The 142411-nt window shown below is 40.4% G+C and overlaps 4 protein-coding genes and 1 long non-coding RNA gene across 13 annotated transcripts; 4 read left to right on the forward strand and 1 right to left on the reverse strand.

The window, feature by feature from the left end:
- The first annotated feature begins 40434 nt into the window (after nt 1-40434).
- Nucleotides 40435-41024, forward strand: LOC134220469 (uncharacterized). The gene is made up of 3 exons (XR_009981915.1): nt 40435-40494; nt 40563-40640; nt 40718-41024. It is a non-coding gene; the product is annotated as an uncharacterized LOC134220469 (long non-coding RNA).
- An 8784-nt stretch (nt 41025-49808) lies between these two features.
- Nucleotides 49809-52650, forward strand: LOC134227439 (uncharacterized). Its single transcript, XM_062708932.1, has 2 exons — nt 49809-50043; nt 50352-52650. Exons 1-2 carry the CDS (start codon nt 49987-49989, stop codon nt 52542-52544), a joined length of 2250 nt encoding a protein of 749 aa, XP_062564916.1. The 5' UTR covers nt 49809-49986; the 3' UTR covers nt 52545-52650.
- Nucleotides 52651-53147: 497 nt separating this feature from the next.
- On the forward strand, nt 53148-54933 carry LOC134227440 (uncharacterized). The gene is made up of 2 exons (XM_062708933.1): nt 53148-54620; nt 54676-54933. Exons 1-2 carry the CDS (start codon nt 53150-53152, stop codon nt 54930-54932), a joined length of 1728 nt encoding a protein of 575 aa, XP_062564917.1. The 5' UTR covers nt 53148-53149; the 3' UTR covers nt 54933.
- A 9475-nt stretch (nt 54934-64408) lies between these two features.
- On the reverse strand, nt 64409-106755 carry LOC134224648 (ubiquitin-conjugating enzyme E2 Q2). Of its 9 annotated transcripts, none has more exons than XM_062704121.1 (8): nt 106450-106755; nt 103180-103602; nt 84393-84509; nt 77053-77367; nt 70444-70518; nt 70086-70377; nt 69861-70009; nt 64409-66316 (listed from the first exon to the last, which is right to left on the reverse strand). In XM_062704121.1, exons 2-8 carry the CDS (start codon nt 103339-103341, stop codon nt 66218-66220), a joined length of 1209 nt encoding a protein of 402 aa, XP_062560105.1. In that variant the 5' UTR covers nt 103342-103602; nt 106450-106755; the 3' UTR covers nt 64409-66217. The 9 variants fall into 9 exon arrangements, with proteins under 9 accessions (XP_062560105.1, XP_062560106.1, XP_062560104.1 ...); XM_062704122.1 differs by having other exon boundaries at nt 103180-103605; XM_062704120.1 differs by having other exon boundaries at nt 106373-106755.
- LOC134224649 (uncharacterized) lies at nt 66324-69377 on the forward strand. Its single transcript, XM_062704124.1, has 2 exons — nt 66324-67402; nt 67465-69377. The coding sequence occupies exons 1-2, from the start codon at nt 67304-67306 to the stop codon at nt 68227-68229; spliced, it is 864 nt and encodes a 287-aa protein (XP_062560108.1). The 5' UTR covers nt 66324-67303; the 3' UTR covers nt 68230-69377.
- Nucleotides 106756-142411: the final 35656 nt, after the last annotated feature.

Here is a 142411-nt window from a genome sequence, read left to right on the forward strand (position 1 = left end):
AAACACGGAACACCTAGTCTAAGAGATGTATTAGATAATTAGCAAATAAAATCAGTTAAAAAAAGCCTACACTGCACTGATGGACATAATTATACGTCAAATTTTCATTGTAATCCCTCTGAATGCATAAACAGGTTTATGTTTAAAGGCAATCCTAGACTAACATTTTAAAGTCAATTTCGACGTAAACTGTGTCTAAGGGGAAGGTTGGCATATAATTTGTACAATATTTCAAAATTGAGGACCGTCATGAAATCATGTGAGATTTTTAACGTTTATAGTGCCTTTATTTTTAATGAGTTTTTAAGATTCATTTATCAATAAACTCGCTGTAGGGATAACAATTTATATTTAAAATGTATAAAGATTCTTGTTGAGTTCAATCAGATATTTGTAAATATGCTAATGTCAGTTATCTGAGAAAACCAGTTTATTAATTTGTATCCGAGAAAGCTTAAAATAATTTGAAAATTATAGTAAAGAAAATAGAATCATGCTGCTTTTTGGATTACTCTCGAGTTTACATCCATGACGATTTGCGAGAGCGGGAGAGTTTCAATGGCATGTCTCTCATATGCACGAAACACGAGACTTTCGTCAAGCGACAGATTACATCGGGCTGAGCGAACTCAGTTTTGTGACGGACGTTGTAGTGAGCAGTGTGAAGTGGCATGTGTTAAAAAAAAAAATCCTAAAATAAAATAGAAAAAAAAGAATTAGAGTGAATGAAAAGAAATTGTGTTTGTTATATTTCATTGCGAAATGGAAGAACCCTACAATGGCGTGTGTCGGTAAGTGAAATTTTATTTTACTTTCCTCGGTGATACTAAAAAATAATATTGCGTTGACAAAAAAAAATGTGATTATTTTTTTGGCCGGCTGCATCGGAGCGGCAGAGATGTTTTTGTTTTCATTGTTGCTTCGTCCATTTTTTCACAGAAATGTTCCATTAAATTTCATGGAACTCGACAGGGAGTGCGGGGTTGTTTTGCAACGAATGGTTATATGTACTGCATGAGGTGGCACAGGCTGATAAGAAAAGAGTTTGGTTTGCAAAAGCATTTTTTACTGTTCCGCAGCTGCGATGACGATAATGCTTTCGTTTTCTACTTAACCTTGATGTTTCGCATTTCGTTTCGGTCTCGCCGACATTTCTCACCAACACGAACGCACGGTACATGGTTGAAAACAATTGTATATTTGATTTTATCGTGATAGCTGCTCGTGGTTACAAAATCCTAGGCTGCAAACATACTGAGTAAAAGTGTGAGTGAAATGTGCGTACGTACACGCTCGCAGCAAGCCTAATTGAGTTGTTGCATCGTTTCTTACAAGAAAATCAGCAGCAGATGCAGGGCTGTTTCAACTTTTTGTTTGTTATGTTGACATTATTGGTTAAACCACAGAGAAAACTAAATACTGGTTACACTTAACCAATTATTGACTAAGAGGAATTAAAATGAAGTGAATGTTAAGTGGGTGAATTAACGATTGCAAAGATAGCTTGACCTCTTTCGATTAAAATAATCCAATCTCCGAGCGGATTGGTGCGTCACTGATGTCTTATACATCCAAGAGGACGTTTGATCTGGGTGAATCTTTGAAAAAAAGAATAACCATTGAGTGGTTGAGCGCCTTCCCGAGTGGATGCGCTTTGATTGAAAGATTCCAATCTCCGAGCGGATTGGTGCGTCACTGATGTCTTATACATCCAAGAGGACATTTGATCCGGATGGATCTTTGAAAAAAAGAATAACCATTGAGTGGTTGTGTGCCTTCCTGAGTGTATGCGTTTTGATTGAAAAAATCCAATCTCCGAGCGGATTGGTGCGTCACTGATGTCTTATACATCCAAGAGGACGTTTGATCCGGGTGAATCTTTGAAGAATGATAACCATTGAGTGGTTGAGCGCCTTCCCGAGTGGATGTGTTTTGATTGAAAGAATCCAATCTCCGAGCGGATTGGTGCGTCACTGATGTCTTATACATCCAAGAGGACGTTTGATCCGGGTGAATCTTTGAAAAAAAAAAAGAATAACCATAGAGTGGTTGAGCGTCTTCCCGAGTGGATGCGCTTTGATTAAAAGATTCCAATCTCCGAGCGGATTGGTGCGTCACTGATGTCTTATACATCCAAGAGGACGTCAGATCCGGGTGGATCTTTGAAAAAAGAATAACCATTGAGTGGTTGAGCGCCTTCCCGAGTGGATGCGTTTTGATTGAAAGAATCCAATCTCCGAGCGGATTGGTGCGTCACTGATGTCTTATACATCCAAGAGGACGTTTGATCCGGGTGGATCTTTGAAAAAAGAATAACCATTGAGTGGTTGAGCACCTTCCCGAGTGGATGTGTTTTGATTGAAAGAATCCAATCTCCGAGCGGATTGGTGCGTCACTGATGTCTTATACATCCAAGAGGACGTTTGATCCGGGTGGATCTTTTAAAAAAGAATAACCATTGAGTGGTTGAGCGCCTTCCCGAGTGGATGCGCTTTGATTGAAAGAATCCAATCTAGGAGCAGATTGGTGCGTCACTGATGTCTTATACATCCAAGAGGACGTTTGATCCGGGTGGATCTTTCAAAAAAAGAATAACCATTGAGTGGTTGAGTGCCTTCCTGAGTGTATGCGTTTTGATTGAAAGAATCCAATCTCCGAGCGGATTGGTGCGTCACTGATGTCTTATACATCCGAGAGGCCGTTTGATCCGGGTGGATCTTTGAAAAAAAAGAAAGAATAACCATTGAGTGGTTGATCGCCTTCCGAGTGGATGCGTTGTGATTGAAAGAATCCAAGCTCCGAGCGGATTGGTGCGTCACTGATGTCTTATACATCCAAGAGGACGTTTGATCCGGGTGGATCTTTGAAAAGAGAATAACCATTGAGTGGTTGAGTGTATGCGCTTCGATTGAAAGAACCCAATCTCCGAGCGTATTGATGCGTCACTGATGTCTTATACATCCGAGTGGACATTTGATCCGGATGGATCTTTGAAAAAAAAAAAAAAAGAATAACCATTGAGTGGTTGAGCGCATTCCTGAGTGGATGCGTTGGTGCGTCACTGATGTCTTATACATCCAAGAGGACGTTTGATCCGGGTGGATCTTTGAAAAGAGAATAACCATTGAGTGGTTGAGTGCCTTCCTGAGTGTATGCGTTTTGATTGAAAGAATCCAATCTCCGAGCGGATTGGTGCGTCACTGATGTCTTATACATCCGAGTGGCCGTTTGATCCGGATGGATCTTTGAAAAAAGAATAACCAATGAGTGGTTGAGCGCCTTCCCGAGTGGATGCGTTTTGATTGAAAGAATCCAATCTCCGAGCGGATTGGTGCGTCACTGATGTCTTATACATCCAAGAGGACGTTTGATCCGGGTGGATCTTTGAAAAAAGAATAACCATTGAGTGGTTGAGTGCCTTCCTGAGTGTATGCGTTTTGATTGAAAGAATCCAATCTCCGAGCGGATTGGTGCGTCACTGATGTCTTATACATCCGAGTGGCCATCCATTTGATGCGGATGGATCTTTGAAAAAAGAATAACCAATGAGTGGTTGAGCGCCTTCCCGAGTGGATGTGTTTTGATTGAAAGAATCCAATCTCCGAGCGGATTGGTGCGTCACTGATGTCTTATACATCCAAGAGGACGTCAGATCCGGGTGGATCTTTGAAAAAAGAATAACCATTGAGTGGTTGAGCGCCTTCCCGAGTGGATGCGTTTTGATTGAAAGAATCCAATCTCCGAGCGGATTGGTGCGTCACTGATGTCTTATACATCCAAGAGGACGTTTGATCCGGGTGGATCTTTTAAAAAAGAATAACCATTGAGTGGTTGAGCGCCTTCCCGAGTGGATGCGCTTTGATTGAAAGAATCCAATCTAGGAGCAGATTGGTGCGTCACTGATGTCTTATACATCCAAGAGGACGTTTGATCCGGGTGGATCTTTGAAAAAAGAATAACCAATGAGTGGTTGAGAGCCTTCCCGAGTGGATGCGCTTTGATTGAAAGATTCCAATCTCCGAGCGTATTGATGCGTCACTGATGTCTTATACATCCGAGTGGACATTTGATCCGGATGGATCTTTGAAAAAAAAGGATAACCATTGAGTGGTTGAGCGCCTTCCCGAGTGGATGCGTTTTGATTGAAAGAATCCAATCTCCGAGCGGATTGGTGCGTCACTGATGTCTTATACATCCAAGAGGACGTTTGATCCGGGTGGATCTTTGAAAAAAGAATAACCATTGAGTGGTTGAGTGTATGCGCTTCGATTGAAAGAACTCAATCTCCGAGCGTATTGATGCGTCACTGATGTCTTATACATCCGAGTGGACATTTGATCCGGATGGATCTTTGAAAAAAAAAAAAAAAGAATAACCATTGAGTGGTTGAGCGCATTCCTGAGTGGATGCGTTGGTGCGTCACTGATGTCTTATACATCCAAGAGGACGTCAGATCCGGGTGGATCTTTGAAAAAAGAATAACCATTGAGTGGTTGAGCGCCTTCTCGAGTGGATGCGTTTTGATTGAAAGAATCCAATCTCCGAGCGGATTGGTGCATCACTGATGTCTTATACATCCGAGTGGCCATCCATTTGATGCGGATGGATCTTTGAAAAAAGAATAACCAATGAGTGGTTGAGCGCCTTCCCGAGTGGATGTGTTTTGATTGAAAGAATCCAATCTCCGAGCGGATTGGTGCGTCACTGATGTCTTATACATCCAAGAGGACGTCAGATCCGGGTGGATCTTTGAAAAAAGAATAACCATTGAGTGGTTGAGCGCCTTCCCGAGTGGATGCGTTTTGATTGAAAGAATCCAATCTAGGAGCAGATTGGTGCGTCACTGATGTCTTATACATCCAAGAGGACGTCAGATCCGGGTGGATCTTTGAAAAAAGAATAACCATTGAGTGGTTGAGCGCCTTCCCGAGTGGATGCGTTTTGATTGAAAGAATCCAATCTCCGAGCGGATTGGTGCATCACTGATGTCTTATACATCCGAGTGGCCGTTTGATCCGGATGGATCTTTGAAAAAAAGAATAACCAATGAGTGGTTAAGCGCCTTCCCGAGTGGATGTGTTTTGATTGAAAGAATCCAATCTCCGAGCGGATTGGTGCGTCACTGATGTCTTATACATCCAAGAGGACGTTTGATCCGGGTGAATCTTTGAAAAAAGAATAACCATTGAGTGGTTGAGCGCCTTCCCGAGTGGATGCGCTTTGATTGAAAGAATCCAATCTAGGAGCAGATTGGTGCGTCACTGATGTCTTATACATCCAAGAGGACGTTTGATCCGGGTGGATCTTTGAAAAAAGAATAACCAATGAGTGGTTGAGAGCCTTCCTGAGTGTATGCGTTTTGATTGAAAGAATCCAATCTCCGAGCGGATTGGTGCGTCACTGATGTCTTATACATCCGAGTGGCCGTTTGATCCGGGTGGATCTTAAAAAAAGAATAACCATTGAGTGGTTGAGCGCCTTCCCGAGTGGATGCGTTTTGATTGAAAGAATCCAATCTCCGAGCGGATTGGTGCGTCACTGATGTCTTATACATCCAAGAGGACGTTTGATCCGACAGGAACTTAAAAAAAAAACAATTGAGTGGTTGAGCGCCTTCCCGAGTGGATGCGCTTTGATTGAAAGATTCCAATCTCCGAGCGGATTGGTCTGAGCGGATCTGAGCGGAAGTTTGATCTTATGATTTTGATGCAAGATAGAAGTTTTAGAGCCTGATAAGCTTCATCCATAACCGCATGACAGAGATAAGCGTTTGAATAGTAAATGGAGTGAGGAATTTGTAAACTACGAAGTGCGAAGAAGGTTGATCATTTATCTGATTTTGATGCAAGACAAATGTTTTAGAGCCTGATAAGCTCTATCCATGACCGCTTGATAAAGATATACATTTTAATAGTGATTAGAGTTAGAGAATATATACTACGGAGTATGGAAATTGTTGATGTTTCCTTCTGATTTTGATGCAAGATGGATGTTTTAGGGGCTGATAAACTCTGTTTATGACCGCTTGACAAAGATTGAATAGATAAAAGAGCTGTAGAATGTTTTCTACGGAGTAGCTACGAAGCATGGCAATGGTTGATGTTTCAATGTTGAAGTTTTAGAGCCTGATAAGCTTTATTCATAACCGCATGACAAAGATAAGCGTTAGAATAGTAAATGGAGTCAGAAATTGTAAACAATGAAGTGCGAGAAGGTTGATTATTTTTCTGATTTTGATGCAAGACAGATGTTTTAAAACCTGATAAGCTCTACCAATGGTCGCTCGACAAATATAGACATTTTAATAGTGAATAAAGTTGGAAAATGTAAACTATGGAGTACAGAAAACCGCAAGACAAATATAAGCGGTTGCAAAGTCAATAAAGTTAGAGAATGTTTACTACGGAGTATGAAAAAATATGTTTTCTTGGATTTTGATCCAAGATAGATATTTTAGGGGTTGATAAACTCTGTCCATGACCGCTTTGCAAAGACTGAATAGAGAAAATAGCTGGAGAATGTTTAATACGAAGCATGGAAATGGCCGAAGTTTCATTCTGATTTCGATGGAAGATAGAAGTTTTAGAGCCTGATAAGTTTATCCATAACCGCATCACAAAGAAGTAAAGGATAGAAGAAGTTTGGATAGTAAATGGAGTTAGCATTTGTAAAGTACGAAGAATGAAGAAAAAAAGATGTTTTCTTCTGAATTTGATGCAAGATACATGTTTTGGGGCCTGTCCATAACCGCATGACAATTAAATATATGCGCTTGAATAGTAAATGGAGTAAGAATTAATAAATTACGAAGTGCGAACAAGGTTGATTCCTTTTCTGATTTCGATGCATGACAGATATTTCAGAGCCTGATAAGCTCTATCCACGACCGCTTAGCAAAGATATACATTTTAATAGTGTTTAGAGTTAGAGAATGTTTACTACGAAGAGCGAAGAAGGTAATTTTTTTACTCCTGTGCGATAGATGTTTTAGAAACTGATAATCTCTGGCCATGACCGCTCGACAAAGATTGAATAGAGAATAGAGCAGTATGTTTATATTTCCTTCTGATTTTGATGCAAGATAGATGTTTTAGAGTCTGATAAGCTCTATCCATGACCGATTGACTAAGATTAGTGAATAGAGTTTGCTATTGGGATTTTGTTGCAAGATAGATGTTTTGGAGCCTATTCATAACCCAATGACCATTATATGTGCTTGAATAGTGAATGGAATAAGAATTTGTAAACCATTAAGTGTGAACAAGGTTGAATCCTTTTCTGATTTTGATGCAAGACAGATGTTTTAGAGCCTGATAAGCTCTATCCACGACCGCTTAACAAAGATAGACATTTGAATAGTGTTTAGAGTTGGAGAATGTTTACTACGGAGCATGGAAATGGTTGATGTTTTCTTATGATTTTGAAGCAAGATAGAAGTTTTAAAGCCTGATAAGCTCTATCCATGAGCGCTTGACAAAGACAGACTTTTGAATAGAGTAGGAAAATGTTGACTACGGAATATGGAAAACTCATGACAAAATTTAGAGTTTGCATAGTGAATTGAGGTAGAGATAATCTCTGTCCAGACCGCTCGACAAAGATGGCTTAGAGAACAGAGCTAGAGTATGTTTACTACGGAACTTAAGGTTTATATTTCCTTCTGATTTTGATGCAAGATAGATGATTTAGAGTCTGATAAGCTCTATCCATGACCGCTTGACTAAGATTAGTGAATAGAGTTTGCTATTGTAAACTATGAAGTGCGAAGAAGGTTGGTATTTTTAGAATAGTATTTTAATGATGAATGGGGTTGGAATTGCAAAATACAGCGAAAGTTGTTGTTGTTTTAGACATTTGAATAGTGATTAGGGTTAGAGAATGTTTACTACGGAGTACGGAAATTGTTGATGTAGAATTTGTAAACTACGAAGTGCGAAGAAGGTTGATTATTTTTCTGATTTTGATGCAAGACAGATGTTTTAGAGCCTGATAAGCTCTATCCACGACCGCTTAGCAAAGATAGACATTTTAATAATGATTAGAGTTGGAGAATGTTTACTACGCAGTATGGAAGTGTTTGATGTTTTCTTATGATTTGATGCAAGACAGATGTTTTAGAGCCTGATAAGCTCTATCTATGACCGCTGGGCTTGGATTAGTGAATAGAGTTTGCTATTGTGAACTATGTACTGCGAAGAAGGTTGGTATTTTTAGAATAGTATTTGAATGATGAATGGAGTTGGAATTGCAAAATGCGCGGTAGGTTGATGTTTTTTTTTTCAATTTTGATGCAATTCAAATGTTTTGAAGAACCTGATATGCTCAATCCTTGAATAATTGGCAAATATATGCTTGAATAGTGAACAGAATACTATTCCTGATCGCGGCTGCTACTGTAATCAGCTATTATATCTACTATACTGAACATAATTAAAATATTTAAAATATAAAGTGCGGAGAGGGTTGATCTTTTTGCGATTTTATTTTCAAATTGATGTTTTTGAGCTTGATAAGATTTATACAAGGTGTCAATCTTGGTGTCAATGGTGAATAGTAACATCTTTTATCCTTGGCAATATAGTTTAATGTTAAATTACTTTTGGTTAGGTCTTTTCCTAGAAGTGGCAATTAGGTAAATATATTTGAATTAATATCGCTTACGACAGAGAACTGTTTGATATCGGTTGATCTCTAAGATGTGTGGTAAGTAGTGTATTTAATTAGCTTCTTGTATTAACATTTTTCTCTTTTCAGATATGTCACGCTACATATTAGGTTTTTTTTTCGATATATTAAATTCGTTAAACATAAAATTTGCCTTTTCAAAATCCAGATTACAGGAGGAGGAGGATGTAGGGATAACAATTTATATTTAAAATGTATAAAGATTCTTGTTGAGTTCAATCAGATATTTGTAAATATGCTAATGTCAGTTATCTGAGAAAACCAGTTTATTAATTTGTATCCGAGAAAGCTTAAAATAATTTGAAAATTATAGTAAAGAAAATAGAATCATGCTGCTTTTTGGATTACTCTCGAGTTTACATCCATGACGATTTGCGAGAGCGGGAGAGTTTCAATGGCATGTCTCTCATATGCACGAAACACGAGACTTTCGTCAAGCGACAGATTACATCGGGCTGAGCGAACTCAGTTTTGTGACGGACGTTGTAGTGAGCAGTGTGAAGTGGCATGTTAAAAAAAAAATCCCAAAATAAAATAGAAAAAAAAGAATTAGAGTGAATGAAAAGAAATTGTGTTTGTTATATTTCATTGCGAAATGGAAGAACCCTACACTCGCCACCAGTTTACAAGTTTTATTTTATTAAAATTGATTATCAACTTTAAACAAGATTATCTTACCGTGTGGCCCTTACAATAACACTTCAAAGAATTTAATAGCCTTTTATTAGGCAACTACCTTTGAGATGCATTAACCACTCTAAGTCGAAAAATAGCCGGAGAAAGGCATCATCACCACTGGGGAATGAATTTGTTTTTTTGAGTGATGATTTTAAGTTGCCACATCCAATTGTTTTCATATTTTGAGTTATACGTCAATTTTGTTCGAAATCAGTAACATTAGTAATAAAAAATTGGTATGCGATCGAAAATGACCAGTGCGATGTGCAGAACAGACGCAAGACTCGCTTTATTTTGTTCTGCTGTACTTACTTACTTACTTATGGATCCTGTACACCTCCGGTGGTGCAAAGGGCCGACTTGAAAGATCTCCATCCTGAGCATTGCCAAGCTATCGCTTTAACCTGTTGCCAGGTTAGATTTCGGTCGACTTCTTTTATTTCTTTGTTGAGGCTTCGTCGCCATGAGCCTCTGGGTCTGCCTCTGCTGCGATGTCCCGCTGGGTTCCAGTCTAATGCTTGTTTACAGATTTCGTTTCCGCCCCTACGTAGAGTGTGGCCGACCCAGCCCCACTTCCGATCCCGAATTTCTGTTGCTATCGGCCTCTGGTGACAACGACGATGGAGCTCGTTGTTTGAGATCCAGTTGTGATGCCACCCGGCCCGAATTATATACCGCAGGCATCTGTTAATGAACACCTGCAGCCGTTGAGTGTTCTCCACTGATACACACCATGTTTCGCTAGCGTATAACAGCACAGATTTCACGTTAGAGTTGAAAATTCGTATTTTGGTGCGTTCACTTATCTGCCTGTTTTTCCAGATATTTCTTAAACTCGCAAAGACAGCCCTTGCTTTCTTGATCCGTGCGCCTATGTCGATCTTGGTACCGCCGTCTGACGCCATTTGGCTACCAAGATATTGGAAGCTTTCAACATTCTCCACTGGTTGCCCGGCTACTGTGAAACTGGAAGGGGTCACCGTGTTTACATCTAACGATTTGGTTTTGTTGACGTTGATGACTAAACCTGCCGAGGAGGAGCGCTCGGCAAGGTCGTTGAACTTACTCTGCATATCAGACCGCCGTTGCGCGAGGAGTGCAACGTCATCAGCCAATTCGAAGTCGTTTAGGTGCTCCATGGTTATAGGCTGCCATAACAGCCCGCGGTTTGGTTCACGGTCAATCGCATCTACCAGAATCTCATCGATTACGATGAGGAACAGTAACGGTGATAGAATACATCCTTGCCTCACACCAGCTACGACCCGGATAGGGTCAGACAGGACCCCATTGTGCAGCACTCTACACGAAAAGGCCTCTTACTGTGCTTCGATGAGGTCGATGATTTTCTCAGGAACCCCCTTGCGTCTCAGGGCGCCCCACATATTCTCGTGATTGAGACGGTCGAAAGCTTTTTCGTAGTCAATGAATACCAAGTAAAGGGACTCTTGGAACTCGTTGACCTGCTCCAGAATTATGCGGAGCGTGATAATATGGTCCACACAGGATCTTCCGGCACGGAATCCGGCTTGCTGCCGCCGGAGAGTCGCATCGATCTTCTCCTGAATCCAGGCTAGGATAATTTTGCACAGAACTTTGAGAACGGTACACAGCAACATAATGCCTCGCCAGTTATCGCATACAGTCAGGTCACCCTTTTTGGGCACCTTCACTAAGATATCTTGCATCCAGTCGACCGGGAAAGTTGCGGTGTCCCAGATATTACGAAATAAACGATGCAGTAGTTGAGCGGATGTCATGGAGTCAGCTTTGAGCATCTCGGCTGATATGCGGTCGACCCCTGGGGCTTTATTTGATTTCATGCTTTGGATGGCTGTTTGAATCTCTAGCAGTGATGGAGCTTCGGTATTGACGCGTGTTATACGTCGGATCCTAGGCAGATCATGCCGAGGTGGTGATGGCCTGGCTGGCACTTGAAAAAGTTGTTTGAAGTGCTCGAACCAGCGTTTCAGCTGGTCAGTTGGGTCGGTCAATAACTGATCATTCGCGTCTTTCACAGGCATCGTAGCACTCATCTTCGCCCCGCTTAAGCGTCGTGAGATATCGTAGAGGAGGCGAATGTCCCCGGTTGCGGCGGCTCTCTCTCCTTCGTCGGCCAGAGAGTCTGCCCACGCTCGCTTGTCCCGTCGACATGAGCGTTTTACTTCCTTCTCAAGAGCCGCGTATCGTTGACGGGCTAAGACTTTGGCTCCTCTGGTTTTCGATCGCTCTATCGCGGCTTTGGCTCCTCTTCGCTCCTCTATCTTCCTCCAGGTCTCATCGGTGATCCATTGTTTTCTCTGGGTGGGTAGTTCGCCCAGATTGTTCTCGCTGGTGGCGATGAAGGCATTCTTGATGGCGGTCCATTGGTCTTCCACGCTGCCACCTTCCGGAATATCTGCAGCACGCGTCTCCAGTTCTTCAACGAAGGACCGTTTCACCGTGGCATCTTCCAGTCGGCGTGTGTTGAATCGTCGTCCAACTCTTTTCTCCTGCCGACGAATCCGCGCAATGCGCAGGCGTATTTCGCCGATGAGGAGGTGATGATCAGACGCGATATCGGCACTACGTTTATTCCGTACATCAAGAAGGCTCCGTTTCCATTTTCGGCTGATGCAGATGTGGTCGATTTGATTTTCTGTAAAGCCGTCACGGGAGACCCACGTGACCTTGTGAACCGGTCGATGAGGTCCCCGATCACCATGTCGTTATTACCACAAAATTCTGCGAACAGCTCTCCGTTTTCGCTCATTTCTCCGAGACCATGGCGTCCCATAATGCGCTCATGGTTCGAGTTGTCGGATCCGATCTTCGCATTGAAGTCGCCCAAACAGATCTTGATATCACCCTTCGGAATTCTATCTACGACGGCATTGAATTGACTGTAGAAGTTCTCTTTGTCTTGCAGATCGGCAGCATCGGTTGGCGCATAACATTGGATTATAGTAAGGTTTCGGACCCGTGTTCTAAATCTGGCAACGATTATCCTTTCACTTATAGGTTCCCACTTCATAAGCGCAGAGTGTGCCAGAGCGCTTAGTAGGAAGCCAACTCCGGGGAGCGTGTTCACCTCGTAAACCAGAGTATAGCAGAACTTGTCCCGACGGCGTTCTGTGTTCTCCAAAGTTTAACGCATCTTTAGGCGAATCCAGCGCACTGCTCCCGAAGTTGGGAAAGTTGCCTGTATCTGGAGAAAAATCCAACTTCGGTATAAAAAGCGTTCTAACTTTGTTCCGGATAGACAATGTTTATCTTGGACATCCGAGATGCTTCAACCGTAAAGTCCATGTGACAGCGTTCATGATGGCTACTAGCGAGGTGCGGGATCGACGGGGCGCGAGACCGGAGCATATTTTGTATATGCCCATTCAAATCATGCGGCTGCGGGTATCGGAAGGATTAAACAATACATTTAAGAGCATGGGCACTGCCAACATAACAAGGTCGCAGTCCGCAATACCGCAATATCAATGCCAGGAAACATATTCAGAATTTAAAAATAAAATCTTTTACACTTCATGTAATCCTACGTCCAATTGGCGGTCGTGTCGCGGATACAACCTTCTACTTTTTTTTACACGGTTGGAATTCATTAATTTCTCGGTTAACCTGAACTTTCACAGCTTTTCAAATACCCCCAGAATTTTCTTTGATTTTTTGTGAATTTTTTCGTGGGGTTATCTCATTTTTTCGTTGACGCTGAAGGTCTAAAACGACTAAAACCAAACCGTGTAAAAAAAACTGGATGTAGTTCGTAGGGAGAAAAGAGACATAGGGAGATATATCGAGATATAGAACATCGAGATGTAGAGTGTCGACGGTAATTGGTGCGCGATCGGTGCAGAACATACTCGCGAAATACTGAATCGTGGGAAAATCAATTTAACACGTAAAAGAATTACATAAATATCAATAATGAGCAACAATTCGATCGCTTCGGAACAATAACTGTCTTACATATTAGAAAATATTCTATGAAGTCTTCGGGTTAGCAATATTTAAATAGTTAATGGGCTGCCTCACAAAACGATCTTACACATAAAGGGCGATTTCTATAGTAATTTCCATACAAGTATCAAACTGCTCGTGCTCAGTCAAATTATAACCAATTCAGTAAGGAGGTTAATTAAAATAGCAAATGTTATCGTTCAAGCATAGGGGAGCGAAAAAGTCAAAATTTAAATCACTCTAAGCTCATGCTCAAAGCAGTGACATAGGCAATCAAATGATAATTCTAAAAATCTGTTTTACGTAGTTTACGTCGGGCGGTCGTATCTTGTATATAACCCTTCTGGTTTTTTTAAATATAATGTTTCTAATAGATAATGATCGAAACGATTGATGATCAAAGTTACCCCAATTTAAAAAATCTAAAAAATCGACAATTTTTTTTTCAAATGGGTATAAAATTATCAAATAATCAAGAACTACAGCTTTAAACGTTCTACATTGTAGCAGTACTCGTTTTAAAAATATGAAGAAAGTCGTGATTACTGAGGAAATATTTACAGAACAATAAAAAATAATCAATATTCCCCCGGTTTACGGTAACTATTAATATTAATAAGTGGTGTAAGTAGTCTATATTATTATTTAATTCAAAATTTAATAAAATAATAGTAATCATTTATATCAAATGTAAGCACGAAGCATGGATTATAAATGATCAATAAAGGAAACCCGATCGATTGTTCGCCAGATTCGAAAGCAGTATGGAATGGAAGACAGAACATTCGTCCTCGAATCACCTGGCCGAGCGAGAACCTATCGAAAGAAGGACGAATGTGCTGACTCCTCCTTTTTTTCATATCCTTGGAGAGGGGTAACTGTGTAGGCTATCCTTGTTGGTCACGTGATGCATGTTATTTTCTGTCTCACTATGGTGGTTGTGCAAACACGTGCTCGAACTGGACGAACGCAAACATAATCGGATTGCGTTGCATCTTTTGAGGATTTGAGCCTTGCTATGCAATTGAATCTGTTTTTTTGTCAAAGAAAAGTTCTTTTTATGCGCGCGTTGAATCGGATGCTGTTAAAGAAAACCAACTCGTGTGTCATAAATTACATGCCTGTATGAATGGAGATCAATGCAGAACCCCTACACCTTCGGGCTTTATAGCTTATACAGCCTCAGTGACAATCACCAATTATGTCAAATTACGGATACAATACAGTTTTGAAAAGGCAGCGATCAAAGCCAATTACACAGCTTCAAGGATCTGCCGTTTTTCATTGTTAAAATTCTGCTGGAGGAATTCCATCAATACGGGCTATAGAATGCAGAAGTCGATCGGAGACATTATTGTGTCCGACTGGAGAGGTTTTCCATTTGCTTCGCTTTGGGGATCACGACGTTTAGAAAGTCACTCGATCAGCTTTGAAGAGAGCGTGCATTATAAGCACCGACCAGGGCCAGGTGTGAGTTGGATTGTCAATCGATCTGATCTGCCTGCCGAAAAACGGCCCGATGTGTTTTCCCCGCTTCTAAAGTTATAACAATATCGAACGACAATAGCCAAACAAATGTTATTTTATTACGGAGGGAGATCGTTTTCATGGTTTCATGATAGATAAAATGGAATCGCAATAAATAAATGGAAAATGTAATGTTAGCTTCGTCGGCGGTGAAATGAGCGTGAATCCAATTGGGCTTACATCAAATATTTCCAGGTGGTGTCAATCAAGATGGCAAAACCTTTTAATTTGCCTCGGGTTGTTGCTGAAAGTCTCAATAATAAAGACAAATAATAATCTTTTAATTTCTTAAAATTACTACTTTTTGTTCCGGGAAAATCCAAATGTATCTGCATAATCTGAGCGCGTAGCCGCCTTAAGTTAGATGTGAACCGCGTATTAAAGGCCACCGTCTCGTGGGTTTGCGGTTGGAACAACTTAAAACAACTATTTTGACCAACTGATAAAATATTCGTCCACCGAAACAATCAATACATCAGGATTTTGATATGTTTTTGAATTTCGTGAAAAACAATGTGAAAGTTTTTCCGGGATTTTCCAGGATACTTCGGGGACAATTGCACACAATTTTACCACCCAATGCAAAATTTCAAAGTCGGGACTTCCGAACCGAACTTTCTTCCGAAGTTTTATCTGTCAAACTAAATGATGCGTTGTTTAGCGCATCTTTAGGCGAATCCAGCGCACTACTTCCGAAGTTGGGTTATTTGCCTGTATCTGGAGAAAAACCCAACTTCGGTATAAAAAGCGTTCTAAGTTTATTCTGGATAGACAATAGATGGTGATGCGTTGCGAAGCGCGAAAGAGGGATGCGAAGGATATATAAACGTACACTCTAACTTTCATCTACTCAGTGACTGAATAAAATTGTATTGTCATCTCTTTTCTTCCCACGGAAATTTTACTCAAATTCCGTCAAAAGCAGGATTACTCATAGTTTTGAGTTGTCCTGCATTCGACGGAAATTGAGTAAAATTTCTGTGGGATAGACAGAGAGAGCAATACAATTACTAAACAATACTCAGTCACTAAGTAGGTGAAAGTTAGCGTGTAACGTTCTGGTCTTTGACGATCGGTGTGATACAAGATCCCCTCAGTTGGCGCGACCTATCCACGTATACGAGGGGATCTTGAAAAGTGTGAGCAAACTGCGCTTTTGAATGTTTTCCGTACCTATCATCATAATAATTAATTCCTGACTGATGACTTGTGAGGGTGTCAGATTTTTCCTTTTTTTCGAAAAGATGTTTAATTTTGATACATATAGTTATTTAAGTTTGCCATTTTAAGGTGTTTTTATGACATATTTCGAAAAAGCTTCGAATCTTATAAAATAAGATAAATAAGATAAATAAAACAAATCAGACAAATAAGACAAATAAGTCAAATAAGACAAATGAGACAAATAAAACAAATAAGACAAATATTCGTTATTCCGATCCCATTCCAGTATTTTTTTACAAGGGAGAATGCATTTACACACTAACCCAGCACACGTGCATTGTAGTTGCCAAACTACCACACGGAAGTGTACTGGAGTGTCGGACTCGACCGTACCGGTAATACCGACCTAAACTCCCTTGGGCTCCGCCACCGTTTCCCCCAGGAACTACCGCCCAGTACTACTTCTGGGGAATGGCATTTCTTAACGTACTCGCTCATTCTCGCTCACACAGGCACCCGTCCCGTGCGAGTCTTACTTGGTTGCTCGCTCTATCGCACCCTCTAACACACCCTACATGCTCTGTCACACCCTGTGAGTCTGACTTGTATGCTCACCTCTATCTTACCGTGTGAGTCTGACTTGTATGCTCACCCAACCACCTGGTACACGCTCATGCACTCCATGCTTGCACTCGCGCTAACGCTCCATGTGAATCTGACTTGTGTTTTTTTTACAAGGGTTAAGGTGAAGGTGGGTTGAGTACCAAAACAAAGCTTTGAAAGTATTGGTACAATAAAAACTGTCATATACTGTAGTAGTATTGGTGTCGTATTTATAAAATAACAAAGAATATTAGTAGGGTGGTTTAAAAAACGACCCAGCTCCACCACGCTCACTCGATTCCGTCCCATGCTCTGAGTATCCTCAAAAAACCGATTTGAACAAAAACTGGTTGAGCGCAAGCCGGTTCAAGTTTGTATGAAAACTAGTATGGGAAACTAAACCTTCTATTACACTGGCTACGGCGCCTCCCCTCCAAACGCTGGCGAAAAGAGAACCCACATAGCTGAAAGCAACATTCCAGAGACTTCACTGAACGAAAATCGCACCGCAGGAAAGATCCATTGATTACGTAACGCAAATATAGCATTTTATACCCCACTCTCCCTTATGTCATACTTTTTGAAGCATCTGCCCCTGGTGCGATAGTGTAGACTAGACTAGACTAGAAGTATCTGCCCCTGGTGCGATAGATATCACAGACAAATTCTGTTTTTTTTTGTTGAATTGCACGTTTGACTGATGCCTTCTGAAAAGCCTGATTATCATGCGAAAGATTCGCAACCTCGATTAAAATCGACTCCTAACTATTGGAACGACCATTCAATATGGATTGTCTATGGAGTTGAAGCTCTTGAATATTTCACCCAGTCATATGGTCTCCCCCCTCGCTAGCGCCTTATGACGGAGTGCCAGAATCAGAATAATTTTAAATTCAACCCCGCCATATCAACTGTCATACAAACCTGAAACGACTTGTGCACGGTAAGCCTCTATTCAAACCAGCCCAAACCATTGGATGACACCCAATTCATAAATCATAATCGACTGAGCGTGGCGGAGCAAAATTATTTTTTGAACCACCCTACTTATTAGTTTGCTGCTGCCGGTGCTGGTGCACCGTGGTGTTTACATTCGCTCCGCGATCAGTTTTTAATCGTTTTTTTTTTCGGGCAAAAATAGCAGTTTATATTAAGTTTTAGGTTTAAACAAGTAATTGATTTCGGCTGTGCTCATGCACTTCTTCTAAAATTCCGGCCCCTAGCCTAGGCTAGTTCGCCGACTGGCTTGCTGAGATCCACTGCTACGTTGTCTCGATTCCTCGGCGATCGTGCCGCAAACTTCCTCACTCGAATCCTCCTGACTTCCCCCGGCGTCGAGGGTGGTCCACCAGTTCCGGTGAAGGAAACTTCCGCACTGATGGTGCCCCGACTACCGGCGGCTATCGCAGGGGACGCTTTCGCGCATTGCGCCGACTTCGTCTTCGGGTTGCAGAGGTGGTCCGACAGTTCCGGTGGTGGATAACGTCCGCACTGGCGGTGCCCTACATACCCGAAGCACTTCCTTCTTCTTTCTTCTTTCTTCAGCAGGTTTACGGTTCGAGTGCCGAGGTCGGTCCGACGATTCCGGTTGGCAGAAGACTTCCGGTTCGCTGGCGCCCCGACAACTCGAGACCAAACACTGCTCACTGTGCTGGATTTTCCTCCAAACCGACGCTTACTTGCTGGTCCCTTCTCCATCGACGCTGCAGCTCTGACATTATTTGTGTCACGACTCTGGTTACCGCATGCCACGTACCTTCATCGCGACACATTCGCTCTGCGATGTTGTCCGACCTTATGGCAGGCATTCTTCTACGTGCCTCCGCAAACCTTGGGCAGTCGAATATCACGTGCTCTGGAGTCTCCTCTACGTTGATTCACGCCGGGCAGAATGGCGATGACGCATGGCCACACCGGTGCAATTATTGGCGGAAACAACCGTGTCCGGACAGGAACTGTGTGAGGTAAAAGTTCACCTCACCATGCTCCCTGTTCACCCACGCCGACACATTGGGGATGAGCCTCGATGTCCTCTGCTAGGGTTATGCAGACTGGAATCATCCCTGCGATAACGCAAACTGCCTCCGACGAAATAGTTCGGTACGCACTCGCGACTCGAATGGCCATCAAACGAAACACGCTATTCAGCTTCCTCCGGTTACGTTTCGTCTTGAGCGCAGCTCCCCAGACTGGAACTCCGTACCTTAGTATCGAGGATGATACTGACGCAAGAAGACGCCTACTGCTGCCTTTCGGACCGCCGACGTTCGGTATGATCCTTGCTAACGCACTGATCATTTGAGCCGCCTTTTCACAGGAATAGTCCACGTGGGTGTTGAAGTTCAACCGGTCATCAATCATCACACCTAGATGTCTCAGAGTCCGCACCGACGGGATGTCGTGCCCTCCGATGGTAATCTGCATCCGCTGGATTACTTTGCAGTTGCTGACCATCATCACTTCCATTTTTTGATGAGCCAGCTGCAGCTTGACTCCATTCATCCAGGAATCTACTGCGTCGGTCGCTTCCGCCACCAGCATTTCCACCTCCTCCAGTGACTCACCGGATATCGTTAGGACGACATCATCCGCGAATCCGTAAATCTTTACACCTTTGGGCAACTTCAGCATCAGCACCCCGTCGTACATCACATTCCATAACGTCGGGCCTAGTATAGACCCTTGTGGAACGCCCGCCGTAGCCCTGATCGACTTCTGCCCCGAGTTCGTGTCGTAAACCAGAATCCGGTTCAGGAAGTAGCTCCTAAGAATCTTACACAGGAAGTCGGGGATTCGCATTCCATGCAGTGCTGCGGCGATGGCCTCCCAGCTGGCACTGTTGAACGCGTTTTTGACGTCAATCGTCACTACCCGGCAGAACCGATTTCCGCTCCTCTTCTTCTTGGACGCCCTCTCTGCATCTTCAATGACTGTCCTGATTGCATCCATATTCGATCTGCCTTTGCGGAATCCGAACTGTTTTTCCGATAAGCCAGTCTCACCCAACGTAAACTGTGTAAGCCCATTAAGGATAACCCCTTCCCCAAGCTTCCCCAGTGTATCCAGCAGACATATGGGCCTATACGATGCTGGATTCCCCGGCGGTTTTCCTGGTTTCGGCAGCAGCACCAGTTTCTGGATCTTTCATGTGTCCGGAAAATTACCGTCTACTAAACACTTCTGCAGCACCATCCAAAATCGCGGATTTTAGAGCCACATTTGGAATTCCATCCGGACCCGGAGCTTTTTTCATCTTCAAACCTTTCGCCACTGATAATAGCTCGTCATTGGTGACTTGCATACCTGCAGCGGTTACTAGGTCTTCATCTTCGTACGGCGTACGCGGCCACGTCGTAGAACCATGCTGCGGGAAAAGACCGTCCACGATGATCTTCAGCTTGTCCGGACGCATTTCGGCTGGCGTCGCTGGACCCCTGATCTTCTTTGTCACAACTCGATAAGCGTTACCCTATAACCGTACGATCCGTCCGCGCCTTCCGAAAGGATTAGCGGATGGTTTAAGCGCCACTCCTAATGGAGACCATCCACCTGTTTTAGGGTTACCCGGCCTAAGACCTTTCAGGGGAAAGGGTTATTATCTTCCAATAATGGAAGGAAAGCGCGGAGATCGTCAGGCTATAGGGATTCCAAAGAAAATTACTTCCCATTCAAAACACAGATCGATCGTTAACCCTTTTGTTACCGACAGGGTACCCGGGTACCTTTTTCGTTTTCAAATGAATTTTTTTAGGGTTCTAAACATCGCAGGAAATTGAAACTCCGTGACATCTTCAAACTCGGCAAAATTAAGGTTTGGGTGGTACGAAAACGAAAATCCAATAAGGGGGGGCTTGGGGAGGGGCTTCTGAATATTTTTACCCCGTAACGTACCGACAGGGTACCCGGGTACCCACGTTTTGGTATAACCATAACTTCGTCAGTTTTCAACCGATTTGGACGATTCCGTTTGCTATGGATTAAGAAATTCATCTTCTATCCGACCCATGTCACATAGAACCGATCCGGATTACCTGATTACCGGAGTTCCGGATTTGCTAGACCATGTCTCAAAAATGGAGAAGTTGATCTTATAGAATCCAAATAATGATTTCTTGTATCCTGAGTTACCAGTTTCGCAGAAAATTCGAGGATAATGACTTTCCAACGTATTAGGACCACGTGATCATATGGACTCGGAACGGACATCCCGGAATAGGTTCCCGTGGGCCCTGTAGTGGCCGCAAATTCATTCCTGGCAATATGGGCATCAAAATTCTTGAAATTGTTTCGGGAGCATGTTATTCATATAGTTGAGACCATAGGATAGATATGAACCGGAATGGTCATTCTGGAACAGGTTCCCGGAGGGTCCGTAGTGGCCAAAAACTCATTTCGAATAAACCCTAGCAATATGGGTATCAAAATTCTTGGAATTGTTCCGGAAACATGTTTTCCATGTAGTTGAGACCATAGGATGGATATGAACCGGAATGGTCATTCTGGAACAGGTTCCCGGATGGCCCGTAGTGGCCAAAAGCTCATTGAGAATAAACCCTGGCAATATGCGTATCAAAATTCTTGGAATTGTTCCGGAAACATATTTTCCATGTAGTTGAGACCATAGGATGGATATGAACTGGAATGGTCATTCTGGAACAGGTTCCCGGAGGGCCCGTAGTGGCCGAAAACTTATTTAGCATAAACCCTAGCAATATGGGTATCAAAATTCTTGGAATTGTTCCGGAAACATATTTTCCATGTAGTTGAGACCATAGGATGGATATGAACCGGAACGGTCATTCTGGAACAGGTTCCCGGAGGGCCCGTAGTGGCCAAAAACTCATTTTGAATAAACCCGGGCAATATGGGTATCAAAATTCTTGGAATTGTTCCGGAAACATATTTTCCATGTAGTTGAGACCCTAGGATGAATATCAACCGGAACGGTCATTTTGGAACAAGTTCCCGGAGGGCTCGTAGGGGCCAAAAACTCATTGAAAATAAACCTGGCAATATGGGTATCAAAAATCTTGGATTTTTTCGGAAATATGTTATCCATAAAGTTGAAACCATAGGATGGATATCAACCAGAACAGTCATCCTAGAACAAGTTCCCGAAAGACCTTTAGCGGCCACAAACTCATTTAGAAGACACCCTGGCATCAAAATTCTTGGAATATTTTCGGAAACATGTTTTTCCAAGAAGATGGGACTGATGCTGGGTCATCAGGCTGAATGGCTGTTAGGCCGAATGGTTATTGGGTCGAATGAGAAGTGAGGAGTGAATAGTGAGAAGTGAGCAGTGAGAAGTGGAAAGTAAAAGGTGAATGGTGAAATGAGAGAAATGAGAAGAGAGAAGAGAGAAGTGAAAAGATACACAGTGCTGACCCGATTTTGTCATCCCCCGATCTACCTCCGACTTTATCACATTTTCGACCCGATTTTATCACGTTTTTGACCCATTTTGTAACGACAAATTTTTTTGAAAATTTTAGTCTTTCTTTTTATTTTTGTAAATTATTCAGTAAACACCAATGATACTTACAGTGCCTGTGGTTCATTATTAATCATTTCTGAGTACCTGTCAAGAATTTTTAAGTATTTTTGACAAGAAATAACGGGAAAAGAAGATAGCAAGTGTTTCTTCTAAACGAGGGTCCCCTCGGAAACCTGTTTGAGAATGACCGGTCCATTGTCAAACCATCTTATGGCCTAATAACCCAAAAGATCGTGCTTCCGAGACAATTTCATGAATTTTGATACCCACATTGCTAGGGTTTCTCCAAAATGAGTTTGAGGCCACTTAAGGTCCCACGGGAACCTTTTCCAGGATGACCGGTTCGTTGTCAAACCATCCAATGATCCAATTACTTATCAGATCATGCTTCCGAAACAATTTCATGAATTTTGATACCCATATTGCCAGAGTTTCTTCAGAATAAGTTTGTGGCCACTTTAGGCCCCACGGAAACCTATTCCAGGATGACCGGTCCGTTGTCAAACCATCCAATGGTCCAATTACTTATCGCATCATGCTTCCGATACAATTTCATGAATTTTGATACCCATATTGCCAGGGTTTCTTCAGAATAAGTTTATGGCCACTTAAGGCCCCACGGGAACCTGTTCCAGGATGACCGGTCCGTTGTCAAACCATCCAATGGTCCAATTACTTATCAGATCATTCTTCCGAAACAATTTCATGAATTTTGATACCCATATTGCCAGGGTTTCTTCAGAATGAGTTTGTGGCCACTTTAGGCCCCACGGGAACCCTATTCCAGGATGACCAGTCCGTTGTCAAACCATCCAATGGTCCAATTACTTATCAGATCATGCTTCCGAAACAATTTCATGAATTTTGATACCCATATTGCCAGGGTTTCTTCAGAATAAGTTTGTGGCCACTTTAGGCCCCACGGAAACCTATTCCAGGATGACCGGTCCGTTGTCAAACCATCCAATGGTCCAATTACTTATCGCATCATGCTTCCGATACAATTTCATGAATTTTGATACCCATATTGCCAGGGTTTCTTCAGAATAAGTTTGTGGCCACTTAAGGCCCCACGGGAACCTGTTCCAGGATGACCGGTCCGTTGTCAAACCATCCAATGGTCCAATTACTTATCAGATCATTCTTCCGAAACAATTTCATGAATTTTGATACCCATATTGCCAGGGTTTCTTCAGAATAAGTTTGTGGCCACTTTAGGCCCGACGGGAACCTGTTTCCGGAATAACCGTTCCAGGATTAATCCATAAAATGGTCCTGTAACGTAGTTAAGTTATATTCTTTAAATTTCCAACGAAGTTTATTAGTCTTGACGCAAGAAATCTTCATTTGGTTGAATATATATCTTCAATTTACACATACTTTGGGACTTGGCCCAGTTAATCCGAAATTCCGGTCACCATGTAATCCGAATCGGTTCTCTGTAACATGTATCGAATAGCGGGCAAGTTCCTGCATCCGTAGCAATCAAAATCGGTGAAAAACTGACAATGTTATGATCATTTTAAGTCCGTGGGTACCCGGGTACCCTGTCGGTAACGTAAGGGTGTTTTTTTGTCGGTAACAAAAGGGTTAATCGAAAGAAAGACAACCTAGTCGAAAGCAGAGTATCCGCTTACAGTTGTTATCATCACCGGTTGGCTATAACAGCTCACCCCGATCTGATCTACACTAAAAACCAAAACTACCCAAAAGTGGGTTGTTTGCACTCAAAACCGTGGTTTGGGCCAATAACTCAAATTTGAGTAAAATGACTTTTCTGGCACTAGGTAGTTCGCCTTTAATCCCATGTAAACAATTTACCCAAAGCTGAGTTTAATTTATCCAAAGCGGACCTTAATCAATCCAAAATAGAGAATATTGGATTTACTTAAATTTGGGTTATTGGGCTGAGCAACCTCGGTGAGGTGTTTGCATCTTGCTCTAGTTTTGATAGCAATCATGGGAAAAAAAGGGAAAACTACCCAAATTTGGGTAAATTTTTTCTGCGATCTTCTCATCAGTGCGTATATTGAACTCAAAGTTTGGGTTGATTTATCTGTCCGTGTAGAAAGAATGGAGAGTGTCCGTTGGTTGGATTCAGGGCCAACCTCCCCAGTAAAATAATCTCCAAGAAAAAACCTACAGGAAAACGATACCGAGTGACATAAAAACCTCCTCTACATTACCTCTTCTCGTTCCAGTACATCAACTCAAGTCGGTTTGTCTAGAGTACCCTTATTGCGTTTATTCACATCCAACAAACAATACATTCGCAGTTCAATTTAATTATTTATTTCGTAGGCCTACAATCATTAATCCAAAAAACTCTCTCTCTCTCTCTCTTCTCCTCTAATTCTATTCGCTTCTCATTATCTTCCATTATCGTTCTATTCTCCTATCACGTGCTTAGTTGTGCGGTGTGGGCATTCACATTCTGTGATCGGCTAACAAAGAAAGAGCCTCTCACGGCCACGCATCACCAATCAAAATTGGGAGCAGGCAAAACCAAACGATTCTTCACCAAGCTTGCTTGGGCGATTTAATTTGCATGCATGCGTTTGTTCTAGTCACGGACCATCTGTATTATTGTTGCCGTTGTACTCCACGACGGGGACGCTGCTATCGGTCGCTTGCTGGACGATGCTGTTGACCGGTCGAAGAACGGTGCGGTGCCGCAGGCGGCCTGTTGAGCGGACGACGCCTACGCACGTGCTCCACGGACGGAGATGGCGACGCTTGCCATGTGCTTACGGGGAGAAGGTGACGCTTACCTACGGCTCATCTAAACGATGCCGGTCTCTTACACCGCGGTCGCGGTGCGCGCTCTGTTGCGGTTCCTCCTTCTACGCTACGGTAGTCCTCATGCGCCGACGGCGCCTCGCCAACGAGATGTGGTCTTTGCTTTGCTGCTGCTGCTGCGCTCTCGGTCGTCACCGACAGCGGGAAAACGGTTGCAGTTGCCTTCTTACTTTGCCTTCGCCCTGCCTGGGCGCGAAATTGACGGTCGCGGCCCCTTCCGGCAAAGTGGACCGCCGGGAAACTTCGAAGCTGCAGAGTGGGGTCAGGAGTGGTCACTGGTAAACGGGTGAGGTGACGGGCTTTCAGCACACCGGCCACGATTCTGAAGATTAAACGTGTTCGCCACGCTGTTACAAGCACATTCAAAGCACATTTAAAAGCACGTGATTTACCTGATTATCGCTCCACACTCGCACACTTTCCTCAACCAGCACAGTTTTTAGCTAAACTAGGAACTAGTGAACGACTGTCTTTGCTATAACTAGGAGAGAGGTTTAACTCGAATTAGTAAATTCAAAGAGGCTACCATGTCACTTGTCTACCTGTAATATCACCTCACGACGCGAAACAAAATCGGACAACTCCTGCCTCTTCCACAATCCAGATCAAAGTGAACGAGTCACAGTCAAGAATCCTCAGACTAAATGTAAGATTGTCCTAATTCTTAGCCTTCGGTTTTGACCTCACGAAGTCCCTAGATCGCATTTCCCCCTCCTAACGATCGAAGTGCAGGAAGCAATTAATCCATTCGGATTACGGCCTACTTTGCCTGCCGATCTTTCCCGAAAATTATTAAAGAGGCTTTGTTGGGATTTTCCCCGGGTGGATGGTCACTAACCGAATCCGTGACGTAATCACATGCGCTCGCCTTTGCCAACACATGGTTTGCACGTTGATCTGTTGATCTAGAACGTTCTTCGCTTCGCGAGCGCGAGAGAATTTGGAAGCTAGAAGAGCTTTTTGATTTTCTGGAAACGCGGTTCAACGGAATGCTGGGAAATTTCAAATTTGGCACTATTTACAAAAACTATTAATTAAACTACTTTCTATATTTAAATCAAGTTCATATTAAATTATACTAAATATTTACAAAACTGTAACGGACCGAATGGCCGTTACAACCCCAAGGATCAGCGTCAGCTTCCCGGCACAATTCCTTGAAGCAGTTAGACTTGCTGATTTGGATCGCCTGTTTGAAAGCCGCTCTAGCTTCACGGAAAACTATCTTCCGCTCCTCTCTGACCATTTCAGACCGTGCCCTCTGAACGTGTCTCCTAGCTCTGAGACAGGCAGCGCGAAGGTTGGCAAGATTTTCGTTCCACCAGTAACTTGGCCGCCGGCATCGTCGCATCGCAAGCCCTCGCTAGCGTTTCCGTCAGCTGGTCTGCGTCAAGGTTTGTAGCGTCGCTGTCCGCTCGAAGTGCTTCGATAAAAAGATTCTTATCGAAGTGCTTCGTTTTCCATCTTCGCCAACTAGACCTTATCTCCCGTCGTACCGTCGGCGTTCGCGTTCCAACACTATATCGGATCGCCTGGTGATCGCTATGGGTATATTCTTCACAAACTCTCCAGTTCATGTTCCTCGCCATCGACGGACTGCAGAACGTGACATCGATGATGGACTCCCTGCCATCTCTGCGGAATGTACTAACGGTACCTTCGTTGCCCAATCTTACTTCCAGCTTAGCCAGCGCCTCCAGCAAACTGTAACCTCTGGCGTTAGTCAGTCTGCTTCTCCAATCTACTGCCCAAGCATTGAAATCGCCTCCGATGATCACTGGTTTTCGGTCGATCAGCTTCTCCGTGAGTGAGTCCAGCATCCGGTTATACTGCTCCAAAGTCCACCTTGGGGTGCGTAACAGCTACACACAAAGATCCCGTTAATTTTGGCGATTACGAAACCCTCGCTTGAACTGTCTGCCACCTCTTTTTTTTTTTTTTTTTACAAGGGAGAATGCATTTACACACTAACCCAGTACACGTGCATTGTAGTTGCCAAACTACCACACGGAAGTGTACTGGAGTGTCGGACTCGACCATACCGGTAATACCGACTAAACTCCCTTGGGCTCCACCATCGTTTCCCCCAGGAACTACCTCGCAGTACTACTTCTGGGGGGACGGCAGTACTAAGCGTACTCGCTCATTATCGCTCACACAGGCACTCGTCCCACGCGAGACTGACTTGGGTGCTCGCACACCATTCACTCCATTTGAGTCTTACTTGGATGCTCTCCCAGGCGCTCCGCTGCCATGCCTCGAGGTGTCAATAGCGGTAACTGCCTGGGCCTACAGATATTACGCTACGACACTCCTGCCTCAGCACGGGCAGATCAATCACACCACTGCCGAAGCAGACCACACGCTACCCTGCCGAAGCAGGGACACTCCCCATGCACCACATGTGCACAACTGTAGGTGTGTGGGTACAACCCACTGCTACCCTGCCGCCGAAGCAGCTTCTCCAAAGACCATTCGCTCCATGTGACCCTTTTCGGGTGCTCACTCTAACACTCCACTGCCATGCCTCGAGGTGTCGAGAAGGTACCTCGACTCCTACCTCAGCATGTGCAGTCCATACTCAGACTTCTGCTGCGCTTCGAGGTGTCGATAGCGGTAACTGCCTGGGCCTACAGATATTACGCTACGACACTCCTGCCTCAGCACGAGCAGATCGATCACACCACTGCCGAAGCAGACCACACGCTACCCTGCCGAAGCAGGGACACTCCCCATGCACCACATGTGCACAACTGTAGGTGTGTGGGTACAACCCACTGCTACCCTGCCGCCGAAGCAGCTTCTCCAAAGACCATTCGCTCCATGTGACCCTTTTCGGGTGCTCACTCTAACACTCCACTGCAATGCCTCGAGGTGTCGATGGGATACCTCGACTCCTACCTCAGCATGTGCAGTCCATACTCAGACTTCTGCTGCGCTTCGAGGTGACAATAGCGGCGGCGACACGCTATGACACTCCTGCCTCAGCACAACCATTTCACGCACCTCCTGCCGAAGCAGCTCACGCGCTACCCTACCGAAGTAGGTACACTCCACAACTCACTCTAACACTCCACTGCCATGCCTCGAGGTGTCGATAGCGGTATGTAGGGACCAATCAACGATACTACGCTACGACACTCTTACCTTAGCATGTGCAGTCCATACTCAGACTTCTGCTGTGCTTCGAGGTGACAATAGCGGTGACGCGCTATGACACTCCTGCCTCAGCACAAACAGATCACTCACTCCCTGCCGAAGCAGCTCACGCACTACCCTACCGAAGTAGGGACACTCCACATGCCAATTGGCACTCCCTGGCTTTTGCTTTTGAAGCGGCACACAGTCGCTTTGATAGAGTCCGCTTACGGGCACTTGTGGTTTTTGGGAGGGATTTTAGCAGAGCCCACTGCTAAATCCCACCACGCCCTAGGCAGTTCTCCCTGACTCGCAGACAGCTGGGGAGGGGTCGTCAAGCCCTTGGACATCATGCTGTCCCTGCTGTCCCTGCTGCCACCTCTTGGATAGGAAATCTGCCCATCACTTGGATAACCGCAATCCCCGTAGCATCCGCCACCCAGTTGCCGTTGACAGAAGGAATCCGGTACGGCTCAGCAATAATTGCCACGCCGCACATTGCTTCTGTTGTCGACTGCCACAACAGCTGCTGTGCGGTATCGCAATGGTTGAGATTCAACTGGATGATCTCCATTAATCTCGGCCCGCCATCGCCTTCTTGTAGGCAGGGCATTGGAAGCCACCGGTCATGTGGTCGTTTCTATCCTCCGGTTTGCAGAGCAGGCATCTTGGTTGCTTCGTGCAGTCCCTAGCAACGTGTCCTTCTCCACCACATTTCCTACAAAGACCGGATCTGTCTGGGCCACTGCAGTTTCGCGCCTGGTGTCCAAATGCCATACATTTGAAGCATCGCTCCATCTGTTTGGTGATTCGAGGAGCGAATCTCAACGGGCACATCGACCATCCTACTTTCACCTTGCCCGCCTCCACCATTTTGTTGGCAGCCTCTGCTGGTAGTCGTATCGCTGCTACTTGTGTGCCACCGTACGCTCTCCTCAGTCGAATCGTCATTTGCACTTCCCCCAGCTTGCATTGTGAGACCAGTGCATCCCTCAGTTCGTCTTCCGTCGTGATCTCGTCCATGTCTCTGCACTCGACCACTGCTTCCTGCGTTAGAGCTCTTACGTTACCGTCACTGTCCAATGAGTTGGCAATGAGCTCCCGGAAGGCCGAGCTCTTGATCGTGGGATCCTTCTTCAGCTCGAACAGCAACTCCCCCTTCTGGGTACGCCTAGTTCTCACCACTTTCTCACCCAAGTCTTTTAGCTCCAGGTCCTCTCTCACCTTCTTCAGGATCGCTGCGTACGACGTTTTATCGCTCGCTTCTACGATGAGGGCATCACCTTTAACTCTCTCCCTAGGAGAACGACGTTTTTCCTTTATCTTCTGTTCCTTCCTCTTTTCTATATTCTCCTTCTGCTTCTTCCTCTTCTCCCGCTGACTTTCCACGGTCTGCCACTCACCACCTTTGACGCGTTCCTTCAGCACGCTGGCAAAGTCCTGCACATTCCGTTGCTTTTTCGTCACTTCCTGCTCTCCAGGCGAATCCCTTCCTCGCTTTTCAGTGCGAGTGATTCGGGGACTTTTAGGTGCCTGCTGTGTCTCAACTACTGTATGATTCGCCGCTTCTTTCAGCACCTTTTCAGCTGCTTCGGCTCTCTTTTTTAGCGCGATCTGTTCGTGTTCGGCTGCTTTTACGGCGGACTTGATGCTCGTCACTAGAAGCTTGATCTTCGTGTGAACATTGTGCTTGTCCTTCACGAAGTCATAAAGCTCGTTGACTCGCTTCCGCACCTCCATCAGGTTGGTCCTCTCAAGTTGTAGCTCCTCCTGAATAGCACCACTTTCCGTTTTTTGGGTGGACACCCTATTCCCGGGTCCTAGATCCTGTTGGCCTGCCTGGTTCTCAGCAGTCTTGGCCGTACTGCTGGTATTCGCTACTGCTGCCTGCGACATCACTGGAGATCGCTGCAGCTTCCCACTTTTTGCGAAAACATTCGCTCCGCCTGCTCCTTCGTTGTTTTTTGTAGTCGTTTCCATGTTAAAAGGGTCCCCCCTCCGGGCCGTTATCTCTACCTGTTGTAGACAGTCGCCTTTTGTGATCCCATGGGTGCCTTTGTAAACAGTGAGGTCCATGCAAGGGTTGACTTTGGTGCCTTATAGCACCGTGTTCAGAGCCGAATCGGTGTAAATCAGGAATGGTGCATCTGAACCGACAGGTTTTGAGCGTTACCGGAGGCCTGCCAGGTTGTTTATCGGGATGGAGGCAGACCAACCATTAGCCTGCTTGCCATTTCAAAGAGATGTCACTCTTTTTTACTCAGGAAACAGAATAGCTCGACTGTCAGCCCATATACGCCTAGTCCTATCCATAACCGAGAATCGTCCAATGTCGTTTGCCGTGACCAGTATGCCATAATCAGGATCTTACTGGTGTGAATCCTGATGTGCCGGTTGGCACTCCTCTTGGGCTTGTGTGCTTTGAGCGGCGCACGGTCGCTTTGATAGGGCCTGCTTGCAGACACTTGCAGCTTTTTGTAGAGGATCAACAGATCCCACTGTCAAACACCACCACATCCTAGACAGGCCCCCTAGCTCGCAGTGGCCGTGGGGAGGGGTCGTCAAGCCCTTGGACAAAGTTCCTGCTGCCCACAGTCTGACTTGTGTGCTCACCTCGATCATGCCATGTGAGTCTGACTTGTGTACTCACCTCTTTCATTCAGTTCGCGCTAACACATACTACTCTAGTCATTCGACCTAACTCTCGCTCTGGCATCCCTTATGGGACATTTTACTTAGGTTCCCACTTCTGACATACCATGTGAGTCTGACTTGGGTGCTCACCTCGAGCATACCATGTGAGACTGATTTGTGTCCTCGTTCCTTTCATACCATGTGAGACTGACTTGGATGCTCACCCACACTCCTCTGCCACGCCGCGGGGTAAAAGTGGTCATAGGAACCAACATTCCTGCCCTACTCCCAGCACATTTCTGCCATACTTCGAGGTGACGATCTCGTTTGCCACCCGCTGCGCCATTACCTCTGCATGGGCAGACCATTCACACACTTCTCCGGGTTCGGCACTTTTCGCTCTAACTAACCAATCACAAGTTAGTCATGCTTGTCGATTGCTGCTCGGCGCGCCATATTCTCTGCAAGCTGCAGGAAATCTGAGTGGTTGCAGTCGAGACTGCGTTCCACTTCTCCATCGCTTGACACATCCTCTGGATAAGGTTATCCAGAGTTGTGTCCCGGCCGCAAACGTCTAGCATTGCTCTTCTTCTTCTCTTCCCAAACCTGTGATGGTACTGTCGGGAACCGCCATGGACTGACAGGAATTGTGTCAGATGGAAGTGAACTTCCCCATGGGGTCTCCTCACCCAGTTTGATATGTTAGGAATCAGCCGGTGGGTCCACCTACCTCTCGAGGAGTTATCCCACTCGCGCTGCCATCTGGCAACCGAAGTCACCCTGGTACGCTCGCGGGCTCCTCTGGTGCCACGTAACTCAAAACACTCCTCGTCTTCCCGGATGACCAGCCCGACTGGCATCATACTCGCTATCACGCAGGATGCGTCGCGCGATACCGTGCGGTAGGCCGATATCACTCTGAGACACATCAAGCGGTAGGTGCTCTCCAGTTTCTGCAGGTAACTGGTTACCCTCAGTGCTTTTGCTCAGGACAGGCCGCCGTACCTAAGGATAGATGCGCAACGCCTGCCAGTAGCCTATGTCTACTGGCGCACACCTTGTAGCTGTTGGACATCATCCTCGATAATGCCGCTACAGCAGTCGAAGCCTTCTTGAACGCATATTCGACATGGCTACCGAAGGTAAGCTTGTCGTCTATGATGACTCCAAGAATCTTCAGACTCCGCTTTGAAGTGATTGCGACGTCTCCCACGTGAACAACTGCATGTTGTGCCGACTTACGGTTACTGACGATAACACCCTCTGTCTTATGTTGAGCGAGCTCAAGGCTTCTCGTACTCATCCAGTCCGCCACAGTGCTGATCGCGTGTTCTGCGGTTAGGTCTACTTCGGGGATCGACTCCCCGTAGACCTCTAGGATTACATCGTCAGCAAAGCCGACGATCTTCACACTGAAAGGAAACCTTTGGTGACGTCCGTACGTCTATAATGGTTAGCTCGTATCAATATAATAACTCAGGGTCGGCCACCAACCTCGGGAAGACTGTTAAAGCCATCACTTACCTATTTCATCTATAGCTACTAAGAACAAGGCCACATCCACCGATTCTTTCTCTATGACATGCTAATTTGAGAAGAGAGAGATTTTACTTAACATAAGAGATTTTTATTCGAGTTTTTTGGAGGGGAAATGTGTTTCGTTGCAGCGCTGATGACGGTGGGGCCCTTCGGGAGATGATGGAGAGAAGTGGCAGGGACGTATCTTGACTTACATGCGTTGGTGGGATATTAACAGAGATGCGCGCAGCTTGAAGATGGATTCTGGGTCGAGGGATCCTCGCACAGTGGATTCGTTGAATCAGGTACACGAAAAAAGGATTTGCCCCTGCACGATAGGTCAGGCTTCGACCAAAAGAGCCGCGTGGTGAATACTTCACGATGTAGGATTAGATGTGGTAGTTCGGCTCGATTGCGAATAGCCAGGTCGTAGTAATCGGCTGCTTTGCAATCCGAAATATACACGGCGTCTCGGGAAACCATTTGGGCTTGGCCATCGACGCGACGTTCTAACACGTTTTTTCCTCCAAACTGCCACTTGTACACTTCTTTCTGACATGCGACTAGATGTTGCTTCTTTCGTGGTCAAGAACGTACTCTCCTAAGCAAGCGTCACTATCATAAATCCCCAACAGCTTCAACTCCTATTCATCTCCTTCCTTCTCTATTGCTTCTCCATTTTCTCTCTCTCCGGATCCAGTGGTGCCGTTGATCCAAATTATCCCCTTTGGTAACACATTTATTCATATTCCCATTTCGGTAGCTCAGTACAAACGGTGTTTCAATTACAGTCTTTTTTCGGAAAATTTTAATCTACTCGCAGAATTATACTTTTTACTAATTCATTACTAAATTGTATTTTATATGACAGTAAAGGCTCGATGGATGCTTATTGTTCCGATATTTAGAAATACGGTAACAACACCAGGAGGGAACTTTAACTTCAGAACCCCGTCATACATCAGGTTCCATAGTACCGGGCCCATGATTGACCCTTGCGGGACTCCTGCGGTAATGGGAACACTTTTCTGACCGGCATCGGTCTCGCATAGCAGCACACGGTTCTGGAAGTAGCTTTCCAAGATCCGGTACAGTCCCACCGACAGGCTAAGCCGGTGTAACGAGAGCGCGATGGCATCCCAGCTTGCGCTATTGAATGCGTTCTTCACGTCCAGTGTCACCAACGCACAGTATCGAATTCCTCGCCTTTTCCTTTGGTTCGCTACCTCTGCAGTCTTTAGCACTGAGTTGATAGCGTCCACCGTGGACTTACCCTTCCCAAAACCAAACTGGTTGCTCGACAGGCCAACCGTACCCTCTGCGTACGGGGTGAGCCTGTTGAGGATGATCCTCTCGAGCAGTTTACCCATCGTGTCGATCAGGCAAATTGGTCTGTACGCCGATGGGTCGCCCGTAGGCTTCCCGGCCTTCGGCAGCAGTACCAACTTCTGCCTTTTCCATCTCTCAGGGAAACGACACTCTGCATAGCTAGCCTGAACATGTTCGTGTTCGCTATGATCGCTGCCTTGAGTGCACTGTTTGGGACTCCCTCGCTTTGTTCATCGCAAGGCAATTAGCCACTGCGAGTAACTCTTCGTTCGTCACCGGAGCCACCATTTCGGCCAAACTCCCAGCGCCTTGCAACGCAGGAGGAGGCCAGGGACTTATGGCTCGGGACGGGAAGAGTACTTCGATAATCCTCGCCAACCAGTCCTGTGACCGTTCGGGGGGTGAAGAGCTCCCTTTGGTCTTGGCCATAACGATCCTATAGGCGTCACCCCACGGATTCGCGTTGGCACCCTCGTTGGCATCCCATTCCAGTCTGTGACAGCAGTGCGTACGGGCGTGCTTTTTGCTCGCGCGTTTTTGACGTTCTTGTTCTTCTATGGCTCTACATTCCAGTGCCGATGCGCACTGCTCTTGGAGGCGTGGGTAACCCCCTCAAGCATTTTTTCCAGAGCAACGTGTTTTAGCCGTTACCGCTTGACGACGCTGGCAATCCGTCGAAGAAGAGAAAGAAGCAGCAATCGTGAAAGTGCTGCTGGCAAACAAGGACCATCATCAATCTGTCGTGGAGTTCCTCGATGTCCACAAGTATGAGTACTATACTCATGAACACCCCTGCACGAAGCCGCTCAAGGCTTTGCTGCGAGGCCTCCACGACATGAAGGAAGAAAAACTCGTTGCGGAACTCGAGAGCTGCGGCCTGAAGCCAGTGGCCGTGCACAAAATCGCTCGTTCCGACAAGACGAGGAGATATCGCGACCAGCTTTACCTGGTCCACCTGGAGCACGGCTCCGCCACCTGGAAGGACCTGAAGCTGGTCGGCGTTATAAATTACACCGTCGTTGACTGGGAGCGATATCGGCCAGTGCACCGCGACGTCACGCAGTACACCAACTGCTTCAACTTCGGGCACGGTACCAGGAACTGCCGCATGAAGCCACGCTGCAACAAGTGTGGCGAATCTCATCCGACCGGAGAGTGCGACAAGATGGAGATGGCTGATCCCAATTACGCCAACTGCGGCGACAAACATCGGGCCACAACCAAGGACTGTCCAAAGCGGGCGGTCTTTTTGGAAATCCGGAAGAAGGTTTTTACCAGAACCCTGCCGAAGAAGAACCGCGTTCCTGCTCTCAACGAGGAGAACTTCACGACCATCCCGGCTCCCCATCTATACCAATCCTCCCACCGTTACAACCGCACAAGCGGCTGGCAGCGGCAGCTGCGTCGATTCAAGCTCCAACACCACCGGCTCCATCCACAAGCGAATGGCCTTCGCTTCCTCCTCCTGGGTTTCTTCGGCAGCTGGAGAACTGTAGTCGGCTCTGGCCGATGCTCTTAAAATCGTGCGGCTCAAGCACCACTCCATTCGGAAACCACACGACGCGTCTAAATCTGCCCGGTTGAGACTGCCTCGGGGCGAGTCCATTTGAAAATTCCGAACAGGAGATCGAGCCAGTCCGCCTACTAACTAAGTAGAAACTCGGGAGGCTACCCTACCACACCTCAGCATAAATCTCAAAACTATTTCTCCAAACGTTGCAACTAGCAATGCTACGTTGCACGTTCTCTTTTCATCACTGGTAACTTCAACTGAAGTCCACCAGAGGCGCAACCAACGCGACGAGGCTGCGCAAACATTCAAATTCCGCCACGCGGAAGACATTCAAATACAACATAAACGACCGGAGCAACGGGAAAACACTTTCTCCACAGACAAACAGACATAACACTTGTCAAATGTCCATCGTTCACTGATGTACTGGTCAATTCAAATAATCATTAGTTGGCCAATCAATCACTCGTGGCGCGCGCATCGGATTTGCTCTAGTTTGACGTTTGCTCACTACCGCCATCTGGTTCGTGATTTGCCCAACTAACTGAAATCAACAGATGTCGTTAGAGTTTGAACGACGATGAATTTTATTAGTGAATGTTCAATGTGTTATGTCTGTTTGTCTGTGCTTTCTCTTTTCAACACTATAACGCAGAACAGTTCACAACAATACATAATTTTTATTATAAATACTGCTTTTATTGAAACGCAAAGGTAAGACTGTTACTCATCGTATGATCATACTTGGTGTTGTATTTTATCAATTAAGTTTCTTCTAGTACATATTATCTACCTTTGTTCTGTCTGTGTGTGCGTTTTTCTATCTACTCTTTCTGTCTACTTGTGCTCGTGCATTGTGTTGTCCTATTCCCATTCAGTCATCCCTCGACGATGTGACGACCGACGAGAAGCTTCACACCCGGGTGCCTGACAATAGAGGTTGGATGGGACGTTCACGAGTTACGTTACGTGCGCATGTTCTATTAGTTCTACATCCAACCTAAAAATATTATAGACGTGTTCAAATTCCTGACTTAGTCATCGACCTATGGTCGGCACAAAAAAAAGTTTTCCGAGACGTCCTCACTGGACGCCCCACTCCATAAAAAAGAGGTCGCTTGACTCACCGACTGTTGTTCGCCTACCGGTACTGCGAAAGCGATTGAAGTTCGCAGCGATGAATGGTCGTTGGTGACGTGGCCAATTCACCCAAAGGGGGGGCGTGGGGTGGTTGTCGGCGGCTCGGCACTCGCTGACCTCTCTTAGTGACGGTGCGTGGCAATTGGTGATCACGATTGGAATTGGGACCAACGTGTTGACGGGTTGGCCCCCTCCGACGACGGATGCCGTGAATCTTTCGTCCCAACGATGGCGGTGTGACGCAGTTTCCTGAGACAAACGTACACGGAGATTTGAGAATACTCATTAAATGTTTTAAAATCACCCACTTTTACAATCTATATGAAGCTGTCAAAAAGATGGGTGATTTCAAATTATGCCAAATGGGTGAAAAGTGCCCATCCTTTAGCAGTTTCATTCAGTCAACGAAGTGCGGAATTTTCATCCATTTATGGGTGAAAAAATAGTTAGTAGTTTTCCAAGAAACATTAGTTCAGAATGGTGTTTTTAGACAATCCAATGCCCATAATTATATGGCAAATTAAACAATTATTAATTCGAAAACGTAGGACACACCCATCCATCTCAATCTAAAGAGCAAACGTAAGTAAAATTTGAATGTTTTAAAATTAGGGAAATTTATTACAATATAAAAAATAGTATACATAATCCGTTTCAAAATTGTTCTGGCCTCTGATCGTATCTTTTTTTTTTTGCTTTTTCCAGTTCACTTCGTGATGGATTGCTCGTGCATAAAAATAGTACAGCAGAGGACAATATGATGTAATTTGGATGCCTAGATTGAGACCTAAACGACCCAGAAGTCAAGCAAACTGAATGCTACTGGAACATCTTTGAACATTCGAAAACAAATTTGATATGATTTCTATTAATTCAGTATCTTATATTTACTTGTGTCATGTATAAAATTAAGAGAAGTAATAAATAAATATTATGTTGCATATCTTCTTATTTTGAATATACTATTTAATTCGATAGAATTTTCAGCGCTGAAGTTGTTTGACTGCAGATGGGTGTTTTTCACCCATCTGAAAGATTTTTTGATCCGAGAAGGTGAGTGAAAAATACACACCTATTTTGACGTACAAGCCTTCTTCCCATTTATGGGTAAAGCCACTTTACCCACCTTATGGGTTAGTCCACTTATCTCGAAGGTGGGTGAAAAAACACCCACTTCTGGGTGTTCCTATTTCTCCGTGTAGCGGTTGGCTACATAAAGGACAATTATTTACACACAATTCACGAGGAACAACGAGCACGCGGAGCGCATTACCTGGACAATTTCTTCGAGAAACGCACAAAACAGACCCTAACGCACACACTACGTTTGTTAAGCAAACTTGGCACTACTTGTCTTGTCTTAGCACATGCACAGCCAGTATTGAAAAGCATCCTGGAAATGTCGGTTGTATCCCCGAGCATTTTCTTGTCTGCATTAATATTTGCAGCATATCATAAATATGACACAAGTATTAAAACGGCCAGGCCCACCGTGCAGGCTTGAATTTGGGAGAAAATCCAGAACTCCCCGGCAATAAGATTATTTAGTAATAAATAACATGATCAACGAAGAGTTCTGAATCTACGAAAGGAAGAAACGGGGACAGCCGTACCAACCGTTTCACATTCAGAGGGAAAGATGATTGACGTATCGTTGGGAGTGACTTTGCTAAGAAGATTAATGTACACTCCTTGGGTCCTCGACGTCTTGGGATGGGACACAGTTTTTAGTCTGGTGCCCTGGCTTATACACTGATGGGCAAAAGTATTCGCATAAATTCAGACAGATGACTATGAAAACATGACAAATACTTAATGTACATCAGTGTACATATAGGCCTAGGTTTAAGCGCCATTACTCGCTCTCTGGAACGAGAAAAAGAAAAAGAAAAAGAAAAAGAAAAAGAAAAAGAAACAAAAACGATGAGAAACAAGCGTCAACTCATAATCGATTAAATTATATCATATTTTTACTTACAACATCTCTATATTTTCCGGGCTTGGAATCGTTTTTTAATTACTCCCGTCAAAACACAATTTATTGAAATTGCTTACCACAAATTTTCGCGAAAAGTGAATGGGGAGTGAAAATGAAGAAACGAAAGAAAAAATCACCAAGAAAGCCGATTTTCGTTTATCTCCGGTCTCCGTTTAAAAACTCCTCGTAGATTGGAAAAAAATCAAGGGGAGATTTTAATAAGCCACAAAACTCAATAACAAATATTGCCGATTTCACCAATTTGAAGAGTTATGTGTAGATTGTGATTTGCCCGCTTCTTTTTCTCACACGCACTCTCATTTCGGGTTGATCGATTTTTGTTACTGAAATTTACCCAATTATAACCCATTACTCGTTAGTCACATGTAAGCGTGTACACTAAATCGATTCCCGCCATGATTTGACGTCTATTTGTTTTCAGATTGAGCACTCACACACAAATATTATACACGGAAAATCCAACTTTTTTGAGTGTATTGAGTGTGAGAAAAAGATGACTGTGAGAAAAAAATCTCGCAAAACTCTTATAAAGTGCAAAAAGCGCAATACAGATAATGTATATATAATGTGTTGTGATATGAATTTCGTGATAAGATGAACTTATTCTATATTGGAGTAATTTGAAAGAATTTCTCCTATATTAAGTTATTATAATATTCCTTAAAACATAATAGAGTGGCTCAAATTTTAACATATTTATCAAATAAATATATGCATAATAATATGAAATGTTTATAGGTACATAACTTCTATGATTGGGTTGTTGAGCATAGAGAAAAATATGAGGTTTTTTATAGTTTAACATAAAGAGCATGCTTTTCTGATCTACAACATATTTTTATTTTGTTTGTATTGCGCTTTTTGCACTTTATAAGAGTTTTGCGAGATTTTTTTTCTCACAGTCATCTTTTTCTCACACTCAATACACTCAAAAAAGTTGGATTTTCCGTGTATAATATTTGTGTGTGAGTGCTCAATCTGAAAACAAATAGACGTCAAATCATGGCGGGAATCGATTTAGTGTACACGCTTACATGTGACTAACGAGTAATGGGTTATAATTGGGTAAATTTCAGTAACAAAAATCGATCAACCCGAAATGAGAGTGCGTGTGAGAAAAAGAAGCGGGCAAATCACAATCTACACATAACTCTTCAAATTGGTGAAATCGGCAATAAACCTTTTATTTTCATTTTTGTATAGCAAACAATAAGCCATTTTAATCGATAGAATGACACTAACATTCATAGAATGACAGTTGGCCCATGCAGCATAAGAACAAATTATAAGTCCCATATAAATTTAAAATGCAAATTAAAAATGGTTCCGGTGCTCCAAAAATTGGTGTTAAGCTCAGTTTTTTATGCAGATTCAGAATATGTAAAAACATATATACCCCTAAACAACCCAATTGCATTAATCATATAAACTAGAATTGTTTGCAATAAGCAAAAAAAGAAAGACAGATATATTAGCAACAAACTTTGGCAATGGTTATGCGTTCTCCTAATGCTGTAATTAAATTGTTGTTATTATTTGTAACCGTCAGATATACAATTGATATTGTTATACAACGATGTGCTAACACATTTTTATTCAGTTTTTAGTTTATATTTTTATGGGAAATTCTATTTAATATGATATGTGATCATGCGTGTGTGGTACAATACAACGGACTCGTTATTTTGTCCACGCATTAATTCGAGCTTCGTTTATTTTGATTTTTTATCAAAAGAACTCTTTGAATAATGTAAAATTATAGGGCGTAACCCGCATAATTAAAAACGATCTGCAGGACTGTAGATACAATTAACTCGAATCAAGCTATATTGTTACAGTTTGGATTACCGTCGACTTGCAGTCCGACTTTTAATTAATCTTGAAATAGCACTATACAACATGTTTGATTTACGCTACCATATGAGATTAACATACGGCTTATTGTTTGCTTATAATGTTTTGCATTCCACGTCTGATTGATTTATGAGAAACAATTATAAAAAACTAATATCGACTAATAAGAGTAATAGTAACGACATGGAATACGGTTATGAGATATACATGTATCATCTCAACAGCTCATAGTGTTTCATCATGATATCACACACACGCATCAATCAAATTATCCCATGCTAAATATATGATAAGTGTTGTGGTTGAGGAATGAGTGTGCGTATTTATCATTTGCATTTTTTCTTAAGCATCCAGCCATGTTTGATTCGCAGTGACAAACACTGGTTTCGTTAGACCAGATTGTTTTACTTGATTTGTTTGTGCTCAGTTTTATTTAATGAAGTTTCCATGCATGCGTAAAACTTGAAGGTAAGTGATTGAATATCATAATAAATATAAATCAATACCATTAATACAAATATATGCTCTATTCACAGATTAACCATCTATGGAAATAAGAGATGCATGCTCGGTGTGCCGTCTTTGCAATAATGTTGGCCATGGCTGATTTAATAGTAAGTTACATGTTTTAATACACTCTCCGCAATGATTATATTATGATGTATTTTTTCACGCTTCATTATTCTTACAGGCGACATTAATTCTTCTGGAAATTTGTTTGGCTTGCGGCGGTCCCGGCGGTCCGGCAGGCTATATAGCTGCACACTAAAAAAATTCTACCAAGTACTTATGCTAACAAATGTTAATTACTATAGATAGTGGAATATATAGATGAGCGAAGATAAATCCTCTGTCTCCAAACGAACTGTCAAACGTGTCTCCAAACGAGCATGACGTCACGATTTCAATGGAAACGTTAAGGGCTGTGACGTCATATGCGCGTGTGCACGGGCAAAAAAATCGACTCAGCCATGCTTTCGCTCATCTATAGATTCTACTATCTATATTAATTACTTTTTCAATATCCATTAGTTTTTAAATATAAAAGTAATATTTATGTTCTTTAAATAAAATATGAAACGAAATTAAACGCCAAATTTCTTTTTATTTGATTAAATTTATCCAAATAATACTCTTATTAATAAACAGTAAGATATACGGTACAACAGATTTAAATCGCATATGGTTCAACTGTTTTCATATTATACCCCGTATTCCGCCTCGTATAATTTTATCTGAAACCGTGGATTGTAATCAGACCATATCACAAGGTGTTCGCCGAAAAAAATGTACTGGAAAATTTCCATTTCTATATGTTAATTATACTTAACCGCCTATTACCCGAATAGTTGAAAAGCCAAAAACAATATATCATACTGTTAACATTGTCTATGATGAGGTTAGTTTATCGTTTGTATCTGACGTAACCCAAATAGTAAGAATAATGTTGTTTAACGTTATTAACAGTTTGGGGAATGGTCTATTAATGGTTCATGATTATGCGGGAAGTTAATAAGCAATAAATAAAATAATATTGAACTTATGGTATTCCTTAAGTTTCGCATATTAGTCCCATACGAGAAAAAAACATCAAATGGAGAAAATGAGGAATAAACTCATAGGGACTAGGATAAATTTCTACAGTTCGTCGTTAACTTTGTTAACGAACTAATCGATATATGTTTGTGTAATATATATATGCAACAGAAATTATGCATAAATATGTAACAGTATCGACTGTGCTGTCGAAACCTTTCATGGACAACATAGTGCTATGGAAAAATAACATTCATAATTGTTGCATTAATAATAGTGCAATCATTCAAAGGAATATTAAGGATTGATCTCACCAAAACTGAAACCCGGGAATCTTCTTCATGCAGCCAGCAGCCCATCCGAGTACAAATCCGTATCTAGGCATCGCTTTATGGCAGTTTCCGGGAAATCTTCCTGTGTATGTCTTTTGAGGGTGGCGCCATGTTCTTCGCTTCAAACCGCCCTCGCAGCACCCCAACAAACAACGACAAGCTACAAATAAGCATCTAGGTTGAATTATTGTTTATTTGTGATCTTTATAGCTGAATAAAATGGATGCTGAATAATTTGCTAGACAGATTTCATTTCAGCATTTAATCTAACTAATATTCGACATGGCCTATTTATTTGTTTACTACCTTTATTTGAAATCGAACTTACGTTTTCGTTTTATCACATTTCAGCACATTGGGGAAGTTTAACAATGTACTGAACTAATGATTTTTAAAGTTCTCTGTTCGACTATGATGTGATGCTCTGAAAGGGTGGTCGAATTGAGTTTGAATAGTAAGTTAATAAGCAGGCATTGACATCCTTCTTAACCTTTGTCCTTCTTAACCATTGGATTTCACATTTATCTGATCTATCGCACAGTGGGAAAAACATGCTTTTTCAGTTTGGGAGAAAATCTGGATTCTAGATCTAGGAAATTTGATTTATAGAAAAATAATGATTTATTTTCAAGACATGCTTTTTATTTTCGTGATTTATTAAACTGTCGGAGATTATAACGATCAAAACTGCTGGAGCAATAAAAAAAATCATGCATTCATGCGAAACTAAATTTACTAAAAGCCGGACATAACGCCGTTGAATAACATCGGAAAATTATTGAATCTTTGATGTGTGGAATCCCAATATTATCGCGTGGATGTTGATCTTTATTGCGGCGAAATTGGAATAATCTTGGCATTTGACAATCATATCGCAACCGATTATCAAGAGATTCTGAGGAAGGCCGAATATACATTGATTTTATTTTCATAAATTCATAAATAGCATTGGGGACGGATTTTATTTTATCGTTTATCGACATTATTTTTACGTATTTTTCCTTGTGTGCGATGGTTATGACTGGCTGAACAATGATAGAAATAAAAATCTTGTATCGATCATATCGCAACCGATTATCAAGAGATTCTGAGGAAGGCCGAATATACATTGATTTTATTTTCATAAATTCATAAATAGCATTGGGGACGGATTTTATTTTATCGTTTATCGACATTATTTTTACGTATTTTTCCTAGTGTGCGATGGTTATGACTGGCTGAACAATGATAGAAATAAAAATCTTGTATAGTTATTAACAAACTGTAGTTTGACAGATCGACTTATTGAATAAGAGTCCAATTATGATTCATATTCAGCAATAAGATTATTTGTTATGCATTGAGTGAGCCATACCTAACAAATCAAGGATGGCGCGGATGACAACGTTACCGGCGGATGATCAAATGACAGCAGTTCGAGACCCGATTTAGGAAAATTTTAAAATGATTATATGAAAATAGCAATTGCTTCAAAATACGTTCATTGGAGATCTTACTGATGTTACACCCAAAAAAATCTGCACGTTCTTTCCACCTGAAAAAATACGTAGATTTTTTCCACCTGAAATTCACGTAACTTTTACCTGATTTTCCGATAGAAATTTCATTCTACGTGAAAATCAGGTAAGTTCTACCTGAGTTTTGGATAGAATTCACCGGACACGTAAGTTTCACCTGAATTTTCTGAAGCATTAGCAGCTACGTGTGCACGTAAAATGTACCTGAAAATTCAGGTGGAAACAACGTTTAGATTATTTGGAGTGTACCATCTAGACGTTATTATTTTCGAAGAATTCACATGTAGCTGAATTGAGGCTTAGTAAAATGCTTATTAAAGGTTTAACGAATCAGTAACTAAAGTTGTTTTTCAAAATGAGATGTTGAAGTTGTATAACTTCGCCAAAATTGTGTGAACAAAGCTTGAACAGAAGTTGTGATAAGAAATAGTACAGACATAATTCAACACAGCGCTGAATTAAATCATCACACTGATGTTAGTTCAACTAGTGAATGTTTGTTGGGTAGTCTTGTCTTACGCATAACGTCAATAAAACTTCAGGGTTTTCAATAGATTCATAACGGTATTGCACAAGAACATAATGTTTGTTTTCAAGTCCATGAACAATAGCAGAACAAATGGCTAAAACACATTTTCTCTGTCATTATGTTTCTTGTAAATGTATCAAAAATAATGGAAACATAAAAGTAATCATTTTCAATTCGAATGCACAATTAAGAATGTCTATGTTTCGGTATCCTGTTTCCATTACTTTGAATACATTTAGCATAAACATTATTACAAACAAAAAGTGTGTTTTCTGATAAAAATAAAATCTATTCCTTCAGAATGGACCATAGCATAACTTTTCTAATATATATATATATATATATATATATATATATATATATATATATAATGAAAGATGTAACTGTTCTTCCAGAAAAACAAAATGGTATGTTCGATGAAAACTATCTATGAAAAGTATCGTAAATTGAAGAAATTATTAGTGCGAATGGTGTGACTACCATGATTATAAATGTTCTACTGCTGCTGATGAAATAATAACATTAATTAAAATAATGTTGAAGGTCGTCTGTTTCCTTTATTACCATAACGTAGTTCTCAATGTTATCATTATTTTATACCTATTCAGTTAATTATTGGACAAAATAATATAAAACCATGAGAATGCCAAAGTTTGAAAATATGGTGAAATAAACATGAATAGATGCTATATTTCTTCTTTTACTGGAATTTCATTCCACAACTGTGATATGGTCGCCCGTCGAGATATAGCCATTACGCACTTTCACGGTTACTAATTGGGTTGTTTAGGGGTATATATGTTTTTACATATTCTGAATCTGCATTAAAAACTGAGCCTAACCCCAAATTTTCAGAATTTTTGGAGCCCCGGAACTATTTTTAATTTGCATTTTAAATTTATATGGGACTTAAAATTTGTTCTTATGCTGCATGGGCCAACTGTCATTGTATGAATGTTAGTATCATTCTATCGATTGAAATGGCTTATTGTTTGCTGTATAAAAATGTAAATAAAAGGTTTACAAACAAAATAAAAATATGTTGGAGATCAGCAAAGCATGCTTTTTATGTTAAACTATAAAAAACCTCATATTTTTCTCAGCTTCTTCTTCTTCTTCTTGGCATTAACATCCCCACACTGGGACAGAGCCGCCTCGCAGCTTAGTTTGCATTAAGCACTTCCACGGTTATTAACTGCGAGGTTTCTAAGCCAGGTTACCATTTTTGCATTCGTATATCATGAGGCTAGCACGATGATACTTTTATGCCCAGGGAAGTCGAGACAATTTCCAATCCAAAAATTGCCTAGACCGGCACCGGGAATCGAACCCAGCCACCCTCTGCATGGTCTTGCTTTGTAGCCGCGCGTCTTACCGCACGGCTAAGGAGGGCCCCACTTGGGGCCCCATTTTTCTCTGCTAAACAACCCAATTCGACAGTTTTTCACTCCGCCGGTCTCTGGTTATAGGGTTGCTAATGTAAACTATAGATAGTAGAATCTATAGATGAGCGAAAGCATGGCTGAGTCGATTTTTTTGCCCGTGCACACGCGCATATGACGTCACAGCCCTTAACGTTTCCATTGAAATCGTGACGTCATGCTCGTTTGGAGACACGTTTGACAGTTCGTTTGGAGACAGAGGATTTATCTTCGCTCATCTATATATTCCACTATCTATAATGTAAACCATCATCATATTTCGTCATCGTCATCATCATTTCATTTTTACAAGGAACATTTGCGAAAATGAAATGAAATGATGATGATGATGACGAAATGATGATGGTTTACATGCAAATTTACCAAAACAAAGACCGAGCCGTCCACTCAAAATTTCGATCAGCTGTTCGAATCTGTCTCATAAAATGGCTTATTGCAATATAGGTATAGGGATCCTGGCCTGGCCCCCTCCAGACCTACTTGTGGCCCCCCCCCTAGAAAATTTTGAAAAGTAATTCCAACTTAGTCAGTTTTTATTTCATTTACATATTTCTTAATTTTAATTATGAATTCTATAAACATATTTTTTGTTGCGTTATCACATCTATGACCATTTGTTCAGCAAAGCATCGAAATATTTAAGTTGGACCCCCGGGAACATTTTCTCGAATTTTAAGCTAAAATCAATGCCGCTTCTAATTCAGTTGCTAGCTTAAAATAATAAATTTGTTCTGCATTTGTTTGACTAGTATCCTGGTCGCAGAAACATAAAACATAATTGTATTAAGATATAAATATTTCTGTTCTATTAAACTACCATCCGCTTCAAAAAAGACTGAAGCAACTACATCAAAATGAGCACATGTACACAAATCCGGTCAATGAAATTTCGAACGACCATTCTTTCGAAAATCTTCGAGTTAATCGCAAGATATGCCGCAAAACAGTTGATCAAATTCCTATGGAGCTTTTTGCTCTCGCTATATAATTCTGGCACAGAAAGATATAAAATTATAAAACTTAAGAATCTTTGTTACAATGACAGAAAAATCAACAACACATTCCATTGAAAGTATTAGGACAAAACTTAGGCAACCTTCGCACTCACAACAGAGATTGCATTAAAGAAATATTTTTATAATCCTCAAAAGATCTTGTTCCATTTGATTTTTTGGCGATTTCATAAGGATCATCGGAAAACTCTTTTGTGCCTGCTTTAGTTGGAATTTGTTTTTTAGGATAAAAAAAATAGATTTAGAAACCAGTTCATATCAGAAAACATTTCTTTTGCAGCACAATTCAGATCGATTTGGTTGCTTCTTAAGTCTCTTTGATTTTTGCAGAGAAATCTCTCACCTATTCAGAAAACCATAATAAAGCCTCTTCCTAACGTCAGTAACTAAAAAAACCCTATGTTATTCTGGAATTTGATTTATGACTCATAATTTTATGACTCATGAAATTTATGACTCATAAAAAACACTTTAGGATTCCAAATTTGTGTTCATCAGTACTTAACTATTTCAGCACATAGCATACATTTTGGAATTGCATGAATACTTATATTGATTATGACAAAATTTCGTGGAATTTATTCCACATCTAAAGAGTTTCAAAAATCTCAAGTTTCAAAAAAATCGAGATCTTTATGCATTAAGTAATCATGAAAATGCTTGAAAACTTTCAGAAATATACTCATATCGAATTTCATTTATAGATAATTCGAAGAAGATTCTTGAATCTTAGATTACACACTTATCCACATTTAGTAACATGGAGAAGTCAAGTTGACACAGACACAGCGTTTTGAAGCAATCAAAGCATAATTGGAAATCAATTGTATTATTCGCGATTTTTTTTATGTTAGTTCTAGGACGAATGAGCGATAAACTTAGTCAAACAATTTCTATTGCAATCCATGCGCACAGTGCTTTAAATCGTCTTTGAAAATTACATCCCACCAGCTGGTGCCATGCCCCCCCTAGACCGAGACTCTACAGGGAGAAACACGTTTACTCATTAATGGGTACTTTTTTTTTGCTATCTCTTTCCCTCTGCTGAAAAATTTACCCATTTTGAGAGAATAAGTGGATCTACTCATTAAAATGAGTAAATCCACTTATTCTCCCAAAATGGGTAAATTTTTCAGCAGAGAGAACGAGATAGCAGACAAAAAGTACCCATTAATGAGTAAACGATTTTTACCGGGTAGTTACGCCTATGAGCTTGAGTGAAACATGGCAGCCATTTCTTCCTCTCTGATGCTCTATAGGTATACCTAGAGGCCTTGATAAGAGAAACGCGGATTGACATGTGCCGCCAATCGATCCGTCAAAAAACAGCAGCCAATCGAGCAAGAGACCTGTCAGGCAGCCAAAACATCGGTTCAAATACTGAAAACGGCTAAATTCGATTTAACACCATTTATGAATGAACCAATTTTAAATGCATTTTAATTTGTTTTGCAAATCAATGATAGATTATGAAATGCAATCGTTTTATTTGTTGGATTCGATTGTCATGTGATGTGAACACATTAAATAGCGATATGTAAAATTTAACCAGGATAAATCATTTCTTCCTTTTCATGTGTTGTTCTTTGATGAAGAAGATTAGCTGCAGTGTTGGCAGAGCTACATTTTCTATCCGCGTTTCTCTTATCAAGGCCTCTAGGTATACCTATAGGTATACCATTCCGAGGGTTAATTTAAGAATTGACAAATCCAAGTGATAAAAAGAAGAAGACAAGCGATGGTGAGAAACAACAAAATCGTTCATGGCGAAGTATACGGCGGCGATTTTAAAATGTCCGTATAAATTTAAAAACCAATTCTAATTAAAAACTAATCAATGTAAAGTGCGAGAAAAATGGAAATCTATATTTTAGGTGCATCACACGAAAAAAATTTTTTTTGGGATAATGTTTTCTAAATCTAGCTTTTCATTTTTCTCGCACTTTACATTCATTAGTTTTTAATTAGAATACCTTTAGAATTTTATACGAGCATTTTAAAATCGCCGCCGTATACTTTGCCATGAACGATTTTGTTGTTTCTCACCATCGCATGTCTTCTTCTTTTTATCACTTGGATTTGTCAATACGCACCGGCGATTTTCAGCAGACAACCCGCATAATCTTGAACCATAATTCTCGGGTACTTTTTCAAAACGGCGTATGTCGCAAATTGTAAACAAACCCGTTTTCAATAGCATATGGCAGCAAATTCATCTAAAAATGTGTATACCTTCAAAGCTACATGAAAATGTGTTTTTAAAAATGTAAATCAATTTTTGCAAAACGGTGTAACATCATTGTTGAAAATATTGCACATACACCGCTTAGCAGAAAATGTACTTTAAAAAGTTTTTTCGAACAACTCAATAGTTTAAAACGTGCGTCTGGTTGTACTTTTTCATCACTGATTTCAAAATTGAGCATGTTGCTTGAATATTCTGTTTTTCGTTAAGAAAAACATTTTACGTTGTTTTTCTGCAGCAAATGTTGTTACGTCGTGTTGTAAGAGCATCATTATCGGTCGCGAGCATTTTAATCACCCGCGCAGCGCTTTCATTTTAGTTTCGTCACTTGTTTCCGTATCGGTCACTATTTTCGGCTCTCAATTTGGTTGCTGTATTCCGTACCGGTGACGTTTGACAGTTGACAGTTCATCAAATAGCAGCGCTCTTATCGCGCTACCAAATTTGGTCACCTGTCAGTCGCGCTACTGTTATAGCAGCGCGTTTAGTAGCGACCGGTAAAGTGTCAAGTAATGATACTGCGCTGCCAAACGGCTTAAACTCACCACCGGTAATCTTGCTCTAAGTGTTGCAATTTTTTTGTCGCATGTGCGTGAAACGTTTCAACTTGACGCAACATTTCGACGTATCAACAATGCAGCGTACGGAGCAGCGTAACATTTCGACGAAAGTAGCATGACCTCGGTCATGCTGACGTATCAAAACGACGTATGTGATTTATCTGTTGCAGAACGTTGTAACATATATTTTTATCAAAATAACTGAAATGTTCACACGCAGTGCAGATTTCAGGGTCAGTGACAATGAACCTATTCAAAATGTATCGTTGAGGTGTATTCAATTGCAATAAAAATGATTAGTTTCTAAATAGGAATAAAAATAAAATCTGAAAACTTCCAAGCTCATTTTCTCAGCTTGATCAAAATGTTACATACGCCGATTTGAAAAAGTTCCCGAGAATTGTACCATTTTACAGATTGTTCGTGACAATAAATAACAATAGCCCTACTATTCTGGTTGTTGTTAAAATAAAGGCTTCGACTTCGCGAATTTCTCAGTGCATGTCTAACAAAACTGATGCAAGGGCACAATGCGTTCCAGATCTCTGGATATAGTAATTTTCATGATGTCATTTCTTCTGTTTTGATTCTTCGGATTTATTATCGGTCTCATCTTTTTCGTTACCATCTGCATACGCGCGAAATGTGTTTTTGACCGTTTTGACTTTCTTTCTTAACTGAAACCACTGAAACACGATTTAGTGCTAGCTTCATTTTTTAAAGAAATATTACCTGATTTTAAGAAAAAATTAGAAAAATAATAGTAACTATTGGCTGCAAATAATAATGGTTACAACCAGAAATGCCAGAGCTTCAAAACGGAAGGCAGTTCCCACTTCAATGGTTTGTTTTATAAAGTGCATGCACTTAAATCATGCATGATTTAGATTACGAGCTTTATCACATGCTAGAGAACTGGAGAGTATCTTGATGTCAAAGTTCATTCATTTCATTTTCATTCCATATATCATGTAAGAAACCTCGTAATTTGAATTAGGCCATGGTTTATGGCCCGTTTACATATGAGCTAGTTCTAGCGGACAATGCACTATCCGACAATACTAGCACGAAATTAGCATAATGTAAACGCATATTAGCGTGGACAATTCCTGTTTACATGATGCCATAAATGTTAAAATTTATTCGCTCAGGTTCCATTGAAACGGCCCAGAAAGTGTCTACAGAAGAGTACTATCCAGTATGTTAACCCGCACCTCAAATATATTCAAAACGACGTTGGTCATCCAATAACAACGGCTATGGCCAGTTACGTTCACAGCAGCATTCTCCAGCTTCCATTTCAACTGGGCGTACTTAAGCAGGATACTCTATATCAACACTACGAGCTGACATCTTGGACTACAACGTACCCCGTTCCTCTGATAACGTATCACTCAAGCGCCAAGATGGTCATTGATCCCTTGTTAAAACTTGTGAAGGCTAAAAAGAAGCATGTGGCCACTTTGGCTCACATGAAGCTGTCGTACGGCCAGAAAAAATCTGCGTTCAAGAAAGCTTGCAAAGGCTTGGAGGGAAAATTGTATCCGAACATGGTGATCAAAGTAGCGGAGGAGATGGAAAGAGATCCGGACAAATGGTTTTCGGATTTACTGGGATATGATTACTATTTTACCGGGGGATGTCTGTCCTTGGTGGATAGAGGACAGTCAAAGTGGATGCTGCACACTATTGGTGATAAAATGAATGTGATCGAAATGTTCCCAGTACAGTTGGATGGGAATGATGCTATGGTTGACTCTGATCAGCTGCACCGAATCCAATTGAGCGAAGATGATGGGCCAGTGTACGAGATAAGCTGGGACAGAGTAGAACACGTGAGTGATACTGTTTCTGCTTCGCAAATGACCAAGACAAATGTGAAATATGCATTTAGGAGAAAGTTTAAAGTTGAAGTGTTGTTTGATGATGGCGAAATCGATCAATCAAAAGGTAAAACATGTTGGTCGGATGTTCCATTCATCAGTTGCTGCTTCCTGCAGAGACATTGCAGCAATCTAATCTGCACTTCTGATTTGGAGAAAAGACTTAAAATATGGAATTACGATAAGGGCGATTTACTGCATGAGTTACAGCTACAACAAGCAGATAATACGGATGATTGTTGGACATGTCTTCGACCCTTTGGAAAGAATCAGATAGTCTGTTTGGACAGAACATCTATCAAACTATTCAAAGCAAAAGTTAAACTAACTCTGGCCGAAGAAACCCCTATTTCGATATGGTTATGGTCTTGCGAGAAAGCTTCCAGTTTAGAAGTTTGCTTTGAAAACAAATTTCTTTTCATTGGAAGCAGTCATAAATTACTGATTCTCCAAGTAGTTTATCAAGACGCAAAACCAGCCGAGTTCCAACAGATTCTAACATTCACTCACAATTTGAAGCATTTCCCGACAATGATTCGATATAACTTGGATTCCAATCAAAACTTTTTTGTGTGGATATCTTCTCATTTGGCCGGCGATACAGTAATTTGCAACTTCTCTAAGGTACCTCCAAAGCGATTTGCAACTAACATCTTCCCCCAAAAACCATTGACAGCCCAAGAGGCATACCGCCTGGCTCGACTCAAAGGGAAATGTATTTATCCAACTGCCATATTGAGACGTCGTCTTCGGTTATGCCATTCTGGAATATCTATTATAGTCCATCACGATCGATTCCACCTATTCATGCAAAACTCGCTAGGTGACGTATTCCATCAGCAAATAATCAGTGTTTCTGAAGACGCAGGTTTTGGAAAAATTCCAGCCGCCTATCACTCGTTGATGCTCAAACTCAATCAAGAAAACCCGCCAATGGCTAAAGTAACCGATTTCAAAAACCTTCGAGGTTTCAAAAAGATATTTACGTGCACCAACCTCCACTCATCAACCATCGCAGCACCTCCGGTATCTCCATTACCCAAGCGACTACGTTGGATGCAATCCGTTGAAGAACTTCACCAATACAAAGACGTTCTGGCGCCGGAGTTGCTCCAAATATGGGGTTTTCGACCGGATGTCACAAGCGGAAAGCGAGTCAAGGGTGTTTCAACTGACGAAACGCTGAACGTTTCGGATCGCATTTCCGACTGGTTGGACACAACGAATGAAGAAGTTACGTTTGTTCGGAATAAATACAACCCAGTCGATATCCCAGCCAGTGAAGTTGTTCAAATTGGAAGCGATGACGACGGAGAAATCCTTCACAGCGTGGTAGAAACAAAAGAAGGTATAAAATTAAAGGAACAACAAAAAAAAGCAGTTGTTTCTGATGTGTTGAAATGTGCTACGCAGAAGCCTGTAGCCAAACCAGTTAGGCGGAAGTATGTTCAAGGGTTCTAATGTGGTTGTATAATAGCAGTATGGTAAGGAAAATATCTAGTCTACTAGTTTATGTTGGAAGACGAAATAAAAACTATATAAAAGTCTGCTTAGACATTTTCCCGTTTTTGTTCCCAGTTTTTATTTACCGTGACCCGCCCTAATTCCGCGCAGCGCCTAATACCGCGTTTTTAAAGTAAAATTGAGAATATTCATGAAACACTTACTAAATTTATATTTTTTTTTCGTTCAACATATAAATATACTATAAACATTGTTCACCACACTTATATTGACATTCTACTATGCTCAACGGGGAAAATAAAAAAACATAAACAAAAACGTTTGCCCCGAACTGTCAAACGTAGGCATCTGCTTAGCAAAGCTGCTTAAATTGAGTGTGAATTTGAAAACCTTTTTACTTGTGTATTTTAAAAAGTTTCGTAGCAACATTCGTGTATATTTTGTCACCACAGGTATGTTTTTCAATTAGGTAATGAAGTTTTTACAAAAAATTATCAATTTTGGTTTTTTAGTTCACAAAACAATTTCCACGGTATTAGGCCACCATCCCGCTCAGTAGTGCATAATACCGTGGGTTCAATTTCTTCAGTAAAATGGGTCACATGGCCAAGGCCTTGGACAGTGTGAGAAACGGTGCATCAATCCGCTCTGCCTCTCATTTGTATGGGATCCCGGAAAGCACCATTCGAGATAAGATAAAATTGCGATATTCAAAGTCTTCGCCTGGAGCACCACCAATCCTCAAGTATGAAGATGAAAATTGCATAGTTGATTGGCTTATTGGTATGGCTAAAGCTGGACTTCCTATAAACACACAACGCCTGCGTGCGTTTGTCGCTAAATATATAAAAATAGCGAAGATCAAAAACCCTTTTAAAACTGGAATTCCCGGAACCAAGTGGGTAGCAGGATTTTTGAAACGTCATCCAAAAATTTCACGCAGAGTTGCAAGCTCCCTATCGAAGAGCAGAGCCAAAGTATCCCCGGAGCAAATCAAGCTATGGTTTGAAGAAATCTCAGCTTACATTAAAGAGGGAAATCTGCAAGAAGCTATGAAAAAACCCAAACAAATTTTTAATATGGATGAAACTGCTGTGCGCACTATTCCAACACGGGACGTAGTGTTGGCAGAAGCAAATGGAAAACAAGTGCATACTCGTGTTGGGAATTCAGATAAGGAATCATATACAGCTCTTTTTTCCGGAAATGCTGCTGGTATGCTTGCTCCTACAATGATGCTGTTCCCTTATAAGCAAAGAGTGCCTGGCGATATATATAGAAAACTTCCGAAAGGATGGGCTGCTGGCAAAACTGATTCCGGATGGATGACAAGAGATACATTTTTCCTCTATATGCGGGATGTTTTTCATCCGTGGCTTTTGCGTGAGAAAATTGAATTCCCTGTCGTCATATTCGTAGACGGCCATTCTTCGCACGTTTCTGCAGAGTCGATTGCTTTTTGTAAAGAGAAGAATATGGCTCTTATTTGTTTACCGCCTAATACGACCCAGATAACACAACCATTGGACGTCAGTTTCTTTAGGCCGCTGAAACAGTACTGGAATCAACTTCTAGTTGAATGGAGAATTGATCATGCAGGAGACTTGCTACCACGCAGTGAAATTGCTCCGTTGCTCCACAAAGCAGTCAAAAGAATGGATAACTTGGAATCAATTCTGATGAACGGTTTTAAACGATGTGGTTTGTACCCGTGGGATGTTAATGCGGTTAACTATTCGGCACTGTTGGATAGACTAACTACTACAGAAGGTGCTACTCATGAGAATCGAGCAAATGAAGATTTTTCGAATGAACCGCAAGCAAGTGGTAACCATGCTAACTTGTTGGCAGAGGTCCAGGCTTACATGACGCAGAAACAAATTGATGTATTCAACCGAAGTGATTCTTCCAATGAGTGGTTGGGTTGCCCAGAAGAAACTGCACTTTTCCACGTCTGGCAAAAAATAAAAAAGGATCAACGTAGTCCTACCCCAACGGAAATGCCAGTACGTGTACAAGTGAGGACATCGCTGGACGCAGAACCATCATTCATTGGCTTCGGGGAATCTCTAGGTATTAGGTATAATGATATTTTTTACAATTTGCTAAATTGAAAATTTTACTATAGGTTCACCAAAGCGAAACGCACCATTAGACATGTCGTATCGCCCATCCGAACGTTCTAGAGATGCACTGAAGGAAATTTTTTGCATCCCTACAATTGAAAAGAAACAGACGCCAAACACAAAGTCTAAACCAGTACCCCCCTCGGTCGCAACTAGCGATGCTTATGAAATGTATTTGGAAAATATCGAGAACATCAAGACCACCAAACTACTGCATAAGGAAACAAAATGGAACGGCAAGAGAAGAGGAAGCTACTAGCAGACAAAAATGCCGAATCACTGAAGAATAAGAAGCATAAGAAGCAAAAATGATTATATATGATTTTTAATAATGATAAATTGAAAATAAAGTTATATAATTGTTGCTCAGTGAGCATTAATTTGAAATGTATTGTATATTGTTTTGAACAAGTCTATTTAATAACACACGGAATTAGGAACTTTTCTGCGCGGTATTGGGAATCACACCTAAAAAAAGCACGGTATTAGGCGTATGTGTATGTCGACAAAATATTATCATTTTCGCTTGTTTTGTCAATTCATTAGCACAAATTAATTTTTTTCCATAAAGAATATGAAATATTGATTGAAGCAACGCGTTGATCAATTACGATTATCGCATATTCATTTTTTTATTACCATTTTAAGTTGAACATGCTCTTAACCCCACGGTATTAGGGCATGTCACGGTACTTGAAAGATTTCCATCTTGGATGATGTCCAGATATCATCCAAACCTGTTCCGTGATTAGATTTTGGTCGATTTTGTTTTTAATTTCTTTTTTGCTTATTCTTTGTCTCGTATGAGGTGAGGCGTTTCGAATGAAGTAACATTTTTTAACCTACCTCCCATTTAAATTACACGGTCCACTATTCTCAAGTCATTCGAGTCGCAGAATAAGCACATTTTTATGCTTATTTATAGATTTCGGTTTCCGCCTCTATGTAAGTGTAACAGTAGCGACGAGAATAAAACCGATGTTATTCGTTTTTTTTAATAGCTTGAATCATTTCGCGTTATAAGTTTAATTGAACAATTTTGTTTTAATTTACATTTTAAATAACATTTTTATAGTGTGTCATGTGTAGCGATCTGTTTAATTTCTTTTCAAACCGATGAACGTTTACAATGAAATCGTGTTTTTTTGTTTTGTTTGAGGTATTATTATTATTTATTCAGACTAAGGCCGAAGTGACCTGTGCGGTATATAAGAGTCTTCTCCATTCGGCTCGGTCCATGGCTACACGTCGCCAACCACGCAGACTACGGAGAGTCCGCAAGTCATCCTCCACCTGATCGATCCAACTTGCCCGCTGCGCACCTCACCTTCTTCATTGTCGAGAACCATTTTAACCGGGTTACTGTCCGACATTCTGGCTTCGTGCCCGACCCACCGCAGTCGTCCGATTTTCGTAGTGTGAATGATGGATGGTTCTTCCAACGATGCAACTCGTGGTTTATTCGCCTCCTACACGTACCGTCCGCCATCTGCACCCCACCATAAATGGTACGCAGCACTTTCTTTTCGAAAACTCCAAGTGCGCGTTGGTCCTCTACGAGCATCGTCCAGGTCTCGTGTCCGTAGAGGACTACCGGTCTAATGAGCGTTTTGTAGATTGTCAGTTTTATACGGCGGCGAACTCTATTCGATCGGAGCGTCTTGCGGAGTCCAAAGTACGTACGATTTCCACCCACTATGCGTCTCCGAATTTCTCTGCTGGTATCATTTTCGGCAGTGAGCCCAAGTACACAAATTCTTCTACCACCTCGATTTCGTCACCACCGATGCAAACTCGCGGTGGGTGGCTCGCATTGTCTTCTCTTGAACCTCTTCCTATCATGTACTTCGTCTTCAACGTGTTGAGGACAAGTCCGTCCGCTTAGCTTCCCTCTTCAGTCAGATGCAGGCTTCTTCCATCTTCTCAAAGTTACGTACCATAATATCTATGTCGTCGGCGAAGCCAAATAGCTGGACGGACTTATTGAAAAATTTTACCACTCGTGTTAAGGTGGTTATACAACAAAGCCACAAATCGGCCATCTTGGAAACCACGTGCTTTTTCTAGTGATTTTTCAAGAGCACGAATCGAGAGAACCAGAACGCTCCTGGAGATGAAACATCCGTAGATCGTTTGCATACTTATGCTGAACAATCGACTTCAATTGCAGCATTGTACGAAAGTTATTACGCTACATTTTAACTTTTGGTAATAAGTTCTACTCTTAAAATTCACCACATGGCTTGATTGTATAATCACCTTAACTTTTGGTAATAAGAGTAGAAAATCGTGTGGTGAATTTGAAATTCACCACGGGCTTCATTCTATAATCACCTTAAGGTGATTATACAATCAGTCCCGTGGTGAATTTTAAATTCACCACATGTTTTTCCACTCCCATCTTCAATAGGTAAAATACGACATAATACTTTTCATACAGTGCTGAAACTGAAGTCGATTGTATAGCATAAGTAAGCAAATGATCCGTAATCTTTTTCTGTGCGCGCTGTACATTCCTCCTGATAGAACCAGGGACGTTGAGTACGTCAATGCTAATTGTCATTTTTTTTTTTAAATTATCGGAACGACCGCACAGTCAACGAAATTATCGTGCTAGGGGACTTCAATATGCCGGAAATCTCTTTCTTATTCCCGGACCCTGAACATAGCACTTTCCATTCTGGTGCCGAGACTGTACTCGACAACGACAGTTCCGCAACTCTATTACAAATGAATTCTGTCGTCAATGAAGCCAACCGTATTTTGGACCTATGTTTTGCCAGTGATCATGATCATGCTACGTCCGTAGTTCAGGCTCCTACCCCTCTGGTAAAATCGGTTGCTCATCACCCGCCATTGCTTGTGACGATCGCTCATAATGCGGCGCATGATTTCAATGCTTCAGAAGTAACTGTTTCATACAATTTCTCAAGAGCCGATAATCGAAGTATCGATGAGTTATTGTCTTCATTAGATTGGGAGAGTATTTTGGAACAAGAGGACGTCGAAACTGTGGCGCGAATTTTCTCAAATATTTTAACTTACGTTATTGATCGACATGTTCCAAAGACTGAAAAACCGACTGTCCCTGGCAAACGACTTCATTACGCAAACTGAAATCAACTTAACGAGCTGCTCTGCGTAAATTTACAAGGCACCGTACAGTACCGCTTGGAAATCATTACGTCAATTACAAGTACAAGCGAGCCAATCAAACATGTTTTTTCCAATACGAGCAAGATATTCAGCGTAGGCTACGCTCTCATCCAAAACGTTTTTGGAAATATGTCAATGAACAGCGAAAGGAGTCTGGGTTTCCATCCTCGATGCACCTGGATGACAAAATAGCCACTTCCACCCAAGAAACGTGTCGTCTTTTCGCAAAGAAATTCTCTAGCGTATTTAGCAATGAAGCTGTAAATGATAATCAAGCCACCCTCGCTCCTAGTAATGTGCCATTGGTTGGACAAACGCTTGGTACATTCGATGTGGACGCGGATGCAATTTCCAGGGCTGCGTCTCAACTGAAATCATCGAACAGTCCCGGTCCAGATGGGATTCCAGCATCGTTCTTGAAGAAACATATCTCCTGCTTATTAGTACCGCTTCAGCGCTTATTTCGTTCGTCTTTATCCAGCGGCGAATTTCCATCCTGCTGGAAACACGCCCACATGTTTCCTGTACACAAAAAAGGCAGTAAGCGTGACGTTAATAATTACCGAGGCATATCTTCGCTGAGTGCGTTGTCGAAACTCTTCGAGCTGATTATCATGGAACCGTTGCTCTCGCATTGCAAACAACACCTCTGCTCAGATCAGCACGGTTTTACTGCTGGACGTTCAACGACCAGCAACCTTTTGTGCCTGACATCGTTTATCACCGATAACATGATTGAACGAGCTGAGACCGATGTCATTTACACCAACCTATCTACCGCATTTGATAAGATAGACCATGTCATTGTGATAGCAAAACTTCGGTATTTGCGGCAACAGTGGCGTAGCCAGAAAATTGGTCTGGGGGGGGGGGGTTTTCTGAACATTTTTTTTTTCGAAAAAAAAAATTCTTCTAAAAATTTTTTCTCTGGGGGGGGGTTTATGCCCAAAACCACCCCCCTGGCTACGCCACTGTGCGGCAACCTTCTTCGCTGGTTTAGATCGTATTTGTCGGACCGACAACTGATGGTAGCGATTGGAGACTTCAGATCTGTTTGCTTCTTTGCAACATCCGGTATACCACAAGGAAGTCATCTAGGTCCACTGATTTTTCTACTCTACTTCAACGATGCGCATTTGATCATAAAGAGCCCCCGGTTATCGTACGCTGACGACCTAAAAATCTTCCTTTTGATCCAATCAATCGCCGACTGCTACTATCTGCAAGAGCAACTAGATCTCTTCGCCAGTTGGTGCCTGCTAAATCGCTTGACACTGAATCCTACCAAGAAGTGTTCCGTCATCACCTTTTCACGAAAGAGGCAACCGATCACATTCGCCTACAACCTGCACGGTACGACAATCAGGCGCGTAAATCAAGTGAAGGATCTGGGAGTTATTTTAGACTCGCAATTAACATTCAAGCAGCATGTCTCGTATATCGTCGAGAAAGCTTCAAAGACGTTGGGTTTTTTTTTTCAGAACAGCGAAAAATTTTACCGATGTATATTATCTGAAGTCTCTGTATTGTGCCCTCGTTCGCTCCACACTGGAATATTGTGCAGCAGTCTGGAGCCCGGCCTACAACAATGGCTCTGATAGAGTAGAATCCGTCCAGCGCCGCTTCCTTCGTTTTGCGCTTCGAAAGCTTCCTTGGAGGAATCCGTTCCAGTTGCCAAGCTACGAGAGCAGATGTCGTTTAATAGATCTTGAGCTGCTCCGCACCAGAAGAGATACAGCAAGAGCAATGACGATTGCTGATACGCTTCAAGGTCGAATCGATTGTGAAGCCATCTTGGAGCGAATCGATATTAACGTTCAACAACGCACGCTTCGCAACAGTGTAATGCTTCGGTTGCCTCTACGACGTACCAATTATGGCCTGCAAGGAGGAGTTAGTGGCTTACAACGGATCTTTAATAGAGTGGCACCGTTGTTCGACTTCAACAGTACACGTGATATGCTTCGTCATAAGTTTTCGTCATTCTTTTCTAACAGGTGTCCGTAATACTGTGAAGATGAATGTAGATTATTGATTGTTATTTTTTGTTCTATTTTTATTTTGTTTTACTTCTATTTGTCGACCTGATTTGTATCTCTGTTTTTGTTTTATATTATTACCAACATCATTGGGGCTATTTTAAGCCTGTTGATGGATAAATAAATAAATAAAGTCGTAAATAAATAAATAAATAAAGTCGTGAAATGATGCTACGATTGTTTCACCACTATGTGTGTTGAAAATTGAAAATCGACTGAAAAAGCACGTGGCTTCCAAGATGGTCGATTTGTGGCTTTGTTGTATTACCCCTTCGTATTACCCCTTCCAAAGTGATGTTGAATAGCAGACACGAAAGACCATCACCTTGCCTTAACTCTCTGCGCGAACTACGCACATCACCCGATCCATCGTCGCTTTGATCAAATGTGTCAGTTCATCCGGAAATCCGTGTTCGTGCATTAGCTGCCATAGCTGATCTCGATCGATTGTATCATATGCGGCTTTGAAGTCGATGAATAGATGATGTGTGGGCACGTTGTATTCGCGACATTTCTGCAGTGCTTGGCGAATGGCGAACACCTGGTACTGCCCCACGAACTCCCTTCAAATTGGTGCTAGTCAAAGGCATACAATGTGGGAGAGTACCTTGTAGGCGGCGTTCAGCAATGTGATTGCGCGTTAGTTGCTACAATCCAGCTTATCGCCCTTTTTGTAAAGGGGACACACAACACCTTCCATCCACTCCTGCGGCAAAACTTCCCCCTCCCAAATCTTGGTAATGACCCTGGGCAGCGCTCTAGCCAGTGCCTCACCCCAGTGTTTAAATAGCTCTCCTGGTAGTTGGTCAACCCCAGGGGCTTTGTTGCTCTTCAGCCGGCCAATCTCCTCCTGGATTTCCTGGATATCCGGAATCGGTAAAACTATGTCCTGCGCGCGTTCTCCCAGGTCCATCACATCACCATACCGCCATCTTCGTCTGCCACATCGCCATTCAGGTGTTCTTCGTAGTGCTGCCGCCACCTTTGGATCACCTCACGCTCGTTCGTAAGAGTTTGTTTGTTTGAGTTGTGTTGCTTAAAAACTATTTTTATGGCCAATTTTTTATTGCCAATCGCAAACACACTCGTTAAAACAGTTAAGAATGGTCTTTTGTTGTATTGGAAGCTACTATGACTATATTGTATTGGCATCATTTTGCAAATGGCACATATGTGTGGAATTGAAACACCATCATTTCAAACGATACCTCCTCTAATGCTGGGACGGGACTTGCAAAAGATATTTTAGTTACCCAGATAAAGATTGTCGCTGTCGTCGCTGTCCGGAACACTTTTGCTGGCGAGGATAGGGGAGCTAAATGTCAAAGAAGGAAAATCCATACGATTTCACTGCTTGGTACCCAACATGTTCCGGACAGCAGAACAAAGGGAACCGAAACGACAATCTTTATCTAGTAACTAAAATATCTTTTCTTCCCTACGATTAATCGGTTCAATAATCGACAAGAATCAAGAGTAATCGATTAGTTACTAATCTATTAATCGAGATTTTACGACATCTCAACTGCTGTCACGAACTGTCAGATGCAGCCAGACGCTGAACTTCTATAACTCCGTCAAAGCAACCACGTGCCGCTTATAGCGTGCAAGCCCAAGTCCTGATGTTCGGTGGGACCCTAATCACCACGATTTTGTATCGGTGGTGACGAAATCGAGGTGGTTTAAAAATTCGTGAACAACGCGCACTGGGAGTTTGCGAAAAGAAAGTGTTGCGTACCATCTATGGTGAAGTGCAGATGGCGAACGGTACGTGGAGGAGGCGAATGGAACACGAGTTGCATCAGTTGTTGGGAGAACCATCCATCGTTCACTCTGCGAACATCGGAAGACTGCGGTGGGCCGGGAATGTAGCCAGAATGTTGGACAGTAATCCGGTTAAAATGTTTCTCAACAACGATCCGACCGGAATAAGAAGGCGATGTACACAGCGAACAAGGTGCATCGATCAAATGGAGGACGATTTGGGGACCATCCGCAGACTGCGTAGTTGGCATTTTGGCAACGTGCAGCCATAGACCGAGCTGAATGGAGAAGACTTTTATGCACTGCACAGGCCACTCCGGCCTTAGTTTGAAAATAAATAAAAAACATTCGCTTTAATTTAAAATAATTTATAATTTAGCTCATTTTAGGCTGGGATGCCAAATTTGTTCTTAATCTAATTGCTAGAAATCTAGGGGCCCTCCTAGCAGTGCGGTAAGATGCGCAACTACAGAGCAAGACCATGCTGAGGGTAGCTGAGTTCAATTTTCGGGTTGTTTCGACTTCTCTGGGCATAAAAGTATCATCGTGTTAGCCTCATGATATACGAATGCAAAAATGGTAACTTGGCTTAGAAACCTCGCAGTAAATAACTGTGAAAGTGCTTCATGTACACTAAGCTACGCGGCGGCAATGTCCCAGTGGGGGATGTAATGCTAATGAAGAAAAAGAAGAGATCGAGCCCTCAAAGATTAGCATTTTGTCTGAAAATCAGCGAATGCCTTATAATTATTTCCGGGGGTGTATATTAAGCATTGGTGGATATCAGTTTTTTTTTAACAAAACGACTAATTTTAGATATAAAAAGTGATCACGAAATTATGGTGGTGGTTGATCCTAAAAGTTATGCCTACCTCCGTTCTGCTCCTGATCTTAAGTATCTTGAGTTGGCAGCACTCATTATTATATAATGTGGGGGGATTGCGTGAAATAGAACTTGAAACAAATGAGTGTTTAGAACAGGTATCCACCGGTTGACACTAAACGGATCAACTTAAAATATAAACTTTTGCTTATGCAATCTGATAACTTTTATTTATTTTTCACGCATCAATTTCTTAGGAGCTTTGTTTTAGTGAATATTACATAACGCAAGAGAGGGTTTAAACTCTGCGTTATATTGCATGAATTCCCCGATTCGGTGCGTTACTACTACAGTAATAGCTGTTTCGGGGTAGTTGGGATCGAGTTTGGATAACTAAAGTAAATATGATTTATTAAAGCATGTGTACGTAAATGTTCTAGTGTACTTTTAAAATACCTTACGAACTACCGAAACGCTCCATTCACATGACAGCTGATTCTTTCAGAAACTAATGTGCTGCTTCAAATATGTTCAATTCTCGTCAAAATTGATAAAATTACGTCGAATCCTTTGGATATAACATAAGTGTTTAATATAGACAGACTTTGGTGATGTTTAGGCAAACGTCTGGTAGAGACACGGCAAGTATTCCCGTCCATCGTCGTAGGTGCAGAAACCAATGAAAGCTACGTTCATTTGCTGGAACTCCACTATAGCAGGACGTTTCTCCAGAACTTACGATTTGGTACGGATGAGTTTGGGAAAAGGTGTCGCTTATATTGGTTTTCAAGACTATGACGAAAAGACGAAAATACCTGCCTTAACCCTATAGAATAAGACTGAGTGAAAACTAATAACAATAACAATAATAGGAATGACAAAAGTTTATACTTGTTAAGGGGGTCAATTATGTGACGAGTAATTTTATATTTATATTACAGAGAAACAGATGATGCGTGGAATTGGGTGATAGTTTTCGAGAAACTGATTTGATTTTATTTTGCTTTAAATGTAACGTATCTTTGGAGCAGTTGTCCAGTGTTTGGAATGTTTCTTTAGTGACTTCAATATCAACAATTACTGGACAATTACTAATATTCCAGGGTCAAATGGTGGAGGCCCTTTTATTATTTTTATTACAGACGACCGGCATTTGAAGAAAATGAACGTCCATATGAACAAAAAGATTATACTGCCACCAAACATAGACGGAGTTACAGATATCGGTTGGAAGAAAGGCGTGGAATCGAACATCTAGGGATCCAAGGACTAGCATCCCTCCGTGGTGCACAATTACCATACTAATCATAATTTATTTGTCTCGTTTCAGCAAACGCAACTCTTCTCCACTAATCTTTCCCTTTCCTGTCAACTCTCTTTTCTTTAATGTATCCGACACTTGTGGGACTGGTTAAGCCCAGCGCCTGCTTGTGGTTGGAAACCGGTGTACAATACGGTCTAGCGCATGCTAACGGTGAAGGCTTGGTAGGTCTTCACCTAACTTAAGTGTAGATGGGCGGACAGTTTCTGCCAGGGTGAAGGCTGATAAATTACAATTACAATTACAATTACAAAAAGTGATCACGAAATTATAAGAAAAATTAGTTTTTACTTATCCAACTTTTAACTTTCCAGTTTCATTGCCGTTTTACATTGTAGAGCATCTTCCCTCGTAATCATAATGTGAAAATATTGCTTACTGATGCTACAATCGTTGTTGGTGATCTTGCCACGTATGGCGGTCTTGCAAAACTTTCCCCTACTTTGTTACATGATAACGATTCATTAAGATTTGAATCATTTTTGGGAATAATCTAGTGTAAAGGTCATTTATTTTTTATAAATAACTTTGAAGGTGTTTGACGAATGGTTGGCCGGGTATTGTTTTTTTTTTTCAAATGATATCTTGCGCGAATAATATTTGGAAGGGCCGTTCGGAATAAAAAAAAATAATTGTATGTTTAATCTTGCTTTCCTGAAATTCAGAATTTTGTTTATTAGTTGTATCAATATAAACTATCCTTATATTTACTTTTCATGTTTTTTTCTTGTTTTTCTCTACAATTTACATATCTCACAGTCTGATGAAAAAAACTTTTGCTTCGGTTTTATTGTTGTCTCTGTTGTCTGTTCCACTGCGTGTAGTTCAGCGAAAGAGCCTTGAGTGCGCTAAGTTAATCGTATCGTTATCAACTTGAATACTTTCACCTTTGATAGTTTTTGTTCTTCGTAATTAGTCGACAACACGATGTTATTGCGATTTATTCTGGATACACCGAACCGCACAATAGATTTCATATTACTGGTTTTTAGGAAATGGGAAAAAATAATTATTTTCTATGCTCATTCTGCTTTTGACAGATTTTGTTTACTCGTCTCAGGTAAACGTGTTTTTACATTATCCATATTGAAAAAAATGTTGAGTTCAAATAAAAGATAATCATTGTACACATACAACACAGATTAAAATGTTGAAGGATTTTCAGTTTTTTTTTTCGTGTAAGATTATGTTTGTTTGCCCATCCTAGAATGATTTACTGGTCTCTCTTTACTAAAATCATGCATTATATGTTAGTATGATTTTTAACACCATTTACACAATCGTGCATCGAGCTATACTCTAGATCGATTGGTTATTTCAATTTAGCACTTACGAATCGCAAAAGGATCGCATTGCATCGCAACTATTACAGTCTACATGCTTTGTTACATTTATAGTCATTTACTATTGTGTCGCAGATGCCTTGCGAACCTTTTAGGAACTTCTCGTCCTGCGTTTGCTGAAGAGTATACCAAAGGAATGGAAAAAGGCTCAAATCAAACATCCTTCTCGATATTTAGTTTTTGTTAGATGCAGCTTTACAAACTGAGTGTAGTTAATAACATGTACAAACTATCGTTATTTTATCTCTTGCTCTTGTAACGGATCTACAAGAGATTTGATTAATATTTACTATGTTTGACCTCTTTAAGAGGAATACGTTGTTCGCTATACAAGTTTGTTTCCCACTACTTATTTTGGTTGGCTCCTGATAAATCACAAAAGAGAAACGATCAGTTTTTTTTCTTATTTTGCATGTTGTTTCTGTCTTCATGTTTATTTTACTACGATCGTTTTTTTTTATATTTAAGACAATCGTGTTCGACTTCGAAGATCATTGGAAATAAAACTACTAACTAATGTGCAAAAGTCACATCACACTTCGACTACCTCTAGCATTCAATGGCTCTCGAATACGCTCTCAAATAATCTACAATTGTTATTTTCCACTACAGTGTCACTCACATATAAGCAGAATAATTTCTCGAACATACAAAATCAGACTCGCGGACAAACTCGCGTACACTCGTATGGACAACAAATAAGAGCAAAGCTGATTCGCGCTTACTGCATGGACGATCATATTTTATCTTCTGCTACTTTTGTCTGTTGGTGCCTATTCCGGAAAGAATCTTTGAATGGATTCGTTAGTACTGCTGTTAATTACTGCTTGCTTGATTTACAATTCTTTACTGGCGTTGATTGTTGATGACAGCGCCGATCTGCCATCGCTAATACAAATCGATGGTACTGTGAGGGCAAGAAAAAATGTTTATAGAATGAAAAGAAAAACTATCAGATACGAGAGGGAAAGTAGGGCACAATCGAGGAATATCGGGAAACGGAAGAGCTTATTCGATATGAGCTGCTCAAACACGACATCGAATACGATACAACACGACGCACACAGTTACGCACGCACACACAGAATCCAGTTGCGTTTATCCGTCCTCCTTGGGAGGGGTAAACCAACCGTTCTTCTCGTGGATTTGGACTAACGATTTGAAGCTTTGCTGCGCCCGTGCCAAGCTGTACTGGCCCTGAAAAAATAGATTTAAAAGCTATATTAGTATGCCGCCGGATATAAAAACTGTACGAATAGAATCATAAATGTGTGTAATTCTTTGTTTTCCCATACAATTTGTAGATTTGCAACCCTCCTCAAAGTGAAAATGTTTAAACTAGAAACAGTACATTATAGATTTGGATGGAGTGCAGATGGTAGACGATATATGTAAGAGGCAATTGAACTATAAATTGCATCAGCTGTTTGTGATTTTTTAATTATCTTTTTGTGGATGATGTTGGGAGAACCATTTATTGTTAACAACGCAAACATCGGAAGACTGCCATGGGCCGAGTACGTAACCCGAATGTCGGACAATAACCCAAACAATTCTTCTCGATAGCGGTCCGACGATCCCAATACCGGGCACTTCTCTTGCAGAGGTCCCTCCACCATCTTATGTCGTACAAAAGAAGCTATTGAAAAGTCCCTCATGTTGCAAACTTTGTACTGTGGTAACCCTATGCGAACGCTTGAGAACTCGCTCAGAGAAGCGAGAAAGCAGGAAGAGAAAAAAGGGAATTAAGTAGTTTTAGACATGTATCGAATAGGAGAAATATACTACGATCAGAAGTTAACTAACTACCCACTGAACAAGACGTGTTTACGCTTACTATATCTAGAAGACAAAGTCTACTCCCCTTTTTACAAGATACTTCATGTACAAAATTTGAAATTGAAGCAAAATTGTTTAAAACTTCTTTCGCCTTACTTCCTACCCCTTCATGCCGTCTTCCGGGCACCCCGGGGATACCAAACCGGGCAATAAGTTCCAACAGACACAGCGTTCTAGGCCTCCCAGGCACTCCAACCTGGGTTGGAAGTCCTACATATTCCAGCATCTTCATCCATTTCCTTCCGCACTTCCAGCTCTGTTTCCGGATCCAGGAAACACCTACATTTGACCGCACAAGAATCTCCCGTCGAGCACAGCACACCTGCGGATACGGATCCGAGGTACATGATCCCTACACACAACCTGGTTTCTTCCCACCTGACCAGCACAGCTCGACTGGTACGTCGAACACGTCGCCCCTATCTTCCACCGGATCAGATCAAGGTAGCCTGCTTGTTGCTTTTCAGACCCCCTTACTTCCATTGAAGGTCAACTTATGTCTCCAGTGGAACATCAACGGCTTCTGGAATAATCTTCCCAATCAGGAGCTGTTAACGCACGACAGCCCGCCGTGGATCATTGGCCTGCAGGAGCTCAATCGGGTCACACTTAACTCCATGGATCTCTCCCTCGAAGGAAAGTACAAGTGGGCCATTAATGTAGGTCCTAACATCCGGCATTCCGTGGCGATAGGGGTCCATCGGGATGTCCCGTTCGACGAACACTTCCCAGTTGTCGGAGTCCGTCTCCGAGGTAGTTTCTTAGTTAGTGTGGTAAACGTCTATTTACCCTGCGGCAATCTGCCGGGCATCATAAGAAAGGTAAGCAATATAATCAACGAGTCTCCTTCCCCTGTTCTCCTATTGAGGGACATGAACGCGCATCACCCGGCCTGGGGTGATTTTAGGACTGATCCCCGAGGTACCGCCCTACTTGAATCGTTCGAAACTGCGGACCTTGTACTACTCAACCATGGTGCCGCAACCTTCTTCAATGGCCACTCGTTGCCGCTAGTCGATCTATTCTATCCGCTCTCAAGTCAGTGGGAAGTATCTTCGGACTTATCCGGGAGCAACCACTTTCCGATTTCGGTCACCGTCCATGCCTCGCTCTCGGAAATCACCCAGAGGCCAAGATGGCGCTATGATGCATATGACCTCCACGTCCGACGGATGTTTGAACGAAACACGCCCACAACCCTTCCCGAGTTCACTCAAACCGTCCTTGATGCCGCTGTTGCCTGCATCTCGCAAACAAGCAACCGGACATAACAAAAGGCACTCCGCTGGTGGAAACGCGTCGGGCGGTTAACGCTAGAAGATAGGCCCTCCGAGCGCGAAGCGAACTTCTTGCTAATCATCCTGATAAGGGAAATGCCCTTCAGGCCTCGATTTAGTCAGCCCGACTCAATCCGCTGCCGAACTACCGTGCACCCACCATACTTTGCGCAGTTAAGGAAATTCAAAATTTAATCAACTCGTACAACTTACAAAAGGTAGCTATCCGCCTGAAATAGTTTTCATGCTGTAGTATTATTATCATATTATTGTTTGATAACCAAATTTGGTACAAAAATTTAAAATAAATAGTAAATTGAACATCAAAGCAGACCCATTATTATATGCCTAACTTTGCGCACATAACTTGAAAAATTTCTAACACGAAGCAAGCGTCTATCATACAATTTTTCATCCAAATTTTATTTTTTCAACTAATACTACTATTACAAATCATGTTCATTCCATTTGTAGGCATATATGAGCATATTTGAGAAAATGAGGATGCCCGGCATTATTTTCTTATGATTTGACATACTTGGTATGTTTTCACGTCTGTTGGTGTATATACAGCCTCATTTATGTACATTGAACACAGCCAACAAATTTTTTTTTTGGCGCGAACCCTTTCCCGATGAGGTATTCATAAATGTTGAAAATATCGAAGAAATACGAGTTGTGCGCAAAATTAGGTACACTGTATTGAAAAATGGTTCCTAACATTGCGCATAATATATTTTAACGAAAAATATGAATAACAAACCAAATTCTCATGAGATGGCTTCAACAATGTTATAATTATTGGATTCATGTGTAATCAGTTGTCACCGAACGTAAAAAATTACAAAAAATACAGTTTTTCGGGTAGACCGTCACTTGTCATTTGTGCTAAGAACACGCCATTTTGGTAATTTTCACTGTTTTCAGTACACATTTCAACCATTAAAATGAAAAATGCGTCATTTAACTGCGGCAAAATGCATGCACTGTTATAATAACATGTATATTGTGCTGACAAGTTGTAATTATATTTCGAAATTTCAATTGAAACGCATTCTATAACAAAAATAATTTATAAATAAAAAATATTTATAAAAAATATATATAAAAAATATATATAAAAAAAATATATAAATATAAATAAAAATTCTTTTGTATGAAAAAAGTCTTACATGGGGGGAGGGGGGGGTCGAAAAACCCTAGTAGCTTGCGAACATCTTCCCCCCTCCATCACCATTACCGATCCCACCGGAGTACCCAACACGCTTGGGGAGTACTTTGCCGGGCTAGCGTTGGTGAACGGCTACTCCACCAAATTCCAGCGGACAATAACTGGTAGCGCTCTGTCCATAACAACCTTTCTGGTCCCCCGGATTTACGAAATTTTGGCTTCAATCTACCGTTGAATCAATCTATCTTTGAGACCATTATTCGACGAACCATTGAAAGATTGGTGAGCACTGTTTGCTTAGTAATTTACGATCAATCATCGTTCGTAGTCAATAAAAATCAAATACAATCATTAAAAAGGGCAACAAAGACTTACACATGCGAGACACTTAAAAATATTTAACAGAGGACAAAAAAAATGTCCACTGCTACAGAACGAATTCTTCGCAACCTACCTTCGTTGCACCGAATTGTATTCGCGCTTTGCCCTTGACTAGCGTGGCCGCTATTTGCATTATAACGGCTTCCACGGTGTACGCAGAACTCCAGCCTTGCTTTGTGAGCAGTTCCATGCAGATTGCACCACCCAATAAGACATAGCCACCTTAAATAAAGCACATGAAATTAGCTTTAATTTGAACCCACAGTACAGTTGCTCATCGTTGCTGAACAGTAATTACCGGAAATGATTGGATGCACGACGCGCACGAACGGTGGCTCAAAAGGGTACGTCTCCTTGAACATAATGTTGAGCAAAATGCTGTCCTTGCCCTCCTTCTCCTTCAGCAGTACAAGATCGTTGTGCAGTGGACTGTCCGGATCGACGGACATCAGCCGGATGTTCCACTCGTAGATCGAATCGTTCACCAGCTCTATTGAGTACATGTTGCTTTTGAAGGAGTCCGAACGGTAAATGTCCCGCAGTTCCTTCATCAGTCGATCGGTCGCCTGCACCGATCCGGACACGGAACCCTAAAATTATGCGAGGTTTAGATTAGTATAGATTTATGGTATTTAATCTATTGGTAGGTAGGTTACCTTCAAGTAGTCTTGCCGCTGAGTTTGTCGCAATCTTTCTAAAGTCGCTAAGTGTTCTACCTCCATCTCGTCTTTCTGCAAATTTTAATGGAAAAAAAAACATGTTTAGATAATTTATCATAATTTAGCAACTATCTTAAAAGTGATGAACTATATTTTTTATTCACTCTAATAAAGAATAAAAAACAAAAAAATATCTTTAGTTTTAAATATAAAATACTATTTTTTAGAAAAATAAAACTATGAAGCTTTTTTTTGTAAAATAGGCCTCTTTTTTGTAATTTTTATTTATTTTATTTTATTGATGTAATGGCGGTCAGGGGCCATGCCATCGACTTCCCTGGGCATAAAAGTATCATCGTGTTAGCCTCATGGTATACGAATGCAAAAATGGTAACTTAGAAATGGTAACTTAGCGGGACATCGCAGCAGAGGCAGACCCAGAGGCTCATGGCGGCGAAGCTTCAATAAAGAAATAAAAGAAGTCGACCGAAATCTAACCTGGCAACAGGTTAAAGCGATAGCCGGGCAACGCTCAGGATGGAGATCTTTCAAGTCGGCCTTTGGGGCTGTCCACAAACCACGTAGACCGAAATTTCACTTTTCAAACCCCCCGTCCCTCCTAGTAGACTTTCGTAGACTTTTTCAAAACCCCTCCCTCCCCTCATGATGTCTACGTACACTTTACCAAATTTTACAAAACATCATATGTGATTTGAAAAATATGGAAATCAACCACGTTTTAAACAATTCAGCTATTGAATTCCATTTCCATGTAAACATTACAAGAAAATTCGAATTTCAAACTTAACAAAATCACACTGAACAAAATGCAATAAAACCAAAATCAAATTTAACCCTTTTGTTACCGACAAAAAAAACACCCTTACGTTACCGACAGGGTACCCGGGTACCCACGGACTTAAAATGATCATAACATTGTCAGTTTTCACCGATTTTGACGATTTTGGTTGCTACGGAAGCAGGAACTTACCCGCTATTCGATATATGTTTCAGAGAATCGATTCGGATGACCTGGTAACCGGAATTCCGGATTAACTGAGCCAAGTCCCAAAGTATGTGTAAATTGAAGACATATATTCAACCAAATGAAGATTTCTTGCGTCATGACTAATAAACTTCGTTGGAAATTTAAAGAATATAACTTAACTACGTTACAGGGCCATCTTATGAATTAATCCGGAACGGTTATTCCGGAAACAGGTTCCCGTCAGGCCTAAAGTGGCCACAAACTTATACTGAAGAAACCCTGGCAATATGGGTATCATAATTCATGAAATTGTTTCAAGCATGATCTGATAAGTAATTGGACCATTGGATGGTTTGACAACGGACCGGTAATCCTGGAACAGGTTCCCGTGGGGCCTAAAGTGGCCACAAACTCATTTTGAAGAAACCCTGGCAATATGAGTATCAAAATTCATGAAATTGTATCGGAAGCATGATCCGAAAAGTAATTGGACCATAGAATGGTTTGACAATGGATGGGTATCAAAATTCATGAAATTGTCTCGGAAGCATGATCTTTTGGGTTATTAGGCCATAAGATGGTTTGAAAATGGACCGGTCATTCTCAAACAGGTTTACAAGGGGACCCTCATTTAGAAGAAACACTTGCTATCTCCTTTTACCGTTATTTCTTGTCAAAAAGACTTAAAAATTCTTGACAGGTACTCAGAAATGATTTATAATGAACCACAGGCGCTGTAAGTATCATTGGTGTTTGCTGAATAATTTACAAAAATAAAAAGAACGACCAAAATTTTCAAAAATTTGTGTGGTGACAAAATGGGTCAAAAATGTGATAAAGTCGGAGGTTGATAAAATCGGGGAGTGACAAAATCGGGTCAACACTGTGTAACTTTTCACTTCTCTCTTCTCTCTTCTCATTTCTCTCATTTCACTTTTCACTTTTTACTTTTCACTTCTCACTGCTCACTTCTCACTATTCACTCCTCACTTCTCATTCGACCCAATAACCATTCGGCCTAAAAGCCATTCAGCCTGATGACCCAACATCAGTCCCATCTTCTTGGAAAAACATGTTTCCGAAAATATTCCAAGAATTTTGATGCCAGGGTGTCTTCTAAATGAGTTTGTGGCCACTAAAGGTCTTTCGGGAACTTGTTCTAGGATGACTATTCCGGTTGATATCCATCCTATGGTTTCAACTTTATGGATAACATATTTCCGAAACAATTTCAAGTGTTTTGATACCCATATTGCCAGGGTTTATTTTAAATGAGTTTTTGGCCCCTACGAGCCCTCCAGGAACCTGTTCCAGAATGACCGTTCCGGTTCATATCCATCCTATGGTCTAAACTACATGAATAACATGTTTCCGGAACAATTCCAAGAATTTTGATACCCAAATTGCCAGGGATTCTCTCAAATGAATTTATGGTCACTGTAGGCCCTCCGGGAACCTGTTCCAGAATGACCATTCCGGTTGATATCCATCCTATGGTCTCAACTACATGGAAAACATGTTTCCGGAACAATTCCAAGAAAATTGATACCCATATTGCTAGAGTTTATTCTAAATGAGTTTTTGGCCACTACGGGCGCTCCGGGAACCTGTTCCAGAACAACCGTTCCGGTTCATATCCATCATATGGTCTCAACTACATGGAAAACATGTTCCCGAAACAATTTCAAGAATTTTGATACCCATATTGCCAGGAATGAATTTGCGGCGACTATAGGGCCCACGGGAACCTATTCCGGGATGTCCGTTCCGAGTCCATATGATCACGTGGTCCTAATACGTTGGGAAGTCATAATCCTCGAATTTTATGCGAAACTGGTAACTCAGGATACAAGAAATCATCATTTGGATTCTATAAGATCTACTTCTCCATTTTTGAGACATGGTCTAGCAAATCCGGAACTCCGGTAACCGGGTAATCCGGATCGACCCTATGTGATATGATTCGAATAGAGGATGAATTTCTTAATCCATAGCAAACAGAATCGTCCAAATCGGTTGAAAACTGACGAAGTTATGGTCATACCAAAACGTGGGTACCCGGGTACCCTGTCGGTACGTTACGGGGTAAAAATATTCAGAAGCCCCTCCCCAAGCCCCCCCTTACTGGATTTTCAATTTCGTACCACCCAAACCTTAATTTTGCCGAGTTTGAAGATGTCACGGAGTTGCAATTTCCTGCGATGTTTAGAACCCTAAAAAAAGTTCACTTGAAAACGAAAAAGGTACTCGGGTACCCTGTCGGTAACAAAAGGGTTAATCCACTGTCCATAACTCCTGAAATCAAATCTCAAAGCCAATTAATTTAATTACTGTTGAATTCAATTCCTCCTAGAGCTGTGCTGTGCACCACCATCGATGACATTTTTCCATCGGCGCGCCACTGATAAAATCTGTCACGCATCTGATCTATAATTTTCGACGCCGGGTCAAAATTGTGAAAATCGTGAATTTTCAGAATTTAGAAAAATTTAGAGAATGTCAAGTCTTTATTCCAAAAAGTTTTACGTGGAAATTTCGTAAAATTTCCCAATTGATAACCTTGAAATACTCCAAAGAATTCTCCGTGATAATTCCGATGCTTTTCTTGAAAATTCCATGCAATATCCCGCTGAATAATCATCTGTTGAAAATCCAAGATTTTTCTTCAAATTTCTTCAAATTCCCGTTAAAAAACCCGAATGTAAATTTAGAATTGTTTCCCGAAGTAATTTTTTGTTTAAACGGACATTCCAATATATTTCCCGTGGAAAATTAGAATGGTTTAATTTTTCTTGCAAATTTGGAGCAATTTCTCGAGGAAATTTAAATAAATCTTATGGGCATTCCAAAAAATATTTTCTGAATAATTTTGGAGAATTTTCGGTTGAACTTTTTGTGAACTTCTCGTAAAAAATTCGAATAAATTTTCATAAAAGTTAGAAAGCCTTTTTTTACAAAAATTGCAATTTTTTTTTGTGGAAAATTTAAACTGTTTTTGGTGGGAAATTCAAATAATTTCTCGTGGAAGTTTTCAACAATTTATTTTGAATTTTCGAAAATTTTCCATCGATAATTCCAAAGAATTTACATTAGAACTGCCGAAGAAATTTACGAAAGAGAATTTTCCACGGGCATTTCGAATAATTTTGCTTATATTTGCAAAGAGTTCCTCGCGAAAATTCCGAAGAATTTCCAAAATTAAGCAAAAAATTTCGGGGAGTTCCCAGAAAATCTCCAGTGAATATTCTGAACGGTTTCTGGCGGAAATTTCGGAGAATTCCCGACTCAAGTCGAGTCAAGTACGAGACACTGAAGACGGCTTTACTGTTGAGGTCAAAATACGTATCTGTCAAGATACAATTAAGTGGTGGAATTCAATGGGATTGTACAAACTCGTCTTATGACAAGTGAAGACATTCCACTAAAAAGCTCAACATAATTTTCTTAACAAAAATGTCAAAAAATTTCATGTTTAGCCTTATTTTAGAGGGTTTGAATCAACAATATTAAAATCAATGGAATGCATTCTGATTATGTCGAGATGGTCAATATTAGTCATATATCAAATAGCAATCATGATTTGTTAAATATATAACGTATTCATGATGCAAAATCAATTTCTGTATCCGGTAGCTGTCCCCCGGGTCCGGACAGTGAGTTTTTTCATGTGATCAAATAGCCATTCTTTGCAACTGTTTTGTTTAACTTACTGCAATTCAATTGTTTTTTCTTGCAGGGGGTATCAGAAAGCTATAGAAATAAGCAGAAACAAAAAATGAAGATGTCATTGAAAATGGAGGGATTTTTGAGTAGGATGTAAGAAATTAAGCTGGTGAATCAAATAAGTTCTACTAACACGTGTTAATATCTACAACTTGAAGCAAATGAAAAATATTACTAGTCTAAATGATGTCTTTACTCATGTAATAGGAACTTGGTTATATTTGAACATGATACAATACTGTCCGGTACTCGGGGACACTTTTCTGAACCGTGAAGATTTTCACCAAAATTCAACATCAAAATACATCGTCGAAAAACGAGTTCAAATGATCAAATATAGTTTGTATGAATCATTAATGATCATATTTTGTGTATATGGTGTACAAGTAAACATAGCCCGGGTAATTAGAGAGTTTTTAGTTAAATGGCTAATGTGTCCGGCATTGGGGGATCTCCCCCTAGTTATTTTTCTTTATACCGCATTAATACGCGAATTTGAAGAAGGGTAAATTCAAGTGAGTGCCTTCTGCCGAGAAAATGTATGCATGCTAAGAAAGCAAAGTTCATAGTCAGGTAACAGGTTGGCTTTATCACTTGTATTCTGTTATGTGTTCTGCCCAGACTATGATCGCTCGATATAAAGTAACTAGATGTTAATGTTCTTACACCTAATTGTCACTGGAGATAATTCAGATGACGTCTAATTTAAAATTTCGCTATATCAAGTATTATATGTGGCTTGAAGTCTGACGGCACATAAAACGTCGACTTTTTTCCGGGAAATGTCGCATTCCTCAGATTGGGACTCCGCGGAATGACATTCTGCAGTTTGTCATACAACCCTTTCAATTAATAGCTGAGGAAATGCTAATAAAATACTGAGTAGAATAGCAGGCAAAATACCAGCGGGAATGTAGACCCATAAAAGAAGATGAAGAAAAAGATGTATGATTTTTTTTTCTAAATCTACTTTTACAGTGCCAAAATCTAGAAGAAATTTAAAATTATATTTATTAATACTTTAACTCGTATTGCTTAGAACACAAAAATAGAACACAGTAAGTACAGTGATGAAACTATAAAACTAACCTAAGGCGACGCGTTATAATTACAAATAGAAAAGCATAAGCCAGGGGAATTGTAGGTTTGACTTTTTCTAGAATTATTTTAGTACACCAAATTTGTAAGACGTAATGACAAACAACATATTGTACATCCATCATAACAAGAAATAATGAATAAATTATTTGCAGCTTGAAATGCTTAGACATAAATCGTGCTGCTATCTAGACTTGGTGATTCCTAACTCCATAACTACATTTTTTAGCTATCCACTAGGAGAGAAATAGCCAAAGCGCCTTCCTAATGGCAGAGTATCGGATCATTTTTTGTCAACGTATGGAGGCTTACATATAAAAATGATTTTGTGCTGTTCCGACCACAGTGTACCACAAAACATCTGAACGATTTCACAACATAACTCAAGATGAAGGTTATTAATCCACCAGCATAACGTCGCATGCGAAATTTGTAAATTTCAGTTCCCCACCGTTGCTTAGATGTAACACCTCGAACTTTTGTAATAATAATAGCTAGCGACTATTGTTTTATTTATGAGTCGTTTGGGTGCTTTTGGCAAGATAGAGAAAAATAAGACCACGACCTTCGGCCAGCACACGCCAAACGACAAACTCAGGTGACGTGGAAAGCACCTCTGGCGCGCCAGCCAGTCAGCCAACGAAAGGAAACGACTCACCCGAAATAGGCCACACGATAAGGGTGGAAAAAGTGTGTCAATTTATTGTCTCCACTCAAAGAGAATCGTTCGCCCCCAACCGTCAGTTCCCATCCGGGATAAAATATGCGCAGCGCAATGCCATTTTTTAGCGTTTTACCTTGGCAGCATTCCGTCCGTCGTCCATTTCGAGGGGGAGGTCCTCTTCCGCCTCGCTGTCCTGGTCGCTTTCTTCTGCCACATCATCTTCGATGTCATCACAGTCTGAATCGATCTCGTCGATCTGTTGTTGCTGGTGCTGCTGTTGCTGTTGGAGCTGCTGCTGGTGGTGGAGATGGTGACCCGCTGGATGGGCCGCAAGGTATGGTGAGGGGGTGCCAGGTGCGTAAGGTTGAAACGGTATCGCAAGGTTGTCCAGATCGGGCGGTAGCGGAACTGTGTGTAACCGACAAAGTTCGCGTAGTAGTATATCCACCTGTGATGAACAAAGAATATTAGTTTTTTGGCTTTATTATAGTGAATTATTAGGCAGTGGTGAGCAGCTCTATACTTATAAGAATGCTACTATGATATTCGCTCGTAAATAGTAATTTACATTTCTCGCGTTTAGGATCATAGGGGCGTAACTGTATTGATCGATTTCTCTTCGTCGATGTTTCCTTCTCATAAATGTAGCTAGTTTTTGCAGTTTGCGGTAAATTTCATGGATCGGGATGATATAATATATGATAGTTGTCTCTTGCTCCAGAATCAATGAAGAGAAATCGATCAATACAGTTACGCCCCTATGATCCTAAGCGCGAGATTTACATTCATAATTATTGTTCAAATATTGCTAATCGTTAGCACTCGAGAGATAACATGGATCAACATTATTAAATGATAAAACACCTTTACTTTTTATCAAACATTCGATTGCTCTCTGAGAAACATTACTAAAAAGTTTTCAAGTGGAAATGACAATCATGATGAATTATATTTACCAATGCTAAATAACATTTATGCTAGTATCGATCAATGCAACCTAACAAAGTGACTTTAGTGACTATGGATGATAATAAAGGGTGTCCAATAGAGTGATTTAACTGTTGCACTCCTTTGTACATGAATGTAATATTCAATATTGCTATTTTTATACTCTTTATATGAATTAATTTGGTTGTAATTAGATTGTGCATTTCCTCAGTTTAAATTGAAATCTTTTCGCCATTGCATGCGTATGTACCTTGTGTGGCAAGTACAATGAATACAACTTTCCAACCCGAAAACATCCTAGACCAGACCTAGAATCGAACTCGCCGTCTCCGGATTGGCAATCCTACGCCTTTGCTCACAAGGCTACTGGAAATCCCACCAATTCGGAGATATTGAGTTCGATTCTCGGTCCGGTATTGGATGTTTTCGGGTGGCTGCCTGGGCATAGGTATATCCATTGTGCTTTCCAAACAAGATACATATTCATGCGTAGTGCTACTCTAATATGAACCAACAAATGAATATGTACATTGGGCATACAAACACAATGATCAAACATTTGTATCCGAACGTATTGAACACACTGTATACCGTCGAGAGTTTTAAGCACAGGCATACTGCAACGAGGTAGTGGTCGGATTCAATATTTGCAATGCGGTAAGAATTTAGCGTCGATTAGAACGTCGATTTGGTTTTCCATTTCTTGATTGGGTGATTTTCATGCGGATATTCTTCCGGGGTAAGGAAATGCCTCGGATTACTATTTCGCGGGAGGCTGCAAAGGTGATGCATTGTTGGCCGTTGTCGTTTGTTACGGTATGCAAACTATCTGACGGAATGGTTTGCAGACTAGAGCAGCATCTAGGTCCTACACGAACACTAAGACAAAATGTTAGCCAAAAGCATTTATTTTTTTTACTGTTCATGTAATCAGCTTTTGAAATAACTTGACTGCCCGTTTTCAGATGGTCAAATCGAAATTACATTATAGAAAAAAATCTAAATGTCACGAGAGGTCCTCCTAACTCTTTGACCCTTTCCCTTTTAAAAGAATGCACTTTATGAACAGCTTAAAGTCTGTCACAGTCTAAAGTGGCCAATCACCCCGGATGGAATTATTCGAAATATGTCCCCGGGTACGCCTCAACCTTAAATAAGTAGTCAAGTTCAAATGCTCAATGTTATCGCTAAATAAGCAAGAACGATCTTTTTATTGATTTATTTTCAGTCGTTTTATCGAATAAGCAACAAAATCTCCATAAACAAAATTTATTTTAAAAAGATATCATGTCATGAGTGAAACGAAACCGAACGAGATAAGATAAAATACAAGGTATAATGTACTCGATTATTTTTCCCCAAGTTTCATCCGACTCCAGTTTAAAAACTGTATGTAGTTAATGTAGTAAATGTAGTTTTTTTTCACACAAATGTTATTTTTTATATGATGCGTAAGAAAACGATAGACCCCTCCTCCCCACATGAATGCTTACATAATATGTATACGTCCCCCAAAGTGGTAAAAAGATCAAAAAAATCCTGATTAATCCACCTAGCGGTGTTTTTACCTTTCTCTTGCATTAGACATACTAAAAAAATTGAGTAAGAGTATCTGAGCGTGTTTTATCTATGAAAATCGTTACGAAAACTATTTTGAGATTTTAGTGGAATGTATTTACTTGTCATAAGGGGCCGTACACATATTACGTAAAGCACTTATAGGGAGAAATCGATCAATATCTTACGCTCCATATAAATAAAAATCTTTTGTATGAAAAAAATCTTACAAGGGGAGGGGTTCAAAAACCCAGAAAAATTGCTTACGTAATAAGTGTACGACCCTAAATACGAGTTTGTACTATTCCATTTAATTCCACTAATTTATTGTACCTTCAGATACGTATTTCGACCTCAACAGTAAGGCCGTCTTCAATTGCCTCATTACGTGACATCGAGTCAAGTACGATACACTGAAGACAGCCTTATTGAGTCAGCTATCTATCAAAAACAATAAAGTAGAGCAATTCTCTGTGAAATCGAAGGTCGATTATTTTTTGTATTTTTTTATTTCTCTGAAATTTTGCAAATACAATTTTTGTGATGAAAAAACATAATTTGCTTCATTGGTTTGCCATTTTGACTCTAGCCTAACTTTTGACAAGGGCCTAAACAAACCTTGAAAACTTTCAAAAAAAAATAACTTTAAAACGGCTTGTCTGATCGTTTTGATGTCTTCGACAATGTTTTAGGTAATCATTGGGGGTATGTGAAAAAAAATACAGACTGCGAAAAAAAATGTTTAAATATTGAAAATAAAACTTAATAAAACCCAGATTAATCCACCTTGCGGTGATGGTGCCTTTCTCGCGCAAAAAGGTAATAAATGTAGCCTTTACGCTTACACCTCGATGATGTACAAGAAAGGCAAAACAGTTACACCGTCTAATGTTATGATAGAAAATTTACACTAGTAGACGACAGATGGCGCTGCCAAAAAGTTTCTCGAATATCCTATGTTTTGACTTTCGGACAATTTCATGGTACTATGAAACTGAACGAAGAGCATATAAGCCTAAATGCGTTACCTTTGAGCATCTTTATAGTACGATGAAACTCTTAATAGGAGCAAGCCACGGATAAACTTTAAAAATATTCATAGATGCAGAGCATTTTACTGTGGGGCATCGAAATCCGTACATAAGCACGTTATATATGAAAAAGTCATTAGAAAATAGAAATTGGGTTGTTGAGCAGAGAAAAATATGGAGTTTTTTATAGTTTAACATAAAGAGAATGCTTTTCTGATCTCCAACATATTTTTATTTTGTTTGTAAACCTTTTATTTACATTTTTGTATGGCAAACAAAAAGCTATTTCAATCGATAGAATGGCACTAACATTCATAGAATGACATTTGGCCCATGCATAAGAACAAATTTTAGTCCCATATAAATTTAAAATGGAAATTTAAAATAGTTCCGGGGCTCCAAAAATTCTGAAAAATGGGTGTTAGGCTTAGTTTTTTATGCAGATTCAGAATATGTAAAAACATATATACCCTTAAACAACCCAATTGAATATAAATAAAACGTTTTGGCTTGCACTGATACAGAGGAGCATGGGGAAACTTCTAGATTTTGGAAGTATTTCACATTTACTCATTAAAAACTACGAAAAACATGATAAAATAATGGATTAAAAATCTACTACTCCTGACTCGAAATCCGTCCCACTGTGGACCCAGATTTCGAATCAAAGATCCAAAATCCATTGCAGCTATTAATTAAATAAATGTTATTTAAATTGAAGCAGTCTGATTGACTTAAACTCCACCACTGTAAATAGTTCGATTCGTATTCCGCTTATCTTATGTAATGATTCGCAATTAGCATGAATTTAAAACACAAATACTTTTTTGGTGCAATTATACTCTACCCGAAAACAAAATGGCGGCAAAAACTCCGCACGTTTGGTGGGTGGCGATTTGTTTTTTGATTTTTTGCTGTTTTTATTTTTCAAAGCCTTACTTTCCATTTTCTTTTGCTCTAGAAGCTTACTGCCAAGTATCTGAACAGGATAAGATAAATTATTTCTACATTAATTACAACTTTAACACCCTTTAATTCATTGATATATCTCATGAGGTGGACGGATTTCGGTGCTGTACTTGCAGTTTCGGTCCCGCACGGTATAACCACATTATTATTTCTATGCCGTGACTATGTCTCATCACTATTTTAATGTATTATCTATTTTTTGCAATTCTCAATTATTATGAAATTCAATAGTGATCAACAGCGTTCTAGTCTCTATCGGATGCAACTTATTTGCGAGAAAATCAGTTAAAGTTTCTATGCTTGAAAATTTGGCTTATGTTTTTTATGTTTGCATTTTATGTACACACACACACACACACGCACATGGGCTGCGAAATGGTATGAAAGTTGACATCTGGGAAGGAGCAACCAACACAACTCAAGGTCCTCACAAGTTCCAATCTCACGCTTCCACAGGTCTTCCGATGACAATTGACCGCCAGCTAAAGGGTTTGCATACTTAACTACACACTTTACTCCATTTCACCATATTCAGTAAATTTTGCAAGTAATTTCATGTAGAACTGTTCGGTAATTTTATTTTACAGATTTTTTTGTAATTTTTCCATTTGCTCAACTGTCAAAATCACCGAAAATCAGTTAAAATTATTTGCCTGAACAGTTCTTGCAACTGATAATCAATAAAAATTTTCACCAGAGTCAAACCGATTATTTTATGTGTGCAGTAGTGCAGTCCTAGGCATTTTTTGTTATCCTTCTGACATCCCAGCTAGAGTGAGTGGGAATTGCGATAACGGGACCATCGTCCCTAGCCCCTAAATCCCAAGGCGTTAAACGGCCTGTGTACCGAGGGATGCATGGCCAGGGGGTGAAATAATGAGCTAGGCCTTCAGCAGAGCCTGTGTGGGGTACACTGGGCACCCTCACGATGATGGTGTCCCCTTACCGCGTCATGCTGGGCTCTCTGGCGTGGTGGACCTCTTTTCCCGAAGCAACTCGTGGGACCAAAATGGAAAACCAAGTCAATTCTTCCAATTAGTGGTAGTAGTGTGGCGACAACCCCTTCGCAAGAGGTGAGTTGTTCACGTCTCCCGCCTAAGAGGCCAGAGGCAAATAGTCAGCGGCAGCTCAGTGTGCAGCGCGCAGCGTGCAGGACTCCTCTCAGGCTACCGCCGGTAGAGGTTATAGACGGCCCGCCATGGCCCCATGAAGGCGAAATAGAACCGCAAACGCGATGGGCTTTCGGCCTTCGAGGTGGCGACCACCAGAACAGCTGGACGCCATCGCATCGACTTTGCGTCATGGAAGCATAATATCAGTAAGGACCTCAAGAGGAGCTTGCAGAAACTTCGGAAGTCGATGCTTAGGAAGAAAAAAAAAAACACGCACGCACGGACAGACAGACATTTTTTCAGCTCATCGGAAGGTTGAGTCAGATAATGGTATATAACACTTTTATGGGTCTGCAGGACTTCTATCAAAAAGTTCGAAATTGGAGTGAAATGATATTAGCCTTTCGGTGCAACTTGGTTGTACTAAGAAAAGGCAAAATCATCAATTTTTTCAAAAACAGAATTTTCAATATTTTTTATTTCTTGATATGTTGTAGCAGATAATATATGTATTTTTTTACACTATGAGTCAAAATGCAGAAATGATGGACAAAAAGTTTTATTTTTTAAATTAGTTGGTTTTTCAAAAAGGCTAATGGTCAAATATTTTTTTAACGTTTTTATCGACTCGATTTTATAAAAAGTACGTTAAATTTCTAACGGAAAAAGGTATACAGTTTTTTTCTAAAGTGCACAGCCGTTTCTGAGATACAGCGGTTATAAGATCAAAATAAACCGATTTTTAATTTTCAGTCACTTTCGATTTTTATTCTAGATTCTATTCAACCTAGAATTAAATTTTACTGAACCACTAGGCCAACACTAGAGGAAACGCTGTGTACATGTTTTAACCCTCTGGCATTCGTTGCAGTATATTAATTAGTATTCAAATTGTCTTGACCTTGCAGGAATTAAGAAATATAGCCAAAAGTTGAAATTGTCCTAGCAGTGAATTTTCTTGAAAACTTTATTGAACTAAGATACGTACACAATAAATCATTACAGATATGCTTCTGTGGTGATTCAAGACCTCTCCCCCTTCTGGAAAGAGGGCTTCCATATAAATGAAACAGAAATTTCTGCATAACTCGAGAACTAATCAGAGAATAAATCAATTTTAATCGAAACGAAGCTCGTCAGGTCTGCGAGTAATCCATAAATAATGAGAGGCGTTTATGATACGTCATATTTGTCATTTAGAAACCTGCTAACCTAAATGCTGAAGTAATGATCACCGAGCTCATCTGCATCTGAGTATAATGGAGTTTTGGTAAAAGTTTTATTTTCAAGGCAACAACATAGAACCAGCTCCAATGTTGCCGATAGCACGCACGTACCTATTCGATGGAGTAATAGCAATCTCGCAAGATATAATGCAATAAACATTATTGTTATTGTTATGATTACCGTTGCAGAAGCGCACGTTCCAGACAGATGCGCACAGAAGCGAGAAAAATGGCAAATAAGAGAAAGGGTTCAACATCAAAGTTGTGGTTATACTGAGAAGTTTGCGTCATATGAATCATTCGCGGAAGAGTGGTAGCTCAACCAGCTATGAAGACACAGGCCTTAAGTAGAACATGAAGATAAGCAATGGTACATAATTTTGCATTTGAGAAATAACTTCTGAACGAATTGACTTTGATGTATTTGAGCACAACCTTATTCTCTCCTTAACACATTAAAACTACTAAAAAAAAGTATTAAATAAACACAGGAAATTGTGTGTTACTCCTTTCGAATTGTCGGCATAAGTTTTACATAGAGTGCGAGTTTCGCAGTGGATTGTATCATGTAACTAGGGCAAGCGATATATAGCCACATATATAGGTTCATATTTGTGTTTTACAACTCACCTGATTTATTACATGATTATCGTGGCCACGGGTGTTGGTAAGTATTTGCACGGCATTTGTTATACTCGTTTCCTCACTTTCGGCGAACCATACTGGTGGTGTGGAGGGGTAGGTTTCCTGAAAACAAAAATGTATAGCAGAGTTATTAGTTTTGCTCCTAACATAGCTTCTTTTAAAATATTTCATGCAATATCTTATATTCAAAATGTTATCCATGACAAGCGTGTAATATTTATAACAGTGCGAATCCTTGAAGGTTCATCACTAGTAATTATCAAATTATTTTCTTCTCTAGTCTTTCTCGTAAAATAAGTATATGAAAAGGCAATAGGATCACTTCAAAACCAAAGTATTGAAAGAATGTGTTAAATAATCAGATTTCGTTACTAGCTGCTACTTTTATGCATTATGTTAACCTTTCCAGTAGTAATAACATTCTGGAAGGAAAATTGCACAAATACGAAGTTTATTCGCCCTAGCAACAAAATAGTAAATGTTTGAGAGATAACAATGGTGATTAACTAACGGCCTAGCTGCAACCTGCGTCGAAAACCAACTATCGAAAATATGTTTTATTAAATTTATTATACCTATTCCAATTTTAACCAAACACTGGAAAACTCAAAGATATTGGCCATTGTCAAACGTAGTGGGTTGAATGGGGGTACCAGATACTTGGAGATATATGTTATGTTACATCTATTCTTGGCGAAGTGCAGCCATGGACCCAGCTGAATGGAGATTTTATTTCATTTTGAGTGCGATTTATTTGATCTGACGGCGTGGGTCGGCGTGAGCTTATTTGAAGTGATAGGAATTCTTCCTCCGTTAATTCCACCAGGAAGTGCTCTGTAAGCTGATCCAGAAATTCCTCCGGAAGTTCCTCCAAGAATTCCTCCGGAAGTTCCTCCACGAATTCCTCCGGAAGTTCCTCCAGAAATCCCTCAGAAAGCTCCTCCAGGAATTCCTTCGGAAGTTCCTCCAGGAATCCCCCCCACAAGTTCCTCCTGAGCTGATCCAGAAATTCCTCCGGAAGTTCCTCCAAGAATTACTCCAGAAGTTCCTCCAGGAATTCCTCCGGAAGTTCCTCCAGAAGTTTCTCCAGGAATTCGCCCAAAAGTTCCTCCAAGAATTTCTCCGGAAGTTCCTCGAGTTCCTCCAGGAATTCCTCCGGAAGTTCCTCCAGGAATTCTCCGAATCTCCAGGAATTCTCCAAGTTCTTCAGGAATTTCTCCGAAGTTCCTCCTGGAATTCCTCCGGAAGTTCCTACGGGAATTCCTCCGGAAGCTCCTCCAGGAATTCCACCGGAGGTTCCTCTAGGAATTCCTCCGGAATTTCCTCCAGGAATTCTTCTGGAAGCTCCTCCAAGAATTTCTCCAGGAATTTTTCCGGTAATTTCTTCGGAAGTTCCTATATGAATGCCTCAGGATGTTTGCTCAAGTAATCCCCGGGAATTCCTGTAACTTCTTAAATAAATAATTATTTATTTATTTATTTAACACCGTCTTCGAATAATTCGTACAGACTGTTGATCTTATATAAAAATACCTAATCTAATTCCTTAATTCTATTAACAAACATAGTTTTGACATATTAAAATCAAACACATCAGCCACATCATTGAACGAACGTAAACAAGAATCGAATGGATTGTAAAACCATAGTTAGTTCTGTGGTGTGGAAGGGTAAAACGGTGAATGGCGAAGTCGCCGTGAAGGAACGTTAATTGGGATCTGTTCTAGAAGCTCTGGACAGTCGATGATACCGTTGAGTAGGTCGAATATAAATATCCGTTGTTGATTTACCCGTCTGGTGCTAAGCGTCTGAAGATTAATCAACTGACATCTATCCTTGTAATGGGGAAGATTGGTGGGGTCCCTCCATGGAAGCTCCCGCAGTGCAAACCTTATAAACCTCCTCTGTACTCGTTCGATAGAAAGAATGTGTGTCAGCTGATATGGGGACCAAACCGGTGCTGCATATTCGAGAGTGCTGCGTACTAGTGAACAGTATAGTGTTTTCAAACAATAGATGTCGGTGAAACAGGAGGCATGGCGTCGAATGAATCCTAATGTCGCAAATGCTCTTGCCGTTATGATTCCAATATGCTCATTGAATCTGAGCTTTGAATCAACAGTCACTCCCAAGTCGCAGACTGAGTGTACTCTGTTCAGTGAAGCTGTTCCCATTGTGTACTGGTAATTCACAGGGTTTTCCAGTCGTGTGAAGGAAATAACACTGCACTTCTTTTCGTTCACGAGCATACCGTTGTTGTTGCACCATATCAGTATTTTATCGATATCAGCCTGCAGCTCTTCACAGTCCGATTGGGAGAAAATAACACGGTAAAATTTAAGGTCGTCGGCGAATGACTGTTTAGACGATGAAATCAATGTATTCAGGTCGTTAATGAAGATATTGAAAAGAAGTGGACCAAGAACGCTTCCTTGGGGCACTCCAGAAGATATGCGTATCATCCGGGAAGGTGTGTTGTTGACAGCCACAAACGCTTGTCGGCCTGTAAGATACGACAAAACCCATTCCGCAAACCATCCTGGGAAACCAATGTGCCTAATTTTGTCGACAATAATTAGATGCGGAACAGTATCAAACGCCTTAGCAAAGTCTATATATATGGAATCCACTTGTCGCCTTGATTCCACTTCTCGTGACACTTCTGTTGTGTAACACATCAAGTTCGACGTTGTAGAACGCTGCTTCATGAAACCGTGCTGTGTATTAGAGATGAGTGGAGACGCTATTCCATAAACGATTTTGTGTACCAGCTGTTCCAAAACCTTGCCTATGCAACAAAGTATAGAAACGCCTCTATAGTTGTTGACACTGCTACAGTTGCCTGATTTGTAGATCGGTGTGATTCGGGCCATTTTCCATACCGTCGGGAACGTCCTTTCACTCATGGAGCAGTTGAAGATTTTTGTAATCGGTCCATTCAGAGTTGTAGCACAATTTTTAAAGAGGAGAGGGGGAAAGCCGTCCGTGCCAGCGCCTTTATTACCGTCAAGATTTTCGAGGGCGTATTGTATCTCATCTGGAGAAAACTGAATGATGGGCAAAGCGATGTCATGAGTAGGAATGTGAGCGAAGAAGTTGTTACGTTGCGCGGACGGCGATTTGGTGAACACCTTTTCGAAGAAATCAGCAAAAAGGTCGGCAGCTTCAATGTTGGATTGTGCGATGTTGTCTTCGTAGTTCACACGTGGTGGAATTCTGTTGATGGATGTTCGTTTCTTTACGAAATCCCAGAAGCAAGAAGGGTCGTTTTTAACTTTCGACTGGATCCTCGTGATGTACTCGTTGTATGAGGAGGAGAGAAGCGACTTATATGACATTTCCAGTTCACGAACGATGTCTCTATCGTTAGCGGATCTTGACCGGAAATAACGCCTGCGAGATTTCCTGAGATTGTTACGGAGGTTCCGCAACTCAAAAGTCCACCATGGCTTGTTAAAATCCGCGTTAGAACCGCGCGTCTTTTTTCGAACATGATCGTTGATGATTGTGTTAATCTTTTCGTTGAAGATTTGGACCATCTCGTTCACTGTTTTGTTGGCCAGCAGTAGATCCCAATGTACATCGGCAAATCTTCTGTTCACAGTGTTGAAATCACATGTTTTGTAATCGAATGTGAAGCTCGCATCTCGATCGCCAGGATTGACGGACTCCGGACCAGGATCATCAAGAAGCAAGATGTAAGGCTCGTGATGTGCGTCTAACGGCAGCATCGGGGAAGATGGCAGCAAAAGATCGAAGTATTCAGGTAGGTTAACGAAAGCGAGATCTAGAAGTCTTCCATTATGGTTACAGAAACCGTTCATCTGGCGCATGCTAGTGGCAAACAAAGTCTCGATAAGAATTCTCTCAGGATCGGTGGACATATTTGAGGGACGTATCCGTTGATGTCGTGGTCCAGCTGCCAGTGCAAGTTAGGTAGATTGAAATCCCCAATTGACAAAATAATATCGGACTCTGAAGATTGCTCGATAATACTTTGTACCGCGTCGACGTGGGTAGAATAGAGTTCAGAACTAGTGTTAGGCGGGAGGTAAATGGCGATTATGTATATAGAACGATTTTCTAACTTGATGCGGATTGCGACTTGTTCAAGGTTGTTGCAGTTCATTAGAGATACTGTGTCACAATCGAGATTGGATCTTCAGTAGTCTCATCAAGAGTCAGCTTGTCAATGCTCTTGAGGAAGGATGTTTGTTGAAGCGAGTTATTCGTGGATTTCAATTGTTGGTTTTCGTAGATGATTTTATTAATCCTTCGAAGATTTTCTCCATAGTTTCCAAGCCGTGTATCCATGGAATCCGTGCGGATTAATAATTCCCGTAGAGCTTTCATTATGGTTTTGTCTCGCTCGTACACTGCAGGCTCAAAATTGAGGCGGCAAGAATCGCAAAACCAAAAAAGGCCCACTTTTGCTGTCCAAGATGCATGTTGGGATTTGGTTAGTCCCGCACACGTGAGATGATAAATGCCTCCGCACGTTCCACTACAAACTACTGCTCTCTCTGATCCCATAGATCTTGAGCATATTTGGCAGTGTTCCATGACAGGATGAGCCACAGGAAAACAGGTACAAAGTTCCGGAATGTGACAGTGCGATGCCGGTAGAAGCCGATTGCATGCAAGTATGCAACACAGATGGGTGTAGCTTTAAGCTGTACGACGACGGGGCGATACGCCTACCAATATGCAGCGTTGTAAGCGGCAATGCAGCTTCTCGTATTATCTGGTAGGTGCTGTTCCAGAAAGCCCGCAGCAAGTTGATGTGGATGAAAATAGCTGATATATATTTTCACAATGTTAATATACACTGTTCACTGTTCAGCGGTCGTAAAACATCATTTGCTGATAGTAACACTCAACACGAAACGCGCGGACAAACACGAACGAATTATAGGGCGTCGAAACAACCATAAAAACAAGCGAGAAAGAGGAGCTTTGTTTAGCCGTGGCTTAACTTCTTCAGTGTTGCCAGTTCTATCTAAAGCTTATTCTTGTATTTATAAATATATTCTCTTGGAATTCTATTCACCACGAGGGATCGTCAGGTATTTTTTCTCAGTTGCTTCTGAAATTCACATGGAATTCCACTAAACCCACCTTTCGGGAATTCATCCGGAAAATTGGCCAGGAATTTAGAAATACTTGTGGAAATTAAATTGCAAAATCTAGATCTAGAAAATCTACGTGCATTCTTCTGGGAATTATTCCAGAAATTCCTACTCCAGAACTCCTCTTGGTATTCTTCAAGAGGATAGTTAACAAATTAATTATTCTAGAAATTATTTCTCTGGAAATTATGTTTAGGAATTCTTCCGAAATTTTTCCAAGAACTCCTTCACAAATTCCTTCAAGAATCTCTCAAGCAATTCCCACGAAAACCTCTCCACATTTTTTCCAAGAATTTGCCCAGAAAACCTTACAGGATTTTCCGAGAAATTCCCTTGAAAATTTCTCCGAAATTTCACCCGCTTTTTCTACAGATTTTTTTAGAAATTCACCAAGAATTGAGATTTTTAAAAATATCTACAAGAATATCCGCGAAAATTGCTTCAAGAACTCTTCCAGAAATATCTCTATATGTTCTCCTGGAAATTTCTTTAGAGAATTCTCCAAGGAACTGCTCAGGGAATTCCTTTTTCATGAAGAATTAAGGACGGATTTTTTGTTGGAATATCCAACGGAGTTCATAAAAGATTTTGATGATCAATGCATGCAGTATTTCTTGAAGAAATTCGCAAAGGAATTCCTGATTTCCTGAACTCAGAAGAAATTAAAAAAAAAATCGTGAATGAGTTTCGTATATATTTCCCGAATAGCTTACAGGAGAAATTTTCGAAGGAATTCCTTAAAAAAAGCTTTTGTGGAGATTCTAAAAGTAGACGTATTAGTTCATAAAGAATTTCAAAATAAGAATGTCGAGTTTTCAACTATTCTCTTATTTTGTGGATAATTAAATGTCAGGTGCATTTTGTTTGATCCAATATTGTTTTGTTTGACCGAGCATACGTTGTAATTTAGGCTGAATAAGTTATTTTTTCAGCTAAAAGAGCCTATTTTTATTTGAATAATTCCTTCATCAACTTTCAATTTTGTTGAGACTAGATATATGTATTTTCGACAGGAGCTAGATAAATCTAGACTTAACAGTAAAAATGCTATCGGCGTGGTAGAAAATATTCGGCGGCGTGGTTAATTTTCATACGGCGGCGTGAGATAATCGTCAGCGGCGACGGCGTGGCGCGGGGCGCACAGGTCTATCAAAATGTAGTTATTCTAACAGATCCAATTGCTAAAATTTCAAGCCAGTACACAGGTAGTTTGAGGTTAGGGAAACGCCACTGGATTAAGTAATAGAAAAAAAAATCATTTCTAATAATTATTGTGAAGGGGTAATACAGTAATACGATAGTAATTGAATAATTTCAGCACATAAATTGTAAATATTTTTATTTTGGAAATATCATATGATTTCCCGATATATCGATATTTTCATTCCAATATATCGGTGATATCGATACTTTGATTCGATTATATTTTGAAGTATCGGAACATTCCTACTGTCGTCTTCCGTTAAGCTTCCCGTTTCAGTCCGATGTATACTTTCTCCATTTTCTCAAGCTACGTGCCGTAATTTCAATGTCGTCAGCGAAACCAAATAACTGGACGGACTTCGTAAAAATCGTACCACTCGTGTCGATCTCTGACCTTCGTATTGCCCCTTCCAAAGCGATGTTGAATAGCAGACACGAAAGACCATCGCCTTGCCGTAACCCTCTGTGCGTTTCATAGAGACTCCAGAATGCCCTTGAAACTCGAACTACGAACATCACCCGATCCATCGTCGCCTGCCATAGCTGGTCTCGACCGATTGTATTATATAAGGCTTTGAAGTTGATGAATAGATGGTATGAGCACGTTGAATTCGCAGCACTTCTGCAATACCTAACGCAAGGCGAACACCTGGTCCGTGGTAGAACGTTCGGCCATGAATCCCGCCTGGCACTGCCTCACAAACTCTCTTGTAAATGATGTTAGTCGGCGGCATAAAATTTGAGGCGGCGTTCAGCAATGTGATTGCGCGGTAGTTGCTAAAATCCAGCGTATCGCCCTTTTTGTAGATGGGACACACGACACCTTCCATCCACTCCTGCGGCAGAACCGCATCCTCCCAAACGCTTGTTGAGCTTTGGTAGCCGCTCGTTGCCTGCTTTTTCACATTTTCTGTCGTGTCCAGCAGATTTCCTGCAGCGATACGACGTCGAAGTTGCGGGGATGTATTTCATCGTAAATTATCCTATCGCAACCTGTGAAACCGAGTGACTTGCAGTTCCGTGTTCCAAGCTTCCAATCGTGATACTTTATTCGTCGCCGATTCTATCGATTGTAAGGTGCTGCGGATTAAATTCGGCGGCTAACACAAAAATGACATATCGCAGCCACGCATGGAGTACGAGTTATACCAGGTATACAAAGGAAGGAATGCTTCGACAACACGGCAGACTACGGTAGGGGTTAGACAAGCTGATAGTATGCCGAAAGAGCGTCAGCCGAAGACAATATTCAGTTGTGAACCCGGAAGAGACCGTTGGCTTCCCATGACTGTACAAGTGCAGTGAGAATGGCGAAATGTTGCGTTATGTAAATAATCGATCTTTCCGAGAGAGAACGTCTACAATTTTCACATTTTTACATTGAACCCACTCTCTTCTTATCTCCAAAAATGCTGTCACTTGTATTCAGTATCTATTGTGGTTCCAGTCTACGAATCTAAGGATTGTTGTATAATGGTATTTAGGTTGGGTAAATGAAAGCATTCTGCAATGATAAATTATCATTTTCTGCTAATGCAATAAAGTTAGAACGCTAATTAAATACATAATATATAATGAAATGGCAAGAAGAAGTCAATTTTTGCTCGCTTCGATATCCTCGTAGGCTACTTTTATCAACTTTATTTTACGCCATTTATTATTGACTTGGACGGTGAGCTGATGATATTGATACAGAACAATGTAATTTATTTTTTCAATTGAATTACGCAATGCATTTATAGTCATCTCGGAAGCACATCAATGTACTGAAATACATTCATACACATGATACGTATACTTTTGTGCGCATAAATGCACAGGCTCTACTGTTTGCTGTTATTTTGGTTATGGTTCGTTGCATTCGCGGCTATCGTTGTCGACTTTACGATGTCAAGGACCTTCCCATTAGGCCAACTCGATGTACCACCGCGTGTAGGGCTAGAGGTAAAATCCAATACCAAAAACAGCGTTGCAAAACAAAGCAAAGTTTTCCAATTGCGCAAAGGGAAAAGCAAAATGGAGAGCACTGTTTACGACGAAAAGCGAGAGACGAGGTGCGAGGGAGCAGAAAAATTGTTTGTTTACTCAGCAGAACGCAATCAAGTACCGTAAACCAGGAACAAATTTATCAGCGTGGCGAAATTGATCACTCTGGTATCATGCTGTATCAACCTTTGGCAGCATGTTCATTAGTTTAGCAGCTATAGTTTTTTCAATTGCATCGGATGCCAAGATACACTATGTAGTGCTTTAGAGTTGATTTCTGAGTTTTGTTTACGTTTAGCAATGAAAAAATCTTTAGCAAACAGTTTACTACATATGGAGCCATATAGCATTTTTGTATTATACTCATTCCACGCACTTCTACGCCATGAGAATAAAAATAAAAATTGAAAATTTGTATTTAATATCTGTAGGACACAAAAACTTATATTGTGTAACGGGTTATCTCATCACGACAAATCAATAATTCAGCGATAATACATACATTATTTCGTAGTGAAATATTTATCAAAGCTGCTTTAAAAAAGTGTATTAAACACTTTTATTTGCATGATGAAGCCCTTCTTCAACTTAAACAGGCAGGCGTTTAATATTTTTTCTCCTCCGGCCCATCAAAAAATTTGAAATAAGTTTTTTATGCTAATTTGAGCCAACCTAATTTACAGTGAGAATAGCTTTCTAGTCCCTAAAATACTATTCAATTGGTGAGCTGTGCATATTTGTTGTTTCTCGGTCGATTACGGCTAGCTACTGCGGAGATGTGCACAGTCAATCAAGCTAAGCTAAGAATTGTGATACTGAGTTGATCGGTAAAACTTTTGATACTTTATTGAAAACATGAAGAAAACTCATGTAATGGCGGACAGAGAATAGCGTTCAATTAATTACTGAGGAAATGCTAATAGTATATAAATTTGAAAAGCGGGCCAAGTTTCAGTTAAATCGTAGGTAGAGCCATTGAAGATAACATAACGTACCAGCCACAACATATTTTGTTTCAGAAATTGTAAATTACAAACATTGAATAGACTACGCATTTTCAACGGAGAACTAAATAACTGAATCGCACATTGAGCAAAGCAGGAACCTTCAAACAACAATGGCTTTCAAGTACGACCTTAGTAGGTCCATTCAGTAGCAAGTAAATACGTGCGAAAAATCAGACGGTAGATGATTCACTACCGATGCCCCATTTGTCGTCATGTGTGCAGAAGAAGTGAATGAGCAAGCACGGAGGAAAGTTTTACATTGTAGCGACTCGTACGCTAATCCACTGAAAACTGCCTTCGCACAACAGCGGGATACACGGAGATTTATATCACAATTGAATGGATTTTATTATAATCCCACGTTCAGACTATGAAGTCATAACATGTTTATTTTATGTTATTGAAATAGTTATGAAATTGTTATTAAAATAGTCGAATAATAAGTAGCATGTTACGAGCATAATAGTCTTAACATTCTTATGAGCAACGAAAGGATCTTTAACACAACAGCGGAAGATGTTTTTTGCAGTTGGATGGAGAAGTGTCAAGAAGGAAATATTTTCAGCAACACCAGTCCAGTCGCGTCTCGGCGGGGTTCGTCGACTCGTCGTCTATCGCTCGACGTAGCTCATCGTCACTGCTGCTGACTGACCGTCGTCTAATGATGGTCGGGTGAAGGTGCAAACACACTCAGTGTGTTTGTGGCGCAAGGACGGTCGCCAGCATCGACAATGCAATGACAGCAGACGGCATGTAAGTGAGAGAAACAACAAAACGCAAAAGCGACTTACGAATGATAAACCGAGAGAACGAACGTAAGAAAGTATAGAAAAGATTTGCTCGCATCGTGTTGTATTGCATCTAGGATAACTTTACGTAAGGACATGTATTAAGCATTGTAGTTTAATGGGTATCGATCACTTTTCAAGAAGAGCATTTTTATAGTAATATGTTATTTTTTTATTAATTTCTAGACATTATACGATATGGGAGTTATATTTTATTTAATTTATTGTGATTTTTAGTCTAGATTGACCCATGCAGCATAAGAACAAATTTTTAGTCCCATATAAATTTAAAAAGCAAATTAAAAATAGTTCCGGGGCTCCAAAAATAGTTCCGGGGTTAGGCTCAGTTTTTTATGCAGATTCAGAATATGTAAAAACATATATACCCCTAAACAACCCAATTCTACCAAACAACTCTTTTACGGCCTCACAAAAACAAATTTCGAAGAAACCAGTATGCGATTTAGTAAAGGCCGATCAAGGTGTGCTAAAATCGACCCCACAAAGAGTACCGATAAGTGGAAACAGTGGTCTTGACTTGGATAAATCGTTTATCACTGGATCGGATCATGCAAATAATGTAGCAGTCAGCAATACTCAACGTAAGAACATTCGAATGCCGCAAAAGAACGATGTTGCCACTCACACAGGGATGGTAGATTGCAGCAATGATGCAAATGAACTTTCCGATTCAGTTTATGGTGAGCTTGACGATGAAAAACAAGAGATTAGTATTGGTGATTTGACTTTATTCTACAAATTCATTGTGGAAGAGTATTTTGAAAAGTATGAATATCAAACGCTTATCAGTCCTATTAGAAGAAAAGGAAAATGAAGGTAATCATAATTGTAACGCATATGATCTTTGATATGATCACATATTAGTTCATTTTGAATCCACTTATTGATAATATTGTTTGACGTACAGTCAAGCGTTGCAAGTGTAAAGGCCCCCACGCAATACACCGAAACGGCGGCGGAAACGGCAGATTTGACCGTTATCACATATATTTTCTATCCTCTTTCCCTTTCCGTCGCCGTTCCGCTGAAATCGACATTGTTGTTTCAAAAGGGCGAAAGTCGCAAACGTAAACAATGACTTATTCTGCAGATTTCAAGAAGGTTAGAGACTTCTGGCGGTATTTTCCTCTTCCGTTCGATAGAAGGCGCGGAGCGCCACCAGTTCCAAGTGCTTGTTAGCTGGGAGCGGTCCTAGTTGTTGAGGAATTTGCAGGAAAAGGCATTGTTTACGTTTGCGACATTGGCCCTTATGAAACAACCGTGTCGAAATGCGTTTGGGGCTTAAGAAAGAGGTGTTTTATAACACTCTCTCCAAGTACGCTTGTTGACTCAATCCTTCCACCCAATGCTAATAATGGTCTGGTCTCAATGAGTATTCAATTACTTACTTTTTGGAACTTAATGGGCCTAGTATGCCATCATATATGTATATCGTTTATTTGCATAACAAATTCGGGTTGCATACAAGACAAGACCGCTCGACGTAAACTACGTAAAACCAAATATAGTACACTGAACCTATCATTCCGCTCTATATAGAAGATTGGGAACCATCCCACCGACACTACTACCCAGCTTTAGCAGCCCCTTCCACTCTGTTAGGAAATAGGGACCCCGTTGTCTAGCAGCGGGAGCACCCCATTCATACACTCCAGTTTAATAATTGATAATACCCTAAAGGTAGGCAATTATCAAGGATTGGAACACGCCGTATAGGGGATGCGTGATATATGAAAGAACTAAAATGTTCAATAATTTAGCGTTGATAATCAATATTTTCAATACTACTGGCAAATTGGTGGAGAGTTTGCGAATTGATATATAAATCTTTAAAATCCATTGAAAGATAAAGAACCTATTAATGTTACAAATCTTACATGATTTCGTGACGGTTCTCAAATTTGAAATTTTCATTTTACCCCCTGTATCCGAATCTTCCCCTTAGACGTAGTTTACGTCAAAAAACAAAATACACTAAGAATCTTGTTGCAGAACCATTGCCACAACAATACGCTACTCAAGCCGATCTGAAGTATGGCGATCTCGGATTTGAAGAAATTAATACAGATAATCATCGTCCAAATAAATACAACCAACTAAAAGCTGTTCAAGAAGCACGAATGAAGGGTTTGAAGTATAAACGATCGGACGGAGTTGTAATACCTGCGCGGAGTGTTAAATCACCTTGCAGTTGTACTAAGTACACATGCCACGAAAAGTATGACGACGAAATACGACAAAAGTTAATGCGCAATCTCTTGAAGCTAACGTCGTCAGGTTAAAACCAATTTCTGAACAATCTTATGACAATCCGGAACACTGTCCGACCCAAGGCAAAAACATGATGATGACTTCAAAAATATTGGTTCTTATCTATTTGGCATAAATACACGATCTGTTATTTGCTCAATATAATCCACCACCCAAGTAACATGAGACTGATGCAGTTTGATATTGTGTTCCGTCGCTATTTGGCGAAGTGAGGGCTTTATATTGCATTGAAAAATGAATTTTTGACGTAAACTACGTCTAAGGGGAAGACTCGGATACAGGGTGTAAAATGAAAATTTCCAAATTGGGGACCGTCACGAAATCATGTAAGATTTGTAACATTAATGGGTCCTTTATCTTTCAATGGATTTTAAAGATTTATATATCAATCGATTCGCAAACTCTCCACCAATTTGCCAGTAGTATTGAAACTTTTGATTATCAACGCTAAACTATTGAAAATTTTAGTTCTTTCATGCAGCAATGCAGCAAGCATCCCCTACACAGCGCGTTCCAATCCTTGGTAACTACTTTTAGGGTATTATCAATTATTGAACTGCGGTGTTTAAATTGGGTGGCCCAGATGCTAGACAGTGGGGTCCCTACTCCTTCACAGAGTGGGAGATGCTGCTAAAGCTGGGTAGTAGTGTCGGTAGGATGGTTCGTTCTCTTCTATATAGAGTGGAAGAATTGGTTAAGTGTACTATATTTGGTTTAACGTAATTTACGTCGAGCGGTCGTATCTTGTATACAACCCTATTTTTTTTACATCAAAATGTATGAAATCTCGGGTACTTATTCAAAAGGACGTATGTGATTTTGTAAACAAAGATTCAAACGTCGATTTGTCCAATCTGATGGCACTCCCACGCAAACCATCACCATAGACAGAAAGGGGGAGGCTTCGGCTACTTGTTGGTGGTGTTGGTCTTCCTGCGGTCAACGGTCGTATTCACGTATGTAAAGAGATGTTCATGAATACTTTCGATGTGGATAAAAAGCTTCGCGTCCTTGCTGACAAAAAAGTGGTTGGCTCAGGTATCACTGATGATGACTTTCGATCCAAAAACAGATCTCAAAAGACTCTCAATAAAAATGAATTGAAGTTTATTGAGCAACACATACATTCATTCCCGGCATAGGTATCAGAGTGTAAAATAATCGAAAATTTTTGGTGAAGTCCATTTTTCTTCATTTGTCAGTTCACTTCCGACACATTCATAGTCGGCTCTGGACAGTCAACTGAATATTAGTCATTGAATATTTATGCACATTTTACAAATTGATAAATTATCTGACTTCTGAACACGTTTCAAATGAGTAAAGTAATGCATCACATAGAACTGAATCCGATTTTCATCTGCGAGGCACTTTCAACGGTAAACATCAACATAAACAATGCTAATTAATTATGTTTTTTTTTCTGCACATTGTAAGCACACTCAGTGACAGTCGAATGAATGAGCTCGTGGAGTAGTCGTCTGACTATGTCATTCTATGTTTTGAATATTCATGCGATGTTTGTCAATATTCGGACCGAAGTTGCTTCATGAAGATGAATATTTTAAGCTCTGATAGGTATACGTCGCATTATGCTCAAGAACGATCAAGTAGGCTATATTTGAGTTCGGATTATCTATAAATCGATTGCACGAATTGTACAAGCAGAAGTGTCTAGAAGATGACAGGCGGTCTGTATACTTTACAAAGTCTTCAAAAAGATGAATCTCGCTTTCAGGAAGCTCAAGGTGGACACATGCTGTAAATGCGACAAGTTGGCAATTATCCTAAAAATTGCTGGCGATAAAGAAAAGGCTATTGAAACTAGGAATTGAAGCTACTCGAAATGAGCATCACGAAGGAGCCCAAGAAGCATACCGCCAGAAGAAATTCGATGTACAAAGAGTCAAGGTAGACGGCTATTTCAAAACAGCGTCTTTTGATCTACAAAAATGTTTATCTACGCCACACTTGACAACAGGAATAGCTTTTTACAAGCGGCAATCATAGACATATATTGACGGTATTTGCCACTCATCGTTCACTAAATAGTGTTACGTGTTTCCTTTGATTTGAGTCAAAAGCGCGAAGAGGTTTTCAGGAAATCGATTCCTGTCTCCTAAGATACACTTTTGAAGCAAATTGCCCCGAAGAAACGCGGACGACGTTCAAAAAACGACAAACCGGATCATTTTAACGCAGATTTGGTTGAAGAGAAAGAATTCGTTGTAGATGCAGACTTGGGCGTGGAGGAAGAACTTGTTTGTAGAACAGTGCAAAGATCGACAGAATGCGATTAAGTAATACAGTCATAGTTTGATTGCCATTAAATTCGCATTAAACTTCTAGAACCATTTTTTTTCGGTTTCCAGCTGGAGCTACATGGTAGCTTAAATTGTCAAGATTGGACCCGAACAGAAGTTTTGCCTCTACTAGGACCAATACTTAGAAGAACTAGCCTATGTTGACCGCTTGAACACTATTTGTTTGAGTTTTTGTATAGATTTCCCTTTTCCCTTCAATCGACCCGTAACGCTGGGTAGACACCTTTACGTGGTGTGTTACGGGGTAAGATCTACCACGGTTACATTGCCAGGTACAGGCAAATCCTGATCCAACGAATACCTTCCTCATCATCCAACTCCGTGGTACTTATGAGGGTGTCGCTAAGTCGGTGGCCTTTCGTTAAGTAAGTACCACATCAACACTTCCTTCCTCTCCCTAGTTACGGTGAAGATGGGCGTGGCCAGGAGTAGTAATCCTCATGTTTTTGTTATGTTTATTTAAGACTGGAAACAAGGACCACTCCCCTTCTTGATTTCTGATAGCATTCTAGATAAGGATCTCAAAAGAAAAACATGAGTATCACTAGTGTCCAATCTACGAATTACACCGTAACAATGCTAATGCTAATGCTAATAAAGATTTCCCTTTTCCCTTCACTCTATCTGCCGTCAGCCTGTCAATAATTAACCAAACAAATAATGGAAGCTCTAAAGACACAAGAAATGTTTTTCGTGAAGTAAAATATTATATTTGTAGAGAATTTAAATATAAAATTATGTTTAGAGTATCTTAGAGCCGACAATCAATATCTAATATTACTTTATATTGACAACGGGAGATACTATTGCCACCTCCATGTAACACTTAAATTGGGGATATTATTCTGATAGTGTTTATACAAGTTATGTTATAATGAATCGAAATATTAATCTAAGAGCTTCCCTTATTTTGATGCGGTTAAAGAAGTAGTTTGGAGAATTGTACCTATCTTTATGTCTTCTACCAATTGCAGTGATGTCTGGTATTACAAGTTTTAATAGTCAAATTTGTTGTTTTGTCGAATATTTCGTGAGATGTCATTTTGTTTTAACTTGTTTAAATAAGAATTCAGCATCTGTAAAACAGTTTTGGCAAATCATCCAAACTTTTGCTAAATGAACAGCTACATAGGGGAACTGCTCTCGAGTTTCATCTCATGGCTCCATTATTCATCTCATCAAAAACAAAGCTATGGAAATGAACTTGATTTGTTGCTTATTTTTGTGATTTTTTCAGCAGTGAGCACGCATGTTTACAAAAAGAAGCGACGAAATTGGTGCCGTCTTCCTTTGTTTCGCGATGAGATGAATATATGTTTAGTGAGGTGAAGATCGGAACATTTTCCCTATTTGCCCATATGAAGAATACACATAAACGATATCAATAGGATATCAATAGGAAGGAATCATCTTTGAGAAAAATGCTAGAACAAAAGTTATTTGGCATAGCCAAAATGAGTGGAAAACGAAAAAAAAGTTTTTTATTGTAAATCAATAGTTAATTGATTGTTTTCAATAGTTTCATTATTTCAGGGTGACCACTAAACTTCCATTTTAAAATTCCCGCATATTTCCCGACTTTTTCCCGATATTTTCGAAAAATTCCCGATCCTGATTGATTATATTTTATTCAAAAAGTGCTTTTAATTTTCGTTTCCTGACATAAATTTATTTAGTTTTATTGTCTCAGTCAATTCTTTGGCTAATTTAAGCTCAATTTTTAAGGCCTCTAACAATGTATTTTAAAAATCGATAGTTCTAAATCAACATTTGAAAAGTGTGTAACAGCCAAAATTTATCCTTCCAATTCTTTGTATATATGCAGACGAGGAACCGGGAAGAATAAATATGACTGTTACGCTCTTTTCAAATGTTGGTCTAGAGTAAACCTTAAAATAAAGTGTCTTCACTTGCCGTTGAGAGCCGTTGAGAGAATAAACATTTTTGCGTCTGCCAATATTTTTTCATCCATCTTCTTCCAGTCCTAGGCTGGCTCATCTCTTCTGCTGCAAACCACTTTAATAAAAATAATAATAATTATAACCTTCATGTTCTTCATTGCTTGTTATCCATCTCTATTTTTTCCTCAATCTATTTTCAGTTTTTGAGACTTATTTTACTTTGACCATTGATGTATTATTGATTTGATTATTTCTACTATTGCTACCTACACATCCTGATCTTATTATGGCATCATACACCAGTCCTTCCTTCATCCTCTTGCTGGTTTGTGATCAAATATCTAAATCATTAATCTAAAGCACTTCTTCTGTACAGCATTACCATGTGTTAAAATTGAGATGGTAACAACGAATGACCAGAGATTGTTAAGAAGTGTGCCTTGAATTGGCCATAATTGGAAATACTCGACCGATGTCGACAAGTCTCCAGACAAAACTCGAGTCGCTTTCAAGAGAATATCGATAAAGCATCTTGAGGAATCCGCAAGCTGCAACGAAATGCTAATTAGCTTTTTCTCGGACTCTTGGAGATATCTATGGTCTCAGAAAACTGCCGAGGCGTAGGTGGCATGTTGCTTTCCATCATCACTACCGAGGGCTCTAGACCCTCTAGACTCGACATTAGAGAATCAAAACATATGCATTTAAAATAGTAAATAATGTTTTTTCATGTTATACACTACATAGCCGTTCGATAACCACAAAATGTTTACTTTTCAGTTGACGAATGCCGTTCGATAACTGCAATACATTCTAGACGTCAAACGGTTGTCAATCGATGCGAATCAGATGCAATAAAAGTGCATCTAAATAATAGAGGTAATAAACTATAGCTGGAGGAAGATTGTCGCTGTCTTCACTGGCGAAACATCTTTTGCTGGCGAAGATACGGCATTATATGTCAACGAAAGAAAAATCAGTACGTTTTGACAGAAAGGTACCCAACATGTTTGGGGACGATAACAACGGGAACCGCAGCGACAATCGTCCTCTATAGTTTATTACCTCTATTATCTAAAGAGCCCCGCACATAGTATACGTTTGCGTTGAGTTTGACAGTTTTCCCATGGGAAATGTGTCAAACGCAACGCAAACGTATCCTATGTGCGGGGCTCTTAAATGTACAGCGCAATGCAGCTGTCATTGAATCTGACATCAGTTTGAAGTATAGCGGTCCGACAACTGCAAAACTGTTGCAACTATCGAATTGCAGTTAAATGACTTGCAGTTATCGAACGTCTACTGTACAATAATTATACATGATTTAATGAAATGAACACCTGGTATCTTTTTTCCCGATTTTTTGTGTAATTTCAAGAAATTCCCGATTTTTTCCCGCATTTCCCGCATGGACTTTCAATTCCCGCATATTTCCCGCATTTCCCGATTTCCCGACTCACTGGCCACCCTGCTATTTGTACTCAAAATTGATTATATTTCCAGTCTAGTGTAACCATAAAGATGCGTCCAATATTCCTTTTTGTTGTTGAAACAATTCAATGAAGGTTGGAAGGTGCAAAATTTGATGGTGCACCACAGACACCATGGGCGGGAGAGGGTTAATGACAGAATTGAACTCGCAAGACTGTTGACCCAGGTTTAGCCTTCCTGTTAGGTCAAATCAATTGCATATTGTTTTTGAAAATTAACGAGAGACTCTTAAGCATTGATGAACTCATAATACACTATGTTCTGGGAAGTGTGAATATCCGCGAGTTGAACTAATCATTTCCTATAGCATTGTACCCAATTACTCATCCGAAGACATAACACATAAATATGCAAGCAGGTAAATCTAATAAGCTGCCACCAGCAGCATATTGTATGAATGATCCAACAAACGGGTAAAACACAAAACGCAATTCAAGACCGAACGCAGCATGAAAAGCAAGAGAGGTGCCCATTGCCGATCCGAGCGAAGTAAACGGAGTCCGTCAGCCAGCGCACCAAACCAATCGAAGTTCTTCGCCTGCTGACTGACTGACTGGTGGTGGTCGGTCGCCTAAGCTAAGGCTGTCGTCGGGTTCCCAAGTGTAGAAGAAAAGAAAGAGAGAAAATGAAGCCAAGGTTCAGCGCACTCACCGTAATATTGGCATGGATGTCGTATTGCTTTCCGTTGCGGCCGATGAATCGACAGCTCAGCTCATCCACCGAGGCATTCAGGATCCGGAATCGCTCGTGATTCTTGGTGAATATCTGCTCCAACGTTTTAATCTCTACCTTCAGGGTGTTCAAACACGCCATTTCTCGTCCCCTCACTGACTACTGCGCCAGCGAACTTCACTTCAATGCATTTATTTACCAGGAACTGTAACTGAGTCCACTTTTCGAAGATCCAACGGCTCACTCACACGCACACTCGAGCACTTTTTGTTAGGTCGGCAATCTTGCTCTGATTATTTTTTTGCTTCTGAGGATAAGAACTGATTCACTTTATTTTCCTAAATGATTCGATTCTTCTCTGCCAACACTTCAATGGTGTTTACTGGACAGATTTTCACTTCACTGCTGAAAACAAGAACAAGACCTTGATTATGCACTTCGTTTCTTTTGATGTTAATAGACCCCTCATCACATTAATCTTATGATAGCTGTAAGGTTGGCTGATATTTTGCTTCTCGTCATAGCGGGCAAACCCGTATTTCAACACTTATTTCCGCTAGCCTACAAACAACACGCACAGTTCGTTTATCATATCACTCCGTTTTACCTTATTTCTTCGAATAATTCTGGCATTACATTGCAGAGCTGCTGACTGCTATTATTCATATTTTTTAATCATCCGTGCCACCAGTCAGGTAGACAGGAGCAAAATTATGATGATGAACAATGAGAAACTCACTTTTGGTCTTCGGCTTCGCACACTTTTGCACTAGCTGATGATGACGGTGGGTACGCAGTGTTACCAGATTATCGATTTATCAAAGATTAAAGCTCTTCTTATGAAAGTTAAGAACAGAATTTATATTCTTCTTCTATGGCTCTACATTCCAGCTGGAGCTTGGCCTGTTTTTAATTTATTCTATTAGCATTTCCTCAGTTATTAATTAAAAGCTTTTCTATGCCCGCCTTTGCATGAGTATGTATCTTGTGTGGCAAGCACAATGGATACACTATGCCCAGGGATTCGAGAATTTTTCCAACCCGAAAACATCCTAGATCGGATCGAGAATCGAACTCGCCATCTCCGGATTGGCAATCCTATGCTTTTGTTCGAAAGGCTAACTGGAGACCCGATACATATATTATAATATAGGATACCTAATTATCCTATAGATGAGAACACGAACTCCAGCGAATTTTATTTCAAAGTGTATTACATCTATTTCGTAAACCCTCCATAAATCGATATTTAACCCATATTATCTCATCATTCATCCATCCTTAATCAAAATGATTAATTGGCTTTTTAGTGCATATCTCTCGCAAGCCTTTCTTCTTCTTCTTCGATTGCTCTACATTCCAACTGTAACTTGACCTGCAATTCAACTCAGTATTCTATTAGCATTTTCTTAACTATTAATTGAAAGCCCTCTTTGTCCGCCATTGCATAAGTATCTATCTTGTTTGACAAGTATAAAGGATACACCATGCCGAGGGTGTCGAGAAAGTTTCCAACCCGAAAACATCCTAGACTGGAGACCCTTCACAAGCCCATACTTCGTCCAAATTGCATCATAATTGAAAAGATGTATCATTCAAATATAAACCATACTACTACCAAATAAATCTCAACAGTCCCGTTAATTCTTAAGTTTGTTGTTATAGTTCCTACTATGGAAGAAAAAATAAATTTAAAAAGTGCTAAATGATTCAAATCAAGATACAATTAGGTTTTAAGCGATTCTTAATCACTGGCGAGTTTATATCAATTGATAATTGGGTTGTTTAGGGGTATGTATGTTTTTACATATTCTGAATCTGCATTAAAAACTGAGCCTAACCCCAATTTTTCAGAATTTTTGGAGCCCTGGAACTATTTTTAATTTGCATTTTAAATTTATATGGGACTAAAAACTTGTTCTTATGCTGCATGGGCTAACTGTCATTCTATGAATGTTAGTGTCATTCTATCGATTAAAATGGCTTATTGTTTGCTGTATAGAAATGTAAATAAAAGGTTTACAAACAAAATAAAAATATGTTGGAGATCACAAAAGCATGCTCTTTATGTTAAACTGCCAAAAATTCGATATTTTTCTGAGCTAAACAACCCAATTGAACACAATAAGATCTTGTGTGAGTGTTTTTTTTTTGTGTGTCTTTATTAAGGAGACTTTCAGCCCGAGACTGGCTCGTCTCCGATGTGTAAGTGTTGATTATCCTGTTTTTTTTTTGTTGACAATAATTATTGTTCAATTTTCCCGGATATAAGAATCTCAATCTTTCTTGTCGTGTTGTCGTTTTATTTACTTTTTTAAGAAGAAGGAAAAGTTAGCCTTGGAAATATCAGTATAGTCTGCCTGATGCCTATGTCAGTATCTAATCAGTCTGCAATATTGTTATGAACCGGAAATTATTTGTCATTGATAGAAAGCTTGCAATACTGGCTCAAAAAATCTATATACATAAAAATGAATTTCTGTCTGTCTGAACCTTATAGACTCCGTAACTACTGAACCGATCGGCGTGAAAATTTGTATGCAGAGGTTTTTGGGGCCGGGGAAGGTTCTTAAGATGGTTCGAGACCCCTCCCTCCTTTGGAAAGGGGGGCTCCCATACAAATGAAACAGAAATTTCCTCATAACTCGAGAACTAAGCAGAGAATAAATGAGTTTTAGGCGAAACGAAGTTCGTCGGGTCTGCTAGTACCAAATAACATGGCTGCATAGTTGAGATGTATGTACCTTACCTACATATCTGAAGTGGATCTCAACTAAATAGCACGAACTCGTCTTCTATAGAGCTGCAAAGACATGTGTATACCCGCCGTTCTGTTTGTTGATTTTTTTTGTGAAACCTTATTAAGAAATCGCCAATTTCGCGATATTATAACAAAACAGCTGATTGCTTGTCCAGCATATTATTTTTTTACATAGGGCATTATGTTGATAGACCCGATAGACCACCCACGCAGACTGACGAAAGAGCTTAATCTGGCAGCACTGTTTCTACCCGACATCACATCAAAATCAAACTCAGCAGGCAAAATGAGAACGGGAAAATTTTCCTTTCTTCTTCCGCCCCAACTGAAACCGAAAAAAATAACTACGTCTCTGGGCTGCTTTTACACAGCGGAAAGACCCACCACCACTTACACCAATACAGAACACACTATGCTGGCTGACTAATGAAGTATCCAACAGGCAATGACCAGCAGGGAGGAAGAAACTTCTTTCTTCTGAACGGGACCTTCTGGGGGCTGGTGAACGCAAAATCCGTCGATTTTCCACTCACGGCGCAACCCGTTTTTCGGCAGCTTCCTGTTCGCGGCGGTAGACTTTGGCACTAGCGACCATCCAATTTTCACTTCGTTTACGCAAGAACCTCAACAGCTTCCGCAATCGAACACTTTTGTCTGGCACTGAAAAACGACGACGTCGCGAAAATTACTATTCGATTTGAAAAAGTTTTTCTCACCACTCCGCACATTCACGACGAGAAATCTAGGTACGTCCGACCGACACTGCGAACAAACGAGGAAAACGAACTAAACTCGCGAGGCGATCACTCTCCTAGCTCTTTCTACCTGCCCAGTATTTTATGAGGCAGAAAGAGATGCATTTATAAGATGGCTGCATGAAGCAGTTTTTTTTTGCGTTTTCTCTTTTGCTTTTGTTCCGCGAAGAAAAACATCTCACCGAGGGGTTGCTCAATGATAGCCAAATTTACATTCGAACCAGAGTCTATTATATATAGAGTTACGCAAAGAGTGAAGCCAAATCTACCTATTGAACTGTCAAACCGTCTACCTATCGAGCAAAGTAAACAAATGATTGTTGGTAAGGCGGAAGTATTGTTATCGCCTGATGATTATTATGGCGAATTAAAACTAATGAATTGAAATGTATTAGATTTGTTCTAGAAACAGCTTCAGAAAAACTTCAATACACCCCCCAATAAAGTTGCAACAAGAAACTCACGTGTTTGCACTCTGTAGATGACTTTGATTATTGAATTAAAAAGCTTTAGAAGTGATCACTCCCATGAAGTCACTTGAAGGGTTGAACAAAAATGAAAGTTTTCAACATAATAACAAGAGCGTCATTCAGAATAAGAGTAAGAAGATCCTCTTTGCGCAACTCTATATAATAGACTCTGATTCGAACGTCAAAATGACAGCTAATATGAATCCTTTGCAGCAAAACTGGCACGCTGTTAACCACACGCACGCTTCGATAAGATTACCGAAAATAAGTTTTGACGTAGAACTACGTCTGTCTTTTCTATATATATACATTTTACGATTGCAAAAAATCGAAAAACGTCACGAAAATATGATAGACTTTGATCGTTAATATCTCAGCCGTTTCTCGATGGATTTTCAATTTTCTTGGACCATTCGATCAAGGAAGAGTCAACGCTTCATACCCAATGTACACTGAAGTCATTTTTTACGCGGTTTTTTTTTACACGAATCGCTTTTCATCCGATTTTTTTTTCACTCAAATTTCGGGACTTCCGTGGATCATTCAGACATATTTTGGGATTTACGCGTTTTTTACGTTGTTTTAATTTACGCGGCCCATATTCTCCGCGTGAAAACCGACTCCAGTGTGTCGGTGACAGTGACAATATTTATGTATGATTATTTACTTGCTGTATGATTATTAATTAGTATGTATTAGGGTGGCTCAAATTAGTATAAGAAAAACTTTTTTCAATTTTTTTGATGGGCCGCCCTCTTATTCGGTTCTATTTGATGCCCTGATGCTCTGGACAAAGTTTCTGCCAAATCGGTCAACGTTTGGGCGGTGCTAAACTCGTTGGAAGTTTATATGCAAAAATGTATGCAGAAACATCCAAAAACAGTAAATTGCAGCTGAACTACACAACTTACGATGAAGAACTATGATACTCATTCAGATCTTGGAGAATTTAATACAGAATGTTATGCAGAAAACCGCGAGAAGATTAGAGTTTGCCCGGCTAAGTTATTAGCATTTCTCTGAAGTGGGGCTTGAGCAAATTTCGTTTCTTTTACCTTTGAAAAGAAATAAATTCACCCCTACAACACTCCAGTAAAATGCTAATATCTTTGCGTAATAAACTCTAATCTTCTCGCGGTTTTCAGCATAACATTCTGTATTTAATTTTACAAGAACTGAATGAGTATCATGGTTCTTGATCGTAAATTGTGCCTTCCAACTGCAAATCACTGTTTTTAGATGTTTCTGCATACATTTTTCCATATAAACTTCCAACGAGTTTAGAGCAACGCCCAAACGTTGACCGATTTGGCTGAAATTTTGTCCAGAGCATCAGGGCATCAAATAGAACCGAATAAGAGAGCGGCCCATCAAAAAATTTGAAAAAGTGTTTTTTGAGCCACCCTAGTATGTATCTTGCGTGGCAAATACACTATGCCCAGGGTGTCGAGAATGTTTCCCACCCGAAAACATCCTAGATAGGATTAAGAATCAATCTCGCCATCTCCAGATTCTGTGGCTTTGTTCGCAAGGCTAACAGGAAACGTCAAGCCAGCATAGACAGCATAGGTGCAGTTGATTTCTGATAACTTGCACGCGCGTTTTCTTTCGAAAGGTTGGGCATTTTCTCGCTTACGTCTATTAATGCCAGTAGATGGGTCCGGAATCTTCTTCGCTACTGCAGTGGATGCATTCTAAGAAACTTTCTTCGGCTTTTTTGCTGATTCCTAGGTGTCTGCCGGAGAAACGCAAAGTCCGACGCAACTCACGTGTAGGAATAATAAATAATATCAATAAGGCTCCCCCAGACCTAGGCGATTTCATCGCCGCGACGCGATTCTATCGTTTGGTCGCTACAAGCAATGTTCTCTCTGCATCTTTGCAAAATGTTTCAAAAAATCTAGCATAAATCAAAGAAAAATCACATGATAACTAATATGCGTTAAACATTTAGGAAGAGTGCAAAATTGCGAAAATGTAAATCGTGTAAAAACAGAACCAAATGTACATCACCAGGGTACGTAATGCTCACTCAATCTCAGGGGCACAGGATAAACAACGAAAACAGATCTAGGAACTTTTTTCAAATGGGCGTACATGATTCTGACCTTGATTTTTGGAACGGCGACTGTGCTCTTCAATAATACCATTTTGGTGAACTTATGTGCCTAACAGAAAGAATAGATTCCGAACTATCTGGTAGAACCGTTTGTTAAACGAAATGGGCTGAATTGAGAGAATACTAACCGTTTCAAATTTCAAGGTCAAATACAGTTACGCCTATTTGAAAAAAGTTCCTAGAGATTTACCCCGGGCTTGAAAAACTCTTGCTCATCGAACAGAAAAGTTGAAAACCTGTACATTATGTACAGCTACGTAGTTCAACGTCACCTTTGCGTATACAACCCGATTGGGCTGCACCTTTAAGTTTTTTACCTAAAATTGGGTTGTTTAGGGGTATATATGTTTTTACATATTCTCAATATGCATAAAAAACTGAGCCTAACCTCAATTTTTCAGAATTTTTGGAGTCCCGGAACTATTTTTAATTTGCATTTTAAATTTATATGGGACTAAAAATTTGTTCTTATGCTTCATGGGCCAACTGTCATTGTATGAATGTTAGTGTCATTCTATCGATTGAAATGGCTTATTGTTTGCTGTATAAAAATGTAAATAAAAGGTTTACAAACAAAATAAAAATATGTTGGAGATCAGCAAAGCATGCTCTTTATGTTAAACTATAAAAAAAAAACTCATATTTTTCTCTGCTAAACAACCCAATTGGGTTGTTTAAGGCTAAGGTCTGTTCAAATATTACGTAACGCGAAAAACGTTGTTTTTAAGAACCCCCACCCCCTCGTAATAATCTGTAACAAATTTCAGAACTACCCTCACCCTAGGGATCCTATAATGAGAGATATGCAAATACTTTTCCAGACGATTTAGCAACGCTGTTACTTTTGTTAGCAAACGCTTCCAGCACTTGCCTAAGCGCAAAATGTTGAAGCTTCTATATGACTTTGCATTTGATAACAATTTGGAATATGTTTGTCTGTCCACTAACAGTGTTTAATAAGCATTATCACTAAAATAAAAGTGCAATACAAATAGGCGAAACACGATACCTAAACTAGATTACTTCAACTCGCGTAAGTAAAACAAATTGCCCGCATAATAAAAAACAACATGTTATATGGTCAGAATCATTATTACGATTTAAGACATAGCTTCACAGTTTACGTTGCGGTTATCGAATACTTTTCGATCGATTCAACCATAACTGCTCGACATCATCACTAAATGTCAACATATAACATGCTGTCTCTAAAATGTTCTTTATTTCCTGCATTATATATCAACATTTTATCATACTGTTGAGCGAAAATTTTGCACGCGAAAACAGACGATTTTTTATGGTGACATAACTTAACAACCCATTCAACATATTGTTATTTGTCAAATAACCGTACCACAAACTGTTAAAACTTTATATGAGATTGTTCATTTACAGTTGTCAACAGTAAAGGATACTGTTGTCGACCGCACGGGAAAATATCCATGTACAGTTTGTAATTATGCGGGTGTTTATTCGATGAAACTTTTCTTAAAATCTATCTCAATACCTCTCAACCTCGTCTCAATCTGCAACAATAACAACGTTCATTTGGCTCACGTTTTGACAGTTCTCAATGCTCAATTGGCTTACAATGGCCGCTTTCGCATATCTCTCATTATTATAGGATCCCTACCTCACCCCTATGCGTAACGCGTAACAAAAACAGTTTTATGAAAAAAGTCTTGTTTTTGGTAACATTTGAAACACGATACGATAAGAAGATCGCAGCAAGCCATGCGCGCGGATGGTTGCTTTTGAATTTGCTGTCACGTTTTTGTTCGTTCCCGCAACAAATAGATTTGGCTGATGTCTATATTTTGCATATATGCTCTAGAAGAAAAAAAGTTTATTTGAGTTTATTTATAGTTAAAGTTTAATGAAGTGTGTTTCTTAATTGAGTGCGCGAAATCGTTTGAGTAGTTTGTATATGGGGACGTCCTTGGTGCAATATGTGTGGCTGAGTGATAATATCAGAAATACATGAACATACATACATTGCTCAGAATAGATCTGGAAGAGTGAAGTGAATTATTTGTGGACACTAGAAATGATCATCGTTTCCTCAGTTCATTGAACCGGAATTGGATCAATTTGGTGAGATTGTTTCAATATGTTTTATATGATTCCAAAACTAAATACGCGCTGGATTAAAAAATCCGGAAGTTTGTTTATGGATCCATTATCCAATTGATAATGGTAGCATAAACAGGCGGGGCTTATTGTAAGTGAAAGTGGCCTCGGACTGGACGTGAGTTACCAGGCAGTCTGAAATGGGTCACTGGAGCTGCGATAGAGCTAACACCTTCTAACTCCCGGGCTAAAGCTGACTTTATTACAGTCAGCTTTCTTCCATAATACCACTGCCAGACAGTGGGAGTTAGATTGAAGATACACACACACACATTTGAAACACGATACAATAAATTATCATGTATTGTATATTGTATGCTGTTTTAAAGATAATAAATATTTTTTTTTAATTTTAAATATTTTTTCTCTATGCAATTAATTTGTAACGCGTAACAAAATCTTAAAGGACCACCACCCCCTACATTTTGCGTAACAAATCGTAACAAAAATTAAACAACCCCCCACCCCCTACTGCGTTACGTAATATTTGAACAGGCCCCTACCTTACACCTCGGGAAAATTTTCCTCCGGATTTTTGCCCCCGTGTAGAGATGTCGTAAAATCCCGATTAATCGATTAGTAACTAATCGATTACTCTCGATTCCTGGCGATTATTGAATCGATTGATCGTTGGATAATAATCGATTCAAAATTAATCGATTTTTACAACGATGAATCGATTAATCGAAGTAATCAATTGATTTGCGACATCCTTATGATGTCGTAAAATCCTGATTAATCGATTAGTAACAAATCGATTACTCTCGATCTCTCTCGATTATTGAATCAATTAATCGTTAGGTAATGATCGATTCAAAATTAAAAAGGTTTAGAAGTGATCACTCCCGTGAAGTCACTTGAAGGGTTGAACAAAAATGAAAGTTTTCAACATAATAACAAGAGCATCATTCAGAATAAGAGTAAGAAGATCCTCTTTGCGCAACTCTATATAATAGGCTCTGCCTTTAGAGATATAGGTATTAGGGTGGTTCAAAAAATCGATTTTGCTCCACAGCGCTCATCTGATGCTTTATCATGTTCTGAGTGTTCTCTGAAAATTTGAGCTCATTTGGATAAAAACTGGTTTAGATTAACTGTTAATAACGCTTCCCCATTAAGCGCAGGTTAAATAAAAACCTACATAGTATCGTGTCTTCAGGAGACGGCTGCATCCGATATATACATAGCTTGAAGGAATACTTGTCGTATTCCAGCTGAAAACGGCTGAATGGAATCCGCCATTGAAGAGCGGTGCGACTGTTCGTTTGTAAATTCGACAACAAACTGCCGGTGCAATCTTCGTCGTTGCTATTCAACCCGATGGCGTTACCAACACCATCTCACACTGCGGCGCAGCAATGAACCGTTGCATCATGACGTCATACGATAATTTTTATTTACTCGTATTCAAATGGAGAGTGAAGTTTCATGAGGGCAATGTTTTTTCACGATAGAGATCAGTATTTGTGCATATGCAACATTGAGAGTTCGAATCAAGTCTAATGTGAAACTTGCCACATTGTACGGTAAATTAGGGCACGCGAAATATGTGATTTCACGAAATTTGTATATTTGATTGATTATGTTTGATGTGCTATCCGCAATAGCAGAATCAATTCATAGTCTAGAATCACTTATACAATCTAAAATCTTTAGCCGCTACTCTGAATACTACATCTTTCTCCTTCCCTACTCTTTCAACTTTGTAAGAATATGATTTCAGTTTTATAAATTTTTCAAAATAAAGAAAAATCAAACCTAAATTGCTTCAAAATAAATTTAATCTTTTCATAATATTTTAGTACCATCAACATCCAATGCAAAAAAGAACAAACTTGATGTTAAGTACCGCCGTATTTTAGCTAATAACTAATATTGATTAGCCGCTTACTCTGAATACTACATCTTTCTCCATAGGTCTTCCACAGAATACCCAGACGTAGTCCTACGTCAACATGCCTTGGAGTTCTACCCTCTCAAAAAAAAAAAACAAAAAATGCATCGGAATCCTGCTCTGCATTCGCAGAGTATACTCTTCTATAGAATACACAAACGAAGTCCTGCCTCAAAATGCCTTAGAGTTCTACTCGCTCCGCTCCCGCTTTGGAGTCCTTCACATTCGCAAGGTATACTCCTCTATAGAATGCACAGCCGTAATCCTACGTCAAAATGCCTCGGAGTTTCCGGAATGAACACAAAATGTCTTGGAATCCAGCTTCGCATTTGAAAAGTGTATTCTTCAAAATGTACATAATACACAGACGTAGTTCAACGTCAACGTGTCTCGAAGTTCTACACGCTTCGGAAAAAAAAATTAAAAATACCTTAGAATCCTACTCTGCATTCGCAAAGTGTACTCCTTTATAGAATACACAGATGTAGTCCTTTCAAAGTGTACTTTTCTATTGAATACACAGACGTAGCTCTACTCCAATAAGCCTCAGGGTTTTACTCGCTCCAGAATAAACACGAAAATGCCTCGAAAGTCTACTTCGTATTCACAAAATGTACTCTACATAATACACAGACGTAATCTTACGTCAACATGCCTCGGATTTCTACTCGCACCGGAATCAACAACAAATGCCTCGGACTCAATCACATTCGCAAAGTAAACTAGAATACACAGTAGTCCTACGTTTACGTAATGAACACAAAATGCCTTGGAATCCTGTTTCGCATTTGCAAAGTGTTCTTTTCTATTGGATACACAGACGCAATCCTACGTCAACGTGCCTCGGAGTTCTATTCGCTCCGGAATAAACACGAAAATGCCTCAAAGGCATTCACAAAGTGTACTCTACATAATACACAGACGTAGTTCGACTTTAAAATGTCTCGGAGTTTTACTCTCTCCGGAATGAACACAAAATGCTTTGGAATCCTACTTCGCATTTGCAAAGTGTACTCTTCTATTGAATTCACAGACGTAGCCCTACTTCAACATGCCTCGGAGTGTTACTCGCTCCGGAATAAACACGAAAATGCCACGAAAGTGTGCTTCGCATTCACAAAATTTACTCTAAATAATACACAGACGTAATCTTACTTCAACATGCTTCGGATTTCTACTCGCTCCGGAATCAACAAAAAACAGCCTCGGAGACCTGCTCGCTCCGGAATAAACAAAAAAAAATGCCTCGGAGACCTGCTCGCCCGGAATATACAAAAAAATGCCTCGGACACCTGCTTGATCCGGAATAAACAAAAAAATGCCTCGGAGACCTGCTCGCTCCGGAATAAACAAAAAAAATGCCTCGGAGACCTGCTCGCTCCGGAATGAACAAAAAATGCCTCGGAGACCTGCTCGCTCCGGAATAAACAAAAAAAATCCTCGGAGACCTGCTCGCTCCGATATCTTCTATTCCATCCTCGGGAGACCTGCTCGCTCCGGGATTATGTTTTATTAAACACTCGAAGACCTGCTCGCTTCGGTGTTTTTTTCTTTGATTTCGGAGACCTGCTCGCTCCGAAATGCAGTACTTTTTTAGCATAAATCCACAACATAAAATGTGAGCATACTTACCATTTAGTAACTAGCACACTAATGGATGTGGCAAGCACCATTTTCATGTGCTAGTTACAAAACCAAACACTATTTCTACCGACTGCGACATGTCGTATTCCAGCCGAAAACGACTGAATGGAATCCGCCATTGTAGAGCGGTGCGACTGTTCGTTTGTAAATTCGACAACAAACTGCCGGTGCAATCTTCGTCGTTGCTATTCAACCCGATGGCGTTACCAACACCATCTCACACTGCGGCGCAGCAATGAACCGTTGCATCATGACGTCATACGATAATTTTTATTTACTCGTATTCAAATGGAGAGTGAAGTTTCATGAGGGCAATGTTTTTTCACGATAGAGATCAGTATTTGTGCATATGCAACATTGAGAGTTCGAATCAAGTCTAATGTGAAACTTGCCACATTGTACGGTAAATTAGGGCACGCGAAATATGTGATTTCACGAAATTTGTATATTTGATTGATTATGTTTGATGTGCTATCCGCAATAGCAGAATCAATTCATAGTCAAGAATCACTTATACAATCTAAAATCTTTAATCGCTACTCTGAATACTACAATACTCAACAGCTTTCACCCAACGAAAAGCGCATGTTGATTAATCGCCCCAATAATTAGTAATCGATTTTAAGACAGGATGCGAATCTTTAGTCATGATCGTTAAACTTCTTTGAGGGCATCACTGAAATGTGCAGTGCAACATATTAGCCTGAATTTGTGTGTGCTATCTTTCGCGCCACGAGCAGCAATGTTGCCTGTTGATAAGTTATGCAGAAAACCACGGAATAGATTAAATTCGATTACTGATTATCGGAACGATTAATTGAGATGCGGTTTTCACTGAGTGAAAGCTGTTGAGTATTCCTTTTAGCTGTATATGCTCTTTGACATCCGAAAAATCCCTGGAGATGAGGCCTTTGGGTCTACATACGCAACCAAAGATCAGTCAGCCTGTTTTAAATACAGTGAAACCTCCATGAATCGATATTGAAGGGACCACCGATTCATGGAAATATCGAGATGTGGAATTGAAAATGCTTGGTGAGCTGTTTTAAGGCTGTGATGGTCCCTTCAAACAGCTAACAAGAAAATATTTTTTAGAATGGTATAATTTACTTCCATGAGTCAATATCGAGTCAAAGAGCATCGACTCATGGAGAGTTCACTGTACATACTCTTAGGGCGAAGCCAGAGTAAACGCGACGTGCGATGCGACGCGACGCGACAGTGCAATTTGACAGCCTGTTGATAATGATTGTTATTCTTTTACGTGAGTCGCGTCGCGTCGCATCGCACGTCGCGTCTACTCTGGCGGGCACCTTAGTGTTACAATAGTCAGAATGTATTCATTGTATATGTTCTTGGTCGTTCAAGAATTTCTTGGCGTTAAGGCCTTTGGGTCTACACGCGTAACCAATGCACAGCCAGACTGTTTCAAATATGGTACATATTCTTAGTGATAAAAAGAATAAAATGCGTTCACGGTATATGTACTTGACAATCCAACAAATCTCTGGAGTTAAGGCCTTTGAATCTATAAGTGTATTTAAATATGGAAGATAATCTTAGTGATAACCTGATTTAAATGCGTTCACAGTATATGTTCTCGGCCATCCGAGAAATAACTGGAGTTAAGTCCTTTGGACACAAAAACGAAGATCAGCCAGCCTGTTTCATGTTACACAACATGCTCTTAGTGATATAAAGAATGCAATATGTTCAAAGCATATGTTCTTGGCATTTCAATTAATAACTGAGGGAATGCTAATAAAATACTAAGTTGGAAAAGCCGACCAAGTTCCAGTTGGAAGGTAGAGTCATTGAAGAAGAAGAAGATATGTTCTTGGCCATCCAATAAATATCTGGAGTTAAGGCCTTCTAGGCGCTCTTAGTGATATCAAGATTAGAATGCGTTCACAGAATATGATCTTGGTCATTCAAGGAATCTTTTAAGTCAAGGGCTTTGAGTCTACCCGCGAACAAAAACACAGTCAGCATAGTTCAGATATGACATATGCTCCTAGTAATATAAAGCCTAGATACATCCACAATAGGCTATTCCAATTACGGTACATGCTTCTATTGATTCATTGGAAATAATATGTTCATAACAAACATATCTCGCGTTTAGTTTCATAGGGGCGTAACTGTATTGATCGATTTCTCTTAATCGATTTTATATTTTGTTAATAACTCAATTGTTTCAAAAGCTACAACAGTGATTATTGATTCTGATGCAAGATACAATCATCCTTTATCACACCAAACTATTAAATCATCGACAAACTAGCGCAATTCGGTACAATAATAAAAAGGAAACATCGACGAAGACAAATCGATCTATACAGTTACGCCCCTATGAATCTAAGCGCGAGATATACTCTAGGTTAGCGATGAGATTCTTGAAATGCAAGACTTTGGGTTTTAAGAGATAGTAATGAGTATGTTCCTAATAATTAACATTCTTTCATCTTGTAAAATAATAGAAAGCTATAATGTTATAATATAATTACGACTTGGATGCGTTGGAGTTTTCTCATTATAGCTAGACGAATGCTAATTATTAGTTAAATACTCATTCATGCGTGTGATTTCTTGTATTTTCCTCTAGACAAATGACCTTTATGTGGTGAGTTATTTTTTGGATTGCCAACCTTATTTATTCTGCAGGGGGGGTTTGTATGTTTTGACCTTCCCAAAGATTTTTTTATTGGCCATGCGAAATTTGAACAACTTTTCATAACAATGACCAAATGCATTCGTTTTTTCACAGCAAAAGCCATAAAATGCTTAAGGTTATTATAGAATGCCAAAAAAAGAGCACGAGATGAAAGAACAATAACGCGTATGGGGCTGAAATAATGGTAGATCGTTAGCTTAGTTATGCTGAACAATCATAATTTGAGTTTCGGCACTATACGAAAACTATTACGCCAGATTTGGGGTTTTGGAAATGTATGTAGATAAACGTGTGGTGAATTTGAAATTCACCACGGGCTTCATTCTAATCACCTTAATGGTCTGTACTAATGAAAGTGTGAACACTCCATCAAAGTTCTAGGATATATATTTTTTTGTCTTTATCATCGAGACTTTCAGCCCGAGGCTGGCTCGTCTCGAGCTAGGATATTTGAATTTGAAGTTATTACCTCAATATGGGGACACTTGATCCCCCTTAGTCATCCATACAAAAATTTGGTGAACAAATTCAAAAAATAGAAATCTGTTCTCAGGCTTCTAATTTTGACGTAGGACTACGTCTGTGTTTTCTATATTGGGGTACACTTTACGATTGCGAAAATCGGGGACCGTCACGAAAATATGATAGACTTTAAACTTTAATATCTAAGCCGTTTCTCGATGGATTTTCAATTTTTTTGGACCATTCGATCAAGGATGAGTCAACGCTTCTTTGCATTTATTTGAAAATACTGATTTTTTTGCTATTTATTATTGATAATTTATAAAAAGTTTAGAAACAGGCACACTAACCAATCACGTACATGCATCACTAGCACAGACATCAAAAATGAAAATCACTTGCGGGTTTGGATCTAATCCTCAGTTTTAAAAAGATTTTACGCATAGCAGACGCATCAAAGCAATCGTAGCGGAGTGGACACAGCATCACGGTGGCGCTAATAACATTTTCGAAGAAAATCCATCGCATTGGTGGTGGTGCTCGATGTGGTGCTGCAGATCATTCAACCTCAACGAACCAGAATTTCATATGAAGAAAAGGTTGACCATAAAAATAGCACTGTGGCGATACCGCACCGCCAGTGCCGATGCTGAAAATTTATTACAAATTGTGGTGTCAGCTAGTTGGAAAGGAACATTGGGAAAAGAAAATTGGTTCTTCTCAGGACCAACATTTTATGAAAAGAAAGAGTTGATTGCAAAAATGGACTGTTTCGGTGGCATCGGGTTTGGCGTGGTAGCTTGGTTGCTGTTAGTGATTCCATCCATTAAAATTCACTGCATCATCTCCCTACGACGCGCTATCAAATTCGCTATTTACGATTGAGTTTTGCCCTTTGAAGAAAGTTTATTTCGGATAGTCGGATCAACCTTCTTTTGTATAAAATCAATGAAGAAGCCACCTCAGTGGAAACTTTCTACAGCAACCACCCATCGGTGAACGTCGCTCGGACAGACAGATGCCAAGAGATAATGTTTGGTAATATGGAGAAACTTCGTCTTGAATGAAATTTCTGCTGTTATTCCTCGTAACAATACGCATCTAAGATGAACAACATCTCATAACCAAATTCAGAATTGAGAAAAATTTATAGAATTGTCATTCATAGAATTTGTCATTCTGCGTTGTCGGGCCCGTTGTCTGAGGAATCCCGATCGAAATGGCTTGCGCGCGCTGAAAAGCAGCTTTCTTATATCTAATGAAGTAATTCCATTAGCCCCGCCCCTTCATTAATCGTTATGAATGCACATTATATTTACACCCATATCAGCTCACAAAGGGGCGGGGCTAACGGGCTTAATTTATTAAATTCAAGAAAGCTGCTGTTCTGCGCGCGCGAACCGTTTTGATCAAGATTCCACAAAGAGCGGTTCGACATTCGATGCAGCGGAGCGGACACAGCAGCATGAAGGCGTGGGTGGCAGTGGCTATGCAAAAAAATTATTCCAAATTTTGGAGGCTTAGCGAAAAATCATAAAGTGGCGGTCGGACAGTTTCATCGCAAGGTGCCTTCAAGCGTTTTGGATGCAATTAGTTATTGGAAAGTCGCATTGGGAAATGAAAAATGGTTCTTCTCAGGACCAACAGCTTATGGAAAGAAAGTGTTAATTGCGAAAAGGGATTGCTTCGGTGGCATCGGGTTTGGCGTGGTAGCTTGGTGGCTGTTAGTGATTCCATCCATTCAAATTTACTGCATCTTCTCCCTTCGAGGCGCTATCAAATTCGCTATTTACGATTGAGTTTTGTGCTTTAAAGAAAGATTATTTCGGATAGTTGGATAAACCTTCTTTTGTATAAAATGTTGGCTTTTGTATAAAATCAATGAAGAGTGGAAACTATCTACAGCAACCACCCATCGGTGAACGTCGCTCGGACAGACAGATGCCAAGAGATAATTTTCCAAACGGTGTGTTGTCTGCTGAATCCCGATCGAAATGGCTCACGCGCGCCGAAAAACAGCTTTCTTATATCTAATGAAGTCATTCCATTAGCCCCGCCCCTTCATTAATCGTTATGAGTGCACATTTTATTTACACCCATATCAGCTCACAAAGGGGCGGGGCTAACGGGCTTAATCAATCGAATACAAGAAAGCTGCTGTCCGGCGCGCGCGAGCCATTTTGATTCGAGCGGTTTGACATTCGAGTAGTGGAACGGACACAGCAGCACGAAGGAGTGGGTGGCTGTGTGGCAATACTGAAAATTTATTTCAAATTTTAGAGGCTGAGCGAAAAATCATCAAGTGGCGGTCGGACAGTTGCAACGCAAGGGTTCGACAAGCGATTGGATGCAGTTCGTTATTGGACAGAATGCGCATTGGGAAAAGAAAATTGGTTCTTCTCAGGAACATCATTTTATGGAAAGAAAGAGTTAATTGCGTTAATGGACTGTTTCGGTGGTAGCTTGGTTGCTGTTAGTGATCCCATCCATTCAAATTTACTGCATCATCTCCCACCGACGCGCTATAAAATTCACTATTTACGATTGAGTTTTGTACTTTGAAGAAGATTATTTCGGATAGTCGGATCAACCTTTTGTATAATGAGTTGGACAAAATGTGATGCAGCGGAGCGGACACAGCAGCACGAAGGCGTGGGTAGCGGTGGCAATGCTGAAAATTTATTTCAAATGGTGAAGGCTTGGCGAAAAATCATAAAGTGGCGGTTGGACAATTTCAACGCAGGGTGCTGACAAACGTTTGGATGCAGTTAGTTATTGGAAAGATTGTGAAAAGAAAATTGGTTCTTCTCAGGACCAGCATTTTATGGAAAGAAAGAATTAATTGCGAAAATGGATTGTTTCGGCTGCATCGGGTTAAACGTGTTAGCTTGGTTGCTGTTAGTAATTCCATCCGTTCAAATTAATTGCATCATCTCCCTCTGCCGCGCTATCAAATTTGCTACTTACGATTGAGTTTTGCACTTTGAAGAAAGTTCATATCGGATTGTCGGATCAACCTTCTTTTGTATAAAGACCTTTTTGGAGGACACCATACAAGTAACCATGGAGCTATATATGCTTGCAAATAATACAGCCATTAAAGTTGACTAAAGTGGAAAAAGGCCCTTTTACGACCGAAATAATGCCTTATAACTTTGACATGATGAAATAAAACATATGTAATGCATCGCTGCATTCGTAACGCTGAACTAGTAGATCGTTGCTTGACAGGTGATGAATAAATGCATCTTTACATCAGTAAAACTGATCTAATGCAATTAGCATTTAATATGCTGATCTGTGATTGATTACATCTAGGAACTTTTTTCAAATAGGCGTAACTGTATTTGACCTTGAAATTTGAAATAGCTTATACTCTCTCTATGTAGCATATTTTGTCCCACTGACGTTACTACCAGATAGATCGCAATCTATTCTTTCTGTTGGTTGCATTAGTTGACCAAAATAGTTTTAATTAAGAGCACAATCGCTATTCCAAAAATCAAGGTCAAAATCAATTAGGCCCATTTGAAAAAAGTTCCTAGACATGCATTAATGAATGCTTGGTGGTTACTTGGGCATCCTCAAAAATGGCTGAAATAAAGCAGAATCAGAAGTGGCGTGAAACCAAACGCAAATATATTTATTTGCAACGTTTGGTTTTCGCCCGCGATGTAAGCGTACGTGGCAAAGTAAGGATTGTGATGTCCCCGACTGAAAGCCAGTCGAGTGGCTTCAGCGGCCGATGGTTTGCAGTTTGCTCAATGTTAATAAAACGACACAAATTATGATGGCAAATACCATCAATTTTGAATAGCTACGTAGTCCTACGTCACCTTTGCGTACAACCCGATTGGGCTGCACCTTTGAGTTTTTTGTAGATTTGACAGATTTGATGAAAGGTCTCTTTTCCCTCCCCTATTTGTGGTACAGATGGGCGTAGACCGTAGTAATAATCCTCACGCTTTTGTCATTTTTGTCTTAGATTGAAATCAATGACTACACCTTCCTTGATTACTGATAGCAATCTGGACAAAAATTTCAAAAGAAACATGAGTTTTACTTTGCTTTCAATTTTTTCATATATTTGTATTTGAATATTTTCTTATTTTCGTATATTTATTTCCTCACATTTTCATATTTATATGTCCTATATTTACTTAATTTCATGTTTTCATACACCCATATTTCCAAATTTTGCTTTACATATTTATTAGGACACTCCGGACAGAGACACCGCGAACTGTATAATCAAATAATATAATAACATAATTTTTTTTTTCTCAATCTAATATTTTCATATTTTTATTTATCCATAGTTATCATAACCTTTTAACTAAATGCTTTATATTTTATCATTTTATTCTTTTCAAGCACTTTTTAATTCAACCATCTATGCTCATTCCGCGGATATAAATTAGACTCGATTAGTGGGTGATCTGGTGACGCCGATCTCTTGAAGCTGAGGTCTTTCGGTCAGGGACACTGTGAACTATTTTTCATATAATGTAATCCCAATCTAAATATTTATATTTCCTTTTTCAGCTGAAACAAGTGTTGCTGGTGAAGTTTGTTCCACACCAAGGATCAATTTGTTCTCCTTTGATTTTCATAAATTTCAACGTTTTTCTCTATACTTATTCCTTATATTTCCATATATTTTCTTTAATTACCACGGAGCTCCATATATTTTAAGTTATCTCGCATAAACATTTATGAATAACCATCTTGTCATAAACGATTTACCTAACTGTCGTGTCCTTAGGAGACAGCTGCATCCGCATCAGCCGTCTCCAGCTGCTGCTCGATCCGCAGCAGCTCCGAAGCACAACTGCTTCCCGCGAAATACATCACAAAACTGAATGCTCACTTCGTTGAACTGTCACCTCTCGCATCTAGTGCTCATCGCTATATGCCCTCTTATTTAGTCAATATATTTACTCATACCCCTCTCAATCCCTACACTAACCGAATGACAATTGGGTTGTTTAGCAGAGAAAAATATGAGTTTTTTATAGTTTAACATAAAGAGCATGCTTTGCTGATCTCCAACATATTTTTATTTTGTTTGTAAACCTTTTATTTACATTTTTATACAGCAAACAATAAGCCATTTCAATCGATAGAATGACACTAACATTCATACAATGACAGTTGGCCCATAAGAACAAATTTTTAGTCCCATATAAATTTAAAATGCAAATTAAAAATAGTTCCGGGACTCCAAAAATTCTGAAAAATTGAGGTTAGGCTCAGTTTTTTATGCATATTGAGAATATGTAAAAACATATATACCCCTAAACAACCCAATTATTGATCTTCACTTTCAAAAACAATGGGTGCTGACGAAGATTCAGAAGCAGCATACAATTACAAAGTCTAATATTACTACAATTTATTATTTCAGAAAAATCTGCAATTGTTTTACAAAATCTTTTTATTCATATTACATTCAAGAACAAAACATCACCTTTCACAATATCAATAACAATGAAAACATAATATTTACGCTTTTTCGCCAAGAAAAGCACCCCTTAATAACCCATCCAAACTCCAACTCCAGATACCTATGAAGGTTCTCCGCATCTTCTTAAGTAGGTATGTAATCAACACTTCCCACCCAAATCCCCACTGATCGTAAGGACCTGGCCAGGTGTTGAACAAAGGGATCGTTGAATGAAAAACATGCCAAGTCCCAGGCTGTTTTTTCTGGCGCATTTAACGTCCCTATCGACAGCCAACCCAGGATAGTGTGCGGTCAGATATGCTATGCTATGCTATGCTATTTGACAGATTTGATGAAAGGTTGGCAGGAAAAATTATTCATTGCGTAGATATCATAGAAAGGGGATCAAGTCTCCCCAAATTAAAAAATTGCATGTGATGTCGAATTTAATAACAAAAATCGTTCATGAATACGAAGAAAAAATATTTAAAAAAGTCTGAGGGCACCTTTCTAATTTTATCAAAGCAATTACTTGGAGATATGGAGATATGCACATATGAATTTTCATAACATTGTAAATTAATGTCCAAGTCAGGTGGTTTAATCCCCGGAATATAGGCAATTAACTTTGATTGAACTAAAAAAACTGTTTAAACTCTATAGCCGACAAAAAAAGAGTCGGCAGAAAAACGCTGAAAAAACTTTTTTTATATTTAAAAATTCGCGTGAAAAGGTGTCACAGTGTGTCTATTGTCACAATAAGTGAAGAAATGTAAAGTATCATGAGAAAAAAATCGATTTTGGCAACATAAGTGTTCGGAATGTGTTGCCAAAATCGAATGGGGTCATTCTAATCTAATTGGTCATTCTAATCTACTTATCACTAAGGGCCGATTTCTTCACCTCCGCTTAGGCCTTAAACCAGGTTTAAACGTATGGGTAAGCACCGCTTAAGAGTTAAGCGAAGGTGAAGAAATTGGCCCTAAGAGCATGTACCATATTTTAAACAGGCTATCTGATCTTTGGTTACGCGTGTAGACCCAAAGGCTTTAACTCCAGGGATTTCTGCATTCTCATCTTGGTATCAATAAGAGCAAATATCATTTATGCAACAGACTAAAGAGCTGAGCAGAATGGATACGTTTGCGTGCGTTTTGACAGTTTTACCATGGGAAAACTCTCAAAACGTACGCAAACGTATCCATTCTGCTCAGCTCTTAACTGATCTTCGGTTAGTCCGAAAGGCCTTAACTCCAAGGATTACTTGGATGGCCCATATCAAATACTGTGAACGCATTTTAATTTTTGTATCACAAAGAGTACCGTCGTCGGGGGTGAGAATGGGTCACTGTTTCAACTACTTAGAATGCTTGTAGAATGGATTGAATGTATCTGAGGGCAAGAAGACTAAAATATAAGAGACCTTTTTGAACGATTGGCCAATCTGCCGGTGAGAGCCCCATTATCACCCCCAGACCCATTGTCACCCCCGATGGCGGTATGTACCATATTCTTTATCAGAACACAAACACAATATGACAAGAATCATTTCCCTTACATGCTCCGATATATCCCAGAATATGATGTTATTTTCGTAATTAAAGTTAGATTCTCGAATATTTCCATGAAAGCAGAAACTACGATAGCATAAAACCGAAATTTGCTGTAGAGATAATGCAAAATAGCGGGATGAAAAGTTGTAAACAAAATTGTCTTCTTTTTTGTTTCTGACAAAAATGTTCGGATCTTTGTCATTATTATCACAGAGAACAGACGTTGAAGCTGCACTCGCCATGTTGTGATAACTTTTTACTGTTCATTTTGAAATAACTTTGGAATGTCGCCGTTATCCCCTGCATAATCAGCGCTAGAGTCATCAAAAAATGCCACTACGTGCTAGTGTCGTTATGCATGCAAGAGCATACCAGCGCCATCGTGTTGTCACAATAAGATTGTGAGTTGCAATGTCGACGTCGATGGCGTTGCGGTTTGGTGTGTTTGTTTACACATGTTTTGCAAGAAATTTTGTTCGTGTCTCCATGTCTGTTCTCTGTGTTATTATCTCCGACAAAAACAAAGCTTTGTCGGTGTCAGGCCATTTGGCCGAATGCCGTCTGGCCGAATGCCATTTGGCCGAACGCCATTTGGCAGAATGCCGTTTGGCCGAACGGGTCGTTTGGCCGAATGCCGTTTGGCCGAATAGTTAAAAAAAATTAACCTCAAATTACGAGTAGCGAAGGGTGAGAAATGAAACGTGAGTAATGAGAAGAAAGATGTGAGAAGGGAGATGTGAAAAGAGAACTTTTTCCATCTTCTTCCTCCTCTTTTCTTCTCCTTCCTTTTCCTTCTTCCTTCTTCATTCTTCTTCCTTTACCTTCTTCCTTCTCCTTCTTCCTCCTTTCTTCTTTATTTTTCCTTCTTCCTTCTGCTTCTTCATTTTTCCTTCTTTCTTTTTCCTTCGTACTTATCCCTTTTCCCTTCTTCCTTTTACATTCCTCTTTCTTTCTTCTTTCTTTTTTCTTCTTCTTTCTTATTCCTTCTTCCTGCTTCCTTCTTCCTTCTTCTTCTTTCTTCTTCCTTCATCCTTCATCCTTCTTCCTTCTTTCTTCTTTCTTCATCCTTCTTCTTTCTTCCTTCTTCCTTCTTCCTTCTTCCTTCTTCATTCTTCTTTCTTCCTTCTTCCTTCTTTCTTCCTTCTTCCTTCTTCTTGTTACAATTTTTCTACTTCCTTCTTCCTCTTTCCTTCTTCCTTCTTCTTCTAACTTCTTCCTTCTTCCTTCTACCTTCTTCTTCTATCTTCTTTTATCTTCTTCTTTCTTCTTCCTTCTTCTTTCTTCCTTCTTCCGTCTTCCTTCTTCCTTCTTCATTCTTCCCCTTCTTCCTTCTTCCCTCTTCTTTCTTCCTTCTTCCTTCTTCCTTCTTCTTCTATATTCTTCCTTCTTCCCTCTTTCTTCTTCCTTCTTCCTTCTTTTTTCTTCCTTCTTCCTTCTTCCTTATTCTTTCTTACTTCTTCTTTCCTTTTTCTGTCTTTCTTCTTCCTTCTCCATCTATCTTCTTCCTTCTATCTACCTCCTTCTATCTTATTCCTTTTTCGTTCTTCCTTCTACCTTCTTCCCCTTCTTCTTTCTTCTTTCTTCTCTCTTCCTTCTTCTTTCTTCCCTCCTCCTTCTTCCTTCTTCCTTTTTCCTTCTTGCTTCTTCCTTCTTCCTTTTTCCTTCTTCCTTCTTCCTTCTTTCTTCATCCTTCTTCTTTCTTCCTTCTTCCTCCTTCCTTCTTCCTTCTTCTTTCTTCTTTCTTCCTTCTTCCTTCTTCTTGTTTCCTTTTTTCTACTTCCTTCTTCCTCCTTCCTTCTTCCTTCTTCTTCTAACTTCTTCATTCTTTCTTCTTCCTTCTTCTTTCTTTCTTCTTCTTTCTTTCTTCTACCTTCTTCTTCTATCTTTTTTTATCTTCTTCCTTCTTCTTTCTTCCTTCTTCCTTCTTCTTCATTCTTCCCCTTCTTCCTTCTTCTTTCTTCCTTCTTCTTCTATATTCTTTTTTTTCCTTCTCCTTCTATCTTCTTCCTTTTTCCTTCTTCCTTCTTCCTTCTACCTTCTTCCCCTTCGTTCTTCTCCCTTCTTTTTTCTTCTCTCTTCCTTCTTCCTTCTTCCATCGTCCTTCTTCCTTCTTTTTTCTTCCTTCTTCCTTCCTCCTTCTTCCTTCTTCCTTTCTCCTTCTTCCTTCTGCCTTCTTCCTTCTCCCTTCTTCTTTATTCTTCCTTTCTTTTTTCTTCTTCCTTCTTCCATCTTCCATCTTCCTTCTTCCTTCTTCCTTCTTCTTTCTTCTTTCTTCCTCTTCCTTCATACTTCTTCCTTTTTCCTTCTTCCTTTTTCTTTCTTCCTTCTTCCTTCTTTCTTCTTCCTTCTTCCGTTTTCCGTTTTCCGTTTTCCTTCTTCCTTCTTGCTTCTTCCTTCTTCCTTCTTCATTCTTCCTTCTTCCCTCTTGCTTCTTCCTTGATTCTTTCTTCTTTCTCTTTCCTTCTTCTTTATTTGTTTTTCATTCAGAGAATTTCAACTATTCGGCCAAACGGCATTCGGCCAGATGGCGTTCGGCCAAATGACCCTTTCGGCCAAATGGCATTCGGCCAAACGACATTCGGCCAAATGACCCCAAACCGCTTTGTCGTTGGTTCTCTTTTGTCGATTGTTTCGCAAGTGCATCCCAGAAAAATTGATTCCCTGGTTACGTGTATAGACCCAAAGGCCTTAACAAGGGATTTCTTGGATGCCTGAGAACATATACTGTGAACGCATTTTATTGTTTTTATCACTAAGAGCATATTTGAAACAGACTGGCTGACCATTGGTTACGCGTGTAGACCCAAGGACTCCAAGGAATTCTTGAATGTCCAAGAACATAAACTGTGAAAGCTTTTCAATCTTAGTATCACTAAGAGTATGTACCACATTTGAAACATACTGGCTGACCTTTGGTTACACGCGTAGATCAAAAGGCTTTAACTGCAGCACAGACAAACAGACATAACACATTGAACATTCACTCATCAAACTCATCGTCGTTGAAACGCCATCGACATCTGTTGATTTCTGTTAGTTGGGCAAATCACGAACCAGATGGCGGTAGTGAGTAAACGTCAAACTCGAGCAAATCCAATGCGCGCGCCACTAGTGATCGATTAGCCAACTAATGGTTATTTGAATTGACCAGTAAATCAGTGAACGCTGGAAATTTGACGAGTGCTATGTCTGTTTGTCTGTGACTGTAGGGTTTACTTGAATAACCTAAACATATTCTGTAAACGCATTCTATCATTTGCATCAGCAAGTTGAACACAAATAAAACCTTTGGAAGACCCTAATGCAACATTCATGTTTACCAAAAATAAAAATACAAAATACATGAGATCCTACATGAAGCAATATACTCAAATATAACTGCTCACTAACGCCGCCTCTTGGAAGAAGTACTCATTATACTGAGCATCGCTTTGTAGTTCTGGAAATCCTGAAAAACTTTGCCGAATAAAACTTGAGTGTAGGTACAAAGGATATAAAGCTAGAACAATATTACACTAATATAAGAATATTGCAAGCACACTAGCGCCACCAATGTGTAAAATTCAAAATTGCATCTTCCATCACAGGGCAGTCCATTCCCTTCAGATGATCTTTACTAAAGACATCATCATTACAAATTCTAAATTTGTTCCTTAAGAATATTTACAATGTACAATATTCCATATATCGGAGTATCTTGGGCAGTCTAAAATAATGGTTTCATACATACCACCACCTAGCGGCCAAATTCTAAACTAATCAATGCCTCATATCAAAGCGGTGCAGTTCAAAATGGGTAGGATTTTCAGATATAACTAAAATAAGCACAAAAAAACACACAATGAGTTGCCATCCTTAGCCGTGCGGCAGGACGCACGGCTCCAAAGCAAGACCATGCTGAGGGTGGCTGGGTTCGATTACCGGTGCCGGTCTAGACAATTTTCGGATTGGAAATTGTCTCGACTTCCCTGGGCATAAAAGCTTCATCGTGTTAGCCTCATGATATACGAATGCAAAAATGGAAACCTGGCTTAGAAACCTCGCAGTTAATAACTGTGGAAATGCCAATAAGAAGAGTTCTCCGCATCTTCTTAAGTAGGTATCTAATCAACACTTCCCACCCAAATCCCCACTGATCGTAAGGACCAAGGATATTCCAAACCCCAGGCTGTTTTTCTGGCGCATCTAACGTCCCTATCGACAGCCAACCCAGGATAGTATGCGGTCAGATATCCTATGCTATGCTATGTTAAATGCCAATACGAAGAAAAAAAAGAAGAAGCACAAAAAATCATTTTTTTTGTTACCTTTTTTACGAAAACCCATCCCCGCAAGGTACCCGCCTATGGTCAATCTTAGGTAACGTACTTAAAGATGATTAATTTATCTTTCGATACATCCCAAAAACAACAATTTCAATATAACCCCAGAGAACAGACAACGTTAGTTTTCTGATAAAATTAGAGAATCAAGATTTTTAAACCGAATTTGCACATAAGGGAACAGATCTTGGCGAGTTCTACCAAACTACAAAAAATAACGAAAATCGGTTGAAAATTTTAAAAAAAATGGCAACCGCACAGAGCACAGACAAAAGGTTAAGTATATTTTATGTCAATAGTAATAAAAATAGTTATATGAAATCTTTAACAAATAAAACACATGTACAATTGAAAACCATAAGAAAGTCCAAATGGCTAGCTGTGCTCGTCTTAACGCAGATTTTTGTAATGAATCAATCACTCTGTCCAAAGCATAAATATCATATGCAACCTTTCCGGTCTGGTTTAGAAAAGCAAAAAAATAATGAAATTGCCATGTGATACATTCAAGTATTGGAAGCATAGCTACTCGAACGCGGTCACATCATTCAGTCCACGTGACCAATATTCCTATCGACAATGCAACCATGTGCAAAGTTTTCCTCAAAAGGGCGAGCGTACTAATACCGAACGGTCTAGGTTTAAGACATAGCAAAGTGCAGAACAATTATTAGCCATTTTTAAATGAAAATAACATTAAGCTTTGGAGTATCAAAAACCATTTTTTCATTGTTGCTCGTGGGGCTTACAATTTGATTTTTATCTGTAAATCTAAATTTATTTACTCTTTCATTGAAGCTTTGTTCATAATTATATATGTATCGAATTATATATAATTTTATCATGCAACAGAATGAAACTGAGAAAAAAAATATTATGAAAAGTTTTTGAAGAAGTTATATTTTGCGATTATGCTTAAGAATTCTCGCCATGTGATCATAAAACCCTTACACATGGGACCGTACATATAATACGTAAGCACGCATGGGGGAAGAGGGAATCTGTCATTTTTTTAAGCTTCAAATAAATTTTAAAAAAATCATTTGTTTGAAGAAAATAGTACATGGGGAACATGGTTCAAAAACCCAGAAATATTGCTTACGTAATGAGTGTACGACCACCATAAAGATTCCTGCTTCTTCAGCATTTAAATATATACCTAGTATGTAATCATATTTACCCTATTGAGTCACGTGGCTGTTTTCTGGATTGCCGTCTAGCCCGTTGGCGCTATAGCTTCGCTCCGACGAATAGGTGGGGAAATAATCGCTGTGAAATTCACTTCGTCTAACCATAACGACAGTAAAGGATATGCTTCGTAAAAGAGGTAAGTTAAACTTGTTGGGTTTCATGCTCGATGTGTAGAGTAAATTATCTAATATGCTGAAGCCACTTTCTGTTCTTGACATAAACATAACGTGTCATCGACATTACGCGCTGCTTACGCAATAAACCCAGTTCCTAAAAAACATTGATGCGAGCCCGTCGTCAATGAACATTTCTTTATCTTTCAATATTAGGTATTTTGATTCAGAGAAACAACTGACTCAAATATGAATGAATAATACTACTGCCATGGCACTCCACCTAAAGGGATTACATCTGGTACTGCAAAGGACTTCCATCTCCGTAATATTGATAATACTAAAAACCTGAAAAAAATATTCAAAAAATACTCAACTACTTAAGTATTGAAGGGCATAAATTTGATGGCTAAATATCGCTCAAAAAGCAAAAACAAGCAACAAAAAAGATTAATGTCATTGTTCCTATCATTGACAACAAATATCATATGTTCCAACATTGACAGTGTTAGTTGGGTTCAATTTTATCTGCAACAAATATGTTCAGGTATTTATGTTGTGAGAGTGGCTGCTATTCAAGAAGTCCGATGGCCTAGATCCGGAGAACGTGAATTCCGAGCCGTGGACCCCACGACCAATACTGCATCCAAGTATAACATCTATCACAGCGGCGGTGAAAAAGCAGAGCATGGAGTTGGTTTCGTAGTGATGGGCAAGCAGATGAAGCGAGTGATGCGGTGGAAACCCATTAGCGAACGAATCTGTGTGTTGATGATACGGGGCAAATTCTTCAATTACAGCCTAATCAACGTTTACGCACCGACAAACGATAAATCCGACGACGTGAAGGACACGTTTTATGAATGTCTTGATAAAGCCTATGGAGAGTGCCCAAAGCATGACGTAAAAATTGTTATCGGAGGTTAGCGTCTCCGTCGGTAGAGAGGACTTTTTCCGTCCCATAATCGGTAGGGAGAGCCTTCACTACGCTACCAATGACAACGGCCTACGGCTAGTAAATTTTGCTGCTGCCAGAGGGATGGCCATCAGTAGCACCTACTTCGCACGAAAGAACATCCGAAAGCACACCTGGAGACACCCAAATGGTGAAACTTGCAACCAGATAGACCATGTTCTGGTGGATGGGCGCCATTTCTCGGATGTTATCGATGTGCGGACATTCAGAGGTCCGAACATTGACTCTGATCACTACCTCGTTGTCAGTAAAATTCGATCACGGTTGTCAACTGTATCGAACGAAAGATCACAGCGAACGATGCGTTACAATATCCAGCGATTGTCGGCGGAAGGAGTATCGGCTGAGTACCGCCAGAAGCTCGACGAACGGATAAGTGCAATCAACGTTAGCGACAACATCAACGATCTATGGGAGTCGATCCATGGAGCGGTGAGCACAACAGCACGAGAAGTGGTAGGCACTGCACAAAGGCGACCCAGGACGGGTTGGTTCGATGTGGAGTGTCAGAGAGTGAAAGACGAGAAGAACGTTGCCAGAAGCCGGATGTTGGTGTCAGGTACCCGATCGAATAGAGATCGGTACAAGGAAGCAAGAGCAGCCGAAAAACGAACCCACCGCAGGAAGAAAAACCCGACTTAATCCACCTACAGTGAACGCAACCCTTCTTACACTTTTGAATGGTTGTGTGTGCCCAGTGCATATTACAATTTCTATGCATATGACCTTCAATTGTATATAAAATAACTGATATTATCATGCTTTTATCGATTTCAAAATAAAAAAAATAAAAAAAGGGATATTTCTGTAAATTTAACAATTTAAAAAAAATACAAAAAGACTGCAGATTTGATTTGCCGCCTTAAATGGCAATATTACAGCTTCTGTTTAAGCAATAAGAGTTCAAATCGGGTCATAGACGGCTGAGATATTGGTGTGACAATTTTTCATTAGTAGTCTGAAAATATGTCTCATATTCGTATTTCACAGATATCTCTGAAACCGAATTTCCGATTGCAGAAAAAAATTAATGAGTCCAATGACAAAAACATAGCTTTCGTTTAAAGATAAAATCGCACAAATCGGTCCAAGGACGACTGAGATCTTGTTGGGACATATTTTACCAATGTGTGAAGTATATACGTCTAATGCTTTATGTTCGTATTTCAGAGATATCTCCGGAACCCAATGTCTAATTGCAAAAACAAAATACAATGGGTTCAATGGCAAAGTCATAGCTTTCGTTTAAAGATAAAATCATGCAAATTGGTTTACAGACGGCTGAGATATTCATGTGACATTATTTGGTTAGTTTTCTGAAAATGCACTTCATGTTCGTATTTCTCACATATCTCTGGAACCAAATGTCCGATTGCAAAAAAATGAACTCGTACAATGACAAAGTCATAGCTTTCGTTTAGTGTTAAAATCGTGCAAATCGGTCCACGGACGGCTGAGATCTTGATGTGAGATTTTTGTAACGCACACACATACGCACACACGCACACACGCACACACACACACACATACATACATGTGCTCAGTTCGTCGAGCTAAGTTGATTGGTATATACGACTTGGGTCTTTGAGCCTCGGATAAAAGTCGGTTTTCAAGTGATCTTAATACCCTTCTTAGGGTGTAAAAAGGGCAAAAAGGGATATTTCTGAAAATTTAACAATTTTTAAAAAAATACAAAAAGGCTGCAGATTTGATTTGCCGCCTTAAATGGCAATATTACAGCTTCTGTTTAAGCCCGAAAGAGTTCAAATCGGGTCATAGACGGCTGAGATATTGGTGTGACAATTTTTCATTAGTAGTCTGAAAATATGTCTCATATTCGTATTTCACAGATATCTCTGAAACCGAATTTCCGATTGCAGAAAAAAAATAATGAGTCCAATGACAAAAACATAGCTTTCGTTTAAAGATAAAATCGCACAAATCGGTCCAAGGACGATTGAGATCTTGTTGGGACATATTTTACCAATGTGTGAAGTTGATACGTCTAATGCTTTATGTTCGTATTTCAGAGATATCTCCGGAACCCAATGTCTAATTGCAAAAACAAAATACAATGGGTTCAATGGCAAAGTCATAGCTTTCGTTTAAAGATAAAATCATGCAAATTGGTTTACAGACGGCTGAGATATTCATGTGACATTATTATGTTAGTTTTCTGAAAATGCACTTCATGTTCGTATTTCTCACACATCTCTGGAACCAAATGTCCGATTGCAAAAAAAATTGAACTCGTACAATGACAAAGTCATAGCTTTCGTTTAGTGTTAAAATCGTGCAAATCGGTCCACGGACAGCTGAGATCTTGATGTGAGATTTTTGTAACGCACACACATACGCACACACGCACACACGCACACACACACACATACATACATGTGCTCAGTTCGTCGAGCTGAGTTGATTGGTATATACGACTTGGGTCTCCGAGCCTCAGATAAAAAGTCGGTTTTTCAAGCGATCTTTATACCCTTCTTAGGATGTAAGAAGGGTAAAACCCGACTTAATCCACCTACAGTGAACGCAACCCTTCTTACACTTTTGAATGGTTGTGTGTGCCCAGTGCATATTACAATTTCTATGCATATGACCTTCAATTGTATATAAAATAACTTATATTATCATGCTTTTATAGATTTCAAAATAAAAAATAAAAAAGGGATATTTCTGTAAATTTAACAATTTAAAAAAATACAAAAGACTGCAGATTTGATTTGCCGCCTTAAATGGCAATATTACAGCTTCTGTTTAAGCAATAAGAGTTCAAATCGGGTCATAGACGGCTGAGATATTGGTGTGACAATTTTTCATTAGTAGTCTGAAAATATGTCTCATATTCGTATTTCACAGATATCTCTGAAACCGAATTTCCGATTGCAGAAAAAATTAATGAGTCCAATGACAAAAACATAGCTTTCGTTTAAAGATAAAATCGCACAAATCGGTCCAAGGACGACTGAGATCTTGTTGGGACATATTTTACCAATGTGTGAAATTGATACGTCTAATGCTTTATGTTCGTATTTCAGAGATATCTCCGGAACCCAATGTCTAATTCCAAAAACAAAATACAATGGGTTCAATGGCAAAGTCATAGCTTTCGTTTAAAGATAAAATCATGCAAATTGGTTTACAGACGGCTGAGATATTCATGTGACATTATTTGGTTAGTTTTCTGAAAATGCACTTCATGTTCGTATTTCTCACATATCTCTGGAACCAAATGTCCGATTGCAAAAAAAATTGAACTCGTACAATGACAAAGTCATAGCTTTCGTTTAGTGTTAAAATCGTGCAAATCGGTCCACGGACGGCTGAGATCTTGATGTGAGATTTTTGTAACGCACACACATACGCACACACGCACACACGCACACACACACACACATACATACATGTGCTCAGTTCGTCGAGCTAAGTTGATTGGTATATACGACTTGGGTCGCCGAGCCTCGGATAAAAAGTCGGTTTTTCAAGCGATCTTTATACCCTTCTTAGGGTGTAAGAAGGGTAAAAAGGGATATTTCTGAAAATTTAACAATTTTTAAAAAATACAAAAAGGCTGCAGATTTGATTTGCCGCCTTAAATGGCAATATTACAGCTTCTGTTTAAGCCCGAAAGAGTTCAAATCGGGTCATAGACGGCTGAGATATTGGTGTGACAATTTTTCATTAGTAGTCTGAAAATATGTCTCATATTCGTATTTCACAGATATCTCTGAAACCGAATTTCCGATTGCAGAAAAAAATTAATGAGTCCAATGACAAAAACATAGCTTTCGTTTAAAGATAAAATCGCACAAATCGGTCCAAGGACGATTGAGATCTTGTTGGGACATATTTTACCAATGTGTGAAGTTGATACGTCTAATGCTTTATGTTCGTATTTCAGAGATATCTCCGGAACTCAATGTCTAATTGCAAAATAAAATACAATGGGTTCAATGGCAAAGTCATAGCTTTCGTTTAAAGATAAAATCATGCAAATTGGTTTACAGACGGCTGAGATATTCATGTGACATTATTATGTTAGTTTTCTGAAAATGCACTTCATGTTCGTATTTCTCACATCTCTGGAACCAAATGTCCGATTGCAAAAAACCTCGAACTCGTACAATGACACAGACATAGCTTTCGTTTAGTGTTAAAATCGTGCAAATCGGTCCACGGACAGCTGAGATCTTGATGTGAGATTTTTGTAACGCACACACATACGCACACACGCACACACGCACACACACACACACATACATACATGTGCTCAGTTCGTCGAGCTGAGTTGATTGGTATATACGACTTGGGTCTCCGAGCCTCGGATAAAAAGTCGGTTTTTCAAGCGATCTTTATACCCTTCTTAGGGTGTAAGAAGGGTAAAAAGAGTACGAAGAACAAGTGATTAGTGAGGCGCAGGAAAAAATGGAGCAGAACGATATGCGGAGGTTTTATGAGTCTGTCAATGGCGTGCGGAGAAAGACAGCGCCATCTCCCGTCATGTGCAACGACCAACAAGGGAATTTGCTGACAGATAAAACTGAAGTGGCTGCCAGGTGGAAGCAACACTTCGAGACTTTGTTGAATATATAATACAGAATATATAATACATAAATATATATACAGAATAAATATTAGCGACGATGGACAAGCTGTGGAGTCACCTACACTAGATGAGGTTAAAAAAGCTGTCAAAGAGCTGAAAAACAATAAGGCTGCGGGGAAGGATCAGCTCCCGGCTGAACTTCTCAAACATGGCAGTGAGCAGCTTTATGAAGTTCTGCACCATATTATGTCGAAAATATGGGAAGACGAGGAAATGCCTGCTAGCTGGTTGGACGGCCTCATTTGCCCTCCAAATGTTTACCCTGAGACAAATCCTTGATAAATTCCGGGAGTACAACTTGCAGACACATCATCTGTTTATTGATTTCAAGGCGGCGTACGATTCAGTGAAACGGAATGAATTATGGCAAATTATGCTTGAACATGGTTTTCCGGCGAAACTGATACGGCTGATTCGTAGACCGTTGGACGGATCGAAATCAAATGTAAGGGTTGCGGATGAAATATCGACGTCATTTGTTACCTTAGATGGATTAAAGCAGGGTGATGCACTCTCGAACCTACTGTTCAATATAGCGCTCGAGGGAGCGATTAGGAGAGCTGGTGTGCAAAGAAGCGGTACCATTATTACAAAATCGCATATGCTCCTGGGATTTGCGGACGATATCGATATTATCGGAATTGATCGCCGCGCCGTGGAAGAGGCTTTTGCGCCTTTTAAGAGGGAGACAGCGAGGATTGGACTCACGATCAATACCAGCAAAACGAAGTACATGGTCGCTGGCAATCAACGTGGGTTCATTAGTGGTGGTGGTAGCGAAATAGTGCTGGATGGTGAAAAATTTGAAGTGGTAGAAGAATTTGTGTATCTTGGAACATTAGTGACGTGCGATAATGATGTTACCCGCGAGGTGAAAAGGCGTATTGCAGCTGCAAATAGGGCTTATTACGGACTTCGTAACCAGCTTAAGTCCCGTAGTCTGCAAACGAAAACAAAACTCGCGCTGTATACTACTCTGATTCTTCCGGTGGCTTTATACGGCCATGAGACATGGACGTTAAAGAAGGCTGATCGGAGAGCTTCCGGAGTGTTTGAGCGTAAGGTGCTGCGGACAATACTCGGCGGTAAACAGGAGAACGGTATCTGGCGGCGTCGCATGAATCACGAATTGTACCAGGTGTATAAAGGGCTGGATATTATTAAGCTTATACAACACGGCAGACTACGGTGGGCTGGTCACGTTGTTCGTATGCCGGAAGAACGACAAGCGAAGATAATATTTAGTAGAGAACCCGGAAGAAGCCGCAGGCTTCGTGGAAGGCCGCGTACACGATGGCTTTTTGCAGTTGAAGAGGACCTGAGGGCGCTCAATGTTCAGGGCGACTGGAAGCGATTGGCCCAGGATCGAGTCCAGTGGAGAAGGATACTCCATTCGGCGTAGGTTCATCTAAGAGCTGTAGCCCATCAAGTATCAAGTAAGTATTTATGTTGTGAACTTTCAAACTACGATTATTTGTAAGCTACAAAGATAAAACTGATGTCATTTGTGCCTTCCTCGTATACTAAATATACGCTCCAAGAAAAAAACTTTTTATAGAAGGCCCGGAGAACCATAGGTTTATATGCCAATCTAATCAGCTCGATGGATTGAGATAATGTCTGTGTGTATGTGTGTGTTTGTGTATGTATGCGCAGAAAGTTACACAACAAGTTGCATTCGTAAGAGAATCCTGGCTTATTGTTTCCTCGATAATCGATAACCTCGATAATACTCGCCAACCTAACCCGGGGACCGTTCGGGATGTGAAGAGCCCCCTTTAGTCTTGGTCAGCACTATCCTGTAGGCGTCACCCCAGGGATTCGCGTTGGCATCTTCGCATAGGTTGTCGAAACACGCTCTCTTGCTGCTCTTCATGGCCATGTTAAAGATCAGTTTCTCAGCTCGAAACATTTCACGGCGGTCCGCTCTCTCATCCCCGGTGCGGGCACGTTGCATCCTTCGTCTAGCCTTAAGGCAGGTTGATCAAAGGTCCGTGATATCGGATCTCTACCAGTATACCGGGCGTCTTCCGTTTCTCGGCTGTGCTTTCCTCGGCATGGTGACGTCACACGCGCGTAATAGGACAGCTACCAACGCATTTCCGATTAAACCTACAGTGTTGGCTTCCAGTCCCAGGGCCGCGGTGAAAACTTCGCTGACGAAATGATTGGCCATCCACCCACGGACCTGACCTGTTGCACGCCGTAGTTGGTCTTAAAGCGAATTGCTAGATGATCACTATGGGTGTAGCCCTCATCCACCCTCCAGTGTAAGTCTGGTGCCAAACCAGGACTGACGAACGTTACGTCAATCCATGACTCGACCCTGTTCCTTCTGAACGTGCTAGCGAAACCGTCATTGACTAGTAACGCCTGACCCCTGACTGTGCTCATGCACTTTTTCTAAAATTCCAGCCCCTAGCTTAGGCTAGTTTGCCGACTGGCTTGCTGAGATCCGCTGCTACGTTGTCTCGATCCCACGGCGGTCGTGCCACAAACTTCCTAACTCGAATCCTCCTGAATCCCCCGGCATCAAGGCTGGTTCACCAGTTCCGGTGAAGGAACCTTCCGCACTGATGGTGCCCGACTACCGCCGGCAATCGCATTGCGACTTCGTCTTCGGGTTGAAGAGGTGGTCCGACAGTTCCGGTGGTGGATGACGTCCGCACTACCGGTGCCCTGCATACCGGAAGCACTTCCTTCTTCTTTCTTCGGCAGGTTAGCAAACCTCGGACATTTGCACATCGGTGCAAATATTGCCCAAAACAACCGTGTCCGGACAGGAACTGTGTAAGGTAAAAGTTCATCTCACCATACTCCCTACTCACCCACGTTGACACATTTGGGATGAGCTGATGGGCCCACCTTCCATTATCCGCATTGTCCCACACATGCTGCCACTTCAACATAGTGTCCCAGTCTCATCCGTACATTGCTCTAAATATAATATCTGAGGCTGGAGAGTGAAAACTCTCCAAAATGTCACGTTTCATTTGACATAATGTCATTTGAATGACATTTTGCCTCCCACGCCCCAGATTACAAACTAACAGCAATGTCTTGTTAGACGAATTTGTAGGCGCATACAGGGGTTAGACAAAAAGGTTGAGGTAGGTAAAATTTTGTCGAAGTTCAAATCAGCATAACTTTGCGTAGAATGATGCGATTTCGATGAAACCGGGACCTTCGGACGCGGAAACTCTTCTAGTATACTGTCCCCAAAACCTCAGATTGGCCCTTGGCCACCAGAAATGTTTCAGGTTTTCCGAGAATATGTTAAAAATGCATTTTTCTTCTGCTTGTCGTTTTATCTGACGTTTACTGCCATCATGTTTTACACTTTCCCTGGAAACTAGAACTAATATGCTGACCAATGCTGGCTGCAGATCAAAAATCCGTTAGGTAAACGAAAAGAAATTTCCATTTTCGTAAAATCGGTACGGGATTGGCCATACACCCTGAACAAATGTCACTTTCGCAGAACACCCGGAACCTATTACAAAATGGCCAGAGAGTGTTACAGTCCTCAAAATGTATCTTTAATAAAGATCCTATATTTATCGTCTTGGAAAAACATGAATTTTGACACCCATATACCCATGGTTCCAAACGGTGCCAAAGCCGGCCCCTCCTGGAAGGCCCTTGGAACCTGCTATAAGGGTGGGAGTGGACACTATCATTCTGGAAATGTTTCTGTTTCTACCGCGCAGAAACTATTGCCGCTCCTCTTTTTTTGGACTCCCTCTCTGCATCTTCAATGACTGTCCTGATTGCATCCACAGTCAATCTGCCTTTACGGAATTTGAATTGCTTTTCCGATAAGCCAGTCTCGCCCTCCGCGAACTACGTAAGCCTATTCAGGATAACCCTTTCCAGAAGCTTCCTCAGTGTAGAAGACATATGGGCCTATACGATACTGGGCTCCTGGTGTTTTCCCTGGTTTCGGCAGCAGCACCAGTTTCTGGATCTTCCACGTATCCGGAAAGTTACCACCTACTAAACACTTTTGCAGCACCACCCTGAACAAGTCCGGAAACGCCAAAATCGCGGATTTTAGAGCCACATTTGGCTTTCTTCATCTTCAAACCTTTTGGCACTGATGACAGCTTGTCGTTGGAGACTTGCATACCTGCAACGGTTACTCGGTCTTCATCTTCGTACGACGTACGTGGTCACGTCGTAGAACCATGCTGCGGGAAAAGATCGTCCACGATGGTCTTCAGCTTGTCCGGACACATCAAACAACACGGACAAAATCAAAATTATACATCACTTTACTAAAAAAAAACCTATTATTCAATCATACTATAGAATTACAAAAACAAACATGTATATGTATATGTACTAGTCTACGTTGTTTGACGAAATAAAATAAATAAAAATCCTCATCGAAGTCCTTCGTCTTCCATCTTCGCCAACTAGACCTTATCTCCTGACATATTCGTGTTCCAACACTATATTAGATCGCCTGGTAATCGCAATGGGTATAGTCTTCACAAACTCTTCAGTTCATGTTCCTCGCCGTCGACGAACCGCAGACCGTGACATCGATAATGGACTCCCTGTCATCTCTGCGAAATGTACTAACGGTACCTTGTCCACCTTGGGGTGCGTAACAGCTACACACAAAGATCCCGTTAATTTTGACGATTACGAAATCCTCGCTTGAACTGTCTACCACCTCTTGGATAAGGAATCTTCCCATCTCTTTGATAGCCGCAATCCCCGTAGCATCCGCCCTTGTCAGAAGGGATCCGGTACGGCTCAGCAATAATTGCCACGTCGCAAATTGCTTCTGTTGTCGACTGCCCTGTGGTGACGCAATGATTGAGATTTAACTGGATGATCTCCAATAATCTCGACCCGCCATCGCCTTCTTGTAGGCAGGCCATTATAAGCCACCCGTAATATGGTCGTTTCCGTCCTCCGGTTTGCAGAGCAGGCATCTTGGTTGCAACGTGTCCTTCTCCGCCACATTTCCTACAAAGACCGGATCTGTCCGCTTTTAGAAGCTAATGGAGATTCTTTGGCGAAGGCGGGAGACTTAAACCGTTATATGTAAGGGTAGCGCATTAGGTGGTGAAATGAAATGCATGTTGACTCACCATAAAAACCATACGATTATGAAGTTTTGTGCTCGGGTTTCCTGTTACTTGATTGCACCACACTCTAACCTTCACTTACTCAGAGACTGAGTAAAATTGTATTGCCATCTCTTTTTTTCCCACAGAAATTTTACTCAGTTTCCGTCAAAAGCGGGACTACTCATAGCTATGAGTAATCCCGCTTTTGGCGGAAACTGAGTAAAATTTTCGTGAGAAGAAAAGAGAGGGCAATACAATTTTACTCAGTCACTGAGTAAGTGAAAGTTAGCGTGCATCACAAAAAAACGTTGTCAAAACGTTGAACGATGCTAAATTAAACATGAAGACGCATTGAACTTATCTGCAACTTAATTTAACAAAACAATTAAATTTTGAAAGACGCTTGATTTTGTTTCGTGTTTGCAAACTGAAATGCAGTATTCTTTGTTTGTTTGTTTTCAGATGACAAAAACGCATTGCAATTTTAATGAAACATTGATCACAATTCGAACGTTTTTGACATCTTGATGCAACTTTTTCGTGCTTTGATGTTTTTCCAATGCCTTTAATGAAACTGAATAGAAACAAGGTGCTTTTAGGAAGATGTTGCGTGTGCTACTTGGGAGAGCCCACTGTCAAACCCCACCAAATCCCATTCAGGCCCCCTAACTCGCAGTGGTCATAAGGAGGGGTCGTCAAGCCCTTGGACAAAGTGTGTGTGTGTGTAGGTTTTCTTCCTAAGCAATGGAGGCGGAATCTGCTCAACAGACATCCTGGGTTGTCCAGGAAGTGCGGGGTTAGGGACCTCCTCCAACAGCAAACGAGGGAGGCAAGACTACATCCCCGACCCGCTAAACCGTTTCCATTGCCGCCAAGCCCATCGTCTCTTCTAACAACCAGAAAGTAATGCTTAAAAGGGGGGCCAGTGCACAACGCACCCTCGAGGTTAGCTGCGTGTCCTTGCAGCATCGAACATCGTGACTCGCTTTTTTAGAAGAACAC

This window comes from Armigeres subalbatus, chromosome 3 (assembly GCF_024139115.2).
Source record: "Armigeres subalbatus isolate Guangzhou_Male chromosome 3, GZ_Asu_2, whole genome shotgun sequence".
Lineage (NCBI taxonomy): Eukaryota > Metazoa > Arthropoda > Insecta > Diptera > Culicidae > Armigeres > Armigeres subalbatus.

Coding starts and splice junctions, on each gene's coding strand:
- LOC134227439 (XM_062708932.1), top strand. CDS start 49,987: ATGGTTACAACCAGAAATGCCAGAGCTTCAAAACGGAAGGCAGTTCCC. Junction 50,044..50,351: donor AGGCAGTTCCCACTTCAATG/GTTTGTTTTATA, acceptor TTATTCGCTCAG/GTTCCATTGAAACGGCCCAG.
- LOC134227440 (XM_062708933.1), top strand. CDS start 53,150: ATGGCCAAGGCCTTGGACAGTGTGAGAAACGGTGCATCAATCCGCTCT. Junction 54,621..54,675: donor TGGCTTCGGGGAATCTCTAG/GTATTAGGTATA, acceptor ATTTTACTATAG/GTTCACCAAAGCGAAACGCA.
- LOC134224648 (XM_062704121.1), bottom strand. CDS start 103,341: ATGGCGTGTTTGAACACCCTGAAGGTAGAGATTAAAACGTTGGAGCAG. Junction 77,368..84,392: donor ATAATCATGTAATAAATCAG/GTGAGTTGTAAA, acceptor TGTTCATCACAG/GTGGATATACTACTACGCGA. Junction 70,378..70,443: donor AGCGGCAAGACTACTTGAAG/GTAACCTACCTA, acceptor GCATAATTTTAG/GGTTCCGTGTCCGGATCGGT.
- LOC134224649 (XM_062704124.1), top strand. CDS start 67,304: ATGATCCCTACACACAACCTGGTTTCTTCCCACCTGACCAGCACAGCT. Junction 67,403..67,464: donor TTCCACCGGATCAGATCAAG/GTAGCCTGCTTG, acceptor TTATGTCTCCAG/TGGAACATCAACGGCTTCTG.